The sequence below is a fragment of the Semicossyphus pulcher genome, unplaced genomic scaffold (assembly GCF_022749685.1).
Source record: "Semicossyphus pulcher isolate SPU_LCO1_2020_fin unplaced genomic scaffold, fSemPul1.0.p SCAF_20, whole genome shotgun sequence".
Taxonomy (NCBI): domain Eukaryota; kingdom Metazoa; phylum Chordata; class Actinopteri; order Labriformes; family Labridae; genus Semicossyphus; species Semicossyphus pulcher.
Genome location: NW_027211694.1, coordinates 17,060,511 through 17,202,158, shown reverse-complemented (window position 1 = coordinate 17,202,158; position 141,648 = coordinate 17,060,511). Strand labels below are relative to the sequence as shown.

General features: G+C 40.2%; 9 protein-coding genes across 18 annotated transcripts in view; 5 read left to right on the top strand and 4 right to left on the bottom strand.

The window, feature by feature from the left end:
• Positions 1-5,401, bottom strand: part of LOC138599736 (DENN domain-containing protein 11-like) — an 11,306-nt gene extending 5,905 nt beyond the window's left edge. The window contains exons 1-3 of the mRNA XM_069671491.1: positions 4,795-5,401; positions 3,025-3,124; positions 2,611-2,769 (exon numbers count right to left, since the gene is read on the bottom strand). Of these exons, the coding sequence (XP_069527592.1) occupies positions 2,611-2,769; positions 3,025-3,124; positions 4,795-5,197 (662 nt within the window). The 5' untranslated portion in view covers positions 5,198-5,401. The remainder of the gene's footprint in view (positions 1-2,610; positions 2,770-3,024; positions 3,125-4,794) is intronic.
• Positions 5,130-9,517, top strand: arl1 (ADP-ribosylation factor-like 1). 2 transcript variants are annotated; one of them, XM_069671492.1, is made up of 7 exons: positions 5,130-5,456; positions 5,788-5,887; positions 6,518-6,652; positions 7,071-7,152; positions 7,498-7,609; positions 7,926-8,104; positions 8,267-9,517. In XM_069671492.1, the coding sequence occupies exons 2-7, from the start codon at positions 5,884-5,886 to the stop codon at positions 8,295-8,297; spliced, it is 543 nt and encodes a 180-aa protein (XP_069527593.1). In that variant the 5' UTR covers positions 5,130-5,456; positions 5,788-5,883; the 3' UTR covers positions 8,298-9,517. The 2 variants fall into 2 exon arrangements, with proteins under 2 accessions (XP_069527593.1, XP_069527595.1); XM_069671494.1 differs by lacking the exon at positions 5,130-5,456 and having other exon boundaries at positions 5,729-5,887.
• Positions 9,518-9,585: 68 nt separating this feature from the next.
• utp20 (UTP20 small subunit processome component) lies at positions 9,586-32,074 on the bottom strand. Of its 2 annotated transcripts, none has more exons than XM_069671489.1 (61): positions 32,016-32,074; positions 31,640-31,720; positions 31,485-31,551; positions 31,226-31,358; positions 30,923-31,111; positions 30,720-30,801; positions 30,469-30,606; positions 30,041-30,196; positions 29,775-29,927; positions 29,527-29,661; positions 29,312-29,389; positions 29,037-29,215; positions 28,784-28,939; positions 28,390-28,478; positions 27,678-27,783; positions 27,417-27,567; positions 27,262-27,324; positions 26,998-27,165; positions 26,725-26,801; positions 26,010-26,089; positions 25,596-25,848; positions 25,288-25,473; positions 23,348-23,438; positions 23,105-23,190; positions 22,390-22,515; positions 21,039-21,205; positions 20,529-20,737; positions 19,836-19,979; positions 19,645-19,724; positions 19,303-19,538; positions 19,042-19,186; positions 18,837-18,924; positions 18,411-18,554; positions 18,085-18,138; positions 17,823-17,975; positions 17,398-17,553; positions 17,124-17,264; positions 16,878-17,015; positions 16,628-16,767; positions 16,427-16,509; positions 15,954-16,288; positions 15,722-15,861; positions 15,347-15,503; positions 14,931-15,029; positions 14,631-14,798; positions 14,295-14,461; positions 14,066-14,213; positions 13,649-13,765; positions 13,365-13,535; positions 12,967-13,098; positions 12,752-12,862; positions 12,514-12,663; positions 12,177-12,359; positions 11,907-12,038; positions 11,683-11,815; positions 11,408-11,592; positions 11,239-11,310; positions 10,860-11,144; positions 10,483-10,609; positions 10,242-10,387; positions 9,586-10,162 (listed from the first exon to the last, which is right to left on the bottom strand). In XM_069671489.1, exons 1-61 carry the CDS (start codon positions 32,064-32,066, stop codon positions 10,007-10,009), a joined length of 8,466 nt encoding a protein of 2,821 aa, XP_069527590.1. In that variant the 5' UTR covers positions 32,067-32,074; the 3' UTR covers positions 9,586-10,006. The 2 variants fall into 2 exon arrangements, with proteins under 2 accessions (XP_069527590.1, XP_069527591.1); XM_069671490.1 differs by having other exon boundaries at positions 28,784-28,915.
• A 3,256-nt stretch (positions 32,075-35,330) lies between these two features.
• LOC138599330 (sodium-coupled monocarboxylate transporter 1-like) lies at positions 35,331-42,164 on the top strand. Its single transcript, XM_069670942.1, has 17 exons — positions 35,331-35,564; positions 35,848-35,967; positions 37,222-37,287; positions 37,398-37,449; positions 37,566-37,633; positions 37,771-37,809; positions 38,310-38,425; positions 38,863-39,003; positions 39,306-39,435; positions 39,579-39,667; positions 39,880-39,989; positions 40,105-40,172; positions 40,276-40,362; positions 40,706-40,923; positions 41,675-41,778; positions 41,871-41,959; positions 42,045-42,164. Exons 1-17 carry the CDS (start codon positions 35,331-35,333, stop codon positions 42,162-42,164), a joined length of 1,851 nt encoding a protein of 616 aa, XP_069527043.1.
• A 612-nt stretch (positions 42,165-42,776) lies between these two features.
• LOC138599839 (sodium-coupled monocarboxylate transporter 1-like) lies at positions 42,777-54,165 on the top strand. The gene is made up of 17 exons (XM_069671594.1): positions 42,777-43,010; positions 43,785-43,904; positions 44,853-44,918; positions 45,030-45,081; positions 45,220-45,287; positions 47,691-47,729; positions 48,130-48,245; positions 48,471-48,611; positions 49,148-49,277; positions 49,466-49,554; positions 50,830-50,939; positions 51,032-51,099; positions 51,268-51,354; positions 51,781-51,992; positions 53,666-53,769; positions 53,875-53,963; positions 54,049-54,165. Exons 1-17 carry the CDS (start codon positions 42,777-42,779, stop codon positions 54,163-54,165), a joined length of 1,842 nt encoding a protein of 613 aa, XP_069527695.1.
• Positions 54,166-56,120: 1,955 nt separating this feature from the next.
• lyrm5a (LYR motif containing 5a) lies at positions 56,121-57,425 on the bottom strand. 2 transcript variants are annotated; one of them, XM_069671354.1, is made up of 3 exons: positions 57,319-57,425; positions 57,007-57,079; positions 56,121-56,910 (listed from the first exon to the last, which is right to left on the bottom strand). In XM_069671354.1, the coding sequence occupies exons 2-3, from the start codon at positions 57,049-57,051 to the stop codon at positions 56,698-56,700; spliced, it is 258 nt and encodes an 85-aa protein (XP_069527455.1). In that variant the 5' UTR covers positions 57,052-57,079; positions 57,319-57,425; the 3' UTR covers positions 56,121-56,697. The 2 variants fall into 2 exon arrangements, with proteins under 2 accessions (XP_069527455.1, XP_069527453.1); XM_069671352.1 differs by having other exon boundaries at positions 57,346-57,425.
• A 49-nt stretch (positions 57,426-57,474) lies between these two features.
• Positions 57,475-66,150, top strand: dnai7 (dynein axonemal intermediate chain 7). The gene is made up of 17 exons (XM_069671592.1): positions 57,475-57,532; positions 59,602-59,690; positions 60,928-61,012; positions 61,102-61,190; positions 61,271-61,375; positions 61,645-61,782; positions 62,590-62,724; positions 62,821-62,924; positions 63,147-63,305; positions 63,413-63,566; positions 63,648-63,738; positions 63,916-64,079; positions 64,176-64,335; positions 64,470-64,684; positions 64,784-64,942; positions 65,307-65,420; positions 65,543-66,150. Exons 1-17 carry the CDS (start codon positions 57,475-57,477, stop codon positions 65,816-65,818), a joined length of 2,295 nt encoding a protein of 764 aa, XP_069527693.1. The 3' UTR covers positions 65,819-66,150.
• lrmp (lymphoid-restricted membrane protein) lies at positions 65,917-99,001 on the bottom strand. Of its 2 annotated transcripts, none has more exons than XM_069670721.1 (39): positions 98,912-99,001; positions 97,226-98,007; positions 96,629-96,739; positions 94,355-94,535; positions 93,224-93,282; positions 93,057-93,132; positions 92,079-92,237; positions 91,871-91,988; positions 91,435-91,485; positions 91,179-91,256; positions 90,955-91,011; positions 90,670-90,729; positions 90,071-90,135; positions 89,827-89,920; positions 89,088-89,237; positions 88,427-88,528; positions 87,515-87,666; positions 85,990-86,101; positions 84,824-85,103; positions 83,363-83,415; positions 81,400-81,499; positions 79,162-79,336; positions 78,100-78,187; positions 75,236-75,282; positions 74,980-75,068; positions 74,652-74,842; positions 73,899-73,983; positions 73,664-73,718; positions 73,531-73,558; positions 73,104-73,244; positions 72,418-72,552; positions 71,710-71,857; positions 71,235-71,278; positions 71,030-71,098; positions 70,072-70,130; positions 69,738-69,836; positions 68,444-68,572; positions 67,032-67,186; positions 65,917-66,902 (listed from the first exon to the last, which is right to left on the bottom strand). In XM_069670721.1, the coding sequence occupies exons 2-39, from the start codon at positions 97,950-97,952 to the stop codon at positions 66,760-66,762; spliced, it is 4,665 nt and encodes a 1,554-aa protein (XP_069526822.1). In that variant the 5' UTR covers positions 97,953-98,007; positions 98,912-99,001; the 3' UTR covers positions 65,917-66,759. The 2 variants fall into 2 exon arrangements, with proteins under 2 accessions (XP_069526822.1, XP_069526823.1); XM_069670722.1 differs by lacking the exon at positions 68,444-68,572 and adding an exon at positions 67,788-67,814.
• Positions 99,002-100,305: 1,304 nt separating this feature from the next.
• On the top strand, positions 100,306-108,405 carry bcat1 (branched chain amino-acid transaminase 1, cytosolic). Of its 6 annotated transcripts, XM_069671199.1 has the most exons (10): positions 100,306-100,335; positions 102,297-102,491; positions 102,926-103,036; positions 103,166-103,285; positions 103,372-103,532; positions 103,638-103,780; positions 103,982-104,067; positions 104,165-104,305; positions 105,309-105,383; positions 108,367-108,405. In XM_069671199.1, the coding sequence occupies exons 1-10, from the start codon at positions 100,306-100,308 to the stop codon at positions 108,403-108,405; spliced, it is 1,101 nt and encodes a 366-aa protein (XP_069527300.1). The 6 variants fall into 6 exon arrangements, with proteins under 6 accessions (XP_069527300.1, XP_069527301.1, XP_069527302.1 ...); XM_069671200.1 differs by lacking the exons at positions 100,306-100,335; positions 102,926-103,036 and having other exon boundaries at positions 102,300-102,491; XM_069671201.1 differs by lacking the exons at positions 100,306-100,335; positions 103,166-103,285 and having other exon boundaries at positions 102,309-102,491.
• Positions 108,406-141,648: the final 33,243 nt, after the last annotated feature.

The window sequence follows — 141,648 nt, the reverse complement described above, 5'->3', positions numbered from 1 at the left end:
CGTTTAAACCGTAAGATTATAATATTGACACAGGAAACAAGGTACATAAATACTTTAATCAAAATATAGTTCCAGTGCTATGATCCTAACTAGAGCTCTTCCAATCAATCCCAGTTTATATTTAAAAAAGGATGCATAGAGTGCTTGGTGTTCTTTAAACACAAAACAAACATTCATGAAGTTACAGTTAATTGCTGTAGCTTTACCACAAGTCTGCCAATAGATCTACACAGCCAACAGAACTCAACTTCTTTTTGAAAGAATTCTGCAACATTTAATACTACCACATTAAATGTGGTTAACAGTAACTAATTAGAAAGGAAGAAACAGTATTGTGACACATAATCAGCTGCATCTCTTTGTAATACAAATTATTTGGCCTGAAAACCCTCATTTAGTAACAATAGACAGGACTTAACTAAACTACCACCAGGGCAGTGAGCTAAAGATCCGTCTGGAAAAAATATGAAAAATATGCTGTCAAACTGTCAAAGTTCAGAGAAAAAAAGAGTTGCCTAACATAGCTAGACCCTTTACTTTACTTATTTTTTATGAAGGCTTTATAAATTACTCTTAAACAGCTTTCCCTGTAAAGTACATGGAAGTAGAGAGACGAAAAATGGCAACGTTTCTGTAAATTCCTAAATATCTTAACCACCTCATGACCAAACAGTGCGCTCTTTATATAACTGCCATAGCAGTCAACAGATGAGGAATCTGGAGCAAGCTACGTGGGGAATGATGAGTAAGGAGCATGACCGCTGCATGACTGAAGGCCAGGAGAGGCCAGAGTGTGGGAACTGTGGGAGGGGAGGGAGGAGGATAAAGGAAAGCAGAAAGAAAGGGGGAGTGAATAAAGAGAGAGCTGTGTTCATGAACGAGTGTGACAGGGATGTGACAACTTTTAGGATGTAACAGTGAAGCACACGGGCCTGTCCACCTCTGCAAAATTACAAACAGGGTGTAAAGATAATGGAAATGTAGAGTTGTTGAAAGACATCATGAAAAAAAAGCAGTCATGGAAAATGTGAGAGTGGTCTATCTGAGATGGAAAGGGAAAGAAAAGAGGAAGTTGTCTCAGAGGAGTCAGAAAGCTGCACCAGCAGCCTATAGAGGCCGTGAATGAGCCCATATTTGAAGCCTCTTGCTGGTGGGACCTACAGTTGAGTGAATTCTTGTGTGGATCAACTTTTTTGAATAAGCCATGCTAACAGTCTGGTTTTTTTTGGTCTGTTGGTCAGTTGACAAATTTGGTCCAGATTTAAATGTTCTCAACAGCTAGCTTTACTGCCAAGAAATTTTGTTCAGATCTTCAATGTAATTGCACAGAATTAATTGCATGGCCAGCTCGCAGATTTTCACCCTCAGTCCTATCATGCTATTATGGGGAGCTAATGCCATTATGGTAGGAAAAAATAAATGCAATTTCACTCTGTGTCTTTGGAGGATGCTATCCGCTTCTCCAATGGGCCCTTGAAAGCCTCCGCCAGATGATGCGTTTTACATAGTCTGGCGGAGGCCAGGGAGCTTGCTAAACTACACTTCCTCAATCTAGGACGCCCGCTTCCAATGTCATGTCATGTTCAAAATCGTCAGGTTTGAAATGTAGACTGCAGACCCGAAATTTTTTTAGATGATCCACTGGTATATTCTCGTCGTATTTCAGATTCTGTTCTGCTCTGAGCCATTGCCTGCAGCGATCAATGTCCTTGACTGGAAAATGGTAGTATTTCACTCCAGTGTCTCTTGCTGGGATGTTCCTTTCAGAGGGAGGGGCGCAATGCACATGGGGTGTTGTAGGAATGTAGAATGGGCGAAACCACAAGCTGTATGTACAACTTTCTCCACAGCTCCGGTGCTAATTTCAGATATTATTGCTTCTATCGACTGCAGAGAACACCAGCTTTGACTGACAGTGGCTTTTTCCAGGGGTGAATTGCTCCTTTCATTTTTTTTGTATCCTTAGCCTAGTCCCAAAAGTAGAATTGTGTGTTTAGGAGTCTTTTTTGCCCCTTGTAAACTGAAGCAATTGCAAAACAATAAGTCATAAAGTTGATAATAAACCATTGTAAGCTATTAATCATGTATAGAATGGGTTTTTGCTTTTGTCTTATATACTGAATTTATTTGACTTTCAATCTGAAGCAACACTGAAAGTTCTTAGAGTGCTTAAAATAGTTTTTCCCCCCTATGATTCCATGACAACAAGGCAAATTTAATCTCTTTGGGAAAATTGTGTGATATTGTACATAACTCCAGAATGTGTACTTCATGACCAAGTATATTTGGGTTTTGTCATGTGCAATAGCCCCATTGTCTGAAGCCCCATTCACACATGCACTGCACTCCTAAAAATTTCCCAACATTGTCTGGGTGGGCTGCATGTGTGAATGCAAAGTTTTCATCCCGACTTTTTGCAGACTTTTGCGGAGATCTCCTACTGTGAGGGACATGTGTGTAAGGGCAACTCTGGAAAAATTTCAGGGGCAGACTGTCTCGAAATTTTCTGGAAAGAAATACTTTATTTAGCCACGGGGGAAATTTGGGCGAAATTGTCAGGAGTGTCAGTAGCATGTTTAAAAAAGGGCTTTAGAAACAAGCTCCTCTTACCTAACCTGGTGCTCCAGGAAGCTCATGTAGCGGTAGAGCAAGGTGTAGGAAGGAGACAGGATTCCTACAGACTTCATCCTCGCTCCCCTTTCCACCGTGCTCTCCACTGGCATGTTGGCAAAGCAGGCGAGGCCGAAGTAGTTGCCTTTCCGGAAGTATCTGTGGACAGAGAGGGAAGGAGGGAGAGAGGGAGACAAACGAAGCCATGAGTCATGAAAAGAAAAGACACTGCCAGATGGCTGGGCTTTTTTTTTTTTTGCCAGGCAACGCTTTCTGTCGTTTTGTCCTGCCAGGAGGAAGACATGGGGCCGCATTCTAATAATCTAAATTAGCCTCTTCCACTTGTTTTTCCTTTCGGTTGGGAACAACTCCCTCTATTGTGCATATAGGTTTACAGATCATGCACACACTTACATGAAGTCTGTGGTGACTCTGTGGGAGCCGCTGGCAATAGCTTTGAACTCAACTCCCTCCAGGTCCATATCTTTAGGCAGACACCACTCCAGCATGTTTCCTATCACACCCACACACCAACGGAAATAATATCAAAACACACAGGTATGCAGGATATATGCTGATACAACACCAGACAGGAAATATATTGTCACAATTTCATTTCATGCTCATGAACAGTGACACAGCCAGACTGGACTCTTTTGAATTCATTAAGTCGGACGCTGATGCTCGAGCAGAAGGACTGAAAGGAACGGGGAGACAGAGAAGGTGACTCAGCCAAGCCAGTGTGTTTTTCCATCTAATTATTCGCTACATGCATCAGTCAGTGATGTTTCTGCAAGAATATGAGGTAAACTGATCGGATTGAGCCTACAGGTCTGCATCATCCCCAGAGACAGTTGAACACCAAAGATGCTCTATTGCCATTTTGACAGCTATATTTAGCTTTAAGTATCCTGCAGTTCAAAGTACATAACAAAGATGTGTTTTGTCAAGACTGACCAGTATTAAAAGGTTGTTAAAAGACAATTCTTAATACATAATTCAATCCCATTTGTGAAAGGCACAAAATTGGATTGCTGAGCTTTGATTTGCGATGCATATCTTGATGTTTGGCGAAATTCTGTATGGAATTATCCCCCAAGTATCCGCTTATTACAAGTAAAATACTGAAACGAATCCTAATCCTATCCTCTACTAGTATATATTCAGTCTAATCTCATTTGTTAGCCGAAAAAAAAGAAACCTTGTTTGCATTTCTCTCCCCCTCCCTCTCTTTCAAAAGAAAAAACTCAAAAAAATATGGTTAAAGCAAAACATAATACAAACAACACCCTCAAAACCAAGACAAATGTCCTACTTTACCTACTGCATATTCTCGTATTGCATTGTATCGTATCAGATGCTGGAACTAAGAAAACATGGAGCATTGGCACATCAGCAGACTGAAAGTCCAGGTGAACAGTATTGACTGTTCGGACCAGGAATTGATCCACCTAATCTACCTGCAGTCTCATTTGTTGGCTATAAATTGAGGCCTTTCCTGCAAACCCCATCAGACTATATGACATGATGGTAGCAGATTAGTACAGATACCACAGACACTTCCATTGGGCAGATATTAATAATGGATAGATATAGATGGATTTGAAAGACAGCCTTGTTAAAACCTCTTCAACACCCCCTTCATGTTACGTGCTGCAATAAAAAAAATTGCCCAGTTCCAGTCTTAAGGAATTAAGTCAGGTTTCTTACACCTTAAAACATTAAATCTTGCTATTTAATTAAGTATTAATTTACCCTCTAGTTAAATAAACTGATTGGCTACTTTTCACAGGGGCTTATTGTGTCTTTAACATGCCCCTCATTAATAATATATAGGCTAACACTGCAGTCACCCAAGTGATTGATTTTCCTCACAGAACTCATCCTTTAATAATGACATGTCTGTTCCCTATTTAGGCTACAGATTGTGTCATATCTTTTTTTATCATGTCTCTAAACTTCTGGCCAGGTCAGAAAAAGCCACACCTGTAGGAGAGGGCTCTGCAGACTTGCTACAAACATGCGCTCTTCATTTTGGGCGTCAGGCATATTGCATTAGACGAGGAAGGCTTCTCGTTTTTCCTTTCCCGTCTTTAAAAATGATTATTTTCCTTTTAGTGTGAACATTTTGAGTTGCATATAATAAAGCTATGATAACGTCGTGTTGCATATTTTATGTCCCACCTGATCTAGTATTGAATGTTACCACAAAGACAGAGACAATCTGGTCCTTTTCCTCCCATTTCACCATCCTGTCCTCCAGCGTCACCTCCCTCGATTCTGAATCCGAGAGATGCTCTTCGGTGTCGGGATGCAGAGCTTCATCCTTGTCCGCTGGGGTGATGGAGGTCGCGGGTGGGTCGATGCTGCCGTCTGCGTTAGAGACAGACCTGCCGGGAGTGGGACCCCCCGGACCGCTGCTCCACCCAAACCCCGGCGCGGAGCATCCTGGTGAGGCACGACTGTTGGAGGGGCTCGACAATCGGTCCTTGGTGTTTGCTGTCGCCGGTGCCGCTCCGCCAGGTTTCTCAGCCGACGGAGCCTCCTCCCAGTCCAGCAGAGGAGCTCGGTCCGACCGCTCAACCATCCTGTCGGCGGTCCCGCCTCGTCAGTCTCACCGCGGATTGTAAATGTTGTCTCAGCCGACAGGCACCAGGTCCATCCGTGGATGATACAGCTCAGAGAAATTCCCTCATTGGAAAGTTATTCAAAACTGTTCAGAACGTTTGCATTTTGTATTAAATTAATGTTGCGAGTACCAGTTTTAACATCTATGTTTTAATCTCTCTTGTCTGAGATGATCATAAATTTGATGCTGTTCAGAGAGGGCAACTCCTTCGTCTAAGGTGAGCTGCATTCAAAAACACTCACCAGTTACTGCCAAATTCCCTTCACTAAGAATAGCTTTTAAACATTTGGGAACATTTATCAATTTTGGCCTCTTGAATACATCCTGTATCAAAGCGTCGGGATGAATCTTGCTTTACAAAACAGCACTTTCGCTAAACATGTGTATTATTTTTAATAATACAGTCCAACTACACTTATTATGTATGCAATCTAAAAGAATGTAAATGCGCTAAATAAGTGGGGGGTTTTTTAAGTTGGGGGTTTAGTGTATTTCACACTTCAACATGCCATTTTAATGTGTCGAATGTTGCATAACAATATCCACAGTGCTGACACAGTTCAGCGACACGTCAACCACACGGAAGAAGGTCTCTGTCCAACCTGCAACTGTCTTGCTGATATAAGGACTGTAGTTTTACCGAAATGGGTTGGTATTTTGATATTTTGTTGATAGCATACTTTGGTATTTATTACTTACATGCTTCTGTATGATAAGATACCAATGTATGTCTGTTATATGTCTGCCTGCTTCATTAAACGCGTAGTGCGACTGTTGTCGGCTAGCTAAGTTAGCTTATGTTTCCTATTGACAGTGAATGCCGTATGTATTTTAACCATGGGGTTTCGATGTAGACAGTACCTAAACGTTCCCTTTACGACATGTTCAATTATAAATGTTTTTGGGTTTTTTTAACAATAACTGCTTAATGGAATTGGAAAATCTGCAGTCTTCACTTAAATCTGTCATGCCTTGACGTTAGTTACTGAAGCTAAGCTAACCTCAGCTAACTTGTTCAACCACCTGAGCGAAACTGAACGAGGCTATTTATGCAACTCAGGCAAAGAACTGGGGTTTAAACACTTTCAGAAAAGCTCACTATTCACTTGAGTTTCACAACCAACAAACCAAAACATTTTATTCATGATGAAGATGGAGCAATAAGATATTTGCTGTTTTAGTTGTCAAGTAAACCTAAAGTACACGTTCTATCCATCAATTAATCAAAAGTTTCTTTTCTCAGCACTAATTTGTTCCCCGTGTTTGTCTATTATTCAGGTGGTTTTTTCAGTCTCTTCTCAGGCCTGTTTGGCACTAGGGAAATGAGGATTTTGATCCTGGGTTTGGACGGCGCTGGAAAAACGACCATTCTGTACCGACTGCAGGTTGGGGAAGTGGTTACCACAATCCCCAGTATGTACTGGTTTGCTCTATTTTGTATTTCTGTAGTTATTAAATGTCTATTGAACTTTCTCAAACGCCATTTTCAAGCGGAAGGAGAGGCTAAGTAAACACAGGAAACCAGTCTAGTTGGACTGGTTTTTTGATAAATGGACGGGACAGCGTAAAATATGCTACAGTTTTCAGTTAAATTTTACTAATACATTAACACAATGCAGTATTTAAGCATTCTTTCTTATATTTAGTCACTATCAAACAATACTCTTTTTTTTTTTTACCAAATCTCCCTCACGTTACATAGCCTGACAATAGAAATTGTACTTGTTGTACGCAGCAGATATATCACACTGTACGTGCAGATAAGATGTGGTGATAATCAGGCTCATCTTCTGTGTTCTCACCATACCTTTTGGGATCTCTCTCTGTACAGCTATCGGCTTCAATGTCGAGACAGTCACATTCAGGAATCTGAAGTTCCAGGTGTGGGACCTGGGTGGACAGACGAGTATCAGGCAGGTGGAAGTATTGAATGTTGGCTGTGCTCCTAAGCACACGCTAACCTAAACCCTACCCTAAACCCTACCCTAAACCCAGCGAATGTGTGGAACACAGTCATAGCTTTGAAATGCTTGTTTGAGTTTGAGTATTAATGGAGAAATCAAGTTTTTGTACATTTCATATTTAGGATACTAAATTTAAATTTTTATCAAATTGGTTATTGTTTATATAACTCCAAACAAGTACATTTCATGTTTTAACCTACTTTTGCTAAATCACTCTGAAGTCTGACTTTCTCTTCTACCTCTCTATCCTCCTTTCTGCCTCCTCTCCCCTCTGATGACCCTTCTGCTCAACAGGCCCTACTGGCGGTGTTACTACTCAAACACAGATGCAGTCATCTACGTCGTTGACAGCAGTGACCGCGACAGGATGGGCATCTCAAAGTCTGAGCTGGTGGCAATGTTAGAGGTAAGCAGGCCTATTCTCTACAACCTAAAACATTCAAGCAAGCCAGATGTGAAGTGTACCCTAATTTTCCCTTACTAATTTTAACCCTATAAGTCACTTTTAAAATGTCCTTTTGAGTGGATTTTGGCTGTAGAGGCGGAAAGCAGCGGTTATAATGCATTTCTGGATCATCTAATGACGATTTAGCATTTAATTACTCTCTTAATAAAGATATCTGCAAACCATTTCTGTTAACCATACTGTCGTAGGAGTCGTCTCTCAACTTGTATGCTTTTGCTTTTCATCATGTAATTTTGCAACCTTGTGTTTTATTCAGGAGGAAGAGCTGAAGAAAGCTATCCTGGTGGTATTTGCAAACAAACAGGACATGGAACAAGCAATGACGCCCACTGAGGTGGCCAACGCGTTGGGCCTTCCCGCTCTTAAAGACAGAAAATGGCAGATCTTTAGGATCTCGGCCTTAAAAGGCACAGGCCTGGACGAGGCAATGGAATGGTATGCTTCATGACATTTGAACAGCACACTACTTTGTTGAAGGCTCATTAAAATGTTGATTAAATATTCCCTTTTGTATAACTTTTTTTAAGTATATTGCACAACCTGTTATCTGTTCTTTGTGTTTACTGAGGCTGAATTGTATTTGCTTTACTCTCTCAGGTTGGTGGATTCCCTCAAGAGTCGGCAGTAAAAGCTCCCACCCATTCTGTACATACTCCTGACCTTTGACCCTTCTGTATGAAGCCTTGTGACTGACCCACCCCCACCCCACATCCCACTTTCCACTTTCCACTTTCCACTGGACCAGTGATTGCACTCCTCCCCACCTCTAACCCACCTGAAGCCTTGGCCAAGCCCTCCCAATGCCTAACGCCTTTCAAGCCTGGGACTTAGAAGCGACAGCTGCAGTAATGTCTGGACTGGACACAAACACAGCCCCATCTCTCCTAATGCTGGTGGCACAACGGAAGGTTTCAGAGAGCTGTATGACCTCAGTGATGGATGGGCCACAAGTTAGTATTTATACCTGTGAACAGACCTGTTAAATGTTTCCTGTTTCCTATTTCATAAATCCATTTGCAAGCATCAACATTCAAATCAGTGAATGGATTAAAAGGAATAAATAAGGTGTGTTAAAAGGCCATCCACTCTGAACCTCTGTAGCTTTCTGAAATCAGGTGTCTGCTGGACAATGCAGCAGTTCGCTTTTTCTTCTCCCAGAGGGGTCAAGTCATTTGCACGTAGTGACGCCAGAAGTTGTTCAGTAGTTGATGGGCACTACTGTCAGCAAGAAGATGCAAGAAAAATCCAGCAGGAGGCAGCGTTTTCCCAAAGGAGGATTAACATCGTCACAGGTTTGACAATAACTCGAGGTCCTGACAGGAGCAACCAGAGGACAGACAAATTTCATCACCCAGAGGCAGCTGCTTGATCACCAACTTACTACATAAAAGTATGCTGAACTATCGATAAAGTATTTTATCTCTATATTTAGTGCAGCACATAAAATCCAGTATGGATAACATAACCTCTCTGTTAACAATCTGCTGACTTGTATGAAGTGTTTTGACTTAATAGCAAATTTGGCCTCCAAAAACACCATCTACTTTCTGTCCTTTTGCCAAGTGTTACTGCAGCTTGGGCTGTTTTTGTGAGATATCTTGAGGGTGATGCAATGTCATTTTTTCTTTTGTTTTTTTTCCTCCTGTTAATTTGTGTGTTTTGACATTTTTTTAAAAGTAGTTTAGTAGTTAAAGCATTTTTCCATTGAAATCCTTGAGTACAGCTTTGGCATATAAGTCACAGTTATTGAACACTAACTTTATGCTTAAAGTTTTATGGTTGAATATTTATATCAGCTTGTACAGTGAAAATGATTCTCAGTAAAGACTGCTATCAGTGCTTGTACCATTTTGTGTCTTGTGTCAAATTGTGCTACCAGAAGATGGATGAGCGGTATAAAATGTTTTGATCTTGTTTTTAATTACAAAAAGTTGTACATTTAACTGCACGGGATATAAATCTGTAAGTATACACTTGGTTCACAGCAAGCAAGTAGAAAAAACAGTTTAGCTTTGACCTGCAATTTATATAAATTGATGTCATTAGCCACACTTAGACATCCTGCTGTGCAACAGCTGTTACATGATGTCCCATTTCTGACAACTCCTTTTACACACACGCACACAAGGATGTTGGATACCTACAGAAGAGATGGATTAAATTACCATTTTTCATGGTTCAAGTGTGTGAAGAACAAAGATGTTGTGAAATTAGAATAGTAAAAGTCATTATGTTACATCACTAAGCCAGACTTGATGGATCTGCAGCCATGTAAGCCCACAACATCCTGGGCAATTGAGCAACCTGCTTGTGTCCTTGATAGGCCACCTACATGGATCACTTCACCATGGCCAGATCTTTGAGCGCATGGCTCCGGTGTTTCTTAGCTTTGTATCCAGGCCGAAGGAACTCTATCTTCCTCTTTTTGGCTTCGATTTTGTTTTTATGCTTCTTGAGTTTCTTCTTGGCTGCGATGTCTGGGTTAGCCACCGCCTGGGAAAACAAAAAAAATGTATATTCATGTCTAGGAATACAGTTTTTTCTCTTGTGTGTGGTTTGGAGTCCATCATACCTGCATTGCTCTGTGTCGTTTGCGTGCCGCTCGTCTCTGTGAAAACTCCTTCTGGACAGCAGAGAAGGCCAGAGAGAATCTCTCCAATCCTACTTGCTTCTTCAGCAGCTCTATCAGCTCCTGCGCCAGGTTCTTCAGTGTGGGATCTGGAGATGGACAGAAACTTTATCAGCTCTGAGGTTTATATCTGCATTTTTCACCACATAACATAATACTTCACTTGGCTTTCTAAGGTAGATACCTTGGTCTGCATATGTGCTGTCCAGCTCTCTGTACAGAGGAGTGACGATAGTGGTCAGATAAGGGCCGAGACGTTCCTTCCCCAGATCCATGGCTATTGCTCCCAGGAACTTAAACACACACGTTCTCTGTGGGAGAGTTTGGAGGGAAGAAAATATACCATAATCTTTAATGTTAGAATTGAAATAAACAAAATTTGAGCTTTGACAAAGTGACTGTCTTCATAAATACATGTCATTACATTTTTAACACTTGGCAAGGAAAGGGAAAGTATCAAGGGAGGTCAAAAATGCAACACGCCACCTTTAGCTTGGTCAATTATTCTGGCCACTTAAGGACAGCTGGAGAGAACATACAAGTCCTAGTTTCTATGTTTACCTTCAGGGGAATTTTGGGACTGTATGCCGCCTCTCTCTTGGCCATCAGCGACAGCTTCTTCATTAACCACAACAGTGAAGGAGGCCGATCATCCTTATCATCCTCCTCGTCTTCTTCCTCCTCTTTCTTTTCGCTCTCTTCCATCTCCTCTTTCTCACCATCCTCTTCATTGCCGTTCTCGCTCTGCTCCTCCTCCTTTTTCATTTCTTCCTCTGGGGAAGTGATATCAGACTCGGGGGACAAAAGGTAGATCACCTTTCCCACGAACAGTAGGTTCTTGATGACCTGTGGGCAGAGGAAGATGCCCGTCAATCGAGTCTCTTGTGTAATTTTGAAATTTGCTTTGACTCTGAAATGTGTTTTGGTGGAGATTAAGCACCTGCTCTCCTGACGTCGTGTCTAGGAACTTGGACTGAAGCTGATGACATAAGGATAACGCCAACTCTCTCATCTAAATGCAGAAAAGAAGGCAGAAAAAAGAAGACTTTTTAACACTATTAGCATGAGACGCAGAAATTTAAGGTAGAAAAAAACAGTCTTGGCCTGACCTTTTTGTCGAGGCTGCTGGTAATGAAGGCTGTGGCTGCTGAGTGAGGTGAAGCATCTTCTCCCTCTCCTCTCCAAAGAGCGACCAGCTGCTCCGCCTGATGTGCTGCAAAAAGCTGACCAAAGAGCTGCGAGGCCGTCAGCCACACCCAGCAGTGAGGGTACCGCAGATGGGCTTCAATGTGAACTGTAGGAACACGTGAAAAAAAAAATATGAGTGTATTGGGTATGTCTGTGTGTTTATATGATAGGGAGATGATGTGTGTAAGTCCTTTACCCCAGGTACGATGTAGTGTGTCACGTGGTTCTCTGAGCTCCAGCAGGCCACAGTGTTTGCTTAGTTTGGTGATAAGGGTCAGAAAACTGAACAGCAGCCTGTCTGCTCCTTTCTCGTCCTGCTCCTCCTCGATCTTAAAGAAACACAGAGTTAAGAAGCTGTCTTTTTTTTTTTTACTCTGATTGAAATTTGTTGCCAAAAAGGGTGCCAATGTGTTAACTCACATCTTCATAGTTGTCAGGGTTTATCTCTCTCTCCAGCAGAGGCAGCAGGTCGTCAAGGCGACGAGTGAACTTGTCCTCCTCTACCTCCACGAACAGACCGCAGATCTGGGCACCTAGACGCCGCAGGCTGGCCTGGGAATGCACCGGGAAAAACGTAAATTAGATCTAATTATTAAAACATAATCATTTTTATGTTAAAAATACAAAAGACCAGTGGAATATGTTTGTGTGTAAAATTATTCCTCTTGTAGTATGTGAGTGTATGTGTACCTTTTCTGCGTGCAGCCATGTGTTGACAAGGGAGTACAGAGTATTCTGGTGGTTCAAGTCCAACTGGGTCAGCAGGGCCTTGATGGCCATAGCTGCCATTTTCTTACAGCGTGCAGAGTCATCATTGACCACAACCAGAGCCAGCGGGGCGAAGAACAAGCCACTGTGCTGTAACAGCAGTTTCTGAGCAAAAATCAAAAACACAGTCTGGTGTGACTATCACGCTCTTGGTAAAATGTGTGACATTATGCTGTCTTATACATGCAGTATTAACCATACTATTAGTAGTATTAACCATTAAGTTTTGTAGATAAAAATTGAGAGGAAATTCCTTTACCGTTGGGAAAGTCTGGAAGATGTAGGCCAGCATCTCGAGCACAGACTCCCTCCCTGTGTCATGCTCGTAGTGTAGCTGGGCCACTACAAAGTCCAGGTGCCCTCTTAGCTTTCTCCCCAGTGGGTAGTCCAGCAAGTATTTTAGATAGATCTACAAAAAAACAAAAACACTGGCTGCAAACAAGATTTTTCAAAAACAACTGTAAGAATCTGTTTTATCTTCGTTCATGTGCAAGTACCTGTCGACAGTGGACTCTGATCATAGAATTGCTGCCTGTGACAGACAGTTTGGCCACTTTTTTCAACACCTCCTCCATCTCTGGAACAATGAGCTTCCTGGACAGAATTGCCTGGAGGAGACAGATACACATAAATCAGGGGGCAGTCATGGAAATTTTTCTGGGTTTAAGATTTCTCCAGGAGTGCACCACAAACTCGACTTAAGACCGGTTACCTTCAGCAGGCCGAAGGCAGTAGCCTGGCGGGACTGATCATAGATGTCCTCCTCAGCGTATCCCAGCAGCACCTGCAGTTGTGTCTCTGAGATGTTGTTGCTTTTGACGTTCTTTACCAGTATGGTGATGGCCTGAGAGACAAATAGACAGTATGAGCATCATACAATAATTGCAGTGGACTAAACTACATTATTAGGGATATATAAGGTGGCACTTTCATACATTTTTGTAACTTATTTTAAGGAAATATGAAAATGTTATTTCTTGAAAAGAACCTGCGTAAATTGCTCCCATTTCACTTTCAAAATCCCATAATGTTCCAGGACAGCACCTTGTGTTTTATCTACAAAACTAAAGGGAAATGTCCTCAAAAATTCACATCTATTATTTGCAATACCTTAAAGCAGTTTTGAACCAGGTGGTAGTTCTCCCCACGAGCGGCTCCAGCCTTGGAGTAATCCTTCAGTAGGACAAAGAGCTGCTTGGTCAGCTGGTCGGCGTTCTGCTCCACTGCTGGCAGAGGGAACTTCAGTAGCCAAGTGAATGCCACTAGAGCCTCTGTGATCACCTGGGAGGGAGGTGAGACAGAGGGAGAGGATGAGGGTGGTTTTAATTAATCTTTAAACAGGATGGATTTGATTAACCAATGCAAAGTTGAGGTAATGAAAGGAACCCAAGTACCTTGACATGCATGGAGTTGAGGCAGTCAAGCAGCAGCGCTACAAAAGGATCCAGCATCTCCAGAGCTGAGGTGTCAGACGATGTCACTTTGGATTTCTTCAGACTTAGGTGGAGCAGCTGAGATATAGACAAGGTGCATAATGGCAAATATTTAAGATAAATGTCTGTTTAAGTTTCACAAATATTACAAAAAGGCATCACTCCCTTTTCAAGGTAAAGTAAAATGTGCAATACTTATTTTGGAGGAGGATAAGATGACACAAAGCAGAGAATGTAGTTTGAGTTGTTAGAAAAATATTAATATGCTGTTTCAATTGCAGTATATTAAACCCTAGTAGTAGATGTGGTTCTAAGCAGTCATGTCAGTCTATTAACTAGCACTAGCAAAACTAGCATGAGGAGGGTTTCTATGTGTACCTTGAGGCCAGCGTCCACCAGGATGTGCATGTTGGTTCGGCTGCTGACGGGAGCTCTCTGACCCCCTCTCTTTGGAGTTGGAGGCAGGAGCAGGCAGCTGGGAGGAGGCAGTCTGGGGTCTGGGGGAGGCTTTGCTTTCGCTTTCTCTCTGCAATGCACACATACATGGTTGAAAATAAGCATCACAGCCGTTTAGCGTATTTTCATTTGTGAGAGAAAGTATGAGTACCGTTCTCTTTTTGTGAGCAGTGGCAGACTCTCGCTGACAAGGCCATGGCACAGCAGTAAGATATCCTGGGAAGTCATGCCGTCGTTGACAAGCAGACCCAGGACCAGTCGCCGTAGCACAGCACCCACCCGGTTACACACTTTTAGACTAGATGAATTCTCAAGGATCTGAAAAGAGAAAAATTTCAAGAACAGCAAAAGAAGGCAGTGAGAACTAACTAAATGTGTTACACTGTGCTTTATGTCAAGTTACCTTTGTCTTGACTATTATTTGTATTGAGTAAGACCATCTTGAATTGACTTCTGTATATTTTACACAAATAAAAACTCGCCTCACCTCTTTCAGTGGCAATATAAACTTGGTGACGCTCTCCTTGCTGCAAAACCGGGCAAGCAGCTCATATGAGTCCATGCTCTTGCTGTGTCGAGCTTCCATCAGCTTAGAGACGATTCCCTTCACATCCTTCTCCTCAGCCACCGGCCCGAACAGCTCATTGTTAAAGATCTGACCAAAAGGGGGGAAGAAGAGGGGAGATTCCAGAATAAAGATTAAAAACAACGTCTGAATCAGATTTTAATCAAAGACATTAACTATCGTTTAGCGACACCTATGTGGGGTTTTGGTGTGAATTCTTACATCAATGAGCATGTTCATGCACGGGTCCAGGTCACCACTCTTCAGGGTTGGACTGAGGACTGACAACAGCTGGTACACTGTGAATGTTAGCACATGGACCTGGATGGAGGAGGAGAAAGAGACAGAAAAATGGATTTTCAAAGTGAATGACGACATCTTCACACAACAACCATATGAGATATATTCCTCTCTTGTTTTTTTAATGATCTTGGTTAATACAATTTATTTAGATTACACATTGCGTAATAAGTCAAGCATATTTTATCATAAATTCAATAATGACTATAAATGATAATATTGAAATGCTGTGAAGCATTAGCTGCACTACAAATGTTAGCTTTCAAACACAAGCAGATATTGGTGTTCTTAACTGTTTCTATGTAAATGTTTGAATGCTTCAATGGATGTGTTCCTACCTGGTACCCCTTGACCAGGATCCCATGCATCTCCTTGAGCAGGTACTGCAGATACCTGCAGCCCAAAGTCTCAAGGATCTTAACCAGAGTTCCCCTTGCCACATCACGGACCTCCTGGAAACGATTCCTCAGCACCACACACACCTTGATCAGGATCCTGAATGACATGCACAATACACATATCACTAAAATGTTGTGAATCTTAAGATGCCCCATATAGAAGTTCTGATCTTATTTTCTAATTTATTGTCATTCTCTCAGTAGACCACAATTCAATTCAATTCCTATGTATACTACGTGTAGGATCAGAACCGCTACAAATGTTGAAACCCTGCGTGTATGCACACACACTCTCACATACACACAGCTGCATACCCAGGCAGGTTGGACTCCATGATGTGTGGAGGCAGAGTCTGCATCAGTTTGACCATGGCGAAGGCTATCGGTATCCTCGCCACCTCCTCTTCCTTAACATCCTTTGACTTCACTGCCTTGTGCTCATCATCACGCTTAATCTAGACAAAACACATACACTTCCACTATTATACTTCAGTTTAGATTGTTAAAAACAAGTTAGGAGTGAATGTTAGTGCATGTGGCATCATACCTTTGCATTGAGACATTTGTGCAGGCGAGGTAGCACACTATTATTAACAGTCTGATGGATGGCGCTGATCAGAGACTCCAGCTCCTCTTTGCTCTGAGGCAGCCCGCTGGCCACTACCATGGGCTTAGGAGCTGTTGCCTCCTTGGCCTTATTGATGGCTGCCTCTTTGGAGACAACATTCTTTTCTCCATTGGTGCTGTCCGTTTCCATGGGAACATCAGATGGAGCAGCTGTACTTTCTACCTCCATTGCCGCCTCCTCCTCATCTTCGCTTGCGTCTGATTCCTCAGCTGCACCTTGCTCCTCAACATCTGCGTCGACTGTAGCACTCACAGCTTGATAAAAGACATATATTTATCATGTGACACATCTATTTATAAAGACTTTTTTGAGCATTGGATTTTGTGTCTCTTAAAGTCAAACATTTCAAAAGAACTGAATTTTGTTAGTTGAGAATGAGTTAAATTTATTACCTTCTCTTGCCTTGGCAGCCTCCATCTCTCTGCTGAGGGTTTGATGGTCAAAATGGAAAGCCTCCAGAACTGTGACCAGCAAACTGGAGTACAGGGGATGCAATATAGTAAGAAGAATTAGGAGAGTGAATCTCTTTCTACAGAGTTACAAAACATGTCAAAATAGCAAAAAAAAGGGTGATGTTTAGCAGATGACCCCACCTGACAGCCAGTTTCTGCTCAGCCTGTGCCGTCTGCAGAATGTGAATGAAGTGTTTCAGGTAGTAGAGGTACTTGGACCAGGTCAGCCTGCGACACACCGCACCCACTACCTCCACCGATGCTGATATCATGCTCTCATGCTGCAGTTTTTGAGGAGAGGAGGGGTTAGACAAACAAAGAATATTTGCATCTTTCTGTAAAGTTTTAAATTAAACTTATTTTTCTGCAAGTTTGTGCGTTCATAAGCCACCTTAAGCATCTTTTCGTCAAGCAGGGCAGTCAGGGCGTACGGCATGATGTAATTCTGCAGGGAACGAGGGGTCATCACCACTTGGCCCTCTGTCAGCTGCTTGGCCAACTTTCTCAGGGCACGACCCCTACGGTGGATCTAAATAGAAATAAAGAAACCTATGTTAGCTTGTGGGGTGTTAAATATATTAAAGATATAAAGGGATACAGGAGATGCAAGGGCGAGTTTCCATTGATTCTGTCGTACCTGAATGTGCTTCATGTGCTCAAAGAAGTCAGACTCTAGGTCATTGTAGTTGGTGAGCTGTACCAGGTCTCTGAACTCTTTCTTGGAGGGAAAGGTCTTCACCAGGCAGGCCAGTACATTGGTGTATTCATGCTGCACACTCTGCATAGAGAAGAAAGAAAGGGGACCACATTTACAAACCTACTTCATACAGAGTGAGTTTATGGTTTCATATTTAGGGCATAACCCTTGATATAGCTATTGTGTTTATGGGGGAAAAGGTGTGTGTTCCTACATCTGTCTTGCTGCGAAGCCCCTTGTGTACAGCATCGAGGATGGTGTGTTGTACAATGTCCTTGTAGAGCTGTTCTCCAGGCCCGACCACTGCCAGCTGGGTGATCACTGCAGACAGACACAAGGTGGCGTTGTCTGCCAGCGACATGTCACCAATCTGCATCAATGGAGAGCAGGAAGAAACAAACAGACACAAAACAGTTAATTAAAATCTTCTGAGGCTGCGATTACTACTACAGATCTGTTATTAGTTAAGATGGTATATTTATATCATTTATCTGCTTACAAGGTTACAATTTCATTTAGCAGACGCTTTTGTGCAAAGTGACGTACATCTGAGAGTTAACAACACAAGGAAGGATCAAGACAGGAGGGAGCTAAGTCAGTAAGTGCTAACAAACAGCTACAAGTGCGATCGATGCTTACCTCAAAGGTGTGGAAGCAGTTGTGTATTATGGTGCTGATGTAGTCCAGGTCAAGAGCGGTCATGTCTTTGACTCGCCTGGTTGCATCTTGGAAAGCCGTCAGACGCACGTCAAAGTAGATCTCATCCAAGTGTCGACTGTCGAATGCGTTAAGCTGCCGGGTGCAAGCAGGAACAATGAGTGTTGTCTAACTGGTTGTAATATTGTGAAGCAGGTGAGTTGATAAGAGTTGACAGGTGAAACATTACTGTGGGAAATTTTACCTTTGTTGCTACATCAGTGATGTACGTGAGGGAAGGCTCCAGATCTGACAGAGTCTAAAAGCAAAGCAGCACATACAGATTAAAAGTGAGAGAGATTATATAACAGCATGGGTGAAAATCTGCAACAATTCAGTCATCTCTAATCAGAGATACTCAGCAAAATGAGAAATAGTTCATAACAGTAACAGCAGTTACATACTGCTATGACCATCACTCTGCTACAATAGGTAAGATTCCACCATCAGTGCAGTGCAGTTACTACACATTATGTCTTAAATTACAATTAAAGTATACCTGTACACATAGTATTAAGTTCTGTGCTGTACCTGGAAGACATTAGTCAGGGCCTGCCTGGGCAGCTTGTTGTGGATGATGGAGAAAAGTTTGCTGAGCGGCCGCAGGAAGGCAGAGGCCAGCACACACTGTCGCAGCAGGTTCTGAATCGTGGCCAGGATGTCGATTTCTGTCTCCTAAAATAAGAGGGTGACAGTGTTGTCATTATTCAGCAGCATAGACATGTACAACCTATTACAAACATATCTTAATTTGCTCAAACTACTTGCTCTGAGCCTGCCAGGCACACAAGCTTCTCCGTGTGCCTGCAAATCCCAGTTCCTTCACTACTCCAAAATCTCAGACCATGACCCAGATCTTAACGTAACAACTCATAACTTAAATAATTTATTGAGTTGAAATAGTTGGAGATTGTGCACACAAAGCTATCGAATAGAAAAATAAGTCGTTAGTCTTACTTGAGGATTGTTGGCTTTCTGGAGGTACGGCAGCAACAGGCTGATGAGCACCGAGCTCTGCTCCTTGTCGCTCACAAATCGACTGACCCTGGCAGACAAAAAGTCACACTTTCAAAAATGTATTTGATGTATATAAGAAAACTTAATGGACATTATTCGCACCAGTGAAACACACTGTACACATGGTGAAAAAGAAAACACTTACTTAGAGAGAATGTTGAGCTCTTTGGCCACTTGCGCCCTGAACTTTTTCTTCTTGAGTCTCTCGGTGTTGCGTACGACTCCGCTGAGGTACTGCAGCAGGGTGGATATGTGGGGCAGCAGCAGTCTGGAGCCCTGAGTTAGAGAGTCTGAGGAAGATACAGCAACATACACATTTGACTCTGTCCAGAAACAACAATCAGCCCCACATTGTGCATGACTATTATGTATATTCATTGTTTTATTTAAGGTTAACTCTGCTAACCTGCAGTGACAATAGCGCCCTCTTTAGGCTGAGGGAACACACAGCTGTTGACACTCAGCTCAGTCTCAGTCTCTGACGAAACAAAGTCTTCAGTGGTTGCTAGGGACTCAGCTATGTCCATTACCATGGCAATGGTCACTGTGGAAGCGTTCTTGGCTGAGAGGAGGGCAAAGACGTTAAGCAGGACATCACACTCTGGATGGTTTAGCTTCTGCTTGGCCAAGAGGGGAAAGAACCTGAGACAGAGAGACCAAAAAGTTTTATACCCCTTAATATTAACTGTTAAAGACGGTTGACAGACGATATACATTTTATTGAATAAGACAGATGAAGACAAGATACCTGGCATCTTTGCACCACACATGGATCAGTTTGAGCAGAGGGGTGGGTGAGTAAGGGCTCTCTGAAGGGAGACGACACACCTGCAAAGAAAGAAGAGAACATCAAGTTGAATTAAAAATGTATGAATGAAGACAAAAGACGTAGTAAAAACCAATGAGAAAATTAAACAAAAACTTGTTGGCAACAAATACCTGAGGCCAGATCACAGCTTGAAAGACAGCGTCCAGCTCATCTGGACTGAAGCTGTATGAGTCGAAGCCGTCAAAAAAGTCCTGGATCCTGAGAATGCCGAGTCTCCTCAGGTTCTTCAGCGGACTGATGCAACCTGCTCGTAACTACAACAAAAGTGTAGCAAACACATATTGACACTGTTTTTCCATAGAAAAAGAGACCTTTATTTAAAGGTTTGTAGTTCTGAACGCAGGACATTTTGTAACATGGTGTTGCACAAAGTGAAAATTTTAACTGACTTAGGATTACATTATTCTTTTCTAATATCAGGTGGAACTATAACCAATAATCAAGTATCCAAAAATCATGTACTATTTAGTTAGCTACTGAGTAAGTTGCAGTGCACATTAACATTTAAAATAATTGTACCCGAATGCAGCATTTGGATAGACCTCTATCTCAACCCATACTCCAAAACTCCATAGAGCACCAGTGAAAAAGTGTGCACACTCCTCCTTATGCTCACAGTGTGACATTACAACTTAAAGTAAATCAAACACTCTGTATATTTTAGAGTTCCTTTTTGATGCAAGGATTCAGAATTCAACTAAGGCTTTCTGGGTAATGTATGCAGTATAAGAATGAATGTATTTGATACTGGATAATCAGAAATGCTTCAGAAACATACTGTAATTAATCCCTGTCCTAATTACCTGGTCCCGTTGGTCCAGGATGGTGGATACAGAGGCAGTGACACACAGCAGGATCTGCAGCACCTTGGGCAGGTAGACGTGGATGAGGTGGCCCAGTTTGTGGATCACCACATTAATGATGTTCAGCAGACTGTGCTGACGACCCAGCGGCAGAACAGCAGCCACATCTGTCTCTGCTACTGCTCTCTCAACTGCTTGCAGGCATGAACCTAAGGACACAGACAATAGAGAAGGTTACCAGAGGACAAAAACATGTTTTTAAATAGGGCATTCTGCTGTGTTTCGTTGCCAGAACACACAACACCAACACCATCAAAATCTCTGGCTAGGTTTTAAGTTTACACAATATTTATCAACACCTCAAATGGCTCTACCAGTTTCAAGGGGAATTGAAATTGAAATTGATAACCAAATGCAAACAAAAAATATAGTGCAAACTCCATCTCTGTAGCTGTTCTGAACTTTTGTGTCTTAAAAAGTCTTTCATATTCCACCACGGACGTGTCCTACCTTGACTGTGATGGCAGACGGGCTCCAGCAGCAGGTCGATGAATATACCTAGCTCCTCAGCCTGGCATCCTGCCAGGAAACGCAGGATAATGGAGGACCGGGAGGTGGCGCTTGCTTTCCCCTGAAACTTGCTGCCGGCTTTACTGCGCAGACGGCCAAACAGGATCCTGTGTCAAAAACAGCAAACACAAGGCTGGTGACTGAGAGGTGACAACAATGTATTAGATGGTTCTGGTAAAGCTGTTGTACCATATTAACTGGGGAAAAAAAATCCTAATGGGAGCCATTTAGTAAAATATTACTCTTGTGATATCCATTCATTTATTCAATTATTTATATATGAACCTGTGTACTGCCCAACAGAGCATTTCAGGCCATTTATGAATCTTTGTAAAATGAGAAAATGTTTGCATCAAACTGCCAGGGCTGGATAAAGGAAACATATAACCAATATATTTTACAATGGAAGTGTTGAAAGCAGGCTAACTGGGGACAGACATTCATCTTTTTACAAAAAGCTTGCTGCTGTTTTCCAGCAGATGAAAAGCAGTTGACCATGAACTGTAATATTTGCTAAACTATAATCCATTGGGCATTTTTTATAGTAAAAAAAAATACTCCCAAAATTGTTCTCAGTAAGTTCAAGGAAATGTTTGACATTTTAGGAAATAGACTAATGCACTTCTTGCTGCAACTCAAACATAATATTAGAACTCTCTTGCTTTTAATAAGTAGCTACCTCCTGGAGACGTTAGCTTAGCTTAGTAGGCAAATTTGTTAGGGGTTTTTCAGTTTTAGTCAGAACTAGGCTAGCTGTGTCCCCTGTTTTCAGTCCTTGTGATGTGTATAGCTAATCAGTGGTAGAACAATACCACATGAACGACAAATGGAAAATTTTAAACTTGCTGGATAGCATTTTTTGTTATCTAAAGAGAGAGCAACGCTAGTTGTTACTCCTTCTGTTCAGTCTTGCTAAGCTAAGCTAAGCTAACTGAACAGACAGAGAGTGGTATAAATCTTTTTATGGGCAGCTGTAGCTCAGTGCCCATTGCTGGTCGTATTTCAACCGGAAGGTTGATGGTTCAATCCCCAACTACCTCAGTCTTCATGTTGAAGTGTTCTTGGGCATTGAACCAAATTGCTCCCGGTGGCATAGCAAACGGGGTGTGAATGTGATGACCGATTGATAGTTTAGTAGATTGGCACTTTATAAGTATAGACCATTTACCATTTTTATCTAACTCTACACAAAACAAAATATTTAAATGGTCAAATTTTTACTTTTATGCAGCAACAAACAATGGAAAAAAACATACTCTGCACCGCATACACACACACACACACACACTACCTCATTAGCAGTGGGATGAGTCTGGCTCTGTGGGAAGCATCAACCACCTCTGTCTCATCAGAAATGTTGAAATGAACAATCTCCTCTTTGAAGTGTTTATCATCCAGGAGCTTCTCAAGATTCTCCCTGGACAAAAAAACACACAAAACACTGTGACACAAAGCATTATTTCTACAGCTTGAATTAGTTAAATGTCTTGTACAATGTCTCGTTTGCAGGATGACCTTGAGCATTGCTTCACGAAACTCGTCCTTTCCTATAATGTAGCCTCATTATGATGCAAATTGCAATAAGCCATGTTGTACAGCCTAAGATATGAATTGATGAAGAGCATGAAAGAAAAAAAATCTGAATCACAGGGCTTATTCACTGCTGTCTGACATTGTCACAGCCTGATCCTGAACAAAGAGTCCTACATAAGCATCTGTAATATAAAACCTCCTCTGACCCATCTGTCTGCAGCTACAGTAAACGGATAGCTTGATAACAGACAATTGAAGTGATATCAGGTACAGTCAACACTAAAGTGGAAGTTAACATTCCTCTGCATGTAACTGTAGAGGACTGGGGAGGAGGGCTCTGATTCCTATCAAAGATGCTCACAATGACCCCGTTAAGGAAAAGAAAGAATGGGATATTGTTGCTTCAAGGGAAACATTACTGTAAAGTTGTCTTCCTGTCCATCTCTTAGGGTGATTAAAGGTGGTTTTCTTACTTGTATGGCACTATATTGGGTTCCTTGTATGAGAGAACACATTCAAGGGCCACTCGCTGAATCTGCTGGTCCTGATGGCAGAGCAACTGAAAAGACAAAAATATATCATGCTGGTTTGATGACTTCATTGTGTTAGAACATTTGCATTGCTGAAATTTCACACCAAACTTCCTTAGGGGCAAATGCACAGATGATGCACAGAGATGTTTTGTTTAAGACAATGTGTGTGAGTGCGTGTGTTACCTGGTTATAGAGCTCACTGAGGCTGCTCTCCAGGTACAGAGAGCGAGGGTTGGTGAACTTGGCGAATACCTTCAGATGGGCATTTAGCTGTCTGTAAGAGAAGGAATTTTGCACCTGGGTCAAACTTAAGTACCTTGATAGGTTTAGATAATATCAATACAGACAAATTTCAGTCAACAATAAAGAAAGCTGGCATTAAAGGTCTTATCAGATTCATAATGGTGTTTACTTTCTTTAGTTAGATCCTGATTACTTTTGATTTAAATACATTTTTTGCCTATTTACAGAGAACACACACTTAGGAAGGCTGGCTCTGTCCTGGGAGTGGAACTAAAGACCCTAGTGGAAGTGTCTAAGAGGAGGATGCTGAGGAAACTCCTCAGTGTCATGGATAACATCGGTCACCCCCTGCACGCCAGACAGTCCTACCAGAGCACCTTCAGCGGTAGATTAAGACCGCAGAGGAGCACTACAGAGCGCCACAGGAAGTCTTTCCTTCCTGTGGTCATCAGACTATAACTCCCACTCGTACAGCAGGAGGAAAAATGGAGCATGAAGGTTCTTTTTATTACCAACTTCTCCATTACAGCTATAATACAACTTCTAATATCATGTGCAATAACACAATATCAGGTTATATTATGTTTATTATCATGTGCAATATCTCCCTTATTTGTTTAGGCTGTATATATATATGTATAGAGTGCATTATTATGTGCAAACCCGCCACTTATTTATTGCCAAATTACTTGACTTTAGAGAGGGGTCTGGCTGCAGACCTGCACTCCCAGGTCGGTTCCTTTGTCCACTGTTAGGCCTGGAAATGGACGCAAGAAATTACAAAATAAAATCGGGTAGAAGCTTCTGGTTTAATGGGCAAGAAATGCACGTAAATAAGATGAGAATAAGCGTAATAGTAGAACAATTGAAATATATAAACGACTAAAACGCTAAAAAGCGAAGTATCTACACGATTTTGTAATTTATTGCTTGCATTTCCAGGCCTGACAGTGGAGGAGGCCTGACAGTGGAAGCTGCAACGGAACCGCCTTGAGAGTGCAGGTCTGCACCCACACCGTCTTGTAACTTTCACTAGCCTGTGCAATATAACTTTTTTAAAATTACCATGCACTATTACATATATCTTATGCAATATAAGCTTTAATTACTTCTTATTTTCACTGCAAATAAAACTGTCAATGTAACTGCTACCATGACTTTTTACTAAGCTTTATTTTGTAAATATCTTATTGTACTATTCTTATTATATTAGGCACCGTCTCTCTGCATTTAACCTCTATACACTTTATATTGTATATTTCACTTATATTTGAGTTATTTTGTTTTTCTGGGGGATTTTTTGTTACTGTAACTTTGGAGCGACCTGTCTCAAGAATTTCCTTTGGGATTACTAAAGTTTTATTCTATTCTATTCTATTAACCCAGGCATTAAATCAACTGGAATATTAAAAGAAGTATTTAAAAGCTTGCAAGCTGTAAATATATTGTTTTTGCGTTGACATATTTATATCTTTAAATATAATTATACTCAATGATAGGGTACCTGACTATGAGTTCATAGTCGGGTAGGTTAACAAGACTCATGTCAACTGTGACCCAATTGTTGATTTTTAATTTGGGTGATACAGTGGTGAAATGTGTAAATTTACATAAGTACAGTTCCATTTTATGCAACTTTATGGTTTGTCTTTACTTCATTTATCTAACATAGTTGTTTTTCAGAAAGAAAGTTTTCTTACCCTCCCTCTCTAGTAAGTTGAAAAATGTGATGACTTTGAGAGTGTTTTCTTCAGAACTTCACTTTTTTCTTCAGTAGAGGATCTATATTCTTCTTCCACTACTGTTTTTTATAGTTATTAATAACATGTACTATGTTGGGAGATGGATACAACATTTAGCGGGATTCTGATTAGTCTTACTTGGCAGCAGCTCTCCTTGGAAGTGCCTTTCTCTGTTGTCTCCCTCCTTCCTCAGCGTCATGCTCCTCTTCCTCCCTCTCCTCCTCGTCCTCCACAGCCATCCCAGACTCCTCCATAGAAGCATCATTCCTCTTCCTCAAGTCCTGAGTGGGTGCCACAAGCAGGTCGGCAGGGTAAAACTCATTCCTGAAAACAGCAAAAACATTTGGACTAAATACTTCTTTGACAGACCTTTTTACACATTCTTTGAAAATTAGCATTTTGGCAAAAATTTCCCTAAATATACCAGACACAGTGTAAACACTAACCTGATGAACCTGAGCAGCAGAGGGCTCAGTTCCCGGCTTCGTGGTTCCACTCTCTCAGGAAACTGGGCCATGGCGCGCCACAGCAGGCTGCGGAAGTTAGGGAAGTCTGTCCTCTCGTTGGGGTCAGAGGTCAACTTCACCTGCTCTATGAACAGCACCCCCAATTCCCCACTTTCAATCACCTCACAGCCCGGTTCACCCCGAAGACTCGAGGCTTCCTCGTCATCATCCTCATTCTCCAGCAATTCTTTTTCTGTAACATGCGAGAGGAATCAGTTTGTCACATTTCCTTTGCACGTTTTTAACAGCAGTTAAAAGCTGTGAGTTACACAATGTATTAACTGAAACTGAACAAAACATTTCAACTATAACTCATGGAAATATGATGCACCAGAATCTGACAGGCAGCCTTACCAGCCAACCCTGCCACCATCTCCAGATGCTCATAGTAAACCCTCCAGAACTCTTTGTTATCCATCCCTCTGGCATGAGTCCTGTGAGGCAGAAATGAAAAGTTTTAACAAGGCATGTTAGCATTGTAAGCATTCTCCACTTATAGGGGGATTGTATTATCTACTTTAATATTGAGTTTATTACCAGTTGGAGAAGCATGGCATACAAGCTAAGCTATGTAATGCTGTGGATGTTTTCAAGGTGTATTTTTGCCACTTAAAAAAGTTCTACCTTCCAGACCATATATATTGATTAAAATAAAGTGTCAATGATAAGGGTTGTATTACAAAAAGGTGAAGCTGCAAAAATACTAGTAAATATAGCGCACACTTAAACTGATATATTTTTTAAGGTGGTCAAAATACGTTTTGCTGCAAACCCTGACCACAGCAGTACCAAGATTAGCTTCTGTGTTGGTACTCCGGCATGCTTCTCCAAATTGGGGTCATGCCGACCGCCATCTGATGTAGGTAAAACACTATTGATCACCATTGAAGTTGAAAAAATGTTTAGCTATCCCTTTAAAATTGATAGGCTCATAGTACAGCTAATACATGGTTTTGTTTAGATATTTTCATCTTACATGAAAATGCCCTATGTTCAAAGAGCAAATCACTCAACAAATCTAATTTGTTGTGTGTTAATTTTAGGTGAATTAAGTTTCATTTAAACTCACACAAGAAGCTCAATGACGGGATCCCACATTGGCCTGAAGTTGACAAACAGCACTGCAATGAGGTAACGCAGGGGCACCTAAAGAAAAACCAGCAGAAGCAGGTTCAGTTAAACATCTCAATCATTCATAAACCTCTCAAACACATTTCCAATTATAAATATATTTGGACTTGCAATAAACAACCTAAAAGGTTTTTTTTCACAGTTATGGTCTTTCTATTTTCCAAATGATGAAAATAAGAAGAAATAAAATTCAGTAGTGCTTCCTGTGTACCTGCTGGAAGGTGTCGGCCGGCCCCTGCGGCAGACTGCGCTGCACCAGGTCGTGTCTCAGCTTCCGTAGGTGAAGCAGCTTTTCTCTGTAGTCCTGTACTGAGGCCGGCACCAGCTCGGCCTGCAGGCAAACTGCAAACACTGGCTGCACCTCCACATTCTCCTCACCCTGTACAGAGGGACAGACACTCGCTAAAATTAACACGAGCTTTTCAGTTCTGTGATTTTGATGGAGCTGAATGAGCATCTACACTGACAGTCGTACCTCGGTCTGTGGAGGGAGCTCTGCTTCAAATTGAGAGAGAATCCTCAGAGTCAGCAGGCGGATCTGAGAGAGAACAGAAAAACATTTTTATTTCTCTTCGGATATTTTGTGACACTTTATTAAATTAGTTCATAACACCTGAAACTGTGCTCTACCTTGGATATGTTGGAGGAGATGTTAGGGTGCAGGATCTGGTAAAGCTCCAGCAGCGCAGTGTGGGACAGGTACTCTGATACGCCGCTGAGTGACAGGCGGGTGTAGTATAGGTCTCCTAGCAGCAAGGCAGACAGGTCTGAGGGAAACTTCCTGTAAATTAATAAACATGATGGTTAGATGTTAAACCCTTTAGTGGAAGTGAAATGACTAAAATATCGATACCCTTAGTGACACTTGACAACAAAAACGGCAGTACATACCGCAGGATGGAGTTGATCTTGTCGACAGTGAGCAGTGAGAGAAGCTGGGCAGAGCCGTCCAGAGTGAGGAGGCAGCTCAGGGCTTGTCTGGCTACAAATAGCCCAGCTGAAGAGTGGAGAAGTAGTAGTGGGACAGAGGGACTTCAGTCAGTGTAAGACAAAATTTCATTTTTGTTTGGACGGACTCCAAAGAGAAACTTTGTTGATCATAATGTGATGACAACTTCAATGTTTTGTAGTTCAATGTTTGTAGTTTTCAAAAAAATCACATCTGGTGCTCAATGGCCTGACTGTCACATTAAAATTGGTACTTTGTGTAAATGCAAAATATGGAGCTGCAAAGGATCTTTTTCATTACGGATAAAACTATTTTAACTCTTTTTTTATGTATCATTTTGACAATAAAATGTCAATGCACCTTTAAGTGTACATCACAAGTGTATATCAGGTCCTTGCAGGGCCTTATAACCCTGTTAGTAACTTATGTTGTCCAACAACCCAACGGAAAATACATGAACAAAAAAAGTGAAAAAGCAAGTAATTATTTAGGTTTAAAAAGCTTTAATCCAGAAAATATTTGACACTTCAATAATCTAGAAATAACCCATTTAAACCCTGAAAAATCACCAGCTGTTTAGTTGTTGTGAACATTTTGCTTCATATGCTTCTGACACTTTTCATTTACTGTGAAAAAAGAACTGTAATGTCAAACCTTTTCCCAGTTTGTCCGTCTCAATCTCACACAAGATGTTGTTTAGGAAAGCAGTCACAGCGGGAATAATGCTAGCTGCAGCAAGAGGCCTGATAAATGTAAAACAATAAGAATAGCAGGTCAGGAAAATAAATGTAATACACCAGTTGAACATGTCAGCAATACATGCATGAGTGTGGAAAAAGGAAGTGAGGAAGCAAGTGTGGTCTTTTCACAATAAGAGTTGTTTTCTCAGATTTTCCATATGATTACGTTAATTAATTGTTAAGTCCTACTTTGTTAACATTGTTTTTTAATGCAAACAAACAAAGGCAATGGTTACGTGGCCAAAGTTGGAGAATAAATATTGCTTTGTTTTTAACATTTGATTCAATTATCAAACAATCCCTTTTACCTGAGGTGTGGCAGAAGCACCAGTGCTGCCCAAGGAAGAGACAGGTTATTAATGGACTGATTCTGCTCCTCGGGAAATTGGATCAGTGACAGCACCAGCTCTGGCACTGTAAGCTGCTCCGAAGTTGTACAGCTGGCCTGATAACTGCTTAACACTCTGTTGGGGGAGAAAAAAGAAAATGATTCAGATGGACTTATAAAGGCATTCTTAAATGATGAAAATATTACATTCGATGTATACTGTTATATCTGACCCTGTCGTCTGTCCCGTGAAGAGAAGTGGGTAGGTTTCAAAGGCCATTGAGGCATCTGTTGGGGGCGGGGCTTTAGCGAGAATCAGGCTGACCAGCGCATCCAGGCCACAGTGGCGAGACAGGGGATCACCGCAGCCGAGCAGCCCATTGGCAAAGCGCAACAAGGTGGGGAGGAAGAGCTGAGGGACAGAGACCGTGACAATAGTTGTAGAGAGAAAAGGACAAAGCCAGCAACAGAAGAGTATACTGTATACATCACTCCAGTGACGACTCACCTGTTCAAACTGTTTCATGGTGAACATCTCCTTTGTGAATTCGATAATCAGATATTGCCCCATCGTGCTGCCAAACACCTGAAGAAGACATGTATTTTTGGTCAAATAAAACAAATCATATTCAAATTCCACTTTCCACTTGTTCCATACATAAATATCTTTACCAACACTCAAAACTCAAACATATGCAAATAATTAAATTCAAACACACACACCCTTTGGATTGTCTCCTGGATGAGCGCTTTTGGCAAAGTGATGTTCTCCCCAAGGAGCAGAGAGGAGGTGATCTGGAGGAGCAGACGTGAACAAGATCCTGACAGAGACGAGCTCTGAATGAGCCGCAACACCGTCTGTTGGCACATGAAGAGAAGATGATGAAAGAAGTAAAGACACACTATTTTGAATCTAAGGGAAATAATGTTTTAGCATTTTATAAAATCTCACAGTAACATGCTCCTCTTACCTGGCAGACAGCCTCTGGCTTGGTGACCTTGGCTCCGTCCTTATGGGACACGAGGGTGTGGAGAATGAACAGCAGCCTCTCCAGCTGCTCTGTTGCCTGATCTGCTTCTTTTCCTTTCGCCTCCATGACACCCAGGACCTCCACAGCACTGGCCTGTACATGATAAAGAATCACCACCATCAGACAATGGGTTGGGAAAATCCTACCATCAGGGAAAACTTTTTAAATGCTCTGACTGAAAGTAAGAGCCATCTTGCTGTGCCCACCTGTAATGACTCCCACAAAACAAGGAAGTGCTCTCTGTCAACTTGATCAGCTGCAGCCTGGGCCAAGTGGTCCAGAGCGTCCCTGACAGTGTCCCATGGCAGAGACACTCCTGGGCTGGTTGAGGGTCCAAGCTTATGCAAAGCTACAGGGAGAGCCTGGCGGGAAACAGAAGGTTTCTGATTTACTGTGTCCATTATTATACAGCTGTGTTCAGTCCACAAGTCAATAAAATGTACACATTTACAAGGTATTTACATGTCTGACTGACAGATTTCTCTTGTGTACTGACTGCTGACTGCATAAATACTGCTGTATCACATAAAACTCTCTGGAAGTCTAGTCCAATAACAGTCAACACTTTGAGCTAAGCAACTTTAACTAACACTACCACAGAGCAGGGCATGCATTCCTCAGAAAATAAACCCACATTCGAAGCGCAAGAGTGAAACATGCTTCGGACTCCTTTGCACATTTCAAAGAGAAGTTGACCTGCTCCCTCTGCCTTGTCTGGGTGCTGCTGTAGATCTGAGAACATGAGATCCAGCAGAGAATCAAGATCTGGAACCTGCATGACACAATGAGACATTGTTTCAGCGGTGAAAACTGTTTATTACGCTCAGACACAAAAAAGGCTAAATACTGACAGTACATTTTTGAGAATAACAAAATATACAACACCTTTCTCATCAAAAAAGAGAAGCTCTCTGCTGCAAACTTGCGGATGTGCTCTTTCTTGTGCGCCAGCAGTGTGCTGTATAAACTGTGGAATAAAAAAGCTATTAAATTACACCAACAAGCAATACGAACTCTTCATCTACAACTCAATAATAGGTCGGTGCTACAATAAGGAAAAAAGACTCTGACTCCTTCTTATTTCTTACCTGTAGATGTTGGTCATGTCCTTCACCATAACCCTCCACAGGTACTTGTAGAGGAAGGAGAGACAGGTGAAAGCCCACTCCAGGATCTCTGTATCTTTGGTGTCCAGCAGTGAGGTGATCAATATGAAGAAGTCTGGGAAATGAGGGTAGAAGTCGGTCTGCAGGTCTCGGGCCAGCTGCACCACCAGGCTAGGGGGGACAAAGGGAGGAGAGCCACAAATGGAGTTATTGACTGAAAACACTACAGCTACATTGCCTGGCAAATCAACAACAATTTTTTCCTTAACAACAAATACAACTTACTCCAGCAGTGGCTGATACGCGAGACTATTCTTGACGCTCAGGTGTGTTTTCAGAGTCTCTACGATCACCGTCTGATGGAAAACCAGCATGTTGAAAGACTGGCTCTTGTTGGAAACCTCTTTCAAAAATGTAGCTGTAGAGGAAATGCATTCATGTTACTCTGGCATTGTTACTTAAGCTCTTTTTGTTACTAACATGTCACGTAATACAATATGAAAATACTGCAAATTATGAAGCAATTATTGTACTTTATACATACTGAAATGCTCCGTCAAGTTGAGGTCTTTCCATTTTGTCAGTCCTTCAGAGAAGTATGTTTCTACTTCCTGCATAGGGAGCAAACAAGTTATTCAAAATAAGATGCAAACAATTAAAAACACTAAGAGGAACGGATATGTTGATGACTAGACAAACCTCAGCATAAGATCCAGTCCTGTCAATGCGATGGATGACATCGATGTTGACATTGGCAAGTCTTTCTGCAAAAGTGAGAAACTAAAAAAGACAAATCAGAGAGGTTTATATTATGAGAGAACAGGAAAATATCGAATGTAACAATAGTGATGCTATACTAGGACTTTATTTAGAGTTTCAGGTTAAATGGACTATTTTCCATAACTTATTAGACAGTAAAATTAACAATGAATCCCTCTACTTCCTTTGCTTTAACCTGCATATAAAATATTAGTGTTATTAACTCTAACTACACACTAATACACATGTTTTTAATGTCCACTTTAGCCTAGCGTCAGTAATAGCATCATGCAGTAGGGATTTCCTGAACTCTCACCCTGTAGGTGTTCTCAGATTTGTGATACGAAGACTTGGATTTAATCTTCATGTTTGCCTTCTTGCTTGATACGGGGTTGACTGTATTCCAATGGTGGTCGTGCGGTTTAAATAATTCATTAAAATTACAATTCGTTTCGTCTCTCGGCTACAACTGTTTACACACACGCCGACAACTGGGCGCTGCCATGCTGAACAAAGCATTGTGGGAAATTTTTACTCCGCGTGGTAGTATTCAAAGAGTCGTGGAGAACCGAAGAGGCGAAAGAGTAATAGTGTAATTACTTCCGCCTTCGTGTGATGCTTCGCATCTCCGTGCTTCCTTCTTCGCTTAAAGTATAATTCTTCCCAAATCAAATGTTGGCGAGTATGAAAACTATTTTGGGACAATAAAAACACTAATGCGCTTTTACCCAAATTGTAGCCACTATTTGACTGTTTTAAGCTCTTTAAGGTCGTTTGACCCATTGGTAAAGGAAACAGGGATTGTTGTGATAGGTCTCATCACAATTGTTCGTTTAGTGGTTCTTAAATTTTAGTTTGTCTAATCTGGACCATTGTGAGCTGATTCTGCTAGCAGTGACAAACTTTCAGAGAAACAAAAAATATGTGTTCAGTGACACTAGCAGTCAACGTGGGAAATAGGAGTTATTACGACGTGTCAAGGTTTTGGCTTTAAAAAGAAAGAATGCCCGGAAGTGAAAACATTTGCCAAAAACATGAGGGGATGGGTGGGGGGCTATGTTCAGGGCTGGATCAAGACAAAATTTAATAGAGAAATATTTCATTATACAATAGTTGCAGGTCAACCCTTGACACTGCAAAAATACTTATAAGTAACATATTGAATTTGGCCCTGTGCAAATTAAATATCGTGAGGAATATAACAAACTCTAAAGATTACTGGGTTTAGAAATTAACCCCTCTGTTATGTGGTTTTATACCCATTAATATTGAACATCGTAAAAAGAACACTCAGTCAAAACACCCCAGTACTGAGTCCAGTATTACGTCTGTGTGACCAACGTTCAGCTAATTTTTAATCCAGTGAGTATTTAGTGTGCTGGCGTAGTTTGACTGAGGTGATCTGTCTGTCATTCATTTGTCAACACATGCAGGCTGAATTTCAGCCTCCATACCTGTGTTTTCACCTGCACTTATGGTAACCAAACTGGATATTTGGTATCCTACTAAAAGTCACTGGAATCATTCTCTGCTCAAGGTCAGTACAAAGTCTTTTTCTATGAAAAGTAAGTGTTTTTACTAAAACCATCAATGGTAAGCATTGCTCAATTGTGACTTAATGAGATAGTTACATGTAACACTAGTGAATTGACCGAGTATATTTTTAATATAAAGACAATAACAACAATGCAGAGTCAATATGACCACAAAACTGAAAATCTGGACGTCTGACGGAGGGCTACTTGATGACTTCTGCATCACTTAATAAAATCTGACTTGATCTGCTAACTGCATTGTTCCTGTATAATATTGGGTTAAACTAGTACACACACACACACACACACACACACACACACACAGAAACTCGCCATTACTTATCAAAATACCAAAAATGAATATCTAGTTTTTTCTTGCTTTTGTGAAATGTAGCCTGTTCAAAACTCCCTCTCCTATCAATTAAGTCTTTTTATTACTTGCCATGCAAGTACCTGCGGCTAAACTGGGATTCCAGAAAAGGAAGGAGAAGAAAAAGAGGGAGCTGGAAAGGGCTTTTTACCCAAACAAAAATGTGACAACCAACTTTCAGTCAGCTCAGAAACCTGCTTCTAGCCAGGCTTAAAAGACAAACTATAGCCAACTAAATGTGACTGACCAGGAGGTAGCTAACACCAGTGAAGGCACAACCACTACCAGGTATTCATCTGAGAAGGAAGATGAGGCGGATCATTTCTATAGGCTAATATCAAAGACTTTATTAATCTTACTTTGACTCTGTTCTAGTTCTTATACCTTCTTACATTTAGCTATATTAGTAGTAATTGTACAATGTAACAATAAGTTGTCATAAAAGTAGTAGTAGTTGGTTTTGGCTGTCTCTGTAGATTAAAGTGGTACGACATATGTCCTAGAGATCTTGATCTGGCAAGTTTATTTGTTTTGGAAGTGAGACTTTCAAAGTTTAGAGTCACCAAGTTTCTAATAAGTTTACGGCCTCAATCGCTAGTTTTAAGTTCTCTTCTATTCTGTTCATTTTGAATTTGTAGTCTTAATTTTATACTGATGCCTCTATATGATCTATATAACATAACAATAATATATATATTGCTTATTATTATGAAGACACAGATTGGTAGGTAATGTTAACATCTTTAGTTGCTTTTAACTGTTCTTTGCAGGTTAAACAAGGTGCCTTATCTCTTAATCTCTATGCATCCTGCAAAAAACTGTGTTTTGATGAACTTGCATCTTTTCTTTTTTACATTCTTGAAAAAATTGCAGAAAAATCAAGCTCTTTAAGACAAATCACATTTACATTTACAAAATTATTGTTTCTCAAAGCTGCTATTTTATAGACTCTATTTCCACTGTTTTAACCCCGCCCCCCCATTTTTTTGGTGTGTTGCTTTTTGGGTTTTTTTCCCCCTTTCAGTGAACAAACCTAACCTTGAACCTAATGTCATTTAAACATTTAAAGCAGTAAATGATTGCAGATAATGAAAGAATTGAAATAGCTTTCATTAAACCAAATCAGTCATTAAACCAAATCAGTCATTAAACCAAATAGTATTTATTTTTTTAGGGTCAAATCCTAACAAAAGTTCTCTCATGACAATTTACATGAAGAGCATGCCTCGTACGTAACATTTGAGGGACAAAAGGTGTAAATATTGTGAAGATACTTTACACTTGAAAGATGTTCTGGAAACTGGGGTTAAAAATACAAAGGTCAAAGGTCAAATTTATTTATATAGTGCTTTAAAACAAACAGGGTTTTTCACCAAAGTGCTTTACAGCAAGTATAAACAAATAAAATGAGCAATTAAAAAGTCATATCACTTACATGGGAAATGGGGAAAATATATTTTGTGGTCAGGTGAACAATTCACTCTCCTTGCCTGTTTTCTCCACATCAACATGTCTGGAACGCTCTCTCTCTCTCTCTCTGTGTCTCTCTCTCTTTTTCACACACACACACACACACACACACACACACACAGAAAAGGTTACAGTCGGTGGTCCTGCTCTCGTCTCAGTTTTGAGTGAGAAGGGGATGTATCAGGATCTTTTCTTCACTCATAGAGTATCCACTTTCCTGTAGCCCAGTTTAAATTTTGGTCTTAATTGCACCAAAATGTCAGGGGACTCTGTAGTGTCTGGCTCCTTCGGGGTAGCAGACTACGTTGTGTTTGCGCTCATGCTCGCAGTGTCCGCTGCCGTCGGGGTCTACTATGCCTGGGCGGGCAGGGGCCAAGGAAGCTCCAGGGACTTCCTAACAGGAGGGCGAAGACTGACAGCCCTGCCCGTCTCCCTGTCCCTGACCGCCAGCTTCATGTCAGCCATCACAATACTGTCCAAACCAGCTGAGGTAAAGGAAAAATCTTTTTCTAAACATCAATTTAAGTCAGAATTGTGTATTTTTTAATAGTGGTGAAAATCTTTAGGATGAGTTTTCCTGTCTCCTTCTTAGGTGAAAAGGAGACATAATCACAGACAATAAGGCATGCAGTGTACAGAAAGTTAAAACTGTACGGTTATCTGTCCCAACAATACAAATATATATTTTTTACATGGATTAATAAAGAAAAGTAATCGCAAATTTTGCTACAATCATAGAAAATGTAATTTTACTCCATATTGTCTCCCTGCAGGTTTACCGCTATGGAGCCAATATTGGATTTTTTGCTCTGTCCTATGTTACAATGGTGGTGATCACATCTGAGGTCTTTCTCCCAGTCTTTTACAGGCTGGCCATCACCAGCACGTATGAGGTGAGTCTCTATTTTATTTAATTATGTTTTTAGAATTGCATTTGTGTGTTTGTTCTATTCTGTTCTATTCACAACGCTGTGACATATGTCAAACGTTTTGTTTAACTGCGGAAAACTATACAAATTGACAGTCTGTTGTTGTTTTACTGCTCAACTAAAAATGGTATTGTTAGTGTGCTAGTCTGAAGTTTATATGGCTCTGCTCATAGAGGTCTATTAGAGTACAGTTAGGTAAAATGAAATGGGCTATAGATATCATAAAATCCACTATAGATGTGGATTATTGAGGTCGTACAGGGCTGCAGACTTAAAGAACAGACAACACCTACTGTATGTGTTATTAAAAATGGAAAGCAGGTGTAGCATAATGGACAGCAAGTTCATGGAATTGCTCTAGTAGTAGAGACATTAGGAATGGTAGATAAAAAGTAATAAATGAATTTCACAATTGTCAGGAATCAAACATGCTCCTTAAGGATGGATCCAAAGCGGGAGCTTAATGATTGATTGCTTTTGTGTCAATTTGTGGGGAAAGTTCTTGAATTTCCGTGAGATTAAATTGTTAAGACCTGAATAGGAGCTGTGGCATAGTTGGTTATATGATCGGCAGAGTACACAGGGTATCCTGGGAAATTGAATCCTCTGAAATTCCTGCAGACCCTTGCTTTTTTTTTTTTTTTTTTTTACTTTATTGCCATTGACAAATTCCAACAGGCAATTAACATCACAGAATAAAATCACCTTGAGATTGGGCTTCACTGGTACGGAAACTCATACATATTCATACATACATGCACACTGTGCACACACACAAGCATGCAGTGCACACATACAATATACATATATACATATAACTACCTACCAAAACTTATACATCAAAGCAATAGGATACAACAATCCTAGCCAAGGTACTCAATAACTGAAGCCCATTTCCTTTTGAAAATGGGCAGTTTTAGTTGTGAGCCTTGCTTTTTTATAGTGCATATGTCCTATTTGAAACTGTATATCTAAAGTACATCAATTTCATACTGCCATTACTGTTCAGACATACATACGAAGAGTATTTACACGCCCCCCTTACATTATATCCGATTTATGAGTTGGTTGGATCAAAAACAGCATTTTGATGATGAAAGCATTTCTACTCTAAGCAATGACAATAACATTGAATCCAATGTTATCATATTCAAATATATGTAGTTTCTGATACCGACCTTTTGTATTGTCTGTTCTTTTCTGTCTGTGTCACTTCAGTATCTGGAGCTGCGTTTCAACAAAGCAACCCGTCTACTTGGAACTGTGCTCTTCATTGTTCAGACAGTAAGGAAGAAATCAGTCAACACATAATGACAGAGTTCTGTGTGTAAATCAAGCAATCAGACGACTGAGGGTATTTTAATATCTGTGTTACTTTTCTCTGTCTGTCACAGATTCTCTACACTGGAATCGTCATTTATGCACCCGCTCTTGCTCTAAACCAAGGTATGCTGGTTTCAGTCCACAGTAGCCAGTTTCACTGAACATTCCTGCTTGAGGGCACTTAAAGCTGCTCGGTTTTGCTCAGCTGAGTCTGTCTGAAACCCTCCTTCTCTCTGCAGTAACTGGAGTGGATCTTTGGGGTGCAGTTATTTCCACAGGCGTGGTCTGCACCTTTTACTGCACAGTGGTATGTGATTAAAATCTACTCAACTTTTTTTAGTATAGCACTGACATCATTGAGTGTTTCCGAAGAAATTTAATAGTCTGTATTATGACATTAAATGTACAATAGACACAAAACCTTTGCTGTCTATGTTTTTGCAGGGTGGTCTGAAGGCAGTGGTGTGGACAGATGTGTTTCAGGTAAGCTTCCTGAAGTTAGAAAAGAAACGTACCCATGCTTCACCATCAATCAAAATAACTTGCAGTGGCTAGTGCTGTTGCCTCACAGCTAGAAGGTTCCTGGTTCGAGTACCAGTTCGGAGTCCGCCTTGCTGTGTGGAGCTTGCATGTTCTCCATGTGCATGCGTGGGTTTCCTCCGGGTACTCCAGCTTCCTCCCAGAGTCCAAAGTCATGCTTGTTAGGTTCATTGGTGACTCTAAATTACCTGTAGGTGTGAATGTGAGCATGAAAGGCTGTCTGTCTCTATGTGTCAGCCCTGTGATTGACTGGCAACAAATCCAGGGTGTACCCTGCCTCTTACCCAATGACAGCTGGGGCTCCAGCGCCCCCATGACCCTGAACAGGATAAGCGGTATAGTTAATGGGATGTATGGATGGATGTTTTAATCCATAATAATTGTCTAGAAATTGAAACTTTTTGTTGTTGCTAGTGTAACATAATCTACATTTTGCCTTCCAGCTCGGTGTCATGCTCGCAGGCTTCATGTCTGTCATCATCAAATCGGCGATCTTACAAGGAGGATTTGTCACCATTATTTCAGATTCACAACAAGGAGGGAGACTCAACTTTGGGGAGTATGTATTAGATTGGAATAGCTCTATTTAACTGTGGGAATAGATTACAAAAGCAGAGTTGCTAGATGTAAACATTTTTGAGTTCAAATAACTGCAATGTAATTGTAAAAGTGCTGTTATTCTGCAATCAGCTGATCTCCTGACTGTCTCTCTCCCTGGTGCTGAAAAGTGTATTCTAGATTAATCCATCAACTTTCATCATAAAGTTTTTACTGCACTTACTGTGAGGGCCTTTTTAAATTAGTTTTGGTATCTGTGAAGCTTGACCATATTATTTGAGAAGGAGGTGCAGACTCTTTGCACTTTAGGTTCTTTGAAGGCACACATTTTTGTGAATGGTGTTAGTTGGAGCTTCAGCTCCAAAGAACTGAAAATTGTAAAGCAACAATTGCAAAAGAAGTTTTTTAAAGAAATTCTAAACTGTGCTATTTCTCCAGCTTTGACACAAACCCACTTAGGAGACACACTTTTTGGACCATATCCATTGGAGGGACATTTGTCTGGGTCAGCATCTATGGAATCAACCAGGCCCAGGTTCAGAGATACATTTCCTGCAAGAGCGTCACTCATGCCAGACTGTGAGTCCTGTTTTACCAGGAGAGAAATTTACAGAGACACGTGACAGGGTATAAAAGGTGTACCACTGATTATTCATGATACAGAGAAAAGTGCATTGTGAAGGAGTTAATGATTGCTCCATCAGAGGTTAGTAGGGTTGTACTTGAAAACTTTTGATTTTCCAAAGTTAGGTTGGGAATGTGGAGAAAGTGTTTAATGCATGCATGCATTCATCACGTGTGATTGTAATTATCACATAATTTTTGCATGTTTTTGCTCATGTGCTTTGCTACTCAGTGTGTGTGTTTCTTTCTTTTTCCAGAGCTCTGTACCTCAACCTGTTGGGTTTGCTGTCCATCTTGCTGTGCTCAGTGTCAGCAGGACTGTGCCTCTTCTCAGTCTATAAGAACTGTGACCCATGGACAGCTGGACTGGTTTCTGCCCCTGATCAGGTACAATAAAGAGAGTTATGGTGTAACTTTGAGTTATTTGTAACACCTATCCATCTTACAAGATATATATATATGTATGAATATATGCGTGCATCTTAGAGCTTTAATCCCCTGATCACAAGTTTATTCACTGTCTCCGGCAGTTGATGCCATATTTGGTGATGGACACTTTGAGAGACAATCCTGGCCTTCCTGGACTGTTTGTTGCAGCTGTATATAGTGGATCTCTAAGGTTAATACTGAACTTAACATTTAAGTTATTTCCCTCTACACATTAAACATTAATTTATACATTTTGATCAGCATATTAGGTCATTTTTTTACAACAAGAAATTGGAATTGACAGAAATGAAGTTAAATTTTTTTAGTCGGTATATGGAATGCACTTATATCATTGCTCCTTTGACTGAAGTGTGTCTGATTGTATTGTAATTTCACCCACAGCACTGTGTCATCCAGCATCAATGCACTGGCTGCAGTGACAGTAGAGGACCTGATCAAACCATACACTAACATGTCTGAGAAATACGTCTTCTGGACCTCTAAAGGACTGAGTGAGTGGCTAATCCTCATGCAGCATTTCAGCCAAAATAAGTAGTCTGTTGAACAATAGTGCCTTTGAATGGTAACTGGAATTTTGAATCTTTTTGTTGCCAATGTTTTTTGCAGGTCTAATATATGGGTTTATATGCATTGGAATGGCTGGACTGGCATCACTCATGGGAGGGATTTTGCAGGTAGATAGGATCTGGTTAAACAAAGACACATGTATTGAAGGATGTTTATGATTGTTAATCATACTAAGTTTTAGACTTAAGTGACATATATTTCTTTATTCAGGCAGCCGTCAGTATACTTGGGGTCATTGGAGGTCCTTTACTTGGCCTGTTTACATTGGGTATCCTCTGTCCGTTTGCCAACTCCAAAGTAAGCCTTTCCTCATTTCACTGCTTTGTGTGATTACTGTTAATCCAGAAACACATGTTGATATGAAAAAAGGAAAATTTATTTGAAATTGTAAATTACTTCTATTCCTGGGATAATATTTTGCCCTATTCATTATTTATCCTATAAGATGTCAAAAACACTCATACACATACGCATTTATCTCATCTGAGCTGAAAAATTCCTATTTTTTCCTCATACAGATAAGCAACACAACTCACCGAATTATAAAAAATAACTATCCCTTTAAATTTCTGTATACCCTTTATACATGCTACTCTGAAAAGCACATTTGATCATTTTTAGCAATGAAAATGTCTTCCAGGGAGCTTTGTCTGGTCTTGTGTCAGGGTTGGTTTTGTCTCTGTGGGTGTGTATCGGAGCTCTGATGTACCCTCCCACTCCTGAGATGAGACGTCCTCTGTCTCTGTCCACTGAGGGTTGTAACTTTACAGCTGCAGACAATCTCAACTGGACCTCTACCGCTCTGCCAACAGAACCCACTTCCATCACAACAGCACAAGCACAAAGCAGTGATGGCAAGTATGTGTGTATCTGGCTGTGATTGATTATTGATTATTGATTGATTATTGATATTATTTGCCATATTAAGTATCCTTGAGCTAAGAGTAATCACTACCTTATTGTTTGTTTGTTAGTATTAAAGGGAGGGCTATAATGCAAAAGCTTTATATTTCACTCTGTGATACCTATGGAGTAGCTTAGCATAATTTACAGTTAGGTCAAAACCTAGTATGTGGCTGACCGCATCAGGTCAATGTGTGCTTTTGTGCGCAATGTGTTACAAGGACTGTCCTTATGAGGCCGATGACAATGTGTTTGAAAGCGCACGCTGCAGCGGAGGAGCAGCCCCGCCTACTCCCCGAACAAAGTATCCAGAGCCGTATAGACAGAGAGTCACGTCAGTAGAGGTCCAATAAGCTCCATGATCAGCCATTGCGATGTCGCAACTCTCTCTCTCTACGGCTGTGAAAGTACCGTCACTCATTCACTCAGTCAGTCACAAACAGACCCATTTGCAGGCCCTCTTACAGCCTCCTCCAGAAAACACTCAGTCAGTACTGTCCCTTTAAGAACCTTTGTCACAGAATATCATGTAACACAAACACACACAGGACACACGTATTTACCATTAACTTACAACGTAAACAAGGTAATACAATGGTGAACACATTTCTTCGAGAGTTAAGAATTAATTCTCAACAAAAGCATGATCATATATTGACAAACAAATGGTCATAGTTGAAAAGTCATTGTTTTCTCCCACCTCCAGGTCTCTGCTGGCAGATAACTGGTACTCTCTGTCCTACCTTTACTTAAGTCCTATTGGAACAGTAACAGCTATCAGTGTGGGACTATTAGTCAGCTTGTTGACAGGTACATAGCATATATTCTGTTGCATAATTTTACATTCATGCTGTTTACATTTTTATAGCAGATGTGCTTTTGTGTTAATGTATATATTTCAGGAGGCTATAAGCTGAAGCTGGAATCAAGGCTTACATTAATGAAAGAAGACACAACTTTATATCATTTAGTCACGTTTTTGAAGGACAGGGTTAGTGCTGCAGCATTGAAGAAATACCAAATGCTACAGGCTAATGACAGTTGCTGACTTTCTGTTTGTGCTCTTCCCTTTTGAGGTCACAAGGCGAAAAGGAAATCTGGACCTGACAAAGGACAGAGAGAGGATATTTGGAAACACTAATCCAACTTTCTGTGACATTGAGCTGGACATAACCAAAATGAGCATTCCCACATGAAGTGCAACTAATATTCATTTCTAAGCTTTTAATATATGAAATGCCCATACAGGTTTTTAATTACAAAAGCTTAAGAAAGATGTTACAATGTGAAATTTTAGATATCAATTTGTGTACCAGTTATATCCCCCTTCCAACTGGGGCCTTTCTGTGTGGAGTTTTTTTTGTTTTCTCTCTCAATATTGACTTTAGAATCCAAAAATGTACACCTGGCAGCCAGCCTGTAACACTAGATAATAAGTACTCAAACCCAAAAACGCTTTCTCATTGCATATTCACATCATGCACGTGTCTGTAATGCTAAGTCAAAGACATGAACTCCTCCAATAATATGCATGTATTCTGGAAACAAATGGTGAGAAAGTGTCGAATGGTGTCAATGTTTCAAGGTTTTCTTGCTTGGTTTTGTTTTCTGCACTTTTATTTATTGTGCAATCCTGTTTTGTCAATAAAGCTGAACATTAAACCTTGACCTTCTGGGGCACGTCAAAAGGAGATGTACCAGGATTTCCATTTATTTAGTGGACTGTCTACGTGACAAGCTTTACACTGAACAGTTTGAATAACTTCCTAAATAATTTTATTTCTAGTTTTGGTCTGGCTCACACCAGAATGTCCGGGGATTCTCTGGTAGTTGGCTCCCTCGTGGTGGCAGACTACGTGGTGTTTGCTCTCATGCTGGTGGTGTCGGCTGCAATTGGGTTCTACTTTGCCTGGGCCAGCAGAAGAAAAGAAACTTCAAAGGAATTCCTAACAGGAGGGAGAAGACTGACGGCCCTGCCTGTCTCCCTGTCCCTAACTGCCAGCTTCATGTCATCCATCACAGTGCTGTCCAACCCAGCTGAGGTAAGGCTGATACAATGCAGCATATTGATAAAATCTAAAGATATTATCTCATCTCTTTTACTCAATCTCTGGCATTTCATTTGCTCCATTTTAGTTGTTTTTGATTTTAGTGACTTAGTTGAATACACTGAAACAGCAAACCTCTCCTTAAACAAGAACTGATGAAATTCTTTAACGTAGGGTGAATTAGCAAAAATGTAGATCCCACTGAAAAGCATATTTTAGCCTTTTGAATAATAATTCTCCCACTTAAAGCCCCTGAAGGAGTGGTTCTAAAACAGGCTGAAATTAATACTCATGCCTTTATATGACCGACAAAAGCAAACCAGACCATCATCGACAAGATTGATTCGTTCGACATAGTTATTTTTAATGCCTGAAACTGCTGGCAGGGGGTAGGTGTCAGAAGAAGTATGAACTGCACACTGCCTTTGTTTACATTTTCCACGGCAGAAATTTAAAGTGAGTAAAAGAAAGCAGGTTGAGATTTTTTTGCTAAAAATTACCTATGAAGCATGTATAGGACAAAATCGGTAAAGACATTAGAGGTACGGCATTGTCCACAGGAGGCACCAAAATCAACACAAACTGAAAGCTCCTCACAGTAGCTTTAAAATCGAATAATGTTACTATATCAAATATTTCGTGCTTTTTAAAGTAGTGATTCTGGTACATTTTTTGCATTTTAAAATTCAAACAATCAGTTATTGTTTGATTACTTTGGGTTGACCCGTTTCAGAAATGCATTAATTGATAAAAATTCCTGCTTTGTAGGTGTACAGCTTTGGAGCCATCTTTGTCTTTTTCTCAGCTGCTTATGTATTGTCAATAGTGGTCGTATCTGAGGTCTTTCTCCCAGTCTCCTACAGGCTGTCCATCACCAGCGCTTATGAGGTAAGCGTGGTTTCGCTCTCCGGTTAGAGTTTGTTTACTGAGCTATTGTACAGGCAGATTATACTAGATGTGCCATTATGTGGACTCTTATTACTGATGTAGCATTTAAATGCCTGATGGTCGATTTAAAGCTTATTTTATGTTATGTGTTAATTCTGTTGTGTAGTTAAATCTATAACAGTGCGCTACATTGAATAAACTCATGTTATGTAATAATTACTCATGTAAAAATTTTGATTTATAGTTTTATTCTTTAACAAGTCTGGATTTGCAATGCAACAGTATCCTCTAATTCAGTGGTTCTCAACTGGTCTAGCCTCAGGACCCATCACCACCTCCTTAATGACAAATCGTAACCGAAATTTTTCAACCAGTCAAATTTATTTCATTAAAATCTGTACAGTCTGGACCTGAGATGGAACGAAACATAAAAAAATACAACAGTATAATAGCTAGCTAAAATGACAAGCAGGCGGCAGTACGTAAACATATTCCCAATTCATTGAATTATCTTTTTCAACAGAAATATACTAGAAAAAATGCAACATGAATGCAACTATTACATAATTTAAATGAACCTGTAGCTGGGATTACCCAATCAGTTACAAGGAGTGTGAATAAACTATACTACACTGCATGCATGTAGGAAACCCACGTCCTTCAAAATAAAAATGCAGCACAGACTTTTGGCCACAACTTTCTTTTTTTCAAGCACACATCTGAAAACAGCTCCGCAACCCACTTTTGGGTCCCAATCCACCAGTTGAGAACCATGGCTCTAATTAGTCCACTTCACCTGATCAAATGTCATAATGCTCATTGGTTTTGATTAATTAAGAAAGTTTTCACACAACCTGCCTTTCTGAAATAAAATAGTATTTAACTAAATGGTGCTCATTTACAGCGATAAAAAACAACCATGTACATGACTTTTCTGTTTCTTCCAAGTATCTGGAGCTGCGTTTCAACAAAGCTACACGTCTGATTGGAACTATGCTCTTTATTGTTCAGACAGTGAGTAACAAGCCTGTCAAAACATAATGTCAGAGCTTTGAACTATGTCAGTCAAACATAAATCTAAAGCTAATTTATGTTGATATTTCTTTTTTTTTTTTCTTTTTACAGGTCCTCTATACTGGAATCGTCATTTATGGCCCAGCTTTAGCTTTAAGCCAAGGTATGTTGTTTTTGGTCCACAGCAGTCAGGTTCAGAATTCACATCAAATTCTCACATGACAGCACTTAAAGTGATTAGTTAAGTTATTTAATGAGCACTATGTGATATCCTGTGCTCTCTCTATCTTTCTCTCTCCAGTTACTGGTGTAGATCTGTGGGGTGGAATTATTTCAACAGGAGCTGTCTGTACTCTTTACTGCACATTGGTAAGTAAATTAATACAAAACACAATAGCTTTAATTAGTTCTGCTCACAGACTGCAAATAAGTGGGGTTCGTAGCCTCTGGTATTAAAAGCAAAGCTCATCCTCAGAGCCATAAACTTGCATTCTGTCTAGAGGCCAGCAGGGGGAGACTCCACTGTTGCAAAAATATTTCTAAATGTATGAAAAAAAATGGCACAAGCCAAAATGCAATCATCAAGACTTCAAAGGTGAGCTCACATACAATAAACCATAGGCTGAGGTTACGTTGGCTACACACTATTTTGCTTCTGCTATGTACAGTTAGATGCATAGCAAATGGTTACAGTATTGAACCATTCTGCAAATGAATAAAGAATGAAGATTAAAAGAATCTGCAGCAGAAAGCCAAACAAATAAACAATTATAGTGATGCATAAATCAGAAACACAAATCAAGTCAACAAATGCAACACTAAGATGTCACAAATCCAGTCATCAACATGGTAGTCTCTTGGCTTCGATGGGGAGAGCTAAGCGGAAAAGCTTTTACTTTTTTAACCTGAGAATAAGACAGACCAGGCACTGCATTTTAGGAATTTTATCAGGACATAAATGGATATAGCATATAGTGGCATAATGGATATATAGTGGTATAAGGAAGAGTATTGTTTTCGGCAGCTAAGCCTCATTGACTACTGCACAAAAACAATTCTAGTCATTTTAGCTCTCTGATTAGTTACACGGTATGTCCATCTACCTGTATAACCCAATACCTTGACAAACAACTTTGTAACATGTTCAAAAATGCATCATATTTAATAGATAAATGGTTCTGATGGACAAATAGTATTGCTAAAGTAACCCATTCTGCCAGGTGAAGCTTCTGTTTGCTAGAAAGCTCAGTTAGCTGTGCAGCTAGCAATACATAGCTGCTCAGTCTCTGTGCTCTGGACGTGTTTGTGTTTTCATGTCTTAACTGTATCCATCTAATTTCAGACAGAGGTAGACAAAAGCATGATTCTTTTTTCTTGCCATCAACCTTGAATTATTTTGCTGTCTGAAATGCCAACAGTCACTAGTAGATTTTATCAGTGCTAGCTGCCTAGCTACCTATCGTTTTACAATCCATGAGTGGCTTGAAAAGGCAGCCTTGCTTAATATGCATCCAGCTGGTTAAAAAAAAAAAGAAGAAACCCACAAACTATATACATGGTTACAGACATTACAGACAAGTGGTTGTATCTTCTCTTACTGGTTCAAAAGAAACATTCATCAGTCATTTTTCTCTAATTCAGATAGATTGTAAACTGGGTGGCAGGCAAAGGTGGGTACCTAAGCATGCTGATCCCAGGCATCATCATTGCAGAATTTAAGTCCCTCCTAGATAAAGTCTGGCTCACTGCTATGCAGCACTTGGTCTGTGTGGTGGCAATTTTCTGGTGACGAGACCAATAAAGTTATTAGGGAAACAAAGTTGTCTTTTGATGTCATTTAATTGAAGAATATTAAAAGATGAGTAAAAGCAATTAACAACGCGAGCTGGGCCAGACCAGTACTACACAGAACGCAGCTGTCTAGCTGACTGACACAGACTCAAGGTTCACAGTGTATGTTATACATTACAGAAAGAACTCCCTCTCACAGAGACAAAGTAAGGTGTTATTGTTATGACTTTAGCTGAAGCGCCTGACTATTTAGAGTTTACCCCTTGCCCTGGAGCTCTCAGCCCAGACAAGGCCACCAACTATCTCTCTAAGACAGAAGGAGCAACAGTAAATCATGCACAAGACCCTGGAGAGTAGCAGACAATACATAACCTTAGCTGATTATACCATGATTATTAACTCTATAATATTAAAGAAATTTTAACACATGATCAAACAGGTTAACATAAAAATTTCCTTCACAGTCTGGAACATAAGTCCTGGAGAGAGGATGGACTCTCCTATTCAGGAGAGTCCCATGGTGAGAGGCACTGCACAGATGTGCTCCCGAGCTTTCAGATGAATGCCACTATGTAAGAGTTCTCTGGGAAGATTCAGATGGTTTCCTTTATGCAGTTACAAGACATTGAGTCTCTTGGTGTGTCCTGGAAATGTACCACCTTGGGACAATAGTTCTGGTGGGTTACCTCAAGCCTCACATGGACAACGATGGAGAAACCTGGAGTTGGTGAATACTGCAGGAAGCTCAGAATAGAGCTGCTGCAGTAATCTGAAGGAGCCAGTTGAGGTGGTTTGGGCATCTGATCAGGATACCTCCTGGGCACTATAAATTGGAGGTTTTCCAGGCACGTCCATCTCCTGGGTAGGCCCAAAAGGGAGGGAGTACTCCTGCTTGTTTGGTGTGTTTGATGTTTACTTTGGATGCCTGGATTTGAATACAGATATCATTAAAGCATCTGTTTATGGTCTACTTTGTTGCAGGGTGGACTGAAGGCAGTGGTGTGGACTGATGTGGTTCAGGTAAATGTCTAGATGAGAGATATTGGTATGGTATTACAGAACAGTAATGTTGAGAATGAATTTGGCCAGATTCCCGAAGCTTCATATTAAGGTTTGTATGAATATACAGTACTGTACACCAGTGTATCTTATATCTTATACAGCAGGGTTGTCTGCCAAAAGAAAAAACAAAGAAAGTATCACTAGTGGCGGGAACAAGGAAAAGGGATGACATATTCGCATAATGTTTGAATGTCAAAATGTCCAATGTCCACATCCCAATAATTTCTGGCTCATTGAAATTATACAGGTTTATTACAAATAATTGTTGTGAAACAGCTTTAAATAGCGTATTGCCATCTAGAGTAAAACACAGGTATTTGTGGTAAACAAACAAAAAGAGCTTCATTTTATCTTCTAGATTGGAGTAATGCTTGCAGGCTACCTGTCTGTGATCATCAAAACGATGATCTTACAAGGAGGAGTACACACCATTATTTCAGATTCACAAGAAGGAGGGAGACTGAACTTTTGGGAGTAAGTATGTTGCTGAGAGTAATATTAAGTTACTGCAGCTTTTCCCATTGCCAGAGATTTAATATATTTGCATAAATCTTGTATTGGATATACAGTATAATCTTGCATCTCATCTTTAGTGATTGGATATAGTTTTTTGAATGGGCAAGGGAATACCTTTCTGACAATTTTTTTGTTTGTTTGTTTTACTGAATTTAAAAGCATGCTCTTATTGTGTTTCACCAGTTTCGACATAAACCCCCTGAGGAGACACACTTTTTGGACCATAACCATCGGAGGGACGGTTAGCTGGATTGGTGTTTATGGGACTAATCAAGCCCAGGTTCAGAGATATGTCTCCTGCAAAAGCCTAACTCATGCCAGAGTGTGAGTCACCTTTTAAAAATGTATTGGGACACTGGACTACCCAAAAAATCCTGCACTTCATGACACTTTGACACTCAACTTTTCAGTAGGGTTCATGCTTTATAGTGTTTTGTAGTACGATGTAATTGGTGGATTTAAACTTTAAATATGGGGTTGCCAAATTTGGAATGTTGTACAATTTTTGTCTGGTTCAATTTTGTCATACTTTGAATCTTTTGTCCATGGAAAAATAAATCAGTAATTGCAAGAAACATTGGGTATATTATTTTAAAAATGTACAAAATCATCAGTGGTAACGTTAGACAGTGTTCAAGGATTCTCTGAACTTTCTGTGGTGTGAAAAGATGTGGTGAAATCCGTGTTATTTTCTATTTTAAATCTGCTTCAAGTAACAGGCAATAATGGGACTGGGCTTTGTGGCTACAAAAAATTTATATATGTAGACATACAAAAATATATTTTTGCCATGCTATAATTGTTTGTTTTCTTATATTTTGCCTTTGTTTTATTTAATCTTTATGTTTTTCTTTTTCCAGAGCTTTGTACATCAACATGTTAGGTCTGTCCACCTTTTTGGTGTCCTCGGTATTTGCAGGCATGTGCCTCTTCTCAGTCTTTAGAAACTGTGATCCATGGACAGCTGGACAAGTTTCTACTCCTGATCAGGTATGATGGAAAAATACACAGCATAGCTGAAAGTTATGGTTGTTACACATACATATACTGCGTATCTGCGTATCTGTATGGACCATTAAAGAAAGTAGAAACCATAGATTACGTTCACAATTCTATTTTTTATGAACTACCAAAAGCTCATTTTCATGTATTTTAATCCTTGTCATCTTTCTCTACAGCTGATTCCATATTTGGTGATGGGCACCTTGACAAGCTATCCTGGCCTTCCTGGACTATTCTTTGCCTCAGTTTATAGCGGAGCTCTAAGGTTTATACTTAACATTTTAGTTATGTTACAATGGTACAATGTCATTTAGCAGATGTTTTTGTCCAAAGTGACGCACATCTGAGAGTTAGAGGAAGGAATGGTAGCAGCAACTGGGAGCCAGTGGAGGGATATGAACAGTGGAGTGACGTGTGCTGTTTCATGTTGATTGAAGACCAGTGGCGCTGCTGCATTCTGGATCATCTACAGAGGTTTGAATGTGCATGCAGGAGTTTCAGTAGTCATTGCATGATTTAACAAGAGGCCTGTAGCAACATGTGTGTTGCATGCTCTGACAGGTAGGGTCTGATCTTCCTGATGTTGTACAGGGCAAAATGACCAAGCTATCAAGGCCACATGAACCTTAAAGGTAAGCTGGTCGTCACCTATGACACCCAGGTTCCGGGCAAACTTTGTGGGCATGAGCTCAGTTAGTCCAAGCTAGATATTGATCTGTGGTTGCATAGAGGGACTGGTTGGGATGACAAGAAGTCTTAGATAGGTAGGGCTGAAGGTGGCGTTCTTTCATCCATTCAGAGATATCGGCAAGGCATGACAAGATCCGTGCCGAAACTGTAGTGTAATCTGGTTGGAATGACAGGAAGAGCTGGGTATCGTCCACATAGCAATGGTATGAGAAACTGAACGATTGCACCAAGTGAGGTGGTATATATTGGAGTTTTTTAGCTACTCAGATCCAACTCACATACCTTGCCATTTTTTCGCATTTTTTTGTTTGTTGGGTATTAAAAGTTGTCAATATACGTTCCACATATTACATTCAGTCTTCTAACACATGTAGTACGAAAGAATCATTTCATCCCCCATTCCTTCTACTATTCAGAGTCTAATTCAAAGGGGATGAACATCCAATCTGTGCCTAGACTTTCATTGTTCCTGAATTCCTTAATTGCTGCTGTATGTTTTTGTTTTCCTTAACTTATGTATTTGAAGAACTTGGATTCAATTTAGGTAACTTAATCAAACCTATAATATTAGTTTAAAACTGCCATGTCTTCTACCTGGGTATTGTTTCATATTTTACCTTTAATAGAAAACAGAATGTTTGCACAGTTGTATTATTGTGTAGCTCCTGTTCCACAATCATTTACAATCTTTTGATATAAAATGCATACATTATGAGTGATTGCTTTGATCAGCACAGTATTTTAGCTGATTGTACAGTCCAGTACTCCAAAGTCACTTTGGCCTTTGGAAATTTGTCAAAAATATGGCAGTCTTTGCCTTATTCCTTTCCTTTTGTTATTTCAACTTCAGCACAGTGTCTTCCTCCATCAACGCATTAGCTACAGTGACACTAGAAGACCTGATCAAACCGTACACCAACATGTCTGAGAAACACCTGTTCTGGATGTCCAAAGGACTGAGTAAGTGGATTTTTCTTGTTTTCTGTATGTCAGTTGAATATTATCTCTCATGTCAAGAATGAAAACCATTTTCTAATACGATGTGGTTGCAGGTTTCTTATATGGGGTTTTGTGTATTTCCATTGCGGGACTGGCCTCAGTCTTGGGAGGGATGATGCAGGTAGAGTGGATCTGTTGATACATAAGCTTCACATTTTGGCATAAACAATAATTTATTGGTATTTTGAAAAAATCATTGTTATATGAAGTGTATTCATATAACCCCCATTGTTGACCATTTTCATATTAGGTTTTTGAGGCTGAACTTTAGATGTGTGTCCCTAAACAGGCAGGTGTCACAGTCAGTGGTATCACTGGAGGCCCCTTACTTGGCGTATTCACATTGGGTATCCTCTGCCCATATGCCAATTCCAAAGTAAGTGTGTCCTCTTATAATACGGCTTTTTCCATTTTAGTGCGACTTCTTTAACTTGTGTCACTAATAATCAAAGAAACTTTATTTGGCGCCCCATATACAAAGGAAAAGCAGGTTCCACTTCAACTTGCGGCCCTTTGGGGCATATCTGCCCGAATCTCTCTTTCCCTTTCTCCTGTCAATTGTCGCTGTACAATTAAATAAAGGCAAAAAGGCCAAAAAAGAATCACACACAACTGTGTGGGTGTAGCCCCACAAACCCTGATTTTTGTTTCTTTTCCCGATTAGTCAATTTAGAGTTAGTTCATTTTGGGCCTTCCTCACTTTCCACCTTGTTTAAAATCCTGCATTTCTAATAATTTGAGTTTCTGAATTAATCTAATCTAATCTAATTGCGATTATATTTTATGTTCTGATTTTCTACAGGGAGGTTTGGCCGGTCTTTTGTCAGGGTTGGTTGCAACCTTGTTTGTGGGTGTTGTGGCTGTGCTCTACCCTTCCCCTCCTGCAATGACCCGACCTCTGCCACTGTCCACTGAGGGGTGTAACTTCAACATTACAGAGAGCCTCAACTGGACCTCCACAGCTCCACCAACAGAACTGAGAGCCATTGTCACAGCTGTGAACAGTGATGGCAAGTAAGTGTGTAACCGGCAGTAATGGATGATTGAATTACATAAATACTGTGAGGGCAACAGAGCAGTTGACTGTGAAGTCAGATGGCGCAAAGAGTTCTCCAGGTTTTATATTACAGAAATATTTCGCTTTCTTAAAAGAAATGAGGGATAACAACTTAGGTTGCAAATTAATATCCTTTGAATAAAAAGACTGTGAGACCTTTGTGACATCCAGTTAGAAGGTAATAGATGATGGTGGCGCTCGATAACACTCTGCTTAATTTGTAAAAAAAATTGTAGTAAATCTCCTCCTCTGGGAAGTATAAGTATTTAAACCAAATTTCATGGAATTGAATACTTGTTTTTGGCAGTGCTAGAAGCATTGCTCTGTGAAGGGAAAAGTCGATTGGTAGACAGTTACACCACTTTTATGTAGTATTGTGACGGAGCGGCTCCATCACTGACTGCGGGCAGCGCGCACCCAGACACACGCACACACAGACACACATGCACATACACACACCAAACTTTTCCCTCTCCATCAGTGTCTCTAATCCGCCTGAAAAACTCCATTATTCCTTTTTTCCCCTCTCCGTTTCGGTAGCACGACCAAGGGTGCACACTTGGAAGTCTATTGTTAACCTTAGCACACATTTACACAACGTTAGGTTTCCTTACCTCGAGGTGCGCTGCATATTAATGCCGCCATGCGCCGTATGCAAGGCTGGTAAGAGAAACGGAGCGTCCCATTTCCGGATATTAAATATCCCGGTATGCTGTGCGATTCATGATCACGTGACGTGATCATACGGGCTTTTGGGTTTTTCATATCTATATTTGCCAAGTATATTGTGTTGGTCTGATAAAAATGGTTATTAAAATGTATAAAATCTTAATAGAAACTGTGTTAAAAGTTTAAAAGCTCCTGCCACTGGAAATAATGAGAAAATACATTTGAATAGCTCAACAATGATAAGATGGATTCCCTTGAAAGTTAGAATTTTTTGTAGTCACATTTGTGGTCTCAAGTTGATGAATCTCAATTACTTTGGCGATCCCCTCAATGTTCCTGTAACATTGCAGATCAAAGTTCTTCTGAAGCCATTTGAATATATTAAAACTTCTAGATGGAAAATTGGAAATTGTGGAACACGATGGGAGCTGCTGCAACAGGCTGCCACCTAGCACAGTGCTGGAAAAGGAAGAGTTTCTAAACTGACTGCCTAGAGGATGAATCCTAATGTGTCTTCAGACCAAAAGCAAAGCAAATTCTTGCCTTTAATAAATCACATGGGTTCGCCTGCAGAGTCCTTTGTTTTGATTTGCTCCTGTTAAAAACAACATGCAACTATTCGCCCCTCTGAATGCTGTTGTGTCCGTTCATAACATCACCCAGCCACGCGCACAAATCAGTTCATTCACTGCCTTCTTCAGTTACTTGAGGCTGACCAGTGTCCAGTTTGATGTCCTGGTAGCTCGGTCAGGCTCGGCTCTACACGGTACAAGGGTTTCTTTGAAGGGAAACACACTACTGCGTACAATTTCAGCTGCAGAGAGCATGTCCATCTGTCCTCAGTTAGTGACACTGTAACTAGCCATTCACGCAACAGCTGCAATCTGGCTTAATACAGCGGTAAGAACACTCACTATTGTTAATGGAGTATAGTTGAAGATGTACTATTTTCTGTCACCAGGCATCTATTGGAAGACAACTGGCACACTCCTTCCTATCTTTACTTCAGTGTAATTGGAACTGTAACAGCTATCAGTGTGGGACTGTTAGTCAGCCTAATAACAGGTAAAGAATTATATTTTGTTGTCTTTGGTATATCAGGTATTCAAATCAGATCTGTTGGTAAAACTGTCCTACTGTTTTTTAATGACCATGTTTTTCTCCTTTCAGGAGGCTGGAAGACAAGGGTGGAATCGAAGCTTACATTGCTGAAAGAAGACACAGTTTCCTATCACATCTTTAAATGTTTCTTCGACAGAGTAAGTGCTGCATCAGGGAAACAATATGAAAAGCGACAGACTGATAACATCTGTTGACTTCTGCTCTGTACTTCTCCATGTTCAGGTCATGGGAAGAACAGAGGAGCGTAACCCGATGAAGGACTCCGAGAAGAAAGCCAGCAACACAAATCCTGCAGTCTGTGACACTGAAATTGAATTAAAAAGCCGCATTACCACATGACACAACACATGTTTGCCATACATTTCCTGGATTACATTTTCCTATTTGTCATGTGCTTGTAAGTGTCAGGAATGTAAAGTGAGGTTTTAAACTGTGTTGTACTATTTAACCATTTTCTTTTTCTTGTAATACTGTAGTTTTAGCTTTGAATATTGCGCAAAATGTTTGCGCCTAGTTTTGTATCATGTTTTTACTCTTGCATGTTTCTTCTAGAAACAAAATCACAGCTACCACGTCAGCCCTAAGTTTTTATATTGCTATAAAAGCTGTTGTCTGAATGTTGCATTGCTCATTGTTTATGTTTTTCATTGGGGACGCCAGTTTAGCTCAGTGGGTAGAGCAGGCGCCCAATATAGAGAGGCCACAGGCAGTAGCTTCGACTCTCACTCTTTGCTCTTTGCTGCATGTCATCCCCCAGCCTCTTCTTCTATCTCTCTTCAGCTGTCCTATCTAATAACACAATAATATAAAAAAGCAATGTAATATCAAATATGTACAATAGGGGCTTGCATGGTGGTGCAGTGGTTAGTGCTGTTGTTGTCGCTGTATGACAGTCTGTGTCATGTGGGGGGTGGGGGGAGGCTGGCCGTCAGAGGGGTAGAAGCTGTTCTTGTGGCAAGAGGTTTTAGACAGTATATTAGTCCAGTGTGTCCATTAATATAATGTTAAGGGGCTGTATGAGAGTCCATGTCATATGGGGGGTGGGGGGTGGGGGGAGGCTGGCCGTCAGAGGGGTAGGAGCTGTTCTTGTGGCAGGACATTTTGGTCCTGATGGACTGCAGCCTCTTGTCGGAAGTGAGGGTCTCAAAGACCAGTGTCCAGGGTGGTAGGGGTCAGCCACAATCTTACCTGCATGCCCCAGGGTCCTATAGGTGTACAGGTCACAGTACTTCAGGTGAATGACTTAGTTAGTTAGTTGTTAGTTAAACATGCAGTAACTTTGGTTATTAGTTTCTATCAAACTCAAATCTTAGTTTCCAACACAATGTTGTTTCTTACATGAAGTTTTAAGCATTAGAGTGCCAGGACTGGTCTCACTCAGTAGGGATATTACAGGTAGAGAGGATCTGTTAATCGAAAACCACCACAATCCATCCATCCATCCATCCATTATCTATACCGCTTATCCTGTTCAGGGTCGCGGGGGGCTGGATCCTATCCCAGCTGCCATTGGGCGAAGGGCGGGGTACACCCTGGACTGGTCGCCAGTCAATCACAGGGCTGACACATAGAGACAGACAACCTTTCGCACTCACACCCACACCCACACCTATGGGCAATTTAGAGTCACCAATTAACCCTACAAGCATGTCTTTGGACTGTGGGAGGAAGCCGGAGACCCCGGAGGGAACCCACGCATGCACGAGGAGAACATGAAGGCCCACCTTGCCCAAACCTTCTAGCTGTGAGGCAACAGCGCTAACCACTGCACCACCGTGCAGCCCCCACCACAATCCATTTTATTTTATTTAAAAAAAAAAGTATTCTAATGTGCTTCAAAACAAAAATCATGTGGAAGGAAAATTGACAGAGAGTAAGTTGGAGTCTGTCTGTGATGAATGACTCATTGTGAGAGAAAGAGACCATTTAGGCCTGAAATCAACATATTACTGTTTGATATTACTTAAAATAAAGGTACAATGCTTATCTGAAAGGACACAAATTAAGATGCAAACCTGCAGAATAAGCAAGATTCTATCTCCAAAGTTTAATATTACTCTCAATATATTAATCTCAAGTTAAAAGTTACCTCGTTAAAACAGTCCAAGTCAGTAATTAATCTCAAATCTCAATTGATCTCCATTCTGATATTTGCAATACATAAGACTGTTCAGTGTATACAAAAGAGCAATTTAAAAATGTATTAATCTTAAAATGTAATTTATTTAAACAAAAGGACACCATTATGGTTCATTTCAAACAAACAATGTAAATTAGTCAAATGGACAAAGAACCCTGCTTTGATTTTGTATTTATTACAATACAGGACATCACAGTTTTTAAATACTGTTCTTTTTCTTTCTCATAGTGCATTGACACATAGTCATTTACATTCATTCTTTCACAAATGTGACCATGTATATACAAATATATGCGACAGAATACAAAATACATTGTACAAATATGATTCGGTCAGTCGAATATTAACAGATCATTACAATCTGATATGAACAGCTTATTGCAAACTAATGGCGTAACAACTGAAGGACTATGATATAATATATAGTTGTTATTGTATGATGCTGACCTTTAAGGAAGAGCTTGTGTATACAGATATACAAAGCACATTCTGTAACCGTTTATTTAGCATCACTTCCTCGCACTTCTTAATCATCAAATTAGCATTTTCCAAGAAAGGCATGATTGAATATTTTTTGGATCCAGGCAACTGTTTGGAGCTGCAGTGTAAAATGTACTGCATCTCATTAACATGTTTCATACATTTTATAAAATACATATTAACATATTTACTGTACTTTCCTCACAGCCTGTACTACAATTCAGACTGATCCTTTTGAGTTGTCTGGGTGTTTATTCTTCTGGTTCATAATACCTCTTCTTCATGGCTCGATATTTCCTGAGGAAATAGAGAGCCTCCAGTTCCTTGATGACGAAGTCGCCACGAGCCACCAGCTTTTTGATCTTCTCAGGGTCCGTTACGTCTTTGTTCTTCATGAAAGCTGCCTTCAGGCGTTCCCTGAAGTATGCTGCTCCCTGGGGGTACTCACGGCCAAGATACAGCAACTGAGGAGGATAGGTAACACAGTAAAACCATGTGCAGCACAGGACAAAGCCGAGCTTTGTGTGAATTGGTGTGTGCCACTGACTTTTTCCACTTACAGTTTTGTATAGCTTTATAACCTCACCCCGTAAAGGGTTGGCCATGTCAGAAACAAGGTGGCCTTTTACAATTCTGAAAAGAAAAGAACATAAAAGAGACACTTGTGTTAACATGACAGCAAACATTTGGTGGGCGTAAGTAAAAGAAGACGGGAGCCAATAAAATAGAATTAGCCCCAAAGATGGAAGTGTTGTGACATCTACTCAGTGCAGTCTGTGATAAGATTGCTACATCTAGCTAGCTTGTTGGTTAGCATTGAGACACCTCATTTATCACATACACCACGGACATCCATATTACAATGCATTTACACATGTTGTTTTGCGGGGATAATTTACTCAAGCGGTGTGAGAATGAAGAAACGTCCCCTCTTCTTTGTCCTTCCGTTGACTACAGTGCACAGCTTCAGCTGTACACAGAGTCGTATGTCGTTTCGTTTTGTCGCAAATACAAACAGTTATCCACGCATGCGTCAAGGTTTCTACGGTCACTTGGGACGCCCGAGCGCTGCAGGGTTCAAGCATGGTGAGTTTTTACATTTTTCTGTCGTATAAACTGCCAGTGTTTTGTTATAAATATTGTTATATTTACATGCTTCAAATTGCATTTTTAAACGCGAACTTTCTAACTAATTGTCTCTAAATATAGTAGCACTTCAGATATCCCATTAACGTTTAGGAAAGTAAAATGGTGCATTTGGCTATACAAGTTTACAAGAATAGCCAACCTTTAACAGTGTTTTATTTTCTCAATGTTCTTGCCATATTGCTGGCGTATCCCTTGAATTCGTATGTTAACTGTCCTTTAACATTCTCTCTATGTGTTTCTCTAAGAAAAGGTATGAGCTAAAGTCAATCAGCACATTTATTATTAAATCAATCTGATTATTTTGGGCATGTAGTTGAAGATATATGCAGGCCGGCGAATCATCTCAAACCCACTTTATAGTCACTTTACCAACCCTTCTTCTCAGTACTTATATTTTCCAATTGCACATTCAGCTAGTAGTTAAGGGCCCACGTTAAGTACTGATATGTAATGTTTTGCTGGTTAAAAGTAATCCAAAAAAATGTAAATTTCAAAACAGACAACTCAGTGTTCATTGGTTTTTTTTTTGCTGAAAGGACCTAGAGCGCCAAGATGAGCTGAACGAACTGCGCCATCTACTGGAGGAGAATCATACTGCAGTAACCCAATGGAAAACGTGCTGTGGAGAAAGCCAAGGTGTGTTTCTGTCTTAAAAATATTTTTCTATTATAAAAATGCATCATATACATTTCTATATAGTAAATTGGCTCAAGTTGTAATGATCAGTTGACAAATTATGTATGGGTACTCAGCTGTTAATCATAACGCGGCTTAATGATATAATTTGGAATAATTATTTATTGATAAAGAAAATTGTTAGTTTAAGCTTAATATTAATGTTTGATAATGGACAAAGAATAAAAGGCAGGAAAAACTATTATTGTTTGTATGATTGAACAACAATCTTATGATTGTCCCACTGGCATAATACAAAATAGAGGAATAGCAATAATCCCTCCAACCTGTTTACTTTATCCATCCATCCTGTGGGTCCTAGGGTTTTATAATGTTTTTAGTGTTTTATTATTTTATTCTAGTTTATTTGTATGGATAAATTGACTTTTTAATGTTACATTGTCTTATTTATGTTTTGCATTTTTTTGCTATTTTGAGTCTTAACAATTTAATCCTACCTCCAGTGTTTCCTCATTATGAATTCTTGATAGCGTTTCCTGAGTTTCGTCAGTTCATGTTTTTATTGAGCTCTCTGTTTACAACATGTTTTTATTTATCCTTGTGCATGAATTGGGGAGTGGGGATGCTGACTGTTTTTTTATTTAGTTTTCATTTATTTTCTGTCTATGTAAAGCACTTTGCGCTTTTTGTAATGCAACACGCCAGCTCAGCCATAAGATTTGCATTTATGTTGCCTGTAATGCACAGGTTTTTTCTAAGCTGTCATAGACGTGTTAATTCAATAATATTTCAGTGTCAAGGTCATAACTGGTGGTGGGGCTGTACTGAGCTACATTATATTCTAAGGTGTTTCTAATACTCTGCCCCCCTCATGTATGTAAATACGGAGGACAAAAAATTTGAGACACATCTCAATATAATTTTGTTCAGTACAACACCACCTTTAACTATGGACTCAGTAATAAACATAATTGAATTTACATACTTCCGACTCTCAACAAAACAAAAGTCAACAAAAACTAAACTTCATAAAAGCAGAACCCATGGCAGTGCTGTTGTATTGAACTGCATTAGATTTTTCAGGTGTACCTAATGAAGTGGCCAGTGAGGGTATATTATATTTAAAACATAAAAATGTTTTTATTTTTTTAATATAGTATAGGGACTGAAGATGTACTATTTTCTATCACCAGGAATCTACTGCAAGATAACTGGAACACTCCTTCCTATCTGTACTTCAGTCTCATTGGAACAGTTACAGCTATCAGTGTGGGACTGGGCTGGACTGGTTAAGTATAATGGGTCCGGAAATCAGATCAGTTATTACATTTTTTTTCATTTTTTTAATTACCCTGTTTTTCTCCTTTCAGGAGGCTGGAAGACAAGGGTGGAATCGAGGCTTACATTATTGAAAGAAGACACAGTTTCCTATCACATCTTCAAGTTTTTCCGAGACAGAGTAAGTACTACAGCAGGGAAACAATAAGAAAAGCTGCAGACTGATTACATCTGCTGACTTTTGCTTTGTACTTATATAACTATAAGTAAAAGATAATATAAGATATAATAATATCATATTACAAATAAGAGAAACAACAGAACAGAATATGATTTTGCAACAGAAATCCGGTAAAACAAGTGATTTAAAAAAACAGACTCACTGCTAAAAGCTGCCTTTGCCTCCTGACGGTCGTACTGGTTCAAACACTGTAAACCTTTAATCAGGTCTTACTTTTCACGGAGTTATCCACGTTTATATGACTGAAACAACACGGTAAGAAAGCACCGGGCGATAGATGCGCTCTTTGTAGTCCATCATCGGTAGATTGTAGTTTTTACACGGCAGAACCACGTGGAACCAGTCACATCCGCCCAGTGTAAGTGCAGTTGTATTTTCCTTACTTCTTTTGAATTCTCTTTCTTTGACCTCATGGTGTTTTCCATCGAGCTCAAGGACATGTGGTTAGGAGAAGACACAGGAGGTAAATATTTGGACTTTTCGACCACAACCATTGTCCTTCCGCTGACAACAATGCACAGCTTCAGTCGTATGTTGTTTCGTTTTGTCGCAAATCGAAACAGATAACCACGCATGCGTGAAGGTTTCTATGGTTACTTGGACGCTCTAGCGATTCAGACATGGTGAGTTTTCTGTCGAATAAACTGCCAGTGTTTGGTTATAAATGCTGTGATATTTACATGCTTCAAACCGGATGGTTAAACGCTAACTTACTTCGTAACTAATTGTTTCTAAATATAGTAGGACTTCAAATATCCCACTAACGTTTAGGAAAGTAAAATGGTGCAGTGGGCTTTACTGGGTAGCTTTCAAGTTTGCAAGAATAGTCAACCCATAACAGTATTTTATTTTCTTAATTTTCTTGCCATTTTGCTGCCCTATTCCTTGAATTCGTATGTTGACTGTCCTTTAACCTTCTCTCTATGTTTTCTCCTGAGAATAATAGCCACCCAAGAAAAAAAAGGTATGAGCTAAAGTCAGTCAGCACATTTATAATGATATGAATGTGATTATTATAGGCATGTAGTTGAAGATATAAGCAGGCAGGCCTAGGCTTATTATCTCAAACCCACTTTACAGTCCTTCTTTTCGGTGCTTATACTTTCCAACTGCACATATAGCTAGTAGTTAAGTGTCCCTGTTAAGTACTGATATGTAATGTTTTGCTGGATAAAAGTCATCCAAAAAAGGACGGAAGCTAACTAAGGCACAAAAGGGAAAGCAGCAGCAAGAGGAGGAGGAGAGGAGGCTACAAGAGGAAGGTAAAGCAGATACATGTATGTTATTATCAATAAAAAAAATGTATACTTATTATAGACTCATACACTACATATTTGCTTTTGCCTTAAAGAGGAAGCAAGGCTGCAGGCAGAGAAAGAAGAGCAGGAAAGATCGGAAAGAGAGAGAAAGGAGAAGGACTTAGAAAAACTTGAGTTAAAGGTAAGTTAAATTCGGTCTCCAACAAACCTTATTGATGAAAACAGACGCCTTAGTGTTCATTGGTGTTTTTTTGCTGAAAGGACCTAGAGCGCAGAGAAGATGAGCTAAACGAACTGCGCCATCTACTGGAGGAGAATCATACTGCAGTTACCCAATGGAAAAAAGATGCTGTGGAGAAAGCCAAGGTGTGTTTCTGTCTTAAAAATATTTTACTATCATAAAAACAGTATCATATAAATGAAATAATAATTATAATTTAAAACGTTTTTGACCCATAATCAATCAGACACCATTATTGAACAGTCGATGGTTTTGTTAAAATAAAAACTAAATATCTTTTGTCCCCACCCGGACTAAATAAATTTGAAATAAGTTCATCAGCCATTCTTATCTTCCCTTCATTAATAGCAGATTTCTTTTTGCTTTTTTACCTCATCATGTTGTTTGCGTCTAGTGGGAAAAATACATGCGTTGTGATGGTACCCCAGACCCATCAATACAGCAGGATATCAACACATATATCAGCTTATGGAGAGATGACCCTCAGGTCGACATCACATCCGTACTCAAGCAGTGTTCCGTTACTCTACAGGTTTGTATTATACTGTTTATGTTTTGCATATATTTGATAAATATATGGTTACTCAGCTGTTTATCATAAAGTAGCTTAATCATATACATTTGGAATAGTTATTTATAAATAAAGAAAACTATTAGCTGAAGCTTGTGTGATGGTTGACCAAGAATAAAAAGGCAGGAAAAACCATCCAACATTGTTTGTATGATTGAACAACAGTCTTATGATTGTCCCTCTGGCATAATACAAAATATAGGAATAGAAAAAATCTGCTCACTCTATTACCTTTATAATTATTTAAATCCCCACTTTTATCATGTGCCAATTTGCTGGCTGGTTTAGCTCAGTTGGTATAGCCGGCGCCCTATAAACAGAGGCTACAGTCCTCAACGCACTGGATGCAGGATCGACTCCCAGTCTGTGATCATTTGGTGCCCACATTTTATTTTATTTTATTTTTTTTTTTCTCTCTCTCTCTCTCTCTCTCTCTCTCTCTCTCTCTCTCTCTCTCTCTCTCTCTCTCTCTCTCTCTCTCTCTCTCTCTCTCTCTCTCTCTCTCTCTCTCTCTCTCTCTCTCTCTCTCTCTCTCTCTCTCTCTCTCTCTCTCTCTCTCTCTCTCTCTCTCTATATATATAATATTCTACACCAACTGGGCTTTCAAAAAATTGTAAGTTCCAATATTTCCAGTGTAGTCATTGAATTTTCAATTCCTAATTATCACTTTAAAAGTGGCCGATCAGGAGTTTAGCCAAGTCCTAGCAAATTGTAATTTGCTTCGTTCTGTTACAAAATCTCTGAGCTCATAAATACTGTCTCTTTTAGCTGGTAGATGAGCTGGAAGGTCTGCTCAGAGATGTTACAGATCCACAGGAGAGCCAGAAGTACCAGGAGACGCTCATAAATTTGCAGGCGCTAATCCATTCTAAACACCAACTCACAACCGAGGAGATCCTCAAGGTACAGAAATCATAGTTATACTTGTATTTTGAAAGGTCCGAGGTGTGTTTTTGGAAGCATTCATGTTTTTTGTGTTGTGTGTCTTTCTTGACCTAGAGAGCCAGTGCAAACATCGACACTGAGACAGGCAACATGCAGACTGTGGTCAAAGATGACAACATCACGCTGTGTCTTTGGGCCAACCTCAAGAAGAACCCAAGGTTTGTGGGAGGAAACTTCTGCAATTAGATGATAAGTTAAATGTGACAATAGAGGAAATAGGAGGACTAGAGTTCATGGTGCAGTATATGACAAAGTAATATGTTCAAATTGTGAACATACCAGTCACAAAATACTTAATTTGTAAGAGCAGCCGCACATTCATGTTTAGCAGGAAGCAGATATATGTTCTATTTCTCTTTGTTTGTAACTGTTCCATTCAGGTTTAAAGGTTTAAACTTTGAAGAGGCAGGCCTTGGCTTTGAGCTTCCAAAACATCTGGCTGTGAGCAATATCGCTGTACGGATCCTCCACACACATTATGATCACTTGTCCTTACTGGCCAGGATGGCTCACCTGAGACTACACACACCAAGCCACAGGTACTTTTCGGATAATATTGTTACCACCACTTTAAGTATGATTACTTTTACAACAGTAATATGCCTGTATTACTAATCATGTTCATCTCTGTTGTGTTTTGTCCCAGGTCTCTTGCAGGTGGAGAGGAGGTTCCAGCAGACATAGATGTACCTGAGCAAGAGGAGACAAAAGAAGAGGAGGGGGTGAAGGAAAACGTTGAGACACAGCAGGAAAGAGAGGACGAGGAGGAGCAGTCCATCCAAGGGCTTGAAGAGAGGAAGGTAGTTGAAGGAATTAATTACTGGTTTTGGTTACAAACTTCAATGTGTAGTTTTAATCCTTCTTGTGTATGTGTCTCACAGAGTGTGGCCAGTTTTCAGTCAAGGATAAACAGTGCACAGTCTGCAGGAGACAGAGGGAGCCAGTTACAAACACAGATGGAGGCACTTGGTGGTAAGATGGGCAGCCTGACACTTCCTGATACTCAGCCCCATACCACAGGATTTAAAAAATACTGTTATTCAACAGCATTTTAACAATAGTTATTCTTAGACATGAAGAAGTAAATCATTTTTAGAGGAACTAATTTTCCACATTAGAATTAACCAGCTAATCTTTTTCTCTCTTCAGCTGAGGGGGACTTAATTTCTCCACTCATGCACCCAACACTGGTGAACCATGGTGTCCATGTGGTGGATTTAATGCAGTACACGCCTCTGGGTGGGGTCTTCTACTATGATGTGTTTCACCTCCCACCACAAGCCCGCCAGGTCAATGGCTGGGAAATAAGACAGGTAAATATAAAGGTGTTACAATTTTGTCTGCTTACACTAGACCCAGTAGCTAAAGTTGAACTCGTGCAAAACCCTCCTTGCTCACTTTTTTTTTAGGTGTTAGACAAAGGGCTACAGGTGTTCCCCTACCCTATGAAGAAATCTGACTTTGATGACAATGATGCTCTTACCTGCCCTCCTGTTGGTGTGTCTGTGACACTGCCTGACTCTGTCGTCTTCTTGGAAACTCCCCAAGTGGCTCGCTGGGATGCTGCAGGTAGGGTTTCAAAAAAGTCATGCTTTGTAATACTCTCTCCAGCAAATGTAGAAAAAAGGCTGACTTTTTTTTTAATTGACAGATCGGGTTAAACATTTTCAAGTCATTGACATTGAATTTTAATTTTAATTCAGGGAAGCAGTGGAGAATGGACGGCATCACTGATGTCTCTTATGAGGAGGCTGACACCAAGATCTCATTCAAGATGGACTCCTTCCAGGCCTTTGTGCTGATGCAGGAAACTTATGCCAACTTCCCCTTCCACAGCTGGGAGCTCAGGCCATTGGACCAAGACTCAGCTCTTTTCACAGTCAAGGGGGCACTCATCGACCTCAGTATCAGGATCCAGGTAACCGACTGAACAGTACTGTACACACACAACAGAAGAATAAAAAACGAGATGTTGCCTGACTGTGCCAATGTGTGTTTTCTCCTATTTGACTAACAGGGGAATCAGTGTATGTTGCAGTTAGAGAAAGAGAGAGGTCTCTCTCACCTTGAAGGGAAGTGGATGAGTGGCCCAGCTCTGCAGAAAGCCATGCTCAATGCAGGGATCAATGTGTTTGTGAATGAGTACACAGACAAATACGTCAGCACCAGCTGCAAGGTCTGTTTTTTTTTTACTTGCTGGATTTTTTGAAAAGTTAACACATCTCTAGTGTTGGACATCCATGTCTATACGAAATGTAATGGCAATCCTTCCAATGGTTTGTGGAATTTTAATGAAAACTACAAACGCTAACTTCACGTTAATGCTAGAAAGGATCTAATCAGTGTTGATAGTAAATAGTCAAATTGAAGTAAAAAAAATTAGTAAATTTTAAATATCTAAAGCTGAAAAGGGACCATTCTACAGAAAGTAACTTCCTTATATTTAGGTTTACTGCCATCACGGATTTGTGTATCATACGGTTACAGTCCCACCTTTCCCACTGTTATAAATGTTCTCTGTGGTTTCGCTCCCTCTTCAGGATCCACTCACAGAACATGCTGCATATGAACAGATGGCCGTCTTTGCCTCTGCCTGTGCTTTTTCATGGAGCAAGTGGAATGCCAAATGTGGAGCTGAGCATCTTGTCGTGCAGGTATCCATGACACATACTGTACCCACAGCCCATTTTATTAAGCATTTCATGCCTTTTCTCCTAATGGAGAATGGCCGTTTCCATTTCCTGTTTGTACTTTTTCTCTCTCTCTCCAATACCAGGTGTGTGAGTACCACGGCCCTACCCCTGTGCCTAAGGACTCATGGAGTCTCTACCTGCTGGGAGCTCAGCGGAGTCAGAAGCTGGAAATCACAGAGAATAGTGAGGCTTTCTCTCCAGACCATTACCCTGGCAGCGAGTTTCACTCCACTTTCATCCACATGCTCCAGGACAGCATGACCACTGATGGTATAACTAAGACCAGAGAATCCAATTATCTGTTTGTCGACACAGTCCAGAGCCTGCTCTGTGCTACCAGACCCCTGATGTTTTCATAACCTGAAGGTTAAGGAAACTTGAGGCTACAATTTAAACCAAATCAGAGATTTCAAACACTTAATTAGAAACATACATTTTGATTTACATAAGAACACACTTTGTATTGTAGAATCGGCTACTTTATTTGTGCAAAGTTTCACACATCTTCTTTGGAACATGTATAAAGTTGAAAACGTGACCACAGCAAGAACATAAAGAGAAAAATAAAAAACCCTTTGGTGTTAAAACTGTAACAATGGAGAATTATAACTTAACAAAAATAAACATATTGACATCCCCCCACTCAGAACTAACAAACTCATAAATATAAGATCTCGAATATTTAAAAACACTTAAAATGAACGTTTAATTACCAGTGTTTATAGACTTAAAAGGTATAAAATGTCCTCTACGACCAATAAGGACGTTACTTGAAAATTCCATTTAAAAGGCTGGCTGTCCCTTTTCAAGTGCATGAAATGTGTTTAAAAAGCCATGTGGCACATTCAGAGCCATTGTCCATGATGTTTGTCAATGGAAAACTGCACAGTGGCCCATGGTATGACTTAGTGGATCAGTGCTATCACTCAGATGAAGTTCTAAAACAATGTTGTGCCAGCTCTGATGACTGATCAAGCATGATTTGACAAGTTGTGTTGGGTAAGAGTAGGCAGTTACCAACTGCTTGTTGTCTTAAAACACAGACACACGCATACACACCAAACAGACTAACTATTTTAGCAAACGTGATGTGATGCATAAAATCCTCCATAGGGTTAACTATCCCGAGGCCTGTGCTGTCACTGCGGGTCCCGTTTTAGGAATCTTCAGGCACCAGTAAACATCCAACAGCCTCTGCTTAGGATTTGTACACTACTTGCTTCTTCACAAACCCAGTGCACCAATCACTTATGCAAAGGGCCGATGGCCAGTTAAACTTTTCCACCTCGGGTCTGAGGGGTTAGACGGGGGGTTGTCCATTGTGTCGGAGCCCTGCGTAAGGCCACAGCAGCTGCTGGATCGTCATCCAGGAATCCCCTGTCCCTACAGGGGCGGCATCTACAGCTGGCTGCATCACCAGGCTGGCCAGCAGTGCCAAGAGACCTGCAGGGGAAGCATGAATATTTACCAGTGTGTGGGAAATCTCTGAGCAGAGAGTAAATGATCTATTTCAACTATTTTCATCATCAAAATTTTTTTTTAAACTTCGTACAACTGACGAAACGATTGTACCTGCTAGCACCACCACCATTGCCAACCAAAGCCAGAGCCCCCTTCCACCTCTGGCTACTGCTGCTGCTGCGGCCGCCCGGGAAGAGGTCAGGCTGTTGGACAGAGACTGGGCCATTCCTGGGTCTGTAGACGTAGGGCTGGAGGAAGGGCTCGGACTGGGGTTGGGCAACAAAATAGAATCCAATATTAGAATGATTGAAAAAAGGTGCAAGAACAAAACAATGATCCAAGATGAAGCAGGAGATTAGATAAGTTACCAAAAATGACACAAAGGAGATTGAATAAGTCACCACAGAAGACTTCTTAGTATTACCGTGGGTCATTTGTGGTAACCAATGCAATGAGTGGCAGGCAATGAATTAGCTGAAGCTTGGTGCAATCTGAGGTTTGCTTCAATTAAGCGCATTTTACCACTCATTTTAAACAGGGCCAAGGAAGCAAAACTGTTCACATCATCTTCACCACCACGATGAACAAGCTGTCAGCAGCGCAGTAAATAGCAGTTGGCATGGAGGTGGATTTGAGCATTGACTGGTTAAGCAAAGGCAGCAGACAATTATGGCCTGGAATCTGTCAACAGTAGGAGTGCTGCTTCAAATCACTTTACAGTCAATATGAGAGTCAATGTGAGGTTGTAAGTGGCATGGCACTCCTGGCTGATAAATGCAGGCCCTTTGCATGCATTTATTGTTTTTTAGGACAGAGATAGAATCCAAAAGCACTTCCCACTTTGGACTGTCCTCCCTTCACACTTACAGCATTACAAACAGCTCATCCTGACTCCTGAGCAATGTGGAGGGAGGAAAAGAGTAAAAGACAGTTGAGAACCAATTACTCACTTGCCCCACAAAAATAAAGAAAATGGTCCAAGTGTAGTAGGTTGCATATAAAATGGTAAAGTGTCTGAACATGTTAGTGAGTGAAAGAAAAGTGAGCACAGTAAAGACGAGCTGGTCAGTTTGATGCTTTGTTAGCTGCACACTGCAAATCAGAAGTTGAGATCCATGCATTAAAGAAACCATAAAGCTTCTAAAATCACTTGTCACACTGATATACACTGATCTCAAGATGGTTAAAAATTGAAAGATATGCTTCATTTCTGGTGCTGACAATTAAAAGGCTCTGTCAACATGATTAAAAGCCGCTGAACCCCTGGAGCAAAGAAGAAGCTAGTCCAGCACAGACCCATACAATGAAAGAGTTTCATCACTTAGGAGGTTCCATATACTCACAGATGTTTTTGAATAATAGAACATGGTAAAAAGTGTTTAACATCAAAGATTCAATTTGCAGCTACTGGAACCTCAGTACAGCCAAATGATGAACTCTCCCGCTTTGCAGCTAGCCTCCTAGCTTTGCCGGCAGAAAGTGGTGCTGCAGTAGGCTAGTGGTGGGTATTCGGTTGGACTAACGTCTTGAGGGGCAGAATGAAGGAGGTGAGTTTGTTGCCCAGCTCACTGAGACTGGACCTCCTCCTCTCTGCCACCGGCTCCTCCTTCTGTTCTTCCTCCGACTGGCAGTCGGTGTTGTCGCAGGCCGTCCTGTCGGCATGCGTGGGTCAGGCATTCACAAACACACTGTTCAGTTGCACATTCAAATACAAGTATGGCTTCATAACCACACCGATTCTTTATGTGCACATGCAAACATGCACATTTCATGCATATACAGCCAGCAAATACTCACTGAATATTACCTGCCCCAAACAGAGATATATATATTTTAAGATACCTGTCAAAGCTTGTTTGAACTCATTTAATGCAGTACAAAAATGCATGCCAAGGAATGCAAATTACATGCTGCAATATAATACTCTAAAGATCCTATAAAGCAATTTCACAACCTTCAGATATTTGGAGAGTATTTCAATTGCTTTATGCATATTAGCTAAATATTATTTTTACTTGGCTGTTCAAATAAAGCAAATTCTACTGTCCTCGTCCAAACATTTGAAAGCCAAATGAATCCAAAATAAAACGTCCACACCTTCTCCGGATTAACATTTTACAAACACCAAAGGAAAAAAGTGTACTTGAAAATTTGGAAAGTATCACAACACAATGTAGGCTTCTGATAAACACTTCCCCGTGCCAGGAGGGACCAGATGCAGGAAGATGACTGCTGTGTTGTTTGATGTCATCATAACAAGGGTAACATGCTGTTTTGAGGTTTTTTTTTATAGGAGTCATTTTCCTTCACATCTGTAGTGTTAATGTCTTCATAGTCGGTCAGTGTACTTAAAACGTTAGCAATATGTTTCCTTTCTCCTGTTAGCAATATTTTCTTTTTTCATCATTTGTTATTTCATTGAACCAAATGGTATTTGAATTAGTGCTGAATTATGTTACACTGCTGCCTGACCTTAATCTGACAGTCCCAGAAAGAAACTAAATACTTTGCCTTATGCATTTTTGTTAGTGTGCACATTTATTGGGAAGGGAAAAAAGATCTCTTCCTCTGTATTACTCTGTACACTTTGCACCTATAAAAAGGCAAAAACTATTTCCACAGAACACTCTATGCAAAAAGATTTGAAAAAATGTAAACTGGCCTTAAGTTCCCAGTACTCTCCATTGTTACACTAGCAGTAATGATGTCACATCCATCACACATTTGTGCCACAGCTGCCATCTTTATGTATCTGGGTCTACTGTGAAAGGACTCGTCGCAGGCAGCGTGGTAACCCATCCTCTTGGCATGTCTTACCCCTTCATCATGAGTGAGGGCTCTTCAGTGTCAACCCAGGCCGCAGAGCTAACATAGCGCTTTAGTGGGGGGCGCGCCGAGCTCTTCCCTGCCACATTCCTGGAAACCACCGTTATCACACAGGAGCATAACAATAAAAACCCTCATGTCATGGTACAACAAGCCTCAATGGCTTGAGAAGGATAGCCACTATCCCCCCCCAACCAGAATTTCATCATCTCATTTTAATCTATGGGCACTCTTCCCTTCATATAGAGACTAAATCTTGTTTTACTTCACTTGACATAACACAATACGGGCAAATTTAACTCACATCACACATACTAACACCTACCATGGGGATCGCCTGGTCAGTCTCTCTGCCTCAGCCTCCGAGCCGTCTTGTGTTTTGGACTGTGGTGGGAAAATAAAACAATTTTACTTATAATCTAGTGAACACAATGTGAAAAAAATTATTTATTTTCATTCATTTTCTCTCATACTTAACTGGGATCAAATCTCTGCTCGTCTGAATGCATTTCTCACCAAAACATTTAAAACAGCACTAAAATCAACCTTTATATGTTACACATTTTTAGGCTAATTTTGGTGTAATTTATAGTTAAGCTATGATTTGACTATACTGATGCTTTGACCTGAACAGCAAGAAATCCTGAGAAAATGTCATATGACCCGCATATATGAATGTACACAGCTTCATTGAGATGGTTAAAAAGCAGATCTCTAAGCGAATATTTTCCGTTTTTGACAATATTTTTTGAACAATGATGTGAAAATCTGAAGGCTGTTCTTCATTTTGGCAATTAATGATACACTGTCATTACTAGTTACTAGTGCTGTCAGGCATAATTAAATTAATTACAGGCTTTGTAATTAATTAATTAATCGTGATTAATTGTTTATCAATGATCTTTTGTGGCAAGTATTGCAGGACAAGTAAGCGTTTCTAGATGATTATATTTTACTTCCACACTTTAAATGTATTCTTTTCTTCACTTTATTAAATCTTAATTCACAAAGTACTTTAATTTGATCACCTCGCTTCCCTTAAGTTAATTTTTTGTTTTTTATAAGGAATATTTTTTAACTTTCCAATCGACCTATGGATCAATCTGCACAGCAGGAGGATAACATTCTAGCTAAGCATGCTTGTGATAAACGATGATTGATAACCTAATGATTTAAGAGAGCAAAAAGCCCATTTATTAACTGTATAAAAAACAAAGTGCATGCTGCATGATGTTATCAGATCTTTGGTTGTTGGACAAAAGCAAAACCAGTGTTGTCCTTACCATGTCAAAGTGCATGTTGCCTCCACCGGAGCGAGGGATTGCTGCTATGCTGACCCTCCGGGCTGATGACTGTTGGGTGTGGCAAAGAAGAAATACATTTTAAAAAATGACTTCAAAACCACAAATAAACAACATCAAGTCAACATCAGTCCTGTGTGTGTGAGAATGATGAGATAATACAACATGTAACTGAGCTGCAGCTGACCTTGTAGTACTGAGATGTTGGCTGCTTCTTGACACGGAAGTCATCTGGAAAGAGGAAGAAAGTTTTATATGTGGTTTGTCTGTGCAATCAATGAGCAGTATATGCACACATTCATACCCTGATAGTATACACACACATGCATAAAGTGTGGTTGTATGATATATGTTTGTCACTTTATTGAGCTAGCATTATATGAATGTTCAACACAAATCACACCTGCAGAAAAGAACAAACCTGCAAATACATATTTTTCAATTTAATGCCTCATGTGGCTCAAGAGTTCTATTGTTGAGAAATTGTGGGAGAAAAAACCTTGAAGTATTTCTTGGAGTATAACTATTAGCACAGCTGTCAAATTCAAGATATTGAATGCTGTAACCAGTTATGTACTATCTATTCTATCTATTCTACTATCTATTTGGACAGCCTATAAATGTAACATATATATAAGCGACATGCATGTTTCATTCCCTACCTCTATCAGTTGATGATCCAAATGACCTCTCATTCTGCATGAGTGCTTCTCTCAACTCCAGGAGCTCAGCATGCTCTTTGGTGTACATCCTCCTTAGGTTCTCCACATGCTGGATCATCACCTCCACAGCCTTACCTATACGACTCTCCTGGAATATCAAAACAGAACACTTACATATTAAGAGTTGAAGTCCCAGGACAATCCAATTATTTCATTTAAGTTAATGCCGTCATCACACCACAAAACAGAGAAAACTAGGAATTCACAACAATATCAGTATGTCGTCTATATATCGGCCACTAAATATCAACATCAGCCACAAATAAACTAATAAGATGCTCTTCAGTGATGCTAATGCAGTGGAGCACTTGACTATGCAGAAGATCTAATTCTACTCACTTTACACTCCAATACAATAAATGGCAGTATGCCCCTTTAAACATGTTGTATAACAATAAATATGGCAAGTTTTACACGTTACCTTAGTTGAAGTAGTTTACTTTTGCCCAGTGAATGTTTACATTTAAAAAGGCAATGTTTTTAATGTCTGCATCTGCCTGTGGGCCATCACAATAAGCGTAAGCATAACGTATCAGCATTTAGCAAAAATGAGATGAACAACATTAAAAAAAAAAAACAATGATGTGCCGTCCTTTAAACACAAAAGTTGACAACACAGTCCCACCGCACACACACACATCAACTTACCTGGTGAATGGCTCCTAGCATCTCAGAGCGACTGGACACCCTGGTCATGGACTGGGTGAGAATATCCAGGTTCTTCTGGAGCCTCAGGATGATCTCCATGGACTGGTTGTCATCCTCACACAGAGGAGTCAAGGCCTGGGAGGAGAGAAGAGAAGAGAGTTGATGGGATACACCATGAAAGACAAATACAAAGAGAACAAAATACAGACTCTATATGTCATGAGAAATAAACTTATATTTACAGGTTAGTTCATTTATTGTTATTGATGATAGGTAATTGTCCATATTTTTGTATCGACAACAGAAAAACTAAACAAGAAGATACAACATCCACTCCTCTACTTTATTGTGATATTTGCAAAATCATATGGCTGTCAGCTTGCGTATTAACATGAAACATTTCTAGTCATTTGAACCTATCTGTATGTCAGGGGCAGCACAGTTAGCAACAGCACCGGTCTAAACTATGCTTAAAGGGTATCATAATAACCAGGCATCTCCTACACTCAATAGATGTGTAGTGCAATAGGTAGATAACAAAATGTTCCCACATGAAGACATCTTTTACCACAGAAAATAAAAGAGAAACATGCTGACAAAAATATAAAAAAAAGCAAAGGTGATTATTTTAATTGTCAGAAGCACCATCCACATAAGCTGCAAAGTAACAAACATGGGGACCTGACCTGCAGTAAGCCCTGGCAGCTGGACACCTCCCGGCGCACATTTTCTTCAGCCAGGTCACGTGACCTCTCCTCAAGCCGTAGTCTCTTCTCCAGGGTGAACATGTCGCACTTGAAGCCCAACGCCAGGCGCTGGAACTCTGTCTGAAAACACAAAAGACACTTGACTGACTTGAAGATGTTTGTACTCATTGCTGGACACATTCTGTATGTGGTATTATATGCAGCTATTTGCAGAAGAGATGGCCATATATAACATGTCCTTGTTTAAGAGTTTTTTTCCTAGGTAGGTAGCATTATTATGCTGGTTGAAAATTGACAACAAAAAAATACAGAAGCTAGTGCATTTCCCTTTACCAAACTCATATTTCAAGAGAATGTCATACTTTTGCATTTACAAAGAGACACATTAACTTATAGGTATACATACCTCAATCTCCTTGTCATTAGGGGACAGGCTGCGGATAAGGAGACAGCAATTAGGATTTTGTGAGTTTTATTAACTGTACATTATTATGAATTGAGGTGTTAAGATGTATTTCTATGATCATTTTCAGTCTTACCTGTTCTTGTCCTCTTTGGAGGTGTCACTTGTGTCAGAAATCACTGATGTCTCAGCTAGAAAGAGAAATGATAATCAAGTGTAATGGCCAGCAAATACCTGACCAAATGGTGCCATCATGGTTTAAGTTTACAAAGTTGTACAAGCACCCTTTTAAAAAATCAATTTTGTTTTGAAAAAAACGTGGTAAATAATATCCTGTTTATAGCAGTTTATAATTATGATATTACACTTACTTTCCTTCTCAGTAGCCAAGTTGGTCTCACTTTGGTTCTCCTGAACCTTGTGCTCCTTGGTAGCCTCCATGCTGCGTGACTGCTCCTGCAGGATTGGACAAAGATTACTGCTTCTCTCTGCTCCTTTTCTACCTTATGTTGTCTTTTTAACTGTGATCCCTTTGACATCCATTTTGCTCCCTCTCCTCCCTCACTCCCCACTCTCCCTCTCCTCAATAGCAGCTAGCAGAGTAGCTGGTTCTTGATTCTGAATAATCTGATTAGAAAAAGTAAAACTATGCACTCGTGTTTCCTTCTCTGTCACACGTGCACACAAACACACACTTGCACAGCAGGAAAGGCAGCATTGCATGATGAATGAAGGTACCGATGGCACAATCTCAACACTGACAAAAACATTAAATCCTGATGAATCCAGCTCCATTCAACATGATCTCATTAAACCCACTCTGAGGTTGTTTAAAGCTAGAACAGAATGTTACTTGAACATATCAAATTATCAACCCACACAAGAAAACTACTTGAACAATTAAACAAAAATGCATTATGAAATATATATCTGAATTAAAAGTGAACCAAAGCTTAATTGTACATTTGGAAAACATTATTTATGTGTATTAGGAAGGGTATTTTTACTCAATGACAACTTAGAACTGCTTTTTGGTTTGTAGTACACCAGCTGTAACTCCCATCAAAATCAATGTTACATCTGCTACACTTATCTACACAAAAGCGGAGTAGAGCAGGTCTTACCAGTTCCCTCTTATTTTTTCCACCAGAGGGGAGGGAGTCCTTTTTTGCTGAACTATCCTCTGATTGGCTGGGGTCAGAGGTCACGCTGCCCATGCCATTCCCCGATTGGCTGGCATGTGTGAAGGATGATCGTGACTGAGGAGAGCTGTCAGAGAAGGTGGTCGCTCCGCTGCTGGTGAGTTGGTCTGTCCCTGGAAGGAGGAGTTGGTGTGTGGGTGGACAAACTTACTCTTAGATGCATGAAGGCGTAAACAAACAGTCAGCCTAGAAATATCAGCGTCTTTCTTTTTTTCCTCAGAAACACAGATTTGAGAGTTTGTCTTCCTACCTTCCATGCTGGCTGTTACTGTTGGAACCTCGACTGTACTGTCCAGCACACTCTCCTCCTCTTCTAATAACACCGGTAGAAGACAGGTGCTGGAATTCACATAAAGGGCACGATGAAGAGATACTGTGGCATTTGCAAAAAGCAACTCTAAACCTTAATGTCACTTCAAAGTTAATGCCATGAAATAGCAAAACATTGTGAAAGAGTGAGAGTTTACAAGGTTTCCTAAGCTAACAGTTGACAGTCAGTCACTCACCTGTCCTCCGTTGCTGATCTGTCTACCGATTGGTCCTGGCTCAGACTCTGAGATGGGCAAAATAAAGGTAGGGAATGAGGTTGAGAGTGAGAGAAAGACTCAAGAAAATGGTGAATGATTAAAAGACACACATTAATTCACATACATGTAGCGTACCTGTCCCATGGCAGTCAAATGCTATCTAAGCTGTAAAGAGTGTTGAAGAGAAAGATCTCTGATTTCTTATATAATGTGGAGCTTCATGGAGTGCCCTGCAGCTCTGTGCGTGAGTGTGTGTGTGTGTGTGTGTGTGTGTGGCTGAGGGGAGTGCTAAGAGAACACATTAACACTGGCACAGTGTGAAGTAGTGGAGGCGGACCGTGTGCATACACAATCTTGTGGACACACACACAATGGAACAAGGTGAGTGCTCTGAGCAATGCAATGGGATATTGTGTAATGAGTGTGCATAATATCCGCTTTAAAAATGCTCAAAATAGGAGGGAGCTGCCTTACCAGTCCACTGAACACAAAACCTACTTTCATGTCATCTTACATCAAAAGAAACAGCAAAACAATCACATTAAAAACCAACACAATGTTTGTTATCATGACTGATCAGTGATCCTGGGTAGCTACATTCTAAAAGTGAAACCATTCAACCAGTTGTTCTGCCTGCACAACAACTCTTATGACAACATCCTTATATTTTAAGGCAGACACCAAATGTTTAACTGAAACTCAATAAAAATACTGAATGTTAAGTGTAACCACCCACATGGATCAGCCATAACATTATGACCACCTGCCTAATATTGTGTAGGTCCCCCTTTTGCCACCAAAACAGCCCTGACCCGTCGAGGCATGGACTCCACTAGACCTCTGAAGGTGTGCTGAGGTATCTGGCAACAAGACGTTAGCAGCAGATCCTGTAAGTCCTGTAAGATGCGAGGCCACTGCCATAAGGAAATATACGTAGGACCCAAGGCTTCCCACCAACATCACCCAAAGCATCACACAGCCTCCACCGGCTTGCCTTTTTCCCATAGTGCATCCTAGTGCCATGTCTTCCCCAGGTAAGCAAAGCGCATGCACTTGGTCATCCACATGATTTAAAAGAAAAGTGATTAATCAGACCAGGCCACCTTCTTCCATTGTTCCATGGTCCAGTTCTGGTGCTCACATAGGTGCTTTCAGCGATGGACAGGGGTCAGCATGGGCACCCTGACCGGCCTGCAGCTACAAGGCCCATGCTCAACAAACTGCCATGCACTGTGTGTTCTGACAACTTTCTTTCAGAACCAGTATTAACTTTTTCAGTGATTTGAGCTATTATAGCTCCCCACAAGCATCAATGAGCCTTGGCCGCCCATGACTTTGTTGCTGGTTCACTGGTTTATTATTCCTGCTTCCAACATATCTTGCTGCCTTACATATGCCACCCACTGACAGGTGCTGTTGTAACGAGATGATCAATGTTATTCACTTCACCTGTCAGTGGTCATAATGTTGTGGCTGATCTGTGTATATTCATCATTATGTCTAAGTGACAAAACTTTAAGTAAAAAAAAAAAGTCAAAAGTCAAAACCATAACATAGCCTAACATGCATTAATAAAATTTACTCCACCTTTTCTTTCAATGGGACAAACATCAGGTTATGCCATCTCATAGTCAATAATGTTTAAATACAATGATGAATAGAGGGACAATGCTGTTTTAAATATTTTTATACCACTACCACTAACCTATAACTGGGAAAATCTCCTATAGAAATGTTTTCCATTAACAAGTAAAAGTACTATTTTAATACATCCAATTATTCTGAAAATATAAAACTCTCTCTCTTGCTCTCTCTTTACTGTAAGATTAAACAAGTAGTTGATTCTTAATCATCAAAAACACCATGATTCATCCAAATACCTCTGTTGACCAGGCTTCTATAAGTGTAAAACTGCATTTTTCTATGACTTACTGAGCACACACACAAAGCATTCCTGGCTCCCCTCAGCCTCTCTCTCAGTAGGGAGGCAGTCAAACATGCAAACAGCGGGTAGGAGACTAAATAAAACACGCTGATCGATCTCTCGGCAGATCAGCACAACAAACTGTGGTGGAACAGCATCACAACACAAGTGATCCTTGGCTCGAACATAAAAACACTGCAACCCCATCTGAGGCTGGGCATAATTACTATGAAGCAATCCCATTATATAAACCATACATCAAAGCAACCTATTGTACATACTAATTGGTCCAGGGAGACAGAATATACATTGATGACACAGTCTGTCCAGGCCTTTGCTAATGGGCTTTGGAACATCACTATCACTTTCTTGATACAGTTTCTCTCTTTTTAAATAACCTGTTGTTGTCACATTTGGTCTGTCAATGTGCAGAAAACTAACTTACAGAATTAATTTCATTTATCAACAAAAAATAATAAAACATTTGTTCTTTCAGATTCTCAAAATGTACGTTTTTTTCTGTTTGGTGTACTTAGAACCTAGATTTTTGTGTTTATCAATCTCTCGATGAAATAACGATCTAAAGTGCTCTCTGAAATTATTATGTATGCAATTTTAAATTTTTTTTAGGATTGAAAAAACAAGACTTGGTTACTATTTTGTACTTGCATCCCTCTGAAACAGAGCTCAGGGAGGCGGATAGCCCATCTTATTAGTCATTCAAAGTTCAATTTATGATTCTCTGATTCACTGGGAATAATAAATCACACCCACTCTTACTCAGCTAAGACAAGGGGCAGACCAAAGGGAAAGAAATAGGGTCAAAAAGAGGAAGGGGAAGCAGCAACAAGCCTGTGCTGAAGAGAATAAAGAAGTTGCATTTCCTTATACATTAAAACACTTCCCCTCTGCTACTAACCTTAGTACGGCTCATGGCTTCAGTGCTCGAGTCAGCCCCGTCTTCTTTCGCTTCTTCTCCCCTGTGTTCCTCACTGGTCGGCTTGGTGCTAACCACAGGTGAAAGGTCAACAGTCAAGCAATATCCATATTATTAATCTTTATTAATCTTATTTATACATTGGTTACGCGTTTTGTCTATCTGATGAGACACCAATGTAGTATGAAACTGTGAGACAGATGAGGAACAGCCTTTGTCTCTTTGTAGGCTGACTGTGCCTATGCAAAGTATGGCTGCAGAGATGCTAATTTGGCTGCACACTCCTCCCACAGAGGAAAACACCCATTTGATTAGCAAATGTGGACCAAGTCATAGGGAAAGGACATAACTAAGTAAAACGATGACTTAAACAGTGACTACTGTGACTGTTGATAACACCTACCAACTTCAAGCCGTCCCTTCAGCAGGGAGTGTTTATTGTGCTATGAAAATTGATCAGGATGTTGAGTCAGGCTGGTGTTGTAATGTCAGTTTCCTGACTACAGAAGTGTCGGTTGTTTTACCCATTAGGAGGGATTTGTTAAGCTAAAAACACACCGGACTGGTGTGCCTGTGGATAAAGTTGTGTGTGATAGTTAACTTAAACTTCAAAAACAAAGACAGTTGCTTTGATGGTTGCATAAACCATTCTCGGTGTGCACTAAGAAAAGAAAAAAATATTTTTTTCAAAGAAAAACTGCTTAAGTTTTTATATTCTTTTGAAGTGAGTTAACAAACTGGTTTTGCATTATAACACATGATCTTTTCATTGGAGTGCAATCAACCCATTAATTGTATGGTTTAAGCAAACAAAACAGGGCTAGATAGTATTACACTTTGGCACCCCCTAAAGGTCGTACCAAAAAGGACACTGGCAAACAGCAATGCAAGAGGTTGTTTTTCATTTTTTTTAAATGCCTGCCAAAAGAAGATCACTAGATATGTAAATGCATTCGGTAATTCTTTTTTTTATAAATTTGTACTTTCATGAAGGACAATGCAGTCCAATTCTCTATCACATACTATATTCAAATCCTCATTTACCTTGTTATCTGGGTAACGGTCTCATCTGCTTGAGGTGATGTGCTGTCAGGAGGAACCATCTTGGCCTCAGGGGGAGTAGTACAACTGACCGTTTGGTCCTTTTCAGGTGAGCTGCTTAAATTTTGGTCTGAGCCGGAGGAGTGAGGCTCTGCGGTCTCAAGAACTTCTGCATCTGCTGAAACAAAAGAAAAATCTGGTGATTTTATAATTACATTTTCAGTAGCCCCTTTTACACAGCCTGTTCAAGACAGGAGTGTTACGCCCTGCTGCCTGTGTAAAAGTCACAAGGAGAAATTAAGTCATCCCGCTGCTGAGCCGGCAGAGGAGGTAGTTTCGGCGGATCCAGTCGAAGCAGATGGCTGTCAACATGAGTCTGGTTCTGCTTGAACTTTTTCCTTGCTAATGTGCTGAATGTTGCTAAGTGCTACTCATGGTGATTCATGTTGGGTCTCTCTTTAAATAACATAACAAAGAGTACGGTCTAGACCTGCTCTTTTTTTAAAGTGTCTTGAGATAACTTTGGTTATGATTTGGAGATATACAAATAAAATTTGATTGATTGATTAACAGGGGTGTAAACAGTGAAGCCAGCAGGACGGCACGGCACTATGTATGTGAAGCTTGCGCCGTTTGTTTACATGTTCTTTTGCTTCTGCAATGCCACAACACTTTGTAAAATCACACACTGGGATAGCTATATGACAGTTTTGTTGTTCTGTGTAAAAGTAAAAAAGGTGGAGTAACAGTGGAGGGTTGTTACAGCGCTGTTGCGGAATGTCTTTGTAGAAAGGGCTTATGTGAATTATCATCAATGTGTGATGGGCAAGGATTACTTGACTACTAAATTATTACAGTTTTACTTTACCGTAATGAAAATTAAGTCAGTATGCCCTGCATGTAATCAAATTACTAGGGATTGGTATCGTTAAGATTTTAAACGGTATTACTACTACTCGATCGATACTGTTTAACGATCCGGTACTTGTTATTTTTTAAGAGAAAAAAGATTAAAAACAGTATTAAGATTGCTTTATTTTATTTAAAATAATTATTCACAGCAAAAGAAACAGCAAAGTTTAGTAAAAATCACGATAATAGATCATTATTTGTGATGATGGAAATATAAAACAAATTAAATAAACAATTATTTCCTGCAAAAGAAAATACAGTGGTATAGATCAACACGGGTGCATGCAGGTAGGCTGCTAGCATATATATGGGCCAACGAGAGATGAACTACTAGCTCGGAAGTCAAACGGTGCATTTCTCGGCATATATATGATGCACTTCAGACAAGTTTGGACGGATCGCTCATGTTTCCACCCTTACAAGCAAAACCATTGCTGCACTTGTGGCAACGAACATTGTCGGCATCGACTCGGTGAAGTGTAACCACCTTTTTGATCGTTTATTTCGCTAACGAGCAGGATCTATTGTGTGCCTGCGCACCCGTGTCTGAGAGAGCTGCACCACCCCACTGCACACAGGCTCTGCGAGAGAGATCTCTCTTTTGGATTGGGAATATGCATCGATGTCTGATTCTTACTGCAAATTAGAAATAGTTGGTTACATCTAATGTGCAAGATAACATTTTTGTAGCAATAATAAGCATGAAATGTATTTCCTTAATTTCTCTGGTACCGAAAGCGGCACCGATAACGTCCGGAGCTGATCAATACTCTGGTATTTCATAATTCGGCACCGGGGCCCGTTTAATACCGGGATTTGGTATCCATCCCAACAAATTTCATTACACAATAAACAAAATACAGTAGCTTTGATATTGTGTTTAATGTAGTGGAAAAACATTTTAACATCTGAAAACACAAGTAAAGTGAGCAATCATCAGTAATCACAAATGCAAATAATAATTGACCTATGCATTTAATAAAAATGTGTGCTTGTCTTATATACTAGTATTTGACTGTTCTGTTAAATGATGTACCGCATATCTGCTTATAATGTCAGCGTTCTGGATTAGCAAAAAACAAAATAATGAATACAATTTTCATGCTGTGGTATTTAGTTTGACCTTCTTGCAAGTTTAAGTAAAGTCTTCCCTCCTCTAAACAACTGCAAACATACCAAGTGAGTCAAGAAATGACTCACACTTTTGTGAAGTTGTAAATGCACAATTAGAAGCAACTGGCTGACAGAAGGGGGGAAGAAAGTGAAGAAGAGAGTGTGATCCACCTAGCAAGTGATTTACATAGAGAGAGAGGCAGGCAAAGATCTTACTGTTGTTCTCTGAGTGGGACAGATCAGGAAGAGCAACCGCCTCTGGGTGTCTAATGCTGACAGCTTGTGAGTGGGCGCTCAATGGCACTGCTGCCTCTTCCTGCGAAACACACACAACCAGACAAAATGATAAATATTCAAAAAGGAATGGGGTGAAAAGATCAAATAGGCAACACACATAAACCATATACCAAACAGCAGGCCCGCAATCAGTCAATAGAAACAAATCTTTGGCAGATGAGAAGAAATTGCAAAAGAAGTCAACGAAATCAAACAGCTGACAGAAAACACAAAGCATCTGTTCCATCAGTGATGAATTGTTGGAAAGACCCCCAATTACTGTCATCTTTATAGAAATTCAAAAGAAAACATCCTTTCATAATGACTACAGGAATGATAGAGCGTTTTAATTAGTTTTAAAACCCTCACAGGCACCAAATTAATTAAACATTAAGAGAGCAGGTGACTAGAATAAACCACCAAAGACCAGAAAGTGTGACCAGACATTGAGATTATAGCTACATTGTATGTAGTTTAGTGAATAGCATGTACCAGTATTTGTAAAGTATTAATTTGGAATATATTTTTCTTCAATGTAGGTGCATAATACCTTCTTTGCCAATAACTGCAAGTCCCTTTTTCCTTTAACCTCAGTGTGACCTGTAGGTTTCATCAGTCTTTCTATACAAGGGATTAGGCAGCAGACTGTATGCAAACTGCAGCTTGTAAGCAGAGGCAGTAAATAATCTGTCAGGAAGTATTTGGTAGGCAAATGGTAGAAAGCGATAGAGAGTGTGCAGAAGTTTAGACAGGGGAATAAGGAGGGGGGAGAGTAAATGTAATTTAATGTAAGATATTCCAGTATACATGCTTTTCATAAGAAATAAGACATTTTGCATGTTTTACTTTCAACTACAAATTAATTTAAAACTAATAGGGTGATCCAATTGTAATTACTAAAGATATGTCCATCACAGGGATTGTTTTGTAAAGCCCTACTTGTCGATAGTGCTTCAAGGAAACACCCACACACGACATTTGACATCAGAAAGCGTCCCTGCTTGTAACTTAATTAACAAGTGAGACAAAATGATCAGCAACCACATAGTTTTTTCTGTAGAATAAAGTATATAGAATTTGTATGTAATGGGTTAAATCAAACCAAAACAGCAACATATTCAATGAAACTTCAATCTCTTGATGATTACTTTAAAAACATCCTACTTCCTTCTCACCACTGCAAAGGCTGTTATATTCCCAAAAACAGCAATTTTGGTACTGCTCTGCTTCCTGGTGACATACGGTTAGCTGTCACACACCTGCCCAGTACAGCTACTATCATCTGTTGTTGGACTCTGAGCAGGTTGGGACTCGATATGCATTCGACATATTGCCCAAATGCACCTCAGCAGTATTTGTTCAGTAAAGAGATAGAAAAATCCCACATAAGGACTTCAACCACCAAGTCACTTTCCCTAATCTGTAACCCTGACTTTGCTGTGGTTTTTTCACACTGAATAGTGCTGCCCAGCTGGAATGCGTCTCTTGAAGCGGTGTGTTGTGGATAGTGTCAACTCAAACTTATCAGTAGAAGTCGTTGGTTTTTGGATTTTTCCATTGCTTTTAACTTATCAACAAAAACTGTTCCCCAAAAGACGATGACATGCAGTTAACAACAGCAATTTCTTTTGATATACTATTCGTTTTTAAAATCAACAGTATAGTGAACAGTTTATTGGACTGGACCCTGACACTAAATTTTTCTCTTAATATCATTGCAATAAGAAAAGGGGATTATACCATGTCAAAATGTTAAAATAATATCTAATCTAGCACGTGAGGCATCACAAATTATTTTGTACATGTGCTTTCCAAAGACTGAAAAATAGTTGAGAGGATTGGAAGTTACATTAAGTTTGGCTTTATCTTGTTTCAAAGAAACCCATGACCCAATTCATGTTACCTGCAAAGATTGACAGTTCCCCTCTGGTTCTGAGTCACTGCAGATTGCAGATTCTGTAACAGACACAAAGAAGTAAGAAGAGATAAATAAAACACTAATCAGAAAAAAATGACACGAGGAAAGATGAGTCAGAAAAGTCACAAAAAAAACCCGAGGCCTTTCTTTAAAAAAAAAAAAAAAACTCACTTCTACCATAAAAGGGTCAGACTGTCTATTATGCAAGGTATTGAACCGGGTGAGGGGCAGAGGGGTTAAAATACCATGCATGGTTAAGGTGGCATTAATGACCACATTCACACTCTCGTTTTATGTCTCTCTTCCTGCCAGCTGCTCATGCAAGCAAAGGAATGAAGGATTACTGGGCTCACTTCTGCCTCAGACTGGTCGTACACCTGGCCATACAAGGACCTTGAGGAAGAAAGGATTTCACATAGTCTGTAGAAACCACAAACACTCACTCTCACACACAACCTTTATAAGACCAGGGCCACAACAACCATAGAAGGCAGGGGTCTACTTCCATCGGCCAAAGAGTGTGTGTATCAGAGCTAGTGTGCACTGTACTGGTGCTTCAAGGGTGGCTGAGTGCCCTGTGACTCCCATGGATTACAAGGGGATAATCCACACACATCCCTCTCTCTCTCTCTCACAGACATCAACACCATTAAAAAACATTAACTGAGTCTGTAGGTTGTTTTTCACCTTCGAGTTGATCCTGTGTACCAGTTTGTAAGACGTGTGAGTAAGCTTTGTAGTGAGTAATCAGTGCCAATAACGTACATATTCTCTTCCTCCTATTTATGGTGATTTAATTAGCAGTAGCTGTGGCTTAGCAAAGCACAGAAAAGTTTAATTTGAGTATTAATAAATACTAAACAAGAGCTAGCAATGCAAATAAAAAGGTGGCTTGTCTTTGTATTTCCATTGACTGTCACCCACACACGCACATGTGCCAAAGTAGCTATAACTGAATAATGTATATAGTGACAGATTCTATTTGGGAATGGCTTTTTTTACAGCGTTCACATTCAAACTTTGATTTCAATACTTCCATGCGAAGAGGACACAGCATGTATCTTGCATTCTTGTTGCATAAGGCTAGCTCAAGGCTTATTTCTACCGTTAATCCTACTGAGAAGGATCCACAGCTAGGAAAAGATTGAGCAGAGGTCCGAATGGGGCTACAAAAATATTATATTTAGCCCTATTTGGTTTGGCTTTATGAGGTTCCTGTTAGCTCTGGGCTAATTTTGGTATATACTGGATTTGAAAGGCTTATGGAAGTTCTCAACTTTTACTGAGATAGCATCACAAACTTAATCTGTTGAAAGCCGGTTTAAAATAAATAAATACATGGAAGTACACCAGAAGTGTATTTTGTGAACTTTTATGGTAAATTCAAAAGATATACGTTTCTGTTATCACTTGACTGGCGGTTCTATTTTTGTGTCCCCAACTCACCTTGACCATTTCCTGCTGCACCATGCAAAGGCTGGGCCTCTCCAGGGAGGGCAGACAGAGGCGTGGATGTGTCCCTCACTTCTCCCTCTCCTGTTGTGTCCACCACTGTCCACTTCTCCTCCCCCTCTTCCTCTACACCTCTGTCTGTTAGTTTATCCACCGTCTCCTCCGGCCTGCTGTTCGTTAGCCCGCCCTGGTCTTTGCAATTCCTCTCTGCCAACTCGTTCTTCAGGAAGTCTTGAAGGGCAAACTCCTCATCCCAGTCCAAGTCCTCTCCAGGCTAAAGGATAAAAGAAGGCAAGGACAATGTCTTACTAAAAAGAGTGCAAAGATGAGAATCACAAAAACCTTCCAAAGCCTAAATGTAAGAAATCCCACAATGGCAAAATACAGCTGGCGGACTTGTGTGTGATGAGGCTGAGGTTGAACAGTGACAGCCTTCATATTTGAAAAGAAAAATACACAGTACTGGACACACTGACTGGCAAGTGATTTGTAGGGGGGAAATCACAGCAAAGACTAGCTATTTGCAAAACATAACAGAACTCTTTTTGTTCATTAACACATCAAGAGGGAAATATAACTTTAGTTTCCTGATTCAGAGCTTTACTGATTAAATAACTTTAAAGTCAACACTGCATTATTTATGAAATCACAGCTTTGTAACTGTATGCAAATTTATCTTCCCAGAGACATTAAAACAATGGTGCTGTAATGGAAATGTTCAAGCATGCGTCAGTGCATTTTGTGCTAGGAGCACTGCGTAGGTGTCTGGTCGCATCTGATTCTGTGTGTGTGTGTGTGTGTGGGTGCACATGTCCACTTCAGCCGCCAACTCGCACTCAGCTCTCTTCTACCAGATACTCCATCTGTCTGAATACAGTATGAATTCTGTCACTTCCTTTAAAGTAAACCCTCCAACATATTTCTATTGTGGCAAGTGAATGTTAATAAATACAAAAACACATTATATGAATTATTAAAAATGACTATCCCAAACCAAATATGATTTTCATGCCAGTGACTAGTGCAGGAGAAACATTATTCTTAAACAATATATACAACTTCAGATCAAGATTCTTATAAAAGGTGGAAGCAAATAGCTTCCCCTGATTATTAGGTTTGGAAATTAAAGCCTTCAGAGCAGCCTGCCATTCCTCTCTGACCTCTTCCTCTGGCACAGGTGTCTGGCATGATGCCTCTCTGCTGTCCTGGGGTGTCTTTAGCTGCTCCAGCTCCTCGCACAGCTGGCGCTTCTGGTTCTCCTGCTCCTGCACCCTGCATGCAAGAATGCAAAATCCTGGTAAATTAAAACAGCTGAGGGATTATTAGTTCTTTAAGAAAACTTTGGGAGAACCACACAAATAAGCAAAGCACTGTAAACGGCCCAGAGATGGAAAAACACATGAACAGATATCCTAGAAGACAGTACAGTGGACATACTGTACCCAATCCGCAGGCCCATGCAGTGTCCCATTCTGTTGCCCAGGGTGACCAGCGCCAGTTCTCCGACTGGCCTAGTAACAGCTTCTTCACTTCACTGTTTTGTAGTCCAGTCCCAGCCCAACCCTCTAATCTAAGACCTCACACAGAACCTTAAATGTACTACAGTGCTGATCCTGTTTTATAGTCCAGTCTTCTTCCTAGTCTATGTTTGCCCAAACACACCACAGGGCAGGTGGAAGAACTTTAGCTACAATGAGACCTCTTCTGTTTTCTTTTCTTCCCTACAGTATTAATGTTACTGAGTTTACCCTGGCAACTGAGCACCAATAAATCCCAGCCGGACAGCCTGACCCGTTCTCCTTCTCTGGTCTGATTCTGTACCACATTAGCTCTGTTATATATCTGAAGGGGATGGCCGTCCCCATAACCACACATAAAAACAGACACACACATGGTACAGGGAAAACCCATCCACAAAGGCTCAGAATGAAGTCCACAATTGGCCCAGACCAAGATTATAAGAGGCGGGCCCTTTGGGGTCATTGAGGTCAGATGATTGACAGGACTTTACCCCAGTCAACAAAACTGACTGGCCAACTGAGACAGAGCATTGTAGGACAGAGATACCCACGTGTGTAGGGCTCTGACATTAGAAATTGTTTTCTTTGTACAGTTTGCAATATTGAATAATCCAAAAAAAAAAACATGCATACACCTTCTTAAGCTCTGTTTATTTCATTCAGGACCATGTGGCATTCAAGATCCGAAAAACATTTCCCCTTAAAGGCTTATAGAGACAGTTATAGGCTTGTATGAACTAATCCAGCCAACATTGATAGCTCATTACACCTAGAGTGCATTTTTAGGTTAGTATGCACACTGTTGAATCTAATCGGCTTCTATCTCTCTAACTAACCTCTCCTTCAGTTGTATCAGCATTACCATACTTAGCCAGAAAATTAACTGTTGAGCTCTGCCTACTAGGGTTTAATTCAGCCAATGAGATCACTCCTGCACAAGAGCAACTCCACCTCAAACAAATGCTGTCCTACCTTACATTCAAGTTCCCTTTAAGAAGAGAGAAGCTCCACAGCAAATACATCTTCTTCCATCTTCCTCTGATATTTTTCCTTTATCTTCTGACACCGCTCACTTCAGCGATCAGCGGACCACACATTTCTGACTGCCCACTGATTTTCACAGCCACACATGCACAAAGACTGCAGGAAACAGAACTTTACTCACCTTACTGAAAGGTGCAGGATCTCGGTTCGCGATCTCCTCATATTACTGGCCATTTTAATCAGCTCCTTCTCAAGCGAGTCTGTATACTGGGCTAGCTGGTCCAGGCTGAGAGCCCAGTCTGCCCTCCTCGCGTCCAGCTCGGCCTGCACCGTCTGTGGAAAGACAAGGCCCAGGGGTTGGTCTCTTGCTAAGGTAAAAGGCAGCAGACTACTGCACAGCCGGAATAACTGTGTGTCTTAAAACGCCTCCAAAAAGTTCTGACACCTTACTGGCACAAAATCTCTCCTATTAGGCAGTACATGGAACAACCAGAACAAGAATGGAAGGGCTCTGCTCCACTAATGATTTCTGTCTCATTTGGTATGTTTACTGCTGTTTGCCAGTACGTGGCTAATGAATGCAGAGTGGCAACAATGCAGGAGGAGGGGGGGGAGAGAGAGAAAGAGAGACAGAGAGCTGGAGAGATACAGAAAGTTGGAGTGAGGGAGGAGGGGAGTGGGTTGTGTTCATGCTACAACACACTGACTAAACAGCACCGCTTGGATGGGGCCCATTGGAGAGTTATATAAGTGAGAGATCTCTAGAGAGGAGAGATAGTGGGTGGGAGGGAGAGAAAGAGCAGAGATGCAGTGATAGATAGAAAAAGAGTGCAACAGGTGGAGGGAGAGGAAGATAGAGATCACATTACATAATTTCATGATTCATATAAAAAAAAAGAACAGAGATAGCCATTTCCAGCCTAAAATCAACTTAAGGAGTATATATGCAAACACATAGGAAGGCACACAGGCAATAACACTACAGTATGCTATGAGCATGCAACTTTCTCAAGCTAACAATAAGTGCCGTTAGTAGACTCACAAACACATTTAAATTTGTGTCCAGTGTTAAAGTGTGTGAGCATTATCTGACCTGGAGATTGGTGTGTGTGTTGCCCCCTGGCTGTGTGTCATCTTCCAGCAGGCCTCTCACTGTAGACAAGACATGGTTGCTTTCTTCTCTGAAATCCATTTTCTAAGAGACAAAAAGAGGCTGTCTTGAGAGAGAAATCCTTTTATACTTTGGACACAATAAAGCAGACAAGAAGTTCACATGGATGAATAAACCACTCTATTCTAACTGTTCTGACCTCATTTGAGTGACTAAACAATATTAACCTGGCAATAAGTGAATTTGACTAAAAAATAAAAGACTGCAGCTACCTTAGCGAACCCTCAGCTCCATTTGCAACACAATAGTTTTCAGTTACAGTGATTTAAAGCAAATTGTTTTAGTTGGCTTCAGCTAAAGCTAGTGACAATATTATTGATCCATTACAATGGTTCAATTAATAGTTCAAGCTGAACTTTTAAAAATGTCTCTTTGTAGAAAGAGATTTTTTTTACATATATTACAGCTGATGACAAGCTGGTTTTGTGTTAACTGTAATAAATGGACATTTACAGTCACAACAGTCTTTTGCAAGTCAATCACAAGATAAAAACATTTTATTCAAGATAGTAGGAATAGAATTGTTATGCCAATTTAGAGTTAGAAGTACTTTTCTTTCACACACTTAATCACACTTAGTTACCAATTTGTTCAGGAGGCTCTTGAACTCTTTAGCCATGTGATCAGGGCTGGGTCCTTGCAACATCAGCAGCACCTCCTTGTCCAGTGTCTCATCCAGCGGGGAAGCAAAGCTCATAGTGGTGGACAAAAGGTCAACTCCATGAGGGGCCTGCTGGAGATAGAAATATTTACTTTAGCTGGCAAAAAAGACATTGACCATCAGTCTATCTGTTAAAGAGAGGCTGGAGAAAACAGCATGGGAAGAACTGCAAACAATCTTCAAACAGTGCATGGTATTGTGTGTCAAATATGTAAGAAGCCCTACAGTCTGTTGAGGAAATATATTCAGAGATTTATGACCTGCCTCCAGGCATGATATTTCTCTGATCTTCGGCTAGGGATAATGTTTTACATAACATTGCGAGATCTAACTGTGTCTGTGTAACTTTGTTGCAATAGTGACTGCTGTAAATTCTGCATATGTTTAGGGATCATTCAGGTTTATATGTAAACAGCTTGGCTGCTTCAAGGAAGATGCTTCAGAAAAGCAGTAGCCATTATTTTTTTTGTATAGAATAAAAGACTTAATACTGAAACTGTATGTACAAAAATAAGGATAAATATCAGAATATAACACAAACTGAGACAAATAGGAAAAGGTGAATATGAGATATACAAGATCAACAGAAAGAGAGTGAAAAAAATACAGAGCATAAATGAAAGGTGAGCAAGAAAAAAAGACAGATTGAGGGAGTGCTGACCTCCAGTGGCGACTGTGCCAGTGCCAGTTCTGTTTGTAAGGATCCTGAGGTGCTCTGGTTTAACCTGTAGGCCACCGACAGGGATAGCCCAGCCCTATGAGAGACAGGAAGTCAAGGGTGGAGAGGACGGGAGAAAACAACTTACAAAGTTATGCTAGCAAAGGAAAAATTCCTTAGCATTTCCTTCACCTTTATTACCTCAAATCCCCTAACTCCCAGGTTATCGATTAGTTGGTTCACTTACCCTGCCAGGTCTGGGTGCAACATCTGCATCTGGTTCTCCAGCTTGCTCTTGTCTGCCCTTAGCAGCTGGAATCAAATACAGAGAAACTAACATGACTCAGGCAACCCATTACGTTGCCTGCCCTTTCTTAGCTTGAACAAACTAACAGCATGTGGAAGGACAGCAGGTGATTTAATTCCCACAGTTGGCCTCCAAAATCAAAATGCCAATGCCACACATGCTGATAACTGTAGCAACCCACTATGCATAGGCAAGAATTGTCCATGCTCTAAAATGCTGACATTTTTACCAAAAAACTCTTGGACTTTATTTCTTACCTTATTGTGTTACTATATGTGATCAAGACGGGTAACTTAACAAATTTTGAAGTTCCCAATTTGTTTTCAGACTTCATTAAACTCGATAATTTTCCATGACTGTCCATAGGAAATCAGAGAGAATTACTGCGAACTATATTCTGCAACAAATCATACAAAGATGTCTGCATTTGCATGAGGGAAAAGCACGCAAAAAAGATCAGGAGCCTCTGCAAAGCAGTTTAAGAGCATGGATGAGATACTACCATTGATATCGATATGAAGACAGTTCAACACACTGACCTCTGTGATGGATGAGTATTCCTCCACTGTTGCCTTAAGCTCATTTATCTGCCTGCTCTTCTGTAAAAGGAGATAAAAGACACAGACCAGGTTGAGTCTTGTAGGGAAATGTAGGGAATAAAACAAACATTGGTAGCTGAGGTGAATAAGATTTTGCCATTTGTGTACTGAACCAATGTTTGTCAAATTGATTCAAGCAAGCAATTAATTGCATAGAATGACCAAAACTGCCACAAGCTTCACAGCGACAGATAAGTTGATAAGGAAATAACATAAGGCACTGACCTCTTGTATCACAGCTTCCTTTTCACTAGTGACAGCATCAAAAGAGTGAATCTGCACCTGATGACAGGGAAGGTGAAGTTACTTAATATAAAGTAGGCACAGTACAATGGATAATATGTAAGTGTAAAGAGGACACAGTGTGAGGGGAGTACAAAAAATGATGAGACGTGAGATTGCAGAGAAAAATCTGAATAGTGTTATGTACAGAGAGGCAGTAAAAGTACCTGAAGGTCAGCATTAATGTCACACAGCTCTGATATTCTCCTCTGAAGCTCGTCCATCTCCATGGTGACCTTGAAGTTCTGGGGATCAAAGGGGAGTTAGGGCTAGTCCCTTTAGTCACTTCTTTTTATGAACAAACTTGTGATTATGTACTCTCTGTAAGCTATCTAGGAAAGTGTGAGTACTACTGATTCACTTTTAATTAAGGTCATTGACTTGAATGTCAACTCGTCTAAAAAAACTGTCTTTTTGAAGTACCTCTTCCTGAAGAGAAGCAATCTTGCCAATAAGACCATGGTTCTCTCGCTCCTAAAAAGAAAACAATTAATAACAATTAATTTCATGTATGTGAACACATGCTCACTAAATGTTCTGCTCTGTTATTGTCTTTATTATCAAAATATTTTTTAGAATATGTAGAATTTATTTTTAATTAAAAGTTGGATGTAATCTGGGATGTGGACTTCAGACGGTAGAGTGCCAACTGCTAAGGCAAAAGAAAAAATCACAGTAAAAAAGTGCTAACAAAGGAACAGTATTTTAGCTGAAAATCTGTCAACATACTGTAGTGTAGGAAGATTAACCCTTATTACAATGCAACAGACACGTCATCTGTATGCACTTAAGCAGGTAAGCTCATTGCATTTTATAGATCATCTTTGCTCTGGTTTTTTTCTAAGCTTGTTTGACTGACCACGTGTTTGCTGTGTGCGGAGGCGCGAGCTCTGCCTTCCTCTGTACAGCTCAGAGTTGCCTTCATCTCCTCCACCTCCTCCTTCAGCATCTTCTCCTTCTGGGCCAGTTGCTGGGTGCTGTGCGAGAATAAACAGAGATAGAATTGAACAAGCCACTGTGTGCTACAATAAATCTATGCTGTGTTTTTGCATTAAAGTGTGTCTTACACCCTGGCCTGATTTCGCAGCTCCTCATTCTCCTCTAACAGCTTCTGGTTGCCCTCTTCCATGCCCTCCACCACCTGCTTAAGCTTCCTCACCTCCTCCTGGAGTTTTTGGTTGCTCATCTGAAGGTCGGCAACACAATACACCAGCTCTGACGTCTCACTGAGAAGTCAAACATACAAACAAACACACATAGGCAGGGGTAAAATTGGATTGAAGCTGAGCTCATTCTCCTGACACCTAAATCACACCTTTTAGGAGCTCAGCTTTGTCTATTTCAGTATCACAGTGGGGAAAACTCTCAAACTTTTGGCTTAAAACACCCACTTTCAGACTGTGTCATGCTGACTAAACAAATCTGGCTGAGGCCATCACACAACAGAAGGATGAAGGATGCATGCGTCTCCAAATGAAAACTAACTTAATAAGTTATCTTAATCTTCTGATGTGGCAAAAGCTTAAGTGGACTATCAACATGTATGTTGCTGCACAGAGATTCAAAGTTACAAAAATTAAATCATTGGGAACACAGCAGACATGCTCAGGATGTCTGCTTTTTGTACAATCAACGCTGTTAGTAAATTATTTAGCTTAAGCCCAATATTGTCTCTTCTGAAAATTTATTTCCTGGTTTGTCATTTTAGTAATGCTCATTTAAAGAAATATAATTTGCTCTCATAGTATTATGGCAAGCATGGAACTTATCTTATAGCTTAAGTAATTAAGAAATTGAGACAACAGCTATTAGCCATATATATGAGAAAACAATCTATTGTACTAACCCTATAAGCTACTGTAGATACTGAAGTTGAGTCAGTGCAAAGATACGTCTATCTTTAGACATGGACAAGAATTTTTGTGTTTCATGAACCATAAGAGCAGTGGTGGGTGGTTATAAACACAAATAAAGGCATGGTTATGTATATTTATACATATATGAACACAATCTCACTTAATCAAACACACACACATATTATTTACAATTCTGCTCTTGATGCCTCCCCTCCAAAGCCCTCCAAGCTTCCTGAGGTCATATTAAGCAGCAGGGACCTCTTTGCTGAAACACACAACAAAATCATCAAAATTAGATGTGCGTACTATAAAAGGAAATGAAAAGCAAACACGTGAGTGCTTATAAGCCGACTCACCAGACAGGCTGTCTCTGAGTTTGACTGAGTCCTGAGTGATGTCATCTGTCGGCTCTTCCCTGAGATACACCAGAAAAATCGCACATCAAAATGGTGAGAGATCAATTATTTTTATGATCATTTTTAGGCTCGGTCAGGCATGCAGTATTCTGTTGCTTTTGGATTCCTCAGAACATGTTTGAAATATTTTGGGAGAACTGTTTACTTTTTTGGTGCCTGACACGCTGAGCACAGGCAGCTTCCTGATTAGTCTGAAACGCATACTCTGTATGAAGTACAAACTGATGCTGGCTATGATAATGCAAAGAGATCTGCGGTACTCATTTCACAGTTACACTAGATTACGCATGTCTTCACCAACAGATGATGCAGGGATCCTTTGGTCCAGTTAGTCAAGACCTCTATTTGCGATTACAGCCAGTATGAAGTCTTCTGCTTTATTTACAACCCACATATCAGGAAAATGTTTAACTACAGAGAAAAATGGCCAAGATGAGTCATGTCTCACAGGTTTGTCCGGATTTTAAAACTTGGCTTTCAATGTAAATATTCCTCAGCTTACTCATAAATCAGTTGTCAAATGCACATTTGACCTAAACCTGATACAGTGCACTGGATGATGACTCACACCTTCCTCTAAGACAAAAGACACGCTGCTGACTAATCGAGATGCACGTAGCTGAAACTATGGGGGAGAAAATTGTCACCAGTGATCCATCATCCGATGCATAGCCCACCTACACAACATCTACTTGCATAACTCAAACACAATAGATGAGTGACTCTTTTCTGTAAGGCACAGCACCGGTAAAGACAATGCAAGCTTTCTTTGCCTTTACCTCCCCTATTTGAGAAGTTAAAAACTGCAACTATAAATGGGTAAAAGAAAATGGAAAACATATTGAGCAAATCATTTTGTCATTGTGCAGATCTTCATTAGAAAATTAGCTTACACAAAATAAGAGATAAGATTGTCAAAAACAAATTGAATAGCATTTAAAGCTACACAAACTTTCCCTTGATCCAACAGGAAACCATCGAAAAATGGAAAATTTTTCAGTTCTCCGACTGCCACTTTCTACATTTTGACAACCCCTTACATATAATGTATAATGAATGCTTTCTCAGTACCCGTTGTTGCGGCAGTCATCAATCCACTCCCTCATGACAGCATGGTAAGTGTCCAGGTCAATGGAGACATCTTTTTGTTCTGGATCGAGCATGTTGCAAAGTTCCTCCAGGCCGCTGTCTTCTGAGCTGCGACTTGTGGTGTGCCGCAGATAGTCCACAATATGAGACACGTACACTTTACCTGGAAGAGGACAATAACACATTAAAATCTTCTCTCATCTTCTGATACTTTAACCCAATTAAAACTGTGATGGTATTTAGTTAGTGATGGTGAGTTTGTTTACTTGTAGGATAAGCACTAAATCTTTTTTTCTCATGTTTACATATGGTACTCTTCTCAAAGATGAATTACACATCACACAAAGCTGAATCGAGTCAGCTTTGTGTCATTCAAGTCTGGCAGATGAGACATTCTAGTTATGAAACAACAATATTCTAACACAGGTGGCTGCTTGGGTGGAGCAGGCAAGAAAGAAGCCACAAAACTCTAATGGTCCTAGTTTCATCTAATTCTCAGGTCAAGTGAGAATGCAGCACCAGAGATGAGAAGCAAACTGGTCCTGGCCATGGCAAACGACTGGGAGATGCAGGGTAATCCTACAAGGCTTATCAAATTCCCAGAGGAGATAACCCACACAGCCTCAGACCCAATATTGTCCTCTGGCCTAAATGTACCATGCAAGTAGATCTAATCAAACTTACAGAGATCTGGGAAGACAGGACATGAAAGCAAGCTTAAAAAAATATCAGACCCTCATCTTCGAGGGCCAATCAAATGGATGGAAGGCCTTGAAGCTGTAGATGTCAGAGGCAGTATCCCAGTTGATCTAGATAAAGCTTCATAAGCGGTGGCAGAGCCAATCAACCTCGGATGGTCTAACAATATCATATGGTTAAGTGGTAGACAGCAAGGGTACTAGCAGGTGTTACGTGTGTAAATAAACAGGGGGATGTCTACTTGAAAACCTGCATAAAACCACACAATTGGGTGATAAGTTATGAAGGAATTGCCTTTAGGGAGCTAAAGAAGGGGGGAGCAAGGTCACCTGCTCAATTGCAAGAACTGAATATATTTCATCCTATGTATAACATCTACAAATTAAATACAGTTAGCCAAGACTTATCAACGTCAAGCTGCTACTTTTTTGTTGCTCGGTGCAAAACGAAAACTCGCCAGTTTCTCATTTTCAATGACTAATCCACAGCAACAGTTCATCTGGTACTGTATATTAAGTGCAGCTCTTCAACAGAGCACACAGAGAACTGAACACTGAGCTGCAGAGATTGTCACCTGCCTGTAAACTGTAAACAAGCACCACGCCTCCTGCTTCCTGTCTGCACACAGCCTCACGCCGTGTGTGTGCTGCAGGTGTAGCTGCTAAAAGTCAACACTCGCGGCACATCCACTCCGTGAACGGACCGTTTGTGTAACCACAGCATTAACCAGCACCAGAACGAGGTGCCGCCAACGAGACGTGATTTTTCCTTTCATAAAGTTACCGTCACCGGGCTGATGATCACACTGATTAAACATACATTTGATCATCATTAACAATGGTTGATGACATACCGTATTAATAACTCAACAGCAGCGGCATCCCACAAGTCTATTAGCATTTGTTTCAGAAAGAACGTGTCGCTCCAACTGTACTCTCTACTGTTTCATGCAGGAGTCTGAACCAAGAGTGACATAAGTAGTAGTGGGGTTTAAACTGTGTTAATCTGGTATAATTTCCTGTATTTTTTTCAAATCGCAATAAATATCGCAGAACAAAAAGTTATCACAATTTATGTTATTTCCCATATCATGAAGCCCTAAAACCAACTACTTTAGAGCCCTACTTTAGAAAGGAATGCCAACACCGGCAAGAGAAGAGACTGTAATGAAGGCTGTCATTAAATCCCATGATGAAAATAAAGAACTGAAATGACTATCTCCTTCATTAAAAAATAAGCCAAATAAATAACAAAATTAAAACAAAATTCCCACCTGCTTCATACTTCAAAGATTCTATACCCCTAACTTACCTGCCGCACAACATGGAACACTCACATAAGCATCAAAAACGTTGAGAAAACACAGAAGTCTCTGAATGATAAGAAAGCCACCTACTGAGAGAAATGCTTGGGAGGCAAAGAGGAAGACAATGCTGATACTATTTGACTATTGGAAGTTGAAAGAATGATTCTAATACACAAAAAAACACTCGAATGCGAGAGCCAACCGCTATTGACTTTGTAACTATATTAGCATGTGTGTGAGTGTGGGCGTACCTCGGCGCTGGGTGTCACAGGCATGGAAGATAGTATCTAGCAGATTCTCCTCACAGATAAGACTGATTTCTGCCATATTTTCCTTCCTGTTTTCAGAGGTCAATGAGGATCCTGGGCATGGATATGACACACAACACACTGAGTACATTGAGTTGCATAGCAAACCAAGCACATGATAAATTTTCCTTCGGGCACAGAAAGGTTAAGACACTCGATCCATAACAAAGTTACATAAGGCAAGTTAGTTTGGGGCTACTCTTAACTCATCAATGGAGCCCCCTTTTAACCTTTGTTAGTCCCTATACAAATAAAATATATAAATAAATAAAGATTCTTGACTCAAGATCGATTTACAACATTTGTTGAAAGCTTTGTAACATTTCCCATTCCTCATCACGGACTGTCGTCAGCAAACTGAAGAACTGCTGATCAAGACCATGTGACGTGGCTAAAAGCCCAGGCAAAACAAATTTGAGTATTATTGTCGAACTACTGTCGCCTTTGTCAAGAAAGTACTTTCACAACTTTCCATTTTTGTTTTCTGCAACTCCGCTGCTACAAAAACTTGCCAACAGGCCATCAGTTGCTCCTACCTACCTCCATCTCCCATAGACAGTCTTTTCACAACCAGGGCTGGATAGGGAAGCTCGCACTCTGTTGAGTTCCCTGTGTCCGCTGAGCAGAAGTTAAGGTTGTAGGTAAGGGTGCTGTGGTTTGGGGTGAAGGTGTGAGACATAGGGGGGCTCCTGCTCTGCCTCTCGCACTCTGGCTGCACAGAATGGGGTCCCTGTGTGAATGTAAAGTAAGGGGAGTCTTTGGACTGGCCTGCAGGTGTCGAACAATACCTCTGCCATGTCTTAACTTTGCTTAAATCACTCCCATCAGCACCTCTCCTCTCTCCAAGAGTGCTCATGATAGTGTATGTGACATTAACTGGCGAGGAGGGATTGCATGCTGGGGTAGAAGGGTTGGACATAGGGACAGAGGGACCTCTGCTGTTCCTTTGGGAAGCAGCAGAGCCCTGCATACCCATCCCTTTCCCTTTCCCTTTCCCTTTCCCCTTCTCCTTCTCCTTCTCCTTCTCCTTCACTCTCTCCTTCCCCCTCTCCCCTTCGTCTCTGTGGATGGCTCCTTTCTTTAGGATTGCCTCCAGGTTGTGCCTGAGGCCACACTGCGGGCTGTCGTAACTACTGGAAGAGAGTTTGGGAATCTGGAATGGTGAATTGGGCTCTCGGTCACCACGCCACTGAATGGTCTGCAGTTTACGGCAGATGCTGTCCACGGGGTTATGGCGACGATTTGACTGGGGCGTGTAATAGTCCATGCTGCTGAAGGCAGGGCTCCAGTGCTGGTTTCCTGGCTAGAGGCGAGGCTGAAGTCTGAGGGAGAGAAGTAGAAAATATTTTAAAATGGGTCAAATGGAGCCGAAAGAAAGAAAGAAAGAGATTATTCTGCTGGTAGACAACAAACAGCGTAGCCTAACAGCATAATGTGCTGGATAACTGGCACACGCTGTGAATATCTGAGGCTGATATGAAAATTTTCAGCTATGGGAAGAAAGGGATTACACAAGCCACCAATACCAAATAGTTACAATTCGTTTTAACAATCCTTGGCTGTAATAGACAAGGGCTCTTGTTTTGAGACCTTTAAAAAAAGCAAAGAAGGAGGCAAAGAGGGACTACAGACAGGAATAAGATGGAGGGAATATGTAAGACAAGGATACATGGGGTGTCAAATAATTACCTTGCTATCAGCAACACTAAATTATGACAAGTGAAATGACTGTAGGACTACATGGAAAACACCAGGGTTTCAGAATTGAACAAAATTGGCTTGTACACGAAGAAAGACAAGACCAAATATGTTCAAATTAAAGCATTGCATATTTAGGCCCCAGGTGTGCAAACGAGCTAATTAGTTCAAGAGTTTGCTTTCGAATTTTAAACAGAAATTTACTCACTAAATAGCCAATTCCGTTTTAGCCAAGTGACATTTAAAATTAGATATAACAATATTTTTTTTATAACAATTCATTTGTAGGATGAGCAACTCTGAAATAACAAATATACGCAAAACAAATGTCTCTAGGACCTGTAGGACTTAGAAGAGAATACTGTCCAACTACGATAGCAACACGACAAAACATTTAGTATTATCTTCGACAGGACACATTTATATCCATACAAATATCGATACCTGATCAATAAGTCTACAAAACACCTGCTGTGTTTCTCTTCCCAATAATCTCTTATTTGTCGGCAGTTGATATATTTTAGTTACCTTGTAACGCTTTTGAGCAAATATCCACGACGAAATGTTTGGTTAACTGTCCAGTTGCATACAGAGAGCACGCGCACAGGTAGTTTCAACAAGCTCAGCGCTCGAGACAGAAAGAGTTAAAACTTCAGTGGGTGTTGACGACTCAAAAAATGAGCCAGCACCTCCTCCCTGTGGCTTGAAGGACACATAGCGATCTAGCAGGCTACAGGATAAATTAAAATATGTTGTGCTATTATTATGAAAAGTTCATTAAACGTTAATGTTGTTTTAGGCTTGTCCATAAGAATAGTACTTTCCCTTTTTTTTAGTGTCTCAACTACTTCTACGAGCCTATTTCTCACAATCACATATACAGTTTAGTGTAACATTAAACGTTTATAAAAGAAAATAAAAGGAAAACAAAACAAAAATAGACAGCCACATTTCCCCTATTGCAGGGACAATGGTATTGTGCCACTGACACACTTCACGGCACATGTGTTGAAATATTAATTGGGTTAGCTTAGATGCATGGTGTCATGACAACCGAATAAGGGGACTTGTTGCACTCAGTAAGCGGTTTAGCAAGTAGGAGTTGAAGGTGCTCAGCTGGTATTCAACTTCCATCACAGCAACGTTTGGGTCAGACGTCTCTACTGCCCTAAAGGTAACTTATCCTACAATATCGATTAGTTTGCTTGACCGAAGATGTGATAAATACTAGTGACGCAGATTTTGTTTTAATCTCGAAAAATGTAAGTAACACAATACTAAACTAAAATACTAAAACGGCCTTATTACTGATATACCTACTTAAAACCCCTATGTGGACGATTATCATTCGTTGTCACCTCTTAGCCCATATGTAAAGCCATTGTTTGTGAAGGCAAATCATTTAGGCTATACTATTTCAATCACAAGCTGTATGTCATTTTACACTTGCATTCAAAAATATAATTGACACAATGATGCCTTCAATATACAAGGTGATGGTTAACTTAAGGGTTGATACAGTGCAAAAAACACTGACATTGAGTTCAAACCAGATAATTGTTAGGTTTTATATACATTTACAATAATCTTGGAGTACTAAAGACAGTCTATGGTGTGTCTGCAGCAGTTCTATGGATGTATATGTGATGTATATGTTTACGTATGGTCTTAGAAATACTGTCAACTCAGTTGCCCTAAATAATAATTTGAAATGAGGACATGGAACATGAGTTAATTGACAAAGGCTATTCTGCTAGATATTTCAACTACCTGTTCAACACGTTATATCACTCCTGAAATATTTCCTGATGCAACACTTAGAGTATTGAAGAGTGTGTATTTAAAGTAGTAGAGTATTTTTTATTGTATTGTTAACATTTTTCAAATTGTTTTCAGGGAATCTGCTTCATTTCCACCCTCCAATGGCTGACAACAGCATTCCAAGCTTTAAGGTAGTGAATCTTGTGTTGTGGCTGTGAGGTTTGTAGAATGGATTGACTCCTTAACTTCAATAGATTTTGTTAAAGGCAGCTGTCTAAAAGCCATTATAATTTTAGAGTACCTACCCTCAGTAGCTGCTCCAGCTGCAGCATCTTCATGATTCCTTGGCTTCTTGACACTTAAAAATCCCCCCTTGTCCTCCTCATAGAAGATATTCCAGAGCTGCTTCTTGTCTTCATGTTATTGAGTGCAGTACTGAGAAGCCTTAAGAGCCTAAATCATTCAACTGTTTTCTTGTTGTGACAACAAAACATTTGAAAAAGTAATCCAATAGATATTCTGGCACTTGAAAAAGTCAATTTGCTGTCAAGCTCTGTGGTCTTTTCTAAGGCATTTGATTTAGCTTGTCTTTCAACAGAATGAAATGCATGATGTTGCCATTTTTTGGTTGTAATGACAAGACCAGTGTCTACTCCTGTGCTTGTTCTCAGCACAATCCACTTTCCCAGCTCACGCTAAGTAGCTGGAGCTTTGCTTGTTTTCTGACCCTGAACGCCTGACCAGTAGACAGCAGGCTCAGGTAGAGATTAGGATGGACATGTGCAGACACACACACCCACACACAGACGCAACACTCACAAGCTTGGCTTCCGTTTGGAGATGTGTCGATACTTTTGCTTCCATTGTTAACTTAATCCATACTTGATCGCTGAAAAAAAAAACTGTCGTGCTGGTAACAGTGAAAAGGGTTTACGGCTCATTATCACAACAGAGTGCAAAAGAAAAAGGAGGATCAAGGCTTACTGTGTTTTTTTGTTATCTTGTGAAATGTTTAAAAATAACAGTTGTCCAATAATGGTGTGCCAGCGGATATTCTTGGCTTTTTTTTTTAGAAAATAAAAAAGTGAAAAAATACCTAAATATGCATATGGGTACTTGAGATTACACTCATAAAACAATCAAAGACAATACAGTGGAAAAACACTTTCCTCTTATAACTTTCACATGGTATTGTACTGTGGTCAATCTACAGCACAGTAATCTGGGATTATGACAAGCTGCCTTCTGCATCCTGAAGGAGGGGATGAAGAGCAGTCTAATCCCAGCCAATTGGAGCAGATAACTATCTAAATGTCAGACCTTAAAGAGGTGTCTGTTTAAGAGAAGGATCACATGACTCTCTCTTGCTGAACAGCAGGAAAGGACAGCACAGCTCTTGATAAATATGACACATATTTCTCAACCTGCTGTTACTGAAGCATCATCATAAAGGCAGTATGGGGACAGAATTGACTCAGACTGGATTACTCATATTCAAGCCCTTGCATGGTTATTTTGACACAATTCCCTTTTGTACCTTCACATGACCTTTGACCTCTGAGAGAGACAGCTTTAATGCGGGTTCACATAAAGTTTCAACCTGCTTTTGATTTGTTGCAGGCACTAAGTTGAACTGTGGCTCATGATGCTTGCAGCAATTTTTGAATTAATCTCTCACAATGTCAGTGTAAGAGCAACTTATGCAGGCCAAAAACACTGGTTGATCCGGATATCAGTTCTAAACCTGCAATTATGCATTTTTCTGGCCACTTGGAGCAGAAACAAGTTCACACTGACACATCATCTCCTCTGTTAGTTGATTGGTGAATTTGTTAGCAAACTGTTGCTTAATTACACAACCAGCAGCTACTGAACAACATTGTTGTTCATATGGAGTCCTGTTTCCTGTTTAGCAAATTTAAATCCATTATTAACTCTCTTTTAGCTTTGTTTTTGGTTTCTACCAATCCCTGAGGAAAATTTCTGCCTATTTTTCAGCTATATCCTTCACTTTGTCCGCCAGCTAGGTTCTTACTGTGATTATTGTATTTGCTGCAGTGCAAGTATTGGATAGATACTTGCATTAAACATTAAGAGTCATTTTCAAATGTTACAGTTTTCTCTGCTGTTCTGTTTCTGTGTTTTTAACCAGGCTGCTGACCTGGTTATCCAGCTGTCCTCCACTCCAAAGACCAAGCCTGAAGTAGCCTCCTTCGGGACTGTCTTCACAGACCACATGCTGACCATAGAGTGGAGTGCGACCGAGGGCTGGCAGGCGCCGCTCATCAAGCCCTTTGGGAATATGTCATTACACCCAGCATGTTCATCACTTCACTATGGCGTACAGGTACATTGAAGGATTCAAACTTTAAAGTAACTTCTTATATATCTGTTTAGCTTGAATAGATAACAATATAATCAAAAGGGTGAAGAAGCTGTGTGTGGAGGCCCTGAGCTGGTGTGGTCTCATATGTTCAGCTGTTGTGAAGCCGTTTGTTATGATGTCATATACTCAGAAACAGCATTAGAGACAGCTTATGGTCATTCAATTCATGGGAAATATTCATGCACTCAGTATGATTGCCACTCGTATAAAATGTTCAACTTCTGTGGTGTTGTGTTGTAAAATAAAACTGCATGATTAGCCTTTTGATCAGCCCAAGGCACAAACACCATTTTAGTTTAGTATTTAGCATTTGGTTTATCAATTGTGATACAGTGAAATCTTTCTTTAGTTTCTTCATGTTTGTCATTTATTCTCTTTTCTTCTCTTCTCACCAGCTGTTTGAAGGCTTGAAGGCCTACCGCGGGGATGACAACCGTCTGCGTCTCTTCAGACCGATGCTCAACATGAACCGCATGTCCAAGTCTGCTAGGAGAGCTTGTCTCCCTGTAAGATGGATGAGAGGAATGAATGGGTGGATGAATGGATGGAAAAGATAGTTGATCTTTCCTCTTGTCTTTTATTTCTCTCCTACTCAACTTCCACTCTCCTTATTTTCTTCTCTGTCCCTCTTCCAGACCTTCGATCATTCTGAGCTGCTGGAGTGTATCAGGCGACTGGTAGAGATTGATCAGGACTGGGTTCCTCACTCAGACTCAGCAGGTCTGTACATCAGACCAACATTTATTAGCACTGAGGTAAGAAGAAGCATGAATTAGCAAAATTTGTGGAGATTTATTTTTTCAATTTTAATGTTATCTATGTATTCATGTGTCCATCATAGCCCTCTCTGGGTGTGAAGAAGCCCGGCCATGCCTTGCTGTATGTGATCTTATGTCAAGCGGGCTCTTACTTCAACAATGAGGCAGAGGCCCTATCCTTATGGGCCGACCCAAAGTACACTCGGGCCTGGGAAGGAGGAACTGGAGATTGCAAGATGGGAGGGTGGGTATGCACATACTCTATGCATGTTTTTAATGCATGGGCTTAATAAGAGCTATTTCATGCAATATAATCATGATAGCATGTGTTGTTTTGGATTTCCTGCAGGAATTATGGATGTTCGTTGTTGGCCCAGTATGAAGCAGTGGATTATGGGTGTCAGCAGGTGTTGTGGCTGTACGGAGAGGACCACCAGATCACTGAGGCAGGAACCATGAATATTTTTCTGCACTGGATCAATGAAATTGGAGGTTGGTCCCACAACAAGAACCCCACTGGGCAAATTACAGGTTCTTTTGCTGCACATAGCTCCAAATCCAGATCTAAAATGTTTTACTAACCTGCCCTCTTCTGGCAGAACAATGTCACTACAACATAATGCCACACAGCATTTCTAGTAATGCTTCCAAATTCGAGGATTTGTTTTGACCTATTAATTTATTCTTTCTCAGAGGAGGAACTTGCAACTCCACCCCTAGACGGTATCATACTCCCAGGTGTAACCCGACAGAGCATCCTGGAACTAACCAGGAAATGGGTGAGAGAGGCATCATAAATGAAAAACATGCATGTATAAATATTACAAATTAGGAAGCATATTTACTCTGGTCCTTTCTGCTCACCTCTGTGCCCAGGATGAATTTCAGGTTACAGAGCGCTACCTGACCATGAGCCAGCTGTGCTCTGCTCTGAAGCAGCAGCGGGTCAGAGAGATGTTTGGCTCTGGTACTGCCTGCATGATTTGCCCCATAGGACACATTGTTTACCAGGGAGAGGTAAGAGAAAGCAGCACAGACATCATGTGTGTATCCCTCTGTTTAGAAATTTGAACCAGAAGATTATGTTTTAAACAAAAATGAATGTTTATATTAACATAATTAGTGGGTTTGATTTATCACTCAGATCCTACAACATTATCCCCTCTTGTTTTTCAAATTAAACAGTAAATAAATAATGTTAAAAAGCTTAGCTGGGGAAATTTCAAATCATTTGAGCATCACCTGTATTCAGTCTTAGCTAATTTTAACACTGGACATTGCAAGCTTTGGTTGTGAATCATGATGTTTCCCTCAAACAATTAGTCGTGTACTCTTTAGATAAGACACTTTACATTGTACTGTAAGTTAAATATTATAAATGGTTTAAAGAAAGAGTTTAACACACTCTTATTCATTTTCTTGTCAAAAGTGAAGCATAGACAATCTTGCAAAACTACAATCTGACATTCTTACTTTTGTTTTGCAAGAGAGTTTTAATGTTATGAGCTTAAAGGGTCTGGTTGCTGAAAAAACAAAACAAAAAGAAAGAGCCAGCCTAGCTGTTTGCCCTTGTTTTGCAGTCTTTCTGCTAAGCTGCTTGCTGTAAGTATTCCCATTTTGATTTGATTCAATTTTCGAAAAGATTTTTCTTTCATAATAACTTAAGGGAAGTTGCACTTTGTTTCTAGAGCCTTTAATTTAATAAAAAAAGTTATGCTAAGTCTAAATTTGATACACTTTTTCTTATAAAAAAAGAAAGTTTTAATACAAAGCCATTAATTTGGAATCGTGTTAAAACTTTAAGATGTTTCGTTTTTTGATGAATGAGGCTCATGGTCTCTCGTGCAAACACGGACAGTTCTCTTTTTTAGAAGGCTGATAGGGCCCTGTGGCGGCTTGCTTTGATATCATTATGTGTTTTCTTAATATTCCCTATGTTTTGGTCATTTATATCGTAACTAGCACACATACACAGAGCCAATTAAATTATTATAATTGTGTGGTTTTGTGTTTTTTTTAGAACTTGCATATCCCCTGTCAGGATAAAAACACACAGTTGACTTCAAGGATCGCAAAAGAACTCACCGATATACAGGTTGGTGGATGCACACACACAAGCATGTGTGCACATATGCAGACACACCAACATCCCACAGATGTTTCCCCTCACTGAGTAACAGCTGGTTGAGCGTCTATGTTTTTTACACTCCTGTCGCCCTTAGGACTCTAATGTCATGTATTAACAGGTGACTTTAGATAAGGCATTCAGTGATGTGATTGTAGGTGAAAAAATCCGACAGAATAAAAGGTTAAAGTGCAAGCTGCAGTCGCTGTGGGACTAACTGATATTGCCTCGAACATTTATACTTATGAGTGCTCACATATTTATTAACCAACAATAAGAAGATTACACTGAAAAATAAGAAGGGAAGACGTAACCTAACTTAACTCATCCTGCATTTCTATCATTGAATTACAGGACTGTTATCTCAGTGGTTATTATGTAACTCAATAAGATAAATGCATTAAGTTGTTATTTCATGAACAAACCCCCATTGGTCCTTTTTCATTGTACACCCACTGCATACATTATCCTGCCTGTAAGTAGATAATAAGTGAAATATCTTGTTAGGTAATGAGTAATGACTTGGTAATATTGTACATGGCCTACAAACACTGCAGTGTATGCTGCACTGCAGGTTTAAACAGATTCATAATGTTCTCTGCTGAAGGCTGACTTTTTGTTTATTGTGCTGTGTAATGAGCCTATTATTAGTATGGGAATGAGCTTAAATGCAATTCTGATTTTCGCACTTGTATTGGGAAAGGGCCTCGTATTGTTGAGATCTATATTAGACTATGGAAGTCTTAGTAAATGTGTACACTGAACCTTTATCTTGCAAAACCACAGCCATTGTTCAGGTTTTTTCAGGCCTTCTATATTAAGTTTCCACCAAAATGTGTTTTAGTTGTACATGTTTAACAGGTAACTTATAAGTAATGTATGTCATACAAAAAACTTTTGTTGCTTTCAGATTATGATTTAAAGAAGCAATTCACTGCTGGTAAAAGCCACAAGTCAGTCAAAGCTGGTATTTTCTGTAATCACTAGAAGCAATAATATTTTAAATTGGCGCCATAGCTGTGGAGAAAGTTGTAGAGCTCATGGTTTCGCCCATTCTATATTCCTACAACACCCAGCATGCAAGCTGTAGTGAAATACTACCGTTTTGCTGCAGGCAATGGGTCAGAGCGGCACAGAATCTGAAATACGACAAGAATATAACGGTGGATTGTTTAAAAAATCTTCTACAGTCTGCAGTCTACATTTCAAACCCGACGATTTTGAACAAGACATGACATTGGATGACGTGTTGTACGTAGTCTGGTGGTTTTCCAGGGCCCATTGAAGAAGTGGATACGTCCTCCAAAGGCACAGAGCGAAATTGCATTTTGTTTCCTACCATAATGGCATTAGCTCCCCATAATAGCATGATAGGACTGAGGGTGAAAATAGGTAAACTGGCCCTTTAACATAAAAAACATAATAGGAAGCCTATTAAACACAAAATACTGGTGTCTAGTTTGGGCCTAACAGTTTGAAGCCTAAGGGTGTCAACTTATGTAACGATTTACAGAAAAACAGAGGGGCTGGAAGAATGTCCTAAAGAATGAATACAAAATTCTTATTTCTTGCCCATTTATTGTCAAGGGTTCCCCCATTATTTGTTTTATATTTCATGTAAACCTACAGTGGGGGTTTCACTCCTATTGGAACCAATGGACTTTAACCTCTTCTGTCTCTCAATCCGTGAATGAACTGAAGAAGCACAACTAAGCTAAAACATGATTTTGGAATTTCTGGTTCGACAAAGTTTCACAAATGAATCAAAAGACCTAAAGGTCATTGTGTCCTTGCTTATTTGTTTTGATGACGATTGACTGATTGTGAGTCACAAACTTTGACTGCATCTGCCTGAACGTCCTCTAAACATTTAGATTATTTGATGTGTCTTATCTCTTCGTGGTGACTTTTATCTCTTTTCCTTTGCTTTGTCTCTCTCTCACTCTCTTTACTTTCTGTGCTGCATCTGTGTTTTTGTTGTTTTGTGTTTCTGGTCAGTCCGGGCCAGGCGATTATCATATCTGCTCGCTCCATCGTTAAGACCTTGTATGCATGCGTGATGTGTGTTGTGAATGGATGCAACAAATCTTTATAACAGATAACATCTTCCTTAGTCCACAGAGCCTCAGAGAGAGACCGTTTCCGGCCTAATGCTGGAGTGTGTAGAGTTGGAGATAGGGGCAAGACAAACTCCTGAATTCTCTCATTAAGCTCGCTGTAATTGCACAAACCCAATTATTGCCTCAGCCTTTTGTGATCTTCAAAGCCAAGATGCTGCAAATGAAGCCTCGAACAAGTGGGTGAGGAGGAGGAGGAAGAAGATTTGAGGGGGGAAGCGGCGGCAGCGAAGCTTAATGAACAATAAAATCGACAAAACGCTGGAAAACGCTGCGCTTCTTCCACAGCGCTGTTAAATCTGTTGACATTTCATTTGGAGGGAAGCAGTGCAGTGTTATCCCCCCACACACACACTTCCCCCCGCCCCTCTTGAAGACAACATTGTGCAACAAACAAATGAGTGGTCTGAGGCAGCAGATGAAAGATGGGTTTACTAAGTCGCCCTGCTGTTCCTCTTTCAAGTTAATTAGAAATCACATTCTTTTGTTTCCCCTTCGCAGGCGTTTATTTACTTTCTCACTTCGACCATTAGAACAAATTTGCAACATGAGACACAAATAATTGGATTTGTCTGCGCGGCTGTCACGGATTGGGGAACATTTTGTTTTGATTTTTATTATAGTTCCTTTTCTCTGTTGTGTTGTGTTCTGTTGGTGGCTGAGTTTGCAGATTTGCTTACGGATATTTGATTTCATTTTTTGATTTGTGTTTTGCTCGCAATTAAGCAGCGCCGAGCAAGTTTAGCACTTAGTGATGTGAGATTTTCTTTACTTCTCAGGCCCCAGAAGGCCAAAGTCTCTCTTTTGACCTTTCCACGACCTTTGCTTTCTTACAGTATGGACGCATACACAGCGACTGGACCTTCCTGGTGTAGCAGTGAAGAAGAATCCTGGAACACACACATGCACAAAGACGAGTGTGTGTACAAGCAGGACATACGATAATGCAACAACCAAAGACATAATCTACTTGTATTTATAAAAAAACAATGTAGGTGCAATATTTGTAAGCTAATTGCAATACACTGTTACTACTACTTTGTGGCATTAATGTCACACCACTTTGGCTCCTTCTAAACTTAGACTAATAACAAACACACAACTGTCCAAATAATTAACAAAAGTAGGCTAATGTCTCATGCAATACTGCACAATAACTTACAGTAAAGCAGCCACCATGGCTTATTCTGCTGCTTCTTATCTCTTTTCCAACCAAACTCAAACGTGTGAAGAGAATTTGTAACACTGTGCTAGAGTTACAAACCAGCTAAAGGGGGAATTTAATTTAAGTTTTTGTAAAGGTATGATATGAAAACATTGTTTTGTGCTGTCCAAAAGTTTGACAGTTTAACCGAGTGGTGCAAAGAGATATGTGTCTTTTGATTTTAAGGATATGCTATTATCATAGTCTATGCAGCTTCACTTAATGTGGTCATGCTAATATCTAACATTTAAACACTGATGATTATGTAATAATTAATTAAATTAAATTTGTATTATATTAATATTAGACAAATCAATACGTAACATACTTTAGTTTCTTTACTATTGTAAGGAACAATTGAAATGTCCTAAAGTTTGTCTGTATAAGGTCTGTGTTCAGGGGATTACAAAACAGTGCGTCTCTGAAAATATAGCACAATAAATGTTCAGCCTATCAATGCACATTTGCACTCATTTAAAAGGGACCCTCATACTTCCATATAAATGCTGTAATGATTTTTTGGGATTATTACATGAAGGCTTATGTCCATAAGTTATAATACTGTGTTAAATATTGTCAATAAAGACCCAGAGGAACTCAGTCACTACTGTATCTCACTTTAGGACCAGGTGCAATAAAATAGTCCCTACTTTCTGAGTACTTTTCAAAGTCAGGAACTTTGGGTGCGAGCAAATCTCTTCTCAGACGTTTCCAAAATCTTTAATAATGCTGAGGATTGCAAGTGTTTTACTGACATCTTACACACACACACACACACACACACACACACACACACACACACACATAGAGAACCTGGAACAGAACCAAAGCCATCAGCATAATGGAGTCATAACAGAAAACCATCAAACCGGAGAGCCCTTGGCTGTTTGGCTCTTCACACACGTGAACGCTTGCACATACACACACATTTGCAGGCTAATTAAGGGTACAATGTAGTTTAAACATGAAAACTCAGGAGGTAAGTTGTGTCCACTACTAAATTCACGACTCATTTACGAGGATCTTGTCTTTAGAACTGCTTTGCCTGTGCTTGAAGTGGATGCACACATGTGTGAATGTGTGTGTGTTTGCGTGTGCATGTGTGTGTGTGTGCGAGGGGTTGCCCAGTGGCACGCTGGATGATTTTTGGCTCTTTGTGAAGACAGCTCATTTTGGCAGCAGCTTGCTCCTTGTGTGCAGTGGCACAGCTGGTCTAGAGCCCAGCGAGTGCACACACACACACCAACACACACACAAAACACATACTTCAAAATGCCAAATACCATCTAGGCTACTTAATCTAGGCCACTGGTGAAATCACCAAAGCATGTATCCCAAAATCTTACAGTCAAGTGTAGACTCCTATCTTTTCTATCGTTTGCTATCTCTTTCAATTAACAGGCCACAACAGTTGGTCAATTATCATTAGCTATAAATTAGTTTCTCCAGCTCTTCACTTCATTATTCGCCCACAGGGATCTTTAGAATTACACCTAATCTAATCTAAATGACATGTAGACAGGTGAGGACACATTGCGTGATTGTTTAAGGGCATGTTGGATGTTCTGGAACTATCCTGGGACCACAGGATTACATATTTGAGTTGTGATTTCATTGATACTCACTTCGAGTTGACAAGTGTTGATTGGACATCGCTTGTCATCACAAAAAGTCGATGAGCCTCTGAGGCAAAAATGTGTTACTTAGTGTTAAAGTATCTGAAGTGAGGTGATGGAAACACTGGCACTGTGCCGATTTAGCAAAGTCAGAGGTTTGATTCTAAACGACCTTAATTTTCCGACATTTCTGACACAATATTAGCGATATAATGTTGGAAAACAATAACAAAGTGTAAACAAAAGTGCAAAGTGTACTGTAAAAAAATATGAAACTGCTCCTTCCATCTGATTAGACCATGAAAGCAGACAGTACACATATACATCCACTTATCTCAGTTGAATTTATTGAGCATTATTGGCTTAATAGTTCAGTATATGTTGCCAAAGTATCTTACTCTCCATTTCTTTCAGCTCATGGCCTTCTCCCTCCAGGTCCTCCATGTCTTTCATTCTCTCTCTCCCTTATCCTCCCTCTCTCCCTCCCTCACAGACACCAGGGACCCCGGCAGGCCGCTCCCATTCAGCCTGGAGACGCCGATGATGTTTTAATTGTCACTTCTTGTTAAGGCGGCCATGACATTCACGTGGGGACAGAGGGGAGGCGGTCGGCGTAATCAGAGGAAATGGAGAGAAAGAGAGAGAGAGAGAGGGAAAGAGAGAGAGAGATGGCACCCATTCAGCTACTAAGAGTGGTATTTGGCTCTGAGCAGTGTGGCTCCTTCTCCCTCTACCCTCTCTCTCACCCCGCCGGGGCTTGATCTGATTTGACAAGCGCAACGCTGTCATCTTGAGTTTGTCCAATTTGAAATTCTAATTAATGAACTCGGCGCCACTTTGTGTTTTTGTCGTTGTTGTTGTGCTCTTCCTCTTCTTCTTCTCCTTCCTTCCAAGGCCAGTTTGTCTTCTATTTGTCTTTTCTTTACCCTTCCCTCCTTCCCTCACTCCTCCAGCCTTCTTCGGAGGCGTCGTGGCTGCAGAGGCCGCCGGCCGCACTGAGTGAGATTGTGGTCTCACACCATAGCAGATGATATCAGTGGCTTTGGGTCACCCAATTAGAATCAAACTGTGTGTGTGAGTGTGTTTACTCTGTGGGTGTATCGCTGTTGTACATATGTGTGTGCCTACTTGTCTCAGTTGTGTTTCTCTCAGAATCCTAATGAGGAAGCAGAGAGAGCTGTGATGGCTGCTGACCGCTGATGCTGAAGGGCAGAGAAGTGGTCAGTCTCTCTTTCCAAAACTTCACACATTCAATGTGCGCTCAGAGGAAATCTCCATCCTAATGTTCTTTAACACTTTTCAAACTGCATTTGTACGCAACTAATCAACATATGTCTATCACAGCTATAATCTCATGACACGAGGAAGAACTTCGACCTCAAGTATTGATGGAACGAAGACTTCTTTCCATCCATCCAACCACTATCCTTACTGTTCAGGGTCGCTGGGGTTTATTTATGGAGATTTACACTATAGAATTGCAGTGAGATGAGTACAATGCAACAACAGTATGAATCTTAGTTGATTCAGGTCTATTGTAAGTAGTGTGAAATACCATTCACTTCCTTGTTTTGAGTGGAACACCACAGGGAGCTGTTGGTGAACGCACAAAGTTTGCCACTCAGAGACATAATTCAGCGTAGTGCTTTCTGGATTACATATTTTTCTCAACATAATGAGGACATATTTAATAAATATATTATTAAGTCAAAACGGGATGTTTCTACTGATCGCATCTGTGAAACAAGTACTGACAAGATTTTTTCTTTGTCTACAGTATATAATCCATCTTGTAACATGACATCCAGTTGTAGCAAGCATGATTTACCTTTTATAACAAGGTAGCTATGCCCTAAATCCATGGTTCTCAACTGGTGTGTCGGGACCCAAAAGTGGGTCATGGAGCTGTTTTCAGTGGATGTGCTCGAAAAAAAAAAGATTGAAGGCTCTCCTATGACGCGCGTACCGTCCAAGTGCACTTTATTCACACTCCATGTATCCACTGATTGGATAATCCCAGCTACAGTTACATTTACATCCTGAAACTTGATGAGCCCTACAGTAGTTGCATTTATTTTGCACTTTTTTTAATAGTTTATTTGTGATGAAAAAAGGCTGCTAATTGAATTCATTCTAGAGGGAATATTTTCCTTGACCTGCCACCTCCTCATTTTGATTATGACTATGATACTGATATGTTTTGTGATGTTGACATACTGTGATGTTTCATTTCTGTATCAGAAATTTCAGGAATTTGGGTCGTGATTTGTCATTGGTGGTGGTGGGTCCTGAGGCTAGACCAGTTGAGAACCACTGCCCTACATTATACCCTGCTTTAATCTTCTAAACGGGACCTTACTTTAAAATTAAAATCCTTCTATTTAGAAGGTGACAACAAACTAGCAATTAAGACCATAAATTCTTTATAAAAAAGTGAGGAAATAAATCCAGAGGGTTGAGAGTAATTTTCTCAAAAGCTTAAATACAATTAGACTTTTTTTGGAACAATGGAACATTTGGAACAATGCAGGTTTAAAGCATCTCCACATTAGCTTCACCTTTCACACCCTGAATTATCCACTTTGTATCAACACACTATGGTTGATAAGTTGATTATAAGATGATTTTTTTGGCTTTTGCCTTTATTGTATAGGACACCTGAAGAGAGACAGGAAATGTGGGGAGTAGAGAGTGGTAGACCAGGAGATGAGCCTGCAATCAGTGCGTCAAGGACTGAACCCTCAGTACATATGACGTCTGCTCTACCAAGTGAGCTAAACCAACGCCCAGACAGAGCACTTTTTTTGACTGGAAAAATTACTAGAGGACACATTGTAGTCCAGGCAGCACCACACCATTTTTTGATCCCCATGTGCATCATGTGCGCAGCTTCTTTTGTTTTGTACTTTCAGACATCTATTCAGCCTATTTCTTTAATTTACCACCTTTTCGGTTTTGCTACGTCCCTAACCTCTGCGCAATCCAGTACAGATGAAATGAAGTAGGGAGGAACGTATCAGTGTCACGTCTTTCTTCACCAGTGGGTGGTGCTAGCAGCCTACAAACTGTAGACTCCTGCACAGCTCTGGTTTAAAGGAGGGTGACATGGAAATAGGGAAAATGAAGAGGGAGTGTGCGGAGTGAGTGAGTTTTGGAGGCCTGCCAATCATGATGAAAAACCACTGCAGAACTAATCTATTTCCATGCCCGTCCTAATCCACCACCACAACGATGGCATCATTTAATCACAAAATCATCATCACCATCACCACCATCATCCTCCTCTCCCTCACTCCCCTCCCCCTGCGCTGCATTAATAAAAAATGTAGTTTTTGTAAATAAGAGCGTGCGATTAAGAGCAGATTAGCGCGCGCCTTCAGACGGACAGACAGACCGTGATGGGTTTTGTTAACACGGGAGTAACACTGGGTGTCAGTTGTGTGTGTCTGACATTACATCAACGTTATCCTCCTGCCGCTCATGTTATTGCTCTTGGCTTAGAGTTTTAGGGGACTTTTTAACAGCAGCATTGCTTAAGAGCTTAGAGTAAATGGATGGATGGATAGATGGATGGATGAAGATCAGGCGCACACACACACATTCGCACAGAGAGATCAGTGTCACTCACACAGCTTCTGCACCAAAGCCTGATTTGCTTTGTGGTAAAAGCTGTTTTATTTCTCGTCAGTGTTGTAATGGAGATGCTCCGCTGTCACACGGAACTTGAAGTCTCATTTTGAACCGAAGAGGAAAAAAAGTCCGACATTTTGCTGCTCTGGTACTTACCTCATTTTGCATCAGATTTTGTTATACATCATTTTACTGATGGGCAGTTTTGCGGGTTGAATAAAACATATTTTGCTGCGTCTTGTTCAATCTTGAGATTTTGCCTTTAGTAAACACCACTCTGCAATGTGAAGCTGTTAGCTTCTTTGGAGAGCCGCTTTTGCTCTGTAATTAAAGGAAAATATTCCTTAGAGTTTTTTAACCTTTAACCCCTTGCAAACTCTGCTTACTTTAGGGACAGTACAAAAGATTACGAGTGGGTTTAGAAAAAGTTTCTTTTTTCTTTTTGCTGAAGAAGTGCTGTTTTGATAAGAGTGTGTAAGGGTCTGATTTTTCTAAATTCTATTAGACTTTTTTCTGCAGCCTAACCAAATGCAGAATTCTAAAAAAGTGCTTTAAATGATGGTTTTAACACCACCTTAAACACTTAGTAGCTTGTGTTATATTTTCTTAGTCAAGGATATCAACTGTACTTACTGATAACCCCGATGAGGGCCTGTAAAAAGTGAAGCATAAGGTTTGATCCCCCTCTACACCCGAATAATTTCTTCACGATCCCTTATTTCTGCACACGATCAGCACCCTCTTCCTATTTGGTGCCACAAAGCAACCAAGCAGATTTTTTTGTAAAATTAGACAAGATGACTCACATTATAAAACGCAGTGAAGAAGCTGCCAATCGTCCTGCCAATGGTGTCGTTTGTTCGTAATAATTGTAGCAATGTCTCAGAATTGAAATGGTAATGATTTATTTTTAAATCACGGTTTATATTAAAATCTGTATTTGCTGCTTCTTCCAGTCTCTGTGGATGCAGCATGTACTTCATTCGCAGGTGGGCGCATTTTGTCTTGGAATGCAGGACACCTACTTATTATTCAGTGAGGTACTGAATGCTTGTGTGTGTGTGTGTGTGTGTTTGTGTATGTGTGTGTGTATCAGAAGGAGACGTCGGTCCTGACGGTGAGTAATGTTCTCCAGGCCTGGCGGCTGGCACGGCTCTGTCTCCCTGCAGGTGGGAGTGAGTCACACACACATGTACGCACACACTCTTACACACACATATGCGGTGCCACCCATTTCATGCTGACCACCTCAGAGTGCCAGCCCAGCGACCATGGCAGCCAACTGGCCAATGAACAACTGTCTGTCTGTCTGTCTGTAGAGTAACAGCACATACCAGCACAGCAGCTAGAGTGAGGCTCTCTCCCTGAATCAGTTTGTACTCTCTCTCTCTGTCGCTCCTGCACACACACACACACACACACACACACACACACACACGCACACACACAGTCATTCTCTCTCATTACTCACACAAGTCTGACACATCCCTGTCAAATGCCAGCTCACATTAAGGTGGAGAGAAGGTACCTTTCTCTCTCCTCTGTGTATTCGCTCTCCTCGTCTGTCTCTGCGGTTCTCTCAAAAGTCATATTGAAGCTTCTTTACCTCACAAATTATAAAAGCAAACAGCATTAATTTGTTTTGCAATTGCCAAGAAATACACCACAGTAAAAACACATATTTATATCTAATACATGTCAAATTGAGCCATCTGTAGCCTCAAACTGTGCAGTTATCCTTGTGTGACTTATTGATTATAGAGTTAACTTTTGGTTCTTGTTTTCCTCATTTAAAGGGGCATTACACTATTTCAAACTTTGTCAGAGCTAAATATAGCTTATATTTATGAAGGACAGCTGGCTGAAAAATTTATAAATGCATTTTGCTGGAGGGGTTAAAGTGTTGAGAAAGCCACGTCCTCCATTTCTTTCTCTCTCTAAAGCTCTACCCGTAAATCATTTCTACCACTTTTTAACTGTCTTTTTATTTTCTTGTAATTTTTATGTTTGACAGTGTATTGCAGATTTTTTATCTTTTTATGTTATTTAATGTTTTTAATTTCTTAGTGCAAACTTAATCTCCTTAAAGCTCCTGTGAGGAACTTGCGGTTTGTGTAGATTTTGGCGCCCCCTGTGGACAAAGCCGTGCCTCTTATCTCTTTGCTGATTTTGTCCTGTACATGCTTAAGTGGTGGTTTTTAACAGAAAATCTCATCCCGCTTTCTTTAACAGTATCGCTCACTTTAAATATTTGTCCTGGAAAAAGTAAACAAAGGTCGCTTCGTCTGACACCTGCCCCCCGCCAGCAGTTTTAGGCATTAATAATAACTATACAGAAATAATCAATCTTGTCGCTGATGGTCTGGTTTGCGTTTGTAGCTCATATAGAGTCATCAGAATTAATTTCAGTCTGTTTCATAAGCAGCGAAAAACTCCTCACAGGAGCTTTAAGGAAAATAAAATGTGTTGATTTAAACCAGAAGCAATGCAGGAAGTGCAACACTGTACTTTTTATACCAAAATTATCATAGGATATGACCACATCATAAAATTAAACTGATGGGTTTATTCATCATGTGAGTCCTGGGTTAAAAAAGAAATGTGTGTGTGCATCAGTGTGTGAGAGAGAGACACCCTTTTCCATCATTTGCTAATCAGATATCATAATTTGCTCCAGAGGAATATTGAAATATGTCTGCAGGTATTCGTATCACTCCATCACGGTGAGTAAATGAGGATGTGACAGGCGTGGATAACCCACCAGACGTGACGTGACAGTGTGTGTGTGGCTGTGTGTGTGTCTAAGTGTGTTTTAATGATGTCCTGTGGAATCGGCGATGTATGGTCGCCTCTGAGCGCGGATAAAACAGTTAAACACAGTAATTGCCATTTACTCTCAGCTGTGCTCGCGTTCCCATGGGAGAGCTCAGCGCTCAGTGGGTACTGCAAACACACACACACACACACACACACACACACACACACACACACCCACACATGAACATACATACACATCTTATTTTAGAGGGTTTGATTTTCACCTGCAACTCCTCTGACTTGCTTTTGAAGTGTTTTTTTCAGAAGTTATATGTAGCTGCCACACCATCATGTGTGTGTCCATAGGAGAGGTTTTGAAATACTCATCAATATTACACTCTGGCCTGAGGCAGCTAAACGTGTCTGGGTCTTTCTCTCCTTGAAGAAAAGGATTTTGGTCGATTGAAAACATAGTTCCAAATACATTTGTGTGCGTGTAGGGGAGTGCTGGAAGAGAGAGAGGGACATAGAGAGAGGTGTGTTTCTTGATGTATAAATTAAGAGCACATAACTTCTCCTCCAGGTCGTTGAAACAACAGAGCAGTCACCCGCCTGCCAAGTATGAATGTGGGGTGCAGAGAGGGACATAAATGACCCATTGTGAGTTTGTGTGTGTGTGTGTTTGTGTGTGTGTGCGTGTGTGTGCATGTGTGTGTATTTGCAAATGTCTCTAAATGTGTGTGCAAACCTATGTTCATTTATGTGTCAATACAAATGTGTGTGTGTAGAAAGAATGTGTTTAAACATATGTATTTTTGTATGTGTGTGTGTGGTGCGATTAGGTGATCGCTGCTTTATATTCCCCACAGAGGAATAAAAAGAGTATTTCCCCTGAAAAAAAAACAGCAGCACACAAAGGGTCCTTTGACAAGTCAGTCGGCATGTGTGTGTGTGTGTGTGTTTGGATGTTTGTGTGTGTGTGTGTGTGTGTGTGTGTGTGTGTGTGTTTGAGCAGAGGGGGGTTGGCGGTGCCGGTCTTGGACCCTCTGAACTCCCCTCAGCTGTGACCCACTGCTAGCGAGGCTTGACAATACCTTGTATGTGTAAGTAAAGACAACATTAGGCAGGCTGGCAAGTAGGGCGAAAAAAGGATCTTTATTTTCATCCTGACATGCATTTTAATGACATATTGATGATTCTGTTTGCAGGTTATGTCAGTTGACCTTTCTGTTGTGTTTTTCTCAGTCAGCGTCTAGTGCCTACATTTCCCAGAATCCACTTTAACATCCCCAAAGAACTTACTTTGACGCTGGTTGCTTTTATGTGGTTTGAGAAAAATTTGCGAAAGTAATAAAAGTTAGCTACTTTACGAAACATGACTCCGCATGCCGTTAATGTTTAGCATATCAAACTGTGTGTTATGTATAGGGACACAAAAGCTCAAGTAAATGGTCTCACACATCCAATTAGCAGTTTAAATTTCAGCTCAATTAAAACTGCACGAAACAGTTCTCAGTCATACTAACAATGGATCCCTTGACTATGTGTGATGTAAAAGGGCTTAATTGTAAAAATGATCACTCTATTCTGCATTATGCAGTTTTCCTTCAGCTTTTTGGGAGATTTTTAGCCTTTTTAAGCTCATTTTTTTTTATTTTACGGCCTGCAACTTTAATCTTTCAGTAACTCTTACTGCAGATGTGGTACTAATGCAGCAATTTTCTTTATGATCTCAAAGTTGAAATAGAATTAACCCAGTTAAATGTTGTCACACCCTAGTTACCTTATTTTCGTCCCTCATGTTTCTTGTCATGTGCTTCCTGTTTTATTTTGATACTCACCCCTGTCTCTTGTTTCAGGTCCGTTGACTTCCTGTCCTTCTGTGTTTCCCACTTCCTTAATTATCCTAATGTGCTCCACCTGTGTCTCGTTGTCCACACTCCCCAAGTGTAAAGAGTCTCAGTGTTCTCTCCCTTCTGTGCCAGTTCGTCTTGTATCTTGCAGCATTCCAGCATTTTGACCTCGTGTTTTTGGATACCTTTGCCAGCTTGTTTTTCCAACTCCTGTGTACAGAACCTCTTTTAATTAAACAAACTTTGAATTTTGACTGTGTTTATTGATTCCTTGAATTTTGGGTCCAGTTTTGTGGTTCAGTGTTACAAAAGTATGCTACCTGCCTAGCATCAACACCACAACATAAACAATTAGCTAGCTAGTGGAGCATCTAGCTGCAAAAGAGCCACTTTTCCCTCATAAGTTGGTTGAGATTTACTCAGAACTAAAAGGAGAGCGCTTACTGGACTTAACACTCTACTCTATCTAACACTCTACACTCTATCTATCTTAACACTCTACTAAGTGCCCTTAGCTGTTTGAGTATTCACTCTTGTGTCTGCAACTTAAGTTTTAGATTCATGTTGAAGCCAACAGGCTTTAGCAGCTACTAACAAACTAGCATATAGCAGTGTCCACGGTAGTTTTAATGCGATGCCAAGATCAGTCACAACTGTTGCTGTGTGCATCACAATGTGCCTTTGCTGAAAACCAACAATCAGGGGTATATTTTAAATATTTAAAAGGATGGGGTATTTTTCCTATGTGTACATACAGAAATGTTCCTCTCGCTTTCATTTCTTCTTTATTCATTTCTCTCTCACTCTTTGGTAGTCTCTCACACGTTCCTGTCAAAGCGTAATGCCATGTTGTACCAATGTCACCAAGACTTAATACCGTAGCTGTCATCACAAAATCCCATGTTTCATCCTTCTGCTCCTCCTCACCCCTATATCTGCCTTTTGTTCCTCACGTTAGAGGTTACTGCACCTCCATCCCCTTCAATAAAGACAATGATTAGTAAACGGCAGCCATACAGACTGACAAACACACAAATATATAGATAGATGCTTTCCATTTCTCCCTGAGATCAACACTGTACCACACACAGACAGGCACACAGGGGGATTATTTGGGAAAATTCCAGGGCATTTGTTCCAGAGTGGCACCATGGGCTTCTGAACGCCGGCGATTCAGCTAATGTCAATGTGTGAAAGCATCAATCTATCAACAAAACCCTACTTTGTAGGTCAAAAGGCTTTCAGCATTGCCGCAAAAGACAGAGAGAGAAAAAAAAAAACAACGGCTCCACATTTCACCAGCGAGTGAGAAAAAGAGGCCTCGAGTGACACTGAAAAGAGAAAATTGTTATGGAAAGGCAAAGAAAGTACAGAATGGGAAAAAAAAAATCTCCATGAGAAGGAATAATCAAGATGATTATTTTTCTGCTGGATACCGCTGCTCCCTCGCATTATCAAAATTGATCATGCCTATAATTTTACAAGGGGAGAAACTGAGAAATAAAGAGTTACGGAAGGCCCTATTGTTAGGCCGACACATATCAACACTGTGATATTGTAGCAGTTAAGTGGCAGTTTTGCTGGTTGCAAGCAGATTTGTTTTTTCTACAGCGGAGTGATACCATTCTGTGCTTTGTGACTTTACCTGAAGGGGACCTGTTCACAATAAACCTTCTTTTTTGTAGTCATTTCAATGCTGTTTAGACAAAGGCTATTTCTAATAACTAATTTTCCAAATAACCATGTCAGTATGATCAAATTAAAAGTATTATTCCTGTTTTAAAATATTTCTATTTATTATGCATACTAGTATCAGTCATCAATTTATGTCATTAAACATCTCCTTTTCACGTACATGTTAATGCCGTTTCAGATTGCTAACACAAGGTATTGTATGCAAAGAAAGGGGAGAAAATGGTCAATTTATAGCTACGTTCTACATTTTACAGCTGCATCATTTTGCAGACAGAGTGATGCCATCAACAGAAGAAACAAAGACGTAATCACCCAAATGACACCCAAAATGAACCCACGTAAAAATACACACCTCCCTGACCTCCAGAGGTACACTATCTGCAGCAGGAAGTTCAGTGCAGGCACTTCCTGTTGGTCCCAGGAACAATAGCTATTGTCGCAGTCCACACCACTGATATGCTGTGACCTCACCTCCATGTCTCAGCTGACAATAAATCCTCCACCTTTAAATGGAACAAGCGATGATAGATTAACAAGGTACCGGCGCCATTACACACAAAAAAAATCCATCAGGGTTAAAAGAGGAAAAAATACGTAATGTTGATGCAAAACTGGGAGCAGGATGAATTGTATGGCTGAATGTTCTCACATTCTATTTTGTCCGATTTTTTCAAAAGTTTTAAAATTGTTCATATTGTTTCCAGTTTAGCGGCAAACTCCAGGCGCCAAACCAGACAGACAAGGAAGAAAAACAATGCAAACAGTGAGCTGTTTCAAATAACTCACATATCTACCAGGAGCTTCACAAGTACCTTCTGCAGCTGCTTCACATTCCTGACTTCAAGAGTGAAAAGTCCTTACAGTCTTTGAATTGTGCCACACTGAAAGCAGACGCCAAGCTGCTGTACATTTCATTTTTCTTTAAACTGTGTTTAAGCCTAATTAAAGACTATGCTGAAGTAAAAAGTTGTTGACTGGTTAATAGACTCTGACAATGAGGCACTGACTATATTTTGTTGAGCATCTGGCAGGATTATATTGAACTAAAGCTGCAGAACTGTGGCTCACATTTCCCGGAATTAAACGAGGAAAAGAGTCTATCTACGAGTTTCAAACATTTACCCCCTGTACACCTGACAGGTGGCTTGGAAAACGATGTCGTTTGCAACTTAGAAGGAAAAGAAGTAACAGTATGCACAGTTTCAATCTGGGCACCAGAAATCAAAACTGACAATCTACATGGAAAAATATAAATTCACTGCTCAGAGTAGGTGCACGAAAAAGTACTTCCTGTATGTACTAAGGCAGAAGCTGAGGATATATCTGAGGATGGCGGATTGTATTTTTTGGGGGGGTTTTTTGGCCTTTTATGACAGAGAGGACAGTGGACAATGTCGGAAACAGGGGAAGAGACAGTGGGGGTGACACAAGGGGCCGGGGGTGAGAGTTTAACCCGGGGCCGTCGCATCTAGGACTGTGGCCTCTGTATATGGGGCGCATGATTTAACTACTAAGCCAAACCGGTGTCCCAGGATGGTGGATCGTAGAGTAGCCAGTCTGACTTTCAAACCATAGTTTAGGTCTCGGCAGACTTGGAGGCAGTGGAGATAACTTTCAAACACAAAATTAATACATTTTAAACTGTTCTGTTAGTATCTTTTGTGCTTGTAAGTAAGAAGCTATCCTGCATTCAAAGATAAACAATAGCTTTCAGTTAGAGTTGCTGTGTTGCTACCAGCAAGTTCAATATTTACTCTTGTTGTAGCTCTGTTTTTGGTCTCCACCAACCCCTAGATGGAAATAACGCCCTTGTAAAAATGTTCACATGGGAGTCCCTTACTTTATCTGGTTGTCTGCAAAGTGCTGGCTAGGAAGTGTAAAGGACATTTATAGATGCTTTTCTGCCATAAAATAACTTATTTTTGTTGCTGAAAAAAATAACTGCGAGTGTCGGGAAAGTGGTCAAAGTTTCAGGCCAGAAATCTCAAACAATTTGCTTTACAAAGACGCTTATACATGGATTGTATGAACCGCAGCATCTTAGCAGAAGCTGTGTAAGACCATGAATGAATGCAGAATTTGTGTGCCAAAATTTAATTGGCAAAATTGTGGACTTTACAGTGGGGGTCATAGGTCAAATTTTTGAGACATTTATATGTGTTTTCATGGGCAACTGTCTGAACCCAAACTATGTGGCCTTTCACTGCTGGGAATATGTGAAGTGATGAAGTTAGAAGCTTGCATACATAAACCCATACAGAAGAAAGGAACCAGACAATCCAGGGATTCAAACTAAGTATGTGCTGCAGCATGAAATAGAAGACTCTAGATCACATGTTGAGAGAGGGAAAGAAAGAGCATTGTGTTCATTAATCAGCTGATGACACAGCTCCAGTGGCCTTAGTGAAGTGGGAAATAATGGAACGCAACCAAGCTCCCTTACCTTATGTTTAGCATGATCCTCGAGGGTGTTAGAAAAGGGTTCCAACATTCGACAGTGCTTTTTTTTCTCTGTGACACAGTGCATGCGTGCACGTGTGTGTGTGTATGTGTGTGCTTCAGCATCCCTTCGTCCCCATCTGTACAGAGCAGCTGCCGTCAGGACGCTTCTGGGGATTAGACGCCTCTCTCACACACAATCTGCCTTCCCCCACCACCCATACACATCTTCTTCACCTTTCCACCTACTTCCATTCCTCCCTCTTATTCACTCTCTTTCATCAATTCCTCCTATTGCCAGTACATACTCTCTCATTTGTCTCCATGTTTATGTCTTTGCGACCTGCATGCCATGCCTTGAGGATAAAGTATGTATTTAAATGTTGACCAATCAGACCAGCTGGGCTCATGGTCTACATTGGCTGCATTTACTGTAGACGATGTGGACTGTGGACATATATACAATAAAAAAAATTAAATTGCAATACTAATTTACTTTAAGCTTTAAAAACAACAACAATATACTTTCAAAAGACCATGACAAGGGTGCAATAAACAAATAAAAACTTAACAAATGTCCGTTTGTTTCGGTTAAATTGGCCAAGGAGAATAATCAGAAATGCTTTATATTTAATATATTACTTAAATTCACCGGATAAATGCAAATGAATGCTTTATTTTTCCATGTCTGCTGGATGTTGACCAATGACTGCATATAAAAATGGACGACGCGTCTCCATCTACTGTCATTGTACAACATTGAAGGCAAAATACCCCTGAGGCGGGCGCTGCCATCTTGCGCTGGTGACAGCAGAAAAGCTTCTTTCGTTGGTCTGAAGCAGACGGTCACAGATATGGAAACTTCAGTGACTGTAGTGATGGTTTTAGTTACTTTTCCTCTCGTTGTTCCTCCTCTACTCTGCTTCTCAGGGACAGATCGGCTGCAGGAGCCGTATTTGTCAACAGAGCTGTCAATCATCCTTTTACAGCATCAAATAACTAATTAAACCTGTCAGAAAAAACACTTGGACATAAATCAGCATGATAACAACTAACTTTAATGATAGAAAGCATATTTAAGAAACATTTTAGTGACATGTAATTTGAATTTCTAGTTTGACTCATGTCCCATCCGTCAACATGGAGGAGGCGGGCTTTATGACCTATCAGCCAGTCAGCAGGGGGCGCTCAAAATGATTTGTCTTCACTTTTAAGGAGCTGTCGTGTCGTCCATCTTTTTTTACAGTCTATGATGTTGACTTAGTATGCAGATAATATGTCAATGTTGCATTGACAGTGTATTCTGGCGCCCCCAAGTGGCCAAAAATCTATTCATACTGCTTTCAATTTTTAACTAGCCATGGCTATTATTGTAGTGTTGTGTGTTACACTGAAATTTTGCTATATTGACAGTCATGTCAGAATCATGTCTTATGTCTGAATAGGATTGTGTTCATTGGCACCTTGTGGATTTTTCATAGAATCTTTTAAAACAATGCCATAGCCTATGAGTTTAGCTTCTGATATAATTAAGAAATAAAACTTAACGATAACTTAATAAATTAAAGAATTAACATTCCAGTCAAGTACACAGGATAAATTCAGAGTTTCAGATATATGTATTACCTATGAGCTTCTTAGCCAAATAACTACCTGAATCTTCTGTATCTGTATCTGTATCTTCTGAGGAAGAAGAGAAAAGAGATTTGAAAATGGAGTGATACAATGCAATTTTATCAACTTGCAAATGGTTACGAGAATCCTACTCATTGCCCTGAAACTGAATTGTGGATTTAACAAGTGTAATAATTTTATGTAACAGTGACAGTGTGTATCAGGCCAAATTTCTCTGTGTTATCACCCTGTCAAAAATCACCACAGTCTCAGGATCCAACAGCAATGATACGTATGTTTGTGGCTTTTAACTGTGTTCCGTAAGCCCAATGCAAATAAAAAACACACTAAATGTGAAGATTTGAGAGGTTTAGGTGCATGTTTGTGAGGAAAAACTCTGCATGACAGATAACGAAGTAAATGTGTGCATGCATGTGCATGTGTGTGTGTAGTGTGTGTGTGTGTGCGCATGGCTCGAGGGGTGAGTGAGTTTTATCCTACTGTCAGAGAGAATGTGTCAGATTTCGACTCCTTTGTTCCTTGTCGCCGAGTCTTGTCGTTACGTCTATCCGTGTGTGTGTATGTGTGTTTGCCTGCCATCCCTGTCGGCTTTAGTTATTAGTCACTGGCTCTGTCGAGAGGCGCCTTTTTTTTCCAAATAGTTTTGAAGTCATAAATCCATAAGCAGACAGATGTAAGCTGGCGACCAAATACAGATATATATTAGGCATTCCCCTGGATCGAGCAAGCTGCTTGATGGGACATAAATGCAATCATATCCTTTCTCCCAAATCCCTCAGAGCTTTCACATTCTCCCTCCACCACTGCTCACTGTTAAGATACACATGCTCTTGCTGTGCATGCTACACTTCGTCAGTAGACATAATTCTCATGTATACCATATGTCTTCTCTGTAATTTTGATACACTGCATCTTCTCTGAAGGGCTGATAAGACATTTGAGAGGAAAACAGCGAGCATTGTGGTCCAAAGCGCCGTGTGGGCTGCAGCGCTGGATCGCAAGCAAAGAAAAAGCAGAATGAAAGAGAAACTGAGTGAGCACATTTTAAAATAGGTTATTTAGGGAAGCATATTACAATCAAAATGGAAACTGAGGTTGTTGTTTTTTTAGTTTTGGAGCTAATCTGTCTGTGTGGGAGAATGGGATTGAGATAGGTTACATCCTGTCTGTAACCCAACATGTAAACCCTTTGAAATCATTATACTCCTATTACTGTAATTGAGTTTGAGAATAATACCAAATGCTTCAATAATACCAGATTATGAATTCATTATGATATGCTATAATAATGCTGGCCAGATGCTCCCGTTTTGTCTGGCCTGCAAATGAATCTAATCCAAACTGGACATCTGACAATGGAGGTTTTCATTCAACCCCCAAATGACTTTGAACAGGTTTGGTTGCATTCATTTGCAAAAATACTAATTAAACAGAGGAAAAAACACAGGAAATCAAAGCGGGATGCAGCAGGATTGTTGCAGGTGGACAAAAATGCAAAAATGTAAAAATTGTAGTTTGTTTCTGTGGTCAAATCTAGACGAATATCAATATTTAACTTTACCATTTTCCACTGTGAAATAAACAGCTCTGTCATGGGTTCAAATAAGTGCTTAAAATGTAAAGTAACCTTTTATTGTGTGTGCTATAACTGGAATTGCCGTTACAGCTTCCCTTATTTTTGGTCAACATCTTTATAATTATCAAATGCATTTGATCATTTCATTACTCTCATTACTTGAGATAGGCATTTGTCACTTATTTGTTTCACATTTTATGGATGAATAAAATCATTGATTGAACAAAAAAAAACAGAAATAGAAACAACTGGCAAAATAATTTAGTTTATCTTCCTATCAAAAAACAGTCCAACAAAGATGCACATTTTTACAAATATACTCGTATTGTGACTCTTAGGATGCATGAAATATTCAGAACAAAGAACTAGATGATAATAGTAGGAGTTTAATACTACAGTGTCGGTGCTGCCTGGTGTCTGCTTGCAGGCGCAGAGAGGTGCTTTTGGAACAGGAAGCACCGCCTTGACCCTTGCTTCCTCCATCGCGCCTTGTTTATGTTCCAACGACTTCCTGCATTTCTCTGTCATTTCTCAGGCTTGGAATAGCGCGGCAAGCGGATTAGATATATCATGATTCATTTGTCCAGCTGAGCTTTTTTTTCAAGCGTTGAAATAGCACCGTAAGCTGAAGGGAAAGCTGCTTCCTAATAACTGCAGATTGCTGTGGTGTAATTGTGAGTTGCGGTCACTAGAGGGTGGTTAAGCCTGAGCTATGTGAGCAAGAGCCGAGCGTGGAGATACAGTACATGACAGGAGGTAAGATCACTGACATCCCTGACTACATTTTCTCTCTTCTGTGTGAAATATACTTTTTGTGTAATAGTTACAGAATATAGGGAATTTAAAATGTTGAGTTATTTACATTAAAACCTTTAACAGTTAATCTTATTACCAGTGTTATTTTCTTTGCACATTTATGGTTGCCTTACTGAATCATCCACAATATAAGACAGTAATGTTTTAACAACCTACACTGTTTAAGATATTTTATGCATGTTTTTGTTTTTGTTTGTGTATAGGACTTTGTGCCTTTCAGTAACAGCAGCTAATATAAAGCAGAGCCTATATTAAATATCTTCACCATGTCATAGTTCAGCTATACACTTCCTGGTGTGACAGCCTGGAAACAAGAGAAAGACTGTAGTATCGCTGTAGCCAGATGAAGTGACATAAATCCTCCGGATCTCTGAGATGTTGAAGTAAAGTTTTTATTTTAAATTAGTGACTTTATGTACCGTTGCATTGATCTGACTTATCCTCTAATAGCTTAGTTTCAGTGTATACAACATTCTAATCTAGAAGGACGTTTTAATAGACATACTGTAAGTTGGATGTTTTTGCACTGAATTGATTGGCTTCAGTTTCCGCAGCTATTAGCCAACAGCGACTGATTTATGCTCATGAAGGCTACCAAGTGTCATGGTTTGATCATTGGCGCTACTGTTCCAGGAAGGTGGGGGGAAGGACCCTCCCTTGTCGCCCCAGCAGGGTGTCATTTGGCCAGGCTCTTAAGCTTTAGGCCCCGGGGGTCTGGCACAGACTGCCGAATCCTGGGAAGGTTGCTGTACTACAAGCTAATCAAGAGTAATACCTGATGTTAATGTGTGTTTGTGCGTGTATAGGCCCTTTGTTTTCCTTAATAATATCAAAGACAGGCGGAAATCATGAATCGGGCAGTATCGATTTAATTTTAAACTGTAGCAGATATATGGCATCATAAAAAAAACCTCTGCTAACGTCATAGGAATCCGTGGAAATGGAGAGGTCAGAGACGGCTTTGTGCTCGGAAAAAAGGAGAGGAAACTGACAATAAGACCTTTCTCAGAGCGAGCATTACAAGTTATGCTCGCGTTGTGGCTAAGGCTTCATGATTTTCATCCCTCCCACACACACAAACACACAGCAACATCTATAAAGCTATATGGAGAAAGACAGGGCTGCGCATGATCTTGATTTGGAGCAGCTTGAAACAAATTAGGGCATTTTGTGATGCCCAGTTTTGATGTAAAAAAGACCAACAATGATTTTGGAACATTCCCAAACAAGCCCAACTTATGAATCTCTTGCAACTGAATTACCCTGTGGAAAAAAAACAGATTAGTATGTCATATGAGTATGGAAAGATGTGAGTCTTTGTTACACAATTAGACAAAGACAGGGCCGCCTACAGCCTGAACACAAAAACAAGTCTCTCTTTCTTTGATTTAATATTTCATATTTTATTGGATCGTTACAGTTCCATTATACTTTATGCATTTTTAAATGAAGTTAAGTTCATTTTGAAGCCAACTCAGCTAGCAAAACTCTAAATCACACAGCTGTCTCAAAGCCTAGTTTCAGGTTAGAAAATTACTCCGATAAAATGCTTATAGTGCTGTTTCAAAGACCTCTACACGCTGTCAAGAGGACAATTACGGGGGAGAACAACTAAATCCCTCTTTTTATTAGTTGTTTTTTTTACTTGTTGGCATTTCAGTTGTCAAATCGAAATATACTGAATCTTAAAAGTATTGGAATCGCCCTAAAAATACCACATGCAAGACTGTTTTTTGCAGAATGTAAGCCCTCAGATTCTCGGAAAATACAGCAAATAGAGGAAAAACTCACATCCTCTTCTTCTGATAACAACTCAATATAAATGTAAAGTGATTTTTTAACTGTAGCTATTCTCTTGTTGGTATATTTCATGTGTAACTTGGGAAGTTTATAAGACAATAACATTAAAACGGTTCCTTCCTCAATTGTCGCAAAGAACAATTGAACTACAAATTGTCAACATCATTATAAGTACACTGAAGTGCAAGGCAGGGAAACAGTGAATTACTAAACAATTTCCCTTGTACGGAGGTTAATGCATTCTGATGGCTACTAAAAGCTCATAAACTCCTTTAATCACAAGACAGGAAATAGATACAGACATTGAGATGAAGATGATATTGAAAAAACATATAATGGAAAAAATATGCCAACAGACGTTCAACACTTTCCGAGAGACATTAAAATACAGACTATGACTCATACTGTGACTGAAATATCTGAATAGTGCAGTTTTGAATGCACTTTCATAACCTTCATGAACTCAAGAAGGGAAAGCACATAAGGACCATGAGTCTTAAAAGAAAGGGGGAAACAACCCAATTGAAGCTACTTTATAACAGTGGTTGCTTTTTTCTAACCTGCATGTCTTGTCATGATACTCCAGATTCTGATGGCTGAGTTGAATTGAAGTGAATTGAACTTAAGAGTGGCATTTTTTTTTAGCTGATGGCAAAAATCAAACAGGTAGACTTTTAAGTTTGGGCACACACACACAAAGACACTCACAGAGAGAGAGAGAGAGAGACAGGCGGAGAGAAAGAGAATGCTCCCTGTGCTACCTAGCTGCTAAACGCTGAAGAGAGGAGAGTGAATTTGGAGTGACATCCCAGTTATTGCTCATGACATTTGTGCATCGTCCAGGCGCATATGCGCAGTAAAAGCCGCACCTAAGGGAGGTTGTGTGTGTGTGTGTGTGTGTGTGTGTGTGCATGTGTGTGTGTGTGCGCCCTGATGAGCTAAGCGCAGCTGAGGACAGAGAGTGAATGAATAATAAAGTGTGTCAAACCTGACCTATGCGGTCACTTTATTTAGACATTCCCTCGTTTGACCACCACCCTCCTCTCCATCTAACACACACACACACACACACACACACACACACGCACACACACACAGCCACAAACAGAGACACACACACAAATACAAAGCCTCTTGTGAGGGCTAACTTTAGAATGAGGAGACGCCAATGAGCGCCTTTGTTTTCTCCAGCTTTAACATACAGTAGCTATTGAAGTGTGAAAGTGACTTGGACAGGGATCAGCCATATAATACAGTTTTGACAGCCTTTGAAGCACATCCGCGCTGCCCCCACGCTTGTGGTGATTGCCCCTGAGCCCTTTTTCTCCTCTGCAAAGCCACACTATGGCATTTACAAGGTACAGTGGGCAGCAAAATGCTCATTAGAAACAAGTAAGCACACATGGCTGGAGAGAGAGAGGTACAGTGAGTGAGGCTTAGGGAATCATTTCATATGGTTGAGTGAAACAGTGATGTAGTAGTAAATAAAAGCTTGGTAAACAACAATCTGTGGCTAGTGAGGGATAATAGGCAAACACAATGTACACAACTAATGAATCAACTATTGAATCACTTTAATGCTAACATAAAGATTATTTTTTTAGATATGCTATTGACTGTTTCTTTTGGAATATAATGATGATGATAAATTAAAAAATAAACAACATAAAATGTCTTGCTACTGTGCCAAAATAGCGTCAGTGCTCCCTCTCCACGTCCGTGGAAGTCACAAATTTTCTTCCAGAAATGATAAAGTAACAATAGTAACAGTCTACTGACAAAAAAATGATTGTCCCATGATGTGTGAACACACACTAGGGAGGGCTGACAATTTCTTTTAGCTGACCATTACCAAGGATTTCACAGAACTGCAAGAAAAAATTTGTTCGTGGATCTTTGGCACTGGCATCCTTAAATACTTCTAAGAGAGATTATACAAGAGCAAATGAAACAAGCTTGTGTTTTGCCGTTCTGTGTGCCGTTCTAACCTTGTTCTTGAAAGATATCAACTAACTTAATGTTATGATGATGTGGCAGAGAGCACTGTCAGTACAAATTTCCCATAACTATAAAGATCCTATTTTCATAGTTATCAAACCAGGGTTATTTCTGTAACTTAATACTTTGTGTAATGTAGGTGTGTAGCTATATACTCCAGATAGGAGTTGTGGAAAGATACTGTTCAATCTTTATGCTCCTTTAAAGGGCTTACTAACTAATGTTCTGTGTGGGCCTACTGACAACAGTTAGTTATTTCTGCTCTCTGAGTAAAGTTTATCATCAATATTGTCATAAATGTTACTGCCATCTTCTGTCAAGATTGTTTTTATACCCAGCCTTAGCAATCACATAACATTATTAAAATAATTCCTAGATCAGATGTGTTCATCTAGGTTTACTCTTTGGAAGGAATAAATGACTACACTTAACACAGCTGTAAAAGGAGGAGGTCAAAGGCTTCATCATGCCTCACATGTCTTTTGTGTGTAGAACATGAGATGTAGTTAAGTAATATCACATGAGAGGGAGTGATGTTGTACTGAATATCATCACGGCTGTGATTCGGTTGTAGACACGAAGCCGCAGATAATCACAGCCAGCTGCAAAACTATTTTTCTATTTACAAACTAACCCATCATTTATAAGTTAGTATTAACAAACAACTTAAAAAACAACTACTAAGTCCACCAATTAGTTTAAGCTAATAAATAAAAATGGGAGAGGAATATCTTTTTACACTATAGATGGGTTACACTGAAACTTATTGGAACAAATAATGTGTTTGAATTTGTTACAACTGAATTTGCAAAATAGTGACAGCACTGCTGGGTTTGTGGCGTATAGCCAAATTGAATATTAAAGACAAAGTATGAGACAAGGTTGCAAAAGCATGATAATTTTGGAGGTTGTGAAGCTTACATAGCTTCATGCTTAGGCACATGACTTAAAAAGTTTGGATGTGTGATTATTATATAGATATTTTCTCTGTACACAAGTATAAATGAGAATCAGATTTTGTCAAGATACATGGAGATGGCCATTTATTGATTATACACACTGACATTGAAGCTTTAAACATAATGTTACATTTTTCCTGATAATTTAAGCCTATAAAAACATCTATTTTCCTTTTCAGTTTCAAGAGATGGTTATTAAAATGAGCAAAATATTTTCTTCTTATGATGTAAATGTACAGACACATTTGTTTCTTACAGTTGCAGCAATTTGATCACTGAACAGTAAGTTTATTATTTATAATTTGGACAACAGAAAATGATAACACGACACATGATTTTACGAGCACGTTTGTGTTTGTGAGTTGTAGTTATGTCGGCCAATGGGTGAACGAGGTCTGAGCAACACTGACCAATGGGGAAGTAGCAGGCGGGCACTGTAATGAAAGTAAATCGCGTCACGACGCCGACTCGCGAGCTAGTCACATCACGGCCATACCTATACACGGGTGAGTGTGACGTACTTACGTAAGATAAAGCTTTGGTATCTAACAAATACATGCACTTGCTGTAATAACTGACAGTACAAGCTGCTGTGAAACTAAAAAGCACCAAATAAGCGCCAGCAGAAATAAAACGTGTCGCTAAAAGATATGTGATAGAAGCAACAAGTTTATGCTAGCTAGCCACCGCATTTGACAGATAGCAATAAATATGCCTTGTTGTATCTACTCAAACTAGCATGAACGAGTTTTTAGCCATTTGGTGGTAGTGGACAGTTTAATATGTAAGTGGCCCTTTGACAAGTCCAGCAAAAATAGAGCTACACTACACTCAACCAACTTTTTAGAATTTCTTTTGCTTTTGTCTACTGTTTGGCGCATGGGAAATAGCGTGAAGTAATTATATTAAAGCTTTCTTGGTTAAAATAGTTGTGGGAAACTGAAAGCTGGAGATAGTAGTAAAAGACAGTAAAAGTACACCAAAATACTAAAATTGTGGGTTGAATTACCAAATGAATATACTGACAGATGCTATCAAAATGAGGATTTATACAGAGTTAAGTGATATGTATCTATATTTTAAGTATATTATATGATTATATTACACTAGCCCTTTTTACATTGCAATTCTGCAACTGTGCCATAATAAAGCTCTGCCCTTATGCTTCCCTTGCCATTTTACATTTGACAGAGCAACGCCAGCGTAAAGCTGCCCCAGTGTGTTTTTACTATAGACTGTATAAAAAAGATGGATGACATGACAGCTCCCTAGAAGTGAAGCCAAAACATTTCGAGAGCCCCCTGCTGATTGGCTGCATTATAGGTCAAACGCCATAGCCTGTATAAATAATGGATGTAGTCTTAGTGATGTCACCCATTGGTTTCTGAAGAAGCGTTTTGAAGCCTGAATTGCGCAGGCGCTGGGGGTTGCCATATTGGAAATGCCAGAGCCGGCTGATCTAAAGACGGGCAAAGAAGCGGACCGAGCTAAAGCCTATGGCTGAGCTCTATGGGCGGGCCGCGTGAATCAGCCAGCTACGGCTATGAAGCTAGGCTATATACTTCTCAGTGTAGCTAGTGGTTATTAGCCATAGACTGTATAAATAATGAATGAGCTAGTTTAACTTTGCCAGGAGGAGATTCTGTTTGTAATGGTCACTGACTGCAGGTATTTAGTTATCAGACTAAAGAAGTAGCGGACTCGCTGCTCTCTCGCCCGGTGAGAGAGCGGCGAGCCGACACGTAATAGGAAACGTTACGCAGACAGCCAGCAGGATCCACCTGTCAATCAAGTGATCCGGCCCCAATAATTTAAGGCTTATTATAATTAAAACGGGTGTTTTATAAAAAAATTCGTCCCCTGTACGGTTATCGTGAACAATAAAATTAGCTATTTATAACAAAACTGTTTTTTGTATCAGGCTGTAAACATGTTTATTTCTGCTGTAAAAATGGCCATTTTCCCAGCTGCTGTAATGTTATTTCTTGTTTTCTGGAGCCAGCCTCAAGTGGCCACTCGAGGAACTGCAGTATTTTTGCACTTCCGCATTGGCTTCATTTTTCAACACTGGAGGTTGCCGCTTGTCAAACGCGCTGTTCCCTCTTTTATTCCCTCCGATGTGGCTAAAGCTGCTTTCCTCGTCAAAAACCCACTCACTCTAATACTGGGAAAGGCTACAATCGGCATTCAGACCCGGGTCAAATGACTCTGCAGTCGACCCGGGTAATTATCGCCTCGGCTCCGATGGGAACACAAATCCTGTGCCAACACGCTAATCTCCTACCTCTTTCCAGCGCGATGCTATGCTCCGTCCAAGCAGCGCTTGAACACTGTTCCAAATTTGTCGGCACCGAGATTGATAAATACAATACAATAAAGACCTAACCACCGTAACGTCTTCACTGTTTACTAACCCTGTTTCGGGCGGGTTTGTGACGTCAGATGGTGACGCAGCAGTAAAGAGACTGAAACGAGTGTACTCAGCTGGCAATGGGAACAAAGACAATCTGCATTTATAAGTGGGTCTTCCCGGGTCTGACCTGTGTCAACACGCTAAATTTAGGTGGGAAAGGGATATAAGGGTCAGACTTCGCCCCACCATTCCACCTCATAAGAGGAGGCGTAACAGAGGCCTAATAATCCCGCCTTGAACTAGCAGGGCAAAAGGGACTATTGAGAAGTTGTTCTGTAGGAACACAGACTACTAGGTAGCAGGTGCAATAGCCAGCTCATTAGCTGACCTTCTTGTTAATCGAGCCCTAGCACTGTGGCCAGCTAGATCTTTGCTTGCTCAAGCAGCTATGGATATTATGGCTTTGTGTCCAGTTGATATGCATAGCAACTCCTTATAATGACACATTAAAAGTTATTTATCCTGACAGTTTACAGTTGCAACCTGCTTCAGGGCATATAATGTTTTTTTAAGTCCTGTTTGCAAAATGAGTTTGGACCAATATGGCTTCCCAACCGTATTCTAATACCCATAGAGCCTCTGGGACCACTGCAGACTGCAGATTTGGATTTTTGGGACGCTTATGAGTTTGCGTATTTATGATGTATCATAAAGAAGACGTTAAGCCACTTGATACTAAGTAGTAGAAGTTAAAAATTGTTTTTTTCTTGAAGTTTGGAGATGCTGTCTATCCTGCTTTGCTGCTGGTGGCTGTTTCGGCTCTGTGGCAGTGCCTGTCCTGGAGAGCAAACAAATGGACGTCTCCTTCCTAGGTACCTCAGCCTTGTGTAAAGTGCCCAAACCTTGGTGAGATGTGTGTGTCTTTGTGTGTGTGTGTGCATTCATGTGTGCGTTATGTGAAGTGAAGTGAAGGGAGAGAGCAGGAAAGAGGTGGAGTGGCAAGAGAGACACAGAGAAGTGACACAAATCAATGTGAGCACCCAAACCACCATCACCAGCAGCAGCAGCAGCCTCCCCGACCTCCATCACCTCTCTGCCTTTACCTGGGAGATAGAGACACAGCCACAGGAAAGACAGTCTCCTCAACATAACAGCATCTGGTAAGTCTAAACAGAGATAGAAATTCCTCTCACCATTCACAAGTCATGGAAGCGATGGCAATGAGGGTGCGTTGGTAGTGTGACTCGACTCTCCAAGGCGCAGGGCGCACAGAGCAGGGCAGACAGTCTGAGGCTGAGGCTGTTTTTCCAGTGCACCAGTTTCTCTCCGCTGCTTCTGTCAACGCTGCCGCTTCTGCAGGAAAAAGAAAAAGAACTCTCAGTACAGGACACGAGACAATCTCCTCCGGTCCTCCTCCATTCATATGTTTTAAAGCCTGCTGGGGATTAGGGATTGGATTGAGGGAAGCTTTTTTCCGCCAATCACCACCCTTCCTCCCGGAAAGCAAGAGAGAGCAGATGAATGAGTAGTGGAGAGAGAGGGAGTGACAGAGACGTAGTATAGATGTAGTTGCTTTGCTATTCATGTGAAAAAGGTTTTCTCTGGTATTAGTTGATGGTGCTAGAGTATCCCTATATCTTTAGCATCCTTCAGTGAGTTTATAAGAACTTTATGGATTTTTCCAAAGGACTGTAATAGTGGTTTTGCAGGGTTTGAAACTGTATCTACTCATTCCAAGAATTTGTCATGTTTTTATCTTTGGAAACATTGGTGTCTTGACTGGAATTTAAAAATGAACTCTCTGAAGTTTGAATGAAGATTCTTTTAAAAACATGACTTTTATTTGAAGAATGAACTACAGCTTGGTCTCTTTGTGTTGATGGTATTTCAGCAGGATTGTTCACTGCCAGAGATTTAAGAAAAATGTTTTCTTATCTTCTTAAAAGCCCCTGGGTTCCATTCCTGAACCCTATCAAAATCAACAAATGTTGTTGTTTAGTTTTGGTGTCTAATTTTTGTATCCAGTACAAAAGAAACCAACCTTGGCAGTCCTTGAATCTTGATTTTATTGTACGATCCCTACAATTGTTGCTTTTGCAAGCTGGGACACTGTAGGATACATGCAATACTCTCTGAAAAAATAGCCTTTTTTTCGATACGGAAACTTTTCCAAACTAGGGCTGACTTGAAAGCTGTTGCTATCTTGTTTGGACTCTGGTCAGTCACTTTTTTGAAGTTCACATAGGCCTACATGAATCTCACTTCACACACTTAAGGGATGTCACTTTAATGGGCACCCGGAACATGCATTTAACTTTAAGATTAAATCAATGTTGAGTCTCCGGCCGTATGCAACTACTGTATGTGTAGCAGAAAAAGCAACTGCTTTTGTGTGTTAGGTAGACAGAGCACACCCTCAGCACTGTCCCCACTCCGTTTTTCGTTTTCCATTTACTTTTGAAAGTTTTCCACGTCCACTTATAAAGTGGAACCTATCTGTCGCCAGCTATTTTGACAGGTATGTTTGTTGCTGTGCAGTAAAATGACATCCTACAGATGTGGATAATTGTGTGATAATCAGCTCTTCTCCGAAACTTTCTGCCATTGTTGTCCTTCTGCCGTGTTGACCCCGTTACACTCCCTCGGTCTCTACACTCCCTTTGCTGTTCATGTGCATACTGCACCTCGCGTACGCTGTGCGTTAACTTTTGAGCACAGCTGACGCTCCAAACAGACACAGGGAACGTGTGGCAGCCATCATAGGCACGTAAACGTGTAGTTAAAAGCAAGTATATCTCTGGCTCTCAAAGTAGTCTCTCTTCCTCTCTCTTTCTCTCCAACTCTCTCTGTCTCTTTTCTCTCTCCATTTGTGAAGCCAGTATGCCAGGTATGATGTTGTGCAAAGCAAGATCAAATTAGTCATTTGTATTTGAGGTTTTTCAATAACCCAATTTTGTATACCCATCATTTTTCTTACTGGTTTAAAGAAAAACAAGAATGTAGTACTTGTGGAAAAGTAACAGTCAGGAATTTGCTCAATTAAGCAATTTCACTTTAAAAATCGGTGTTTCTCTAACGTTTTTAGCAAACACGGCAGGTCCGAGGGGCTGCAACCCTAGCTGCTTTTCATCTGTCGTAACAATGATGTTAAATTATGTCTTTTCTGATCCTGTCCCATGCATGTGTAAGAAGTGTTCTGTAAAAAAAAATGTAAATCTCTTTGTCAGACACCTACCCGGTGGCAGCGGTCACAGGCATTAAAAATGACTTAATATCGATGAATATAGAAACAGTCAATTTTCTTGTGGTCTCCTTTGCTTTCGCAAGCATTATAGAGGAATTGGTATTCATTTTGGTCTGTTTCATAACCAGTTAAGAACTGTTGTACTCAACCAGTTCACATCCTTTGTGCTTGTATGAAACTCTCCAGCCGCTTCTTTTCTAACAAGCCTTACATGTCTCGGCGTCCTGCCAGCTAACGCCTGCCTTTATGGCTTGAGCGCTGTGTGTGAAAGTGTGTGACTGTGTGACTTTGGACATGGGAAGTTACTTCAGCTGTGTGCCTTGCTCATTAAGAGTTAAGAAGCAAACTTTGCTCTCTTTGTTCATCGACAATTTGAGGAATCGTAGAAGCCTGTCGCTGTGAAAGTCGAAGCTTTAAGTCTGAAGAGACTTAAAACTGTGTCCTGTGTTGATGCAGAAACTCTGCTCCTGTGTGACTGTGATCTACTCTTTACTGCTGCATCAAGCTACTGAAGTGTTTCTTTTATTGAGCAGTGTTTTCTTAGACCATTAATAAGGGCTGAACTGACCTATAGAACATTAGTGAGATAAAATCATTTTCTCCATTAGAGTGATCTTACTTTAATTTATACACCACATGACAAATAGGAAGGCGCAGTTCAATTTAGTTTTATTTCTGACGTATTGCACTCATAGTTATGGATTCTGTTCCGAGGCCCTTTTTTGTGCTATTCTATATTCATTTCCCTGCAGCCATCATGCCCAATTAATTCCAGGAGCAAATGACAGTCATAGCTACTTTTACTGTATCTGAAGTGAATGCTAAGTGTGCTATTTACAGTCATATCGTATCAGTCATTGCTGCTTGGCAGTGTTTGATGTTGGCGCTGCACAATATGTTGCTTTAGCATTGCCGTTGCCTTTTGCGCATGTGCAATAGTCACATTTGTCAAGCTAATTTACTGACACACTTAGTGCTGCTACCAGGTTCTCATTTCCTTGACTAATATACAAAAAGTCTGTTTGATTAGGAGTAGAAGTTTGCTTTGTTACTATAAGGTAGGCAAATTATAGGCCTAAATATTATGATTGTTTATTTTATACCTGCACATTAATGACATACTGCATTCATCTGGTATAATTCTAGTATTTTTTATATTGCAAGATATATTGCAGAAAAAAATATATCACAATGTCAGTTTCTTCTATTATCATGCAGCCCCAGTTTATGTTATCAGACTTTAGCATAGAGACTGGTTTGTGCTCAGTTTTACACTGATGGAAATGTAGACATGTACTGTACACAGAAATATACCCACAAACACTCACTGTGCTTGAGTGTGTTTGTGCGTGTTATAGTGAGTGTGCACAAGTCCTGAGGCCTTCAGAGCGATACACATTGTTAGATGCAGGTAAGAGTCAGACAGAGAAAGACATCTGTCAGTCTTTGAATGGTATTTTCCCAATGCGACTGATGAGATACTTTCTCTCTGTCTATCTCACACACGCGCACATACACAAACACACACACATCTACAAACTACAATTGGAGGGCTCAGGTGAGAAGCCATGTGTGTTTGAGTGTCAGTACTTTAACAGGGTGTTGATGTCTTACATGACAGGAAGCAGTAAACAAGCCCCCAACATGTGGTGGCTTGCTGGAGCAGATCCCTCTCTTCTACTCCTCTCTATCAGAGTATGTTTGTGTGACTTATGGCGTAATGAAATATCACGGCTGAGTGGAAATTGGAACAGTTTGTAAGTATTACAGAGATGTCAATTCACTTGAAAAGTCGTTCAGAATAAATGTGCAATAAACAACCATCAAAATGACATTTGGTGAATATTTTCCAGGCTTACAAAATCCGCTGGCCGAACAATCGAGGAAGTGGCTTTGGGTGTTTATGTCAAAAGTAAAATATTTAATCTAACATGACCTCTGAAAACTCTAGATAGAATTGTAATTCTATATAGAAATGTTCTGGAAAATTATTATCATACTGTTATGTGGCTTTACAAAATTATGTTGTAGAAAAATGATAATTTGTTGCATGAAAGACTAGTGTGATTGAGCTCCCAATGCAATGACTATTTGCCTTTTTTATTGGATGTGAATGTGTTAATCTCTATGATTTTGCCCACATTGTGATTTTCATCAGTTCCAGTAATTTATTAAGAATTCATATTTTGATTTCAATTTCAGCCGTATCTCCCTTTAATCACCTTTCCTATATATATATATATATATCCGATAATTGCTTTGTCTTTTTTTACCGGTAAAATCGGTTGAAGTCCGACATATTAAAATCCCCCCGGTCATAATGTCCGGTTAAAATAATATATTTTCATCAAAAAAATATCACTGATTCATTATAACTCTGTCCCTCAGCACTTCAGGAATATGCTAAACCAGCCATCTGAACCATTATTGGTCATTTTGGCAAAGGAATTACCGGCAAAGGACGTGTGCCAAGAGCACGAGATGCTATCGCTGTGAGCACAGCACTCCGCGGCTATGGCTACGGAGGCTTGAATTTCTCCACAGCCTGCGAAGTCCTCATCAGGGATTTCACTGAAATATATCCAGATTAATAATATATTGATTAATATTAGTGTGTTTAATGAACTGCACTCCTTTAGGGAGAGAGAGGGAGTGCGCATGCATATGGACAGCGTGGAAGCGGTGGAGATTTGGAGGCGTAACTTTCCTTTCCTTAGAAGGTTACACCTTCAAATTACGACTACTCCACAAAGGGAATAATCACTGTGAATCACTGCTAATTGCCATTCAAAAAAGACCATTCAGTACTGCCTGCGTTAGGAAGAATTAACCATGCTGCAATCTGGCTGAGGTTAAAGTACGTAAACAAACAATGCATGTCTGCAATGATGTGAGAGGTCAGGAAAATCAGAGGCAGAAAGAATGCAAGATTAGCTGCGGACAGACCCACTCACGCATACGCACTCACCCTTTAGGGTTTTGACTGGTGGACATAATTAAACTTAACTGATTGACTGATTGATAGTCATGATATTGAGTTCCAACCCTTTTATATAATGCACTTCTCATTTGTTAAGCTTTGCCTGGATTCACCTCATCACTGTACTTCATAAAAGCTTAAGTACCTAGTAAAGTGCACACTTTGTACACTGAGTCTCCCTGTCTTTCTCCCTCCTTTGTAGTCTCTATCCCTACACTGCTCTTTTCCCCTCTCTATCCATCTATCTAATTATCTATCTTTTTTTTTTCTTTGCGTCTCCCTGCAGACTTTGGACGGGCTGAGGAGTGTGCTGCCAAGATGTATGAATTATTAGACTAATGGGCTTAAGTGCCTTGTCCTAACATTGTCTACCTCTAACACATAGTTAAGCAGAGGCTTAGAAGAATACACGAAGCAAGAATAAAAGATTTAGGGTGAACCAAAATACCGACCCCCTCCTTTTTTGGGGGGGTCAGGATTAAAATTCTCAAGAAGGATATGTTAACTTTCCCTCTCAACTTGTCTCCTCTCCCCCACCTCCTCCTGTGGCTCTTCAGTTTTGTAAGCACCTATCTATTGTCATTTAATTTGAGAGCGGTGCTCTTTCATGTCCAGCGGAGCTGTTACAATGTATGACCTAAAAAGACTTAAAAATTAAACTGGAACAGATGAACAACAGTGTATGTCACAAGATGAGAAGACCCAATTCGGGATGAATAGTAGTAGGAGACAAGGGGACAAGAGCCAGGAGATATGTGTGTAAAGAGTGCAATGACTCAAGTCTCCATGAACTTAGTGTTTTGATGCTTGCAAGCTGGCACTTTGGAAGCTTTGAGTGTGTGTTTTCCCACCTTTGCAGATGTAAAGATTTTGATACAATTTGGATTTAATCTTGATCATCTTTTTCCTAATATTTTACATATTGAGGAGGAAAATAGACCGGCATCTTCTCCAGGGGCTGAGCTTCCTGCAAAATATATAAGATAATAGCTTTCATTGGGCAAACAAATGATTCACTGGTATGTCAGGATGTCTGATTAGTGTTTAACATCCCTTTAAAGTAACTTTAAAGACCAGTCGATATAAACATCAGGGATTTGGTTTCCTGAAATAGAGAGTTAGTCCTAGAGGATGAGTTACAGGGTTAGCGGTGTGTGTTTTGTTTCTTTCAAATCTACTTCATGTTTAATGAGCCTTATAAGATATTTTTTTAGTAGGATATCAACTGTTAATGATGTTGTGTATATGCCTATGAAGGTGTGTAAGTAATGCATCACTTTTGTCTCATCACGTATGCGTGGGTGCATTTAGCTGGCCTTGGGAGCACAAGTCAAAGGTAAAATGTCCTATATATAGGATCAGTTGTTGGAGGAATAAATTAATTCTTTGCTTAATTTAGCCGACTATTTGTGGACTTGGACTCGTCGCCTCATAGCCAGAAGGTTTTGAACCTGGCGGCCGGCTAGGGCCTTTCTGTGTGAAGATACGTGTTCTCCCAGTGCTTGCGTGGGTTTTCTCTGGGTACACTGCCATCCTACAACAATCCAAAGACATATAGGTTTG

What these genes read in the sequence shown, in the direction of transcription:
- arl1 (XM_069671492.1), top strand. An exon ending in AGTGGTTACCACAATCCCCA is followed by an intron (nt 6,653 to 7,070) that starts GTATGTACTGGT and finishes CTCTCTGTACAG; the next exon opens with CTATCGGCTTCAATGTCGAG. An exon ending in CTGGACGAGGCAATGGAATG is followed by an intron (nt 8,105 to 8,266) that starts GTATGCTTCATG and finishes TTACTCTCTCAG; the next exon opens with GTTGGTGGATTCCCTCAAGA.
- utp20 (XM_069671489.1), bottom strand. Translation starts at nt 32,066, where the DNA reads ATGAAGATTAAATCCAAGTCTTCGTATCACAAATCTGAGAACACCTAC. An exon ending in GACATGACCAACATCTACAG is followed by an intron (nt 30,802 to 30,922) that starts GTAAGAAATAAG and finishes TTTATTCCACAG; the next exon opens with TTTATACAGCACACTGCTGG. An exon ending in CACACTACATCGTACCTGGG is followed by an intron (nt 11,593 to 11,682) that starts GTAAAGGACTTA and finishes GTGTTCCTACAG; the next exon opens with TTCACATTGAAGCCCATCTG.
- LOC138599330 (XM_069670942.1), top strand. Translation starts at nt 35,331, where the DNA reads ATGTCAGGGGACTCTGTAGTGTCTGGCTCCTTCGGGGTAGCAGACTAC. An exon ending in CCATCACCAGCACGTATGAG is followed by an intron (nt 35,968 to 37,221) that starts GTGAGTCTCTAT and finishes GTGTCACTTCAG; the next exon opens with TATCTGGAGCTGCGTTTCAA. An exon ending in GCACCTTTTACTGCACAGTG is followed by an intron (nt 37,634 to 37,770) that starts GTATGTGATTAA and finishes ATGTTTTTGCAG; the next exon opens with GGTGGTCTGAAGGCAGTGGT.
- LOC138599839 (XM_069671594.1), top strand. Translation starts at nt 42,777, where the DNA reads ATGTCCGGGGATTCTCTGGTAGTTGGCTCCCTCGTGGTGGCAGACTAC. An exon ending in GTACTCTTTACTGCACATTG is followed by an intron (nt 45,288 to 47,690) that starts GTAAGTAAATTA and finishes ACTTTGTTGCAG; the next exon opens with GGTGGACTGAAGGCAGTGGT. An exon ending in GTTTATAGCGGAGCTCTAAG is followed by an intron (nt 49,555 to 50,829) that starts GTTTATACTTAA and finishes TTTCAACTTCAG; the next exon opens with CACAGTGTCTTCCTCCATCA.
- lyrm5a (XM_069671354.1), bottom strand. Translation starts at nt 57,051, where the DNA reads ATGGCCAACCCTTTACGGGGTGAGGTTATAAAGCTATACAAAACT. An exon ending in TTATAAAGCTATACAAAACT is followed by an intron (nt 56,911 to 57,006) that starts GTAAGTGGAAAA and finishes TATCCTCCTCAG; the next exon opens with TTGCTGTATCTTGGCCGTGA.
- dnai7 (XM_069671592.1), top strand. Translation starts at nt 57,475, where the DNA reads ATGCGTCAAGGTTTCTACGGTCACTTGGGACGCCCGAGCGCTGCAGGG. An exon ending in AAGGGCTTGAAGAGAGGAAG is followed by an intron (nt 63,567 to 63,647) that starts GTAGTTGAAGGA and finishes TGTGTCTCACAG; the next exon opens with AGTGTGGCCAGTTTTCAGTC. An exon ending in CTGAGCATCTTGTCGTGCAG is followed by an intron (nt 65,421 to 65,542) that starts GTATCCATGACA and finishes CTCCAATACCAG; the next exon opens with GTGTGTGAGTACCACGGCCC.
- lrmp (XM_069670721.1), bottom strand. Translation starts at nt 97,952, where the DNA reads ATGGACTATTACACGCCCCAGTCAAATCGTCGCCATAACCCCGTGGAC. An exon ending in CTAATGACAAGGAGATTGAG is followed by an intron (nt 73,245 to 73,530) that starts GTATGTATACCT and finishes TTGTGTTTTCAG; the next exon opens with ACAGAGTTCCAGCGCCTGGC. An exon ending in GCAACATGCACTTTGACATG is followed by an intron (nt 70,131 to 71,029) that starts GTAAGGACAACA and finishes TTCCCACCACAG; the next exon opens with TCCAAAACACAAGACGGCTC.
- bcat1 (XM_069671199.1), top strand. Translation starts at nt 100,306, where the DNA reads ATGGCTGACAACAGCATTCCAAGCTTTAAG. An exon ending in CAACATTTATTAGCACTGAG is followed by an intron (nt 103,286 to 103,371) that starts GTAAGAAGAAGC and finishes TGTCCATCATAG; the next exon opens with CCCTCTCTGGGTGTGAAGAA. An exon ending in AAGAACTCACCGATATACAG is followed by an intron (nt 105,384 to 108,366) that starts GTTGGTGGATGC and finishes GCTTTCTTACAG; the next exon opens with TATGGACGCATACACAGCGA.